Genomic DNA, 144,179 nt, shown 5'->3' with positions numbered 1-144,179 from the left:
GGGAAGAAAGTACATTATAATGGCTTGATCTAAGGGAGGATGTGACCAGGTAGTTCATATGAAAGGAATATAAATGTCCCTTAAACATATAAAAAAATTGCTCAGTATCACTCATAATAAGAGCAATACAAATTAAAACTTCACTGAGATCTCATTTCTCATCTATCAGATTGGCAAAATCCAAGAGGATAACTTTTGGTAATATTGTAATGTCTGCTGGGTGAATCGATGGGGAAATCATCACTTTTAAACCTTGCAGGGGAAATGCATATTGGTACAACTCCTTCGGGAGTGTAATAAGGCAATATCTATCAATATTACAAATGTACACACCCTCAAATTGCCTATACACATGGAGAATGATATGTGTAAAAGGTAATTTATTTCAGCATTATGCAAAATAGCTAAAGATTAGAAATAACCCAAACGTCCATCAACAGGATAGTACATTGGTAATATAATTGTACACTACTTATGATGGAAATGGGAATAAGGACATTCTCTTTATACTGATATAAAAACATCTTTAAGAGATATTGTTAGTGAAAAAGGCAAGATACAGAATTCTGTAATGTTAACTTTATGTAAAAGAGGTGATACAAAAATATGTATGTGGAGCAGCTGGTTAGCTCAGTTGGTTAGAGAACGGGGCTGATAACACCAAGGTTGCCTGTTCGATTCCCGCATGGGCGCCCTCCTTAAAAAAAAAAAAAAAGTACTAATATTTACTTGTATCTCATATAGGAAGGATACTGATATTTATGGTGGAGGAGGTTGAATAGATGAGAAGAAGTGCTGGAAGGAATTTTTTTTCACTGTATATCTTTTCAGTTTGAGTGTTTTAAAAACATGTGACTATATCACTTACAAAAAATTAAATCAATTTTTAAATTAAAACATGCTCATCAAAAAAAACCCTCAAATATCAAAACATATAAAGTTATAAAATAGAGAACTACTCTGAATAGTTTGGGTGGGTGTGATTCTAGCGAATAATGTAGATACTGGCACCCTCCACACATCCCCGTCCCCCTGCCACAAACACATACACACTCACCACAGGGGGACAGAGAGAAAAGAGGTATTTACAAACAAAACATATACATTACAGATGTATATGTATAGACATAGATAATTTCTGGAACTTCCTTTTTGCACTCAAAAACATATCGCGGAACTCCTTCTATGTTAATACATATAAATCTACCTCATTTTTAAAAATATGCCTACTTGGATTCTGCAGAATGGATATGCCATAACTTATTTAATCTTTGCCCTATTAATGAACACTTAGGTTTGGAGCTTTTGTTTTGATATCTACTTTTACAAATGATTGTCTGTGGCAGTGTTATGGTTAACCCTACAATGTTATAGCCAGGCTGCCTATCTCTAATCCTGACACCATCGTCTGCTAGTTGTGTGGCCATTCTCTGAGCCTTAGTTTCCTCCATCTGTGAAGTGGGTAAAATAAAAAGTATCTTCCTCATTGACTGGTTGTGAGGATGGATGAAGAAAATCAGCCCACCTATATTCAAAATACTTTTACATATTCCTTGGTGTGTTGGTACACGTTTATCAACTAATCTCCATAGAAAAGACCCTTTTTCTAAAAAACGATTTTTATTAAAATATAGCTAACATATAATATTATATTAGTTTTAGATGTACACCTGAAATATTTACATACCTAAAGAAATGATCACCAGTGTAAGTCCAGCAACCATCTCACACCATGCCATGCTATCACAATATTATTGACTATATTCCCTATGCAGTATGTTACATCCCCATGGCTGATTTGTTTTATACCTGGAAATTTGAGCCTCCTAATTCCCATTCACCTCCCCCCCTTTAAATGTTTCAATTATAGTTGACATTCACTATTATTTTATATTAATTTCAGGTGTACAGCATAGTGGTTAGACATTTATATGATTTAAGAAGTGATTTCCCAGATTAGGCTAGTACCCACCTGGCACTTTCTGTAGTTATTACCATATTATTGACTATAATCCCTATGCTTTGCTTCACATCCCCATGACTATTTTATAACTACCAATTTGTACTTCTTAATGCTTTCATATTTTTCATCCTGCCCCCGCCAATTTCCCTCCCATCTATCACGCCAATAAATCTAGTACCCATTTGATACCATACATAGTTTTTACAATATTATCGACTATATTCCTTATGTATACTCTATATCCCTATGACTACTTTGTAACAACCAACATGTACTTAATCCTTTCCCCTTTTTTACCCACTCCCTTAGCCAACCTCCCATCTGGCAACCATCAAAATGTTCTCTCTATCTACGAGTATGTTTCTGTTTTGTTTTTTTATTTTGTTCTTTAGATTCCACGTATAAGTGAAATCACATTGCATCTGTCTTTCTGTGTCTTACACTCCACTCAGCACACCCAGGCACATCCTTGCTGCTGCAGATGGCAAGAATCCATTCCCTTCTACAACCAAGCAATATCCCATTGTATATATGTACCACCTCTCCTTTATCCATTCATCCATCAACAGACACCTAGGCTGCCTCCACATCTTGGCCACTGTAAACAATGCTGCAATGAAGATATGGATTCACAGGTTAGGTCCCCTCAAAGTAGCGTTTTGGGTTTCTTCAGATAAATATCCTGAAGTAAGTTTACTGGGTCCTTCATTGTCTCTTATTATAGACTTGTTTTAAAGTCTATTTTGTCTGGTAGCAATAAGTATTGCTACCCCAGATTTTTTGTTTTTGTTTCTATTTTCATGAGATATCTTTTCCCCATCCCTTTACTTTCAGTCTGTGTGTGTCTTTTGACCTGAAGTGAGTCTTTTGCAGGCAGCCTGTGTAAGGGTCTTGTTTTCTTATCCATTTAGCTACCGTTTTTAATTGGAACATTTAATCCATTTACACTGAAAGTAATTGTTGATAGATATGTAGTTATTGCCATTTTAATATATATGTAAAATACATATAAAATATAATATATATTACACACACACGGTCTTAAAGAAAAGTCTCTCTAACATTCCTTGTAATACTGGTTGGGTGGTGATAAACTCCTTTAGCTTTTTCTTATCTGGAAAGCTCTATCTCTCCTTTGATTCTAAATGATAGCTTTTATGGGTAGAGTAATATTGGTTGTAGGTCCTTACTTCTCATCACTTTGAATATTTCCTGCCAATCGCTTCTGGCCTGCAAAGTTTCTGTTGAGAAATCAGCTGATAGTCTTATGGGAGCTCCCTTGTAGGTAATTACTGCTTTTCTCTTTCTGCTTCTAAGAGTCTCTCTTCATCTTTGACCTTTGACATTTTAATTATGATGTGTTTTGGTGTGGGCCTTTTTGGGTTCATCTTGTTTGTGACTCTCTGAGCTTCCTTGTCTCGTATGTCTACTTTCTTTGCCTGGTTAGGGAAGTTTTCTGTCATTATTTCTTCAAATAGTTTTTCAATTCCTTGCTCTCTCTCTTGTCTTGCTGGCACTCCTATGATGTGAATGTTGGTACTCTTGATGTTGTCCCAGAGGCCCCCTTAATCTATTCTCATATTTTTGGATTCTTTTTTCTTTTTGCTGTTCTGTTTGGGTGCTTTCTGCTACTCTACCTTCTTTTTTTATTTATTTTTATTTTTATTTTTTTTAAATTTATTGGGGTGACAATTGTTAGTAAAATTACATAGATTTCAGGTGTGCAATTCTGTATCACATCATCCATAAATCACACTGTGTGTTCACCACCCAGAGTCAGCTCCCCTTCCATCACCATACATTTGATCCCCCTCACCCTCATCCCCCCCCCCCCCCAACCCCCTTACCCTCTGGTAACCACCAAATTACGTTCCCCAGATTAATTTTCAAACCCGTGGCCATCCTGTGGTCACCGACTGCCCTCCAATCCCATCACCCTCCCCCCCACCCCCCACCCCTCCCGCCCATCTAGCAACCCTCAATTTTTCCTCTTTGTCTCCAACACTGTTTCTGATTAGTTCATTCACTTATTCTTTTCTTTAGAATCCGCAAATAAGTGAGATCATATGGTACTTATCTTTCTCTGTCTGACTTATTTCACTTAACATAATGTTCTCTAGGTCCATCCATGTTGTTGCAAATGGTAAGATTTCTTTCTTCTTTATGGCTGCATAATACTCCATTGTATAAATGTACCACAGTTTCTTAATCCAGTCATCTTACTCTACCTTCTTAATTGCTGATTCTATCCTCTGCTTCATCTAATCTACTGTTGATTCCCTCTAATGTATTCTTCATTTCAATTATTGTATTCTTCATTTCTGACTGGTTCTTTTTTATGTTTTTTATCTCCATTTTTATGTTTCCTATATCTTTGTTAAAGTTCTCCCTGAGATCATTGAGCATCCTTATAACCAGTGTTTTGAACTCTGCATCTGATAGATTGCTTATCTCTGTTTTGCTTAGTTCTTTTTCTGGAGCTTTATTCTGTTCTTTTATTTGTGACATATTTCTTTGTCTTCCCATTTTGGCTGTCTCCCTGTGTTTGTCTCTATGTATTAGGTAGGGCTGCTATGTCTCCCAGTCTTAGTAGAGTGGCCTTATGTAGTAGGTGTGTTGCAGGGCTCAGTGGCACAGACTTCTTGGTCACCTGAGCCAGGTGTGTCCTTTGTGTGGGTTGTGTAAGCCCCCCTTTTGTAGTTAAGTCTTGGTAGCTGTTTGCACATCAGTGGGAGGGACTGACCCTCATGCTAATTGGTTGTAAGGACTAGCCATGACTGCAGTGGGGGTGCTGTTGAGCAGGGGCTGGCCCTGTGGAGCAGGATTCAATTTAGCAGGGCTCTGGTAACTGGTCAGTCACCCTTTGGGTGTGTCATTCCCAGAGGTTGCAGGGTGATACTCTGGCTGGCTCCAAGACTGGCCACCCGGTATGTCAGCCCTGGGACCTCCTGGGACGAAGCCCACGGCAGGCCAATTTCAGCCGCAGCTGTGTGGCAGGCACTGTGTACCATGCTCTTCACACACATTCTCTCTAATCTTCAGCAGTTTTATGAGATGCACATTTGATCTCTGTTTTCTAGAAATAGGAACTGAAACTCAAAGAAAAAGAATGTCTTGCCCAAAGCCATATCATTAGGGGGCAGACTCAGACTTCTCACTAGAATTGTCTGGAAGATCATACAATTATACTGCATTAGGCTAACTTCGTATTTAAATTCATATAAATTAAAGATGAATGATAAGTGTATTCATCTCTTTTCCAATATCTAGTATGTGTACAACACTGTAGTGGGTTTATGTGCAATTATTCAATTCTTACAAGGACCTTCTGAAGGAGTAAAGATTATTATTCACACTTTACAGAGTATGATGGTTAATTTTATGTGTCAGCATGACTAGATTATGGTGCCCAGTTGTTATCAAATCAGATTATTGATGGACAGCACAATTAATGAAAGAACACTTTCTTACCTTATTCTTCTCATGGACACAGAGGACCTGAGGTCAGTTTTCTATTTAGAAGGAGGTTAAGCTGTCAGTGTTTAAGCTTCCCTAACAGAGTGTTAAACTTAAGCCAGATGGTGTTCTCTGGACTCAGGGCTTGTGTTGGCAACTGGCTGGAGGACCAGAGGCTCCATCCGCAATGCTGGGATGTCTGAAACCCAGGCTAGATCCATGGCTCCTCTAATGTTTCTTACTATGCAATAAAGGGCCAAACTCTGTTTTTGCCTGAACAAGAGCTGCTAATCAGATTTTTTAAAATAAATTTAATTTTGGAATAATTTTAAATTTATGGAAAAGTGGCAAAGGTATTGCAGAGAGTTCCTATATATCTACCATCCAGTTTTCATTTTGCCTAATGTTATCATCTTCTGTTACATTCGTGGCACATTGATCAAAACTAAGAAATGAACATTGGTACATTACTGCTAACTCCAGGCTTTATTCAGATTTCACCGTTTTTCCACCAATGTCCTTTTACACTCCAGGATTCAACTCATAATACATATTCAACTCATGCATTTCATTGTCATTTGTCCTTAGTCTTCTCTGGTCTATGACAATTTCTGTCTTGGCTTGAGCTTTAGATGATTTGTTTTATGTTTTACATGACCTTGACAGTTTTGAGACGTACTGGCCAGATATTTTCTAGAATGGCCCTCAATTTCTGTCTATCTGATGTATTTTCTCAAGATTATATTGTAATCATGAGTTTTGGGGGAAGAATACCACAGAGGTGTAATATTCTGTCAGGGGGTCTCTGATACCTACGTGATGTCACTGAGGTGTTAACTTTGATCACTGGGTCAATGTAATGTTTGCCAACTTTCTTCATAGTGAAGTAATGATTTTTCTCTTTCCATATGCTGCTATTTGGAAGTGAGTTACTAAATCCAGCCTACCTTCAGGGATGGGGGATTAAACTCAATTGCCTGAGGTGGGAGTAATTAGATCAGATTTTTTTTTTTTTTTTTTTTTTTTTTTGAGAACTGTGGCTCAGTCTACTATGTCTTACCATGTTTATAATCTGCTATTTCTTTATATGTGTTAGGGGGTATGTGTCTATCATTTCACAGCTGATTTAGGGATTAAATTGGGGACATAAAGGTGAACAAGAAATAAGCTGGTGAACAAGACAAGGGGGGTGAGGCAGACGAAATGAGGTTTATGCTCATGTATAAAATCACTGTGAGACATGGTCTGAATTTAAGCTTTTTCATCTAAAAAAGTTGGAATGATAATATCTCCTTGAGTAATTGTGAGAATTGAGTTGTACAATGAATGCAGAAGTACTGGACATAATGTTTGGTATGTAGTAGACACTTGGTAAATATTAGTTGCCTTCCTTCAAGAAAAAAATGACGTAGCTTAGCTGCCAAGAGCATGGATCCTGGCACTACACTGCCTGCTCTGAGAACTGGTTCTCCTTCTTTCACCTGTGTGACCTTAGGCCAGCTACTTAACCTCACAGTGCCTCAGCTTTTTCTTGGGTAAAAGGGAAATAATACTAGTATCCCTCTCATGGAGTTGTTGTGAGCGTTAGATGATTTGTTGTATGTAAAAGGCATAGAGCAGTGCCCAGCACATTTGCAAATATTCCAGATCATTCAATACACGCATATCTTGAGAATTGGGAGAAAAATGCAATAAGCATTATTTTTATATTTAACCATTTTATGAATTACTATATCCAGTTTTGTTTTTCTGTCAGATTTCCCCCTCAGCATTATTGAGGTATCACAGAGATACAATGGTGTGCGATTAACAAATTTATCCATAAAACCATCACCACCATCAAAATACTAAACATATCTATTAGGTCCCAATGTGTCCTTGTGTCTCTTTATAATCCCTCCTTTCTTAGCCTCCCATTCTCAGGAAACCATTAATCTGCTTTCTGTCACTGTAGATTAGTTTTATATTTTCTAGACTTTTTTTAATTAATGGAATCATATAATAAGTATTTTCCCTTTTTTTGGTATGGCTTTTTTTAGCATAAATATTTTGAGCTTCCTCCATGTTGTTGTAGGTATCAACAGTTCATTCCTTTTTATTCTGAGAAGGATTCCATTGAATGGCTATACTGCAATTATTTTTATCCAGTCATTTGTTGATGGACATTTGTTTCATTTCCAGATTTTTTGCTATTGCAAATAAACATGCCCCAAACAGCCCTGTGCAAGACTGTCCGTGAACATATGCTTTGATTTCTCCTCAGTAAACATAATTGATCCTCACCATTCACCTACTCTGCATTTGCAAATTTGTTTACCTTGTAAAATTTGTAACCCCAACATCAACACTTGTGGTCATTTGCTTACATGTGCAGAACTGCTAAAAATCTGAGTCTCTGGACTTGTGTGTTCCCGGCTGAGGTGGAACAAGATGATGTTCTGCCTTCTGTTTCTGCTGTCACCCAGAGATGACCTGAAAGCTGAGATGGGGGAGCGGGGGCAATGTAGTTCAAAAGGCTGAGGCTCTGGGGCCAGCTGGATGGGGTTTGAATCCCAACCGTCAGTAGGCCTCAGGCAAGTCGCTTAACACTTCTGAACCTTGTTTTCTCTTTTGTAAAATAAAGAAAAAAGAATCTACCAGGATGAGTCATTTTTAGGATTTAAGATTATAATCCATGTGATATATATATAATGCACATATATATCTCGTATATCACATGTACTTATATATCTCTCTATATTTTTATAATAATATTATATTTACATATATTTATTTCCCCTAGGAGCAATGGTTTAGTATTAGCTAATTCAGAGTTTGTGGAGACTATAGAAGTATGTGGACTAATGAGAATCTACTGTACCTAGGAGTGGGATGTCTGGGTCTTATGGAAGGTGTGTATTTAACATTTTAAGAAACTACCAAACGATTGTCCAAAGTGGTTGTATGGTTTTACATTTGCTGCAATATATGGAAGTTCCATTTGATTCACATCCTCACCAACACTTGTTGTAATCAGTCTTTTTAATTTTAACTATTTTAGTGGGAGTATAATGATAACTCATTGTGATTTTTTTTTTTGTATTAAGTTGCAGTGGATAATGATTTTGGACATCTTTTCATGCACTTACCTTTCATACACCTTTGGTAAATTGCTCAACTCTTTTGCCCATTTTAAAATACCAGTCTATCTAGAGGTTTACCAATTTTATTAATCCTTTCTAAGCACATGTCTCTGACATGTCTCTGACTTCACTGATTTTCTCTATTTTTTTTTCTTACTCTATTGATTTCTACTCTTTATTTTACATGTTTTGGGTTTAATATGACTTTTTTTCTTAGGTTGTTAAAGTTGAAACCAGAGACCATTGATTAGAGAATTTTTTTTAAATTGAGGTGTTTTGTGATATAAAATTTTCTCTAAGCACTTTAAGTAAATCCCATAAATTTTTCTATGTTGTGTTTTCATTAAGTTCAAAGTAGTACTTTCTAATTCCCTTTTTGATTTTTCTTTTAGACTGTGAATTACTTTGAAGTGTGTTCTTAAATTCCAACTATTTTGGATTTTTTTTTTCTTCAGGGTCCCATTTCTACCCATGAATTCCAAATGTTTTAGGATTTTCCAAATATCTTTCTGTTATTGATTTCCAACTTAATTCAGCGTGATCAGAGAACATTTGTTATGTGACTTAAATCCTGTTATGTTTATTGAGCTTTATGTTATGGCCCAGAACATGGTCTATTTTGGTAAATGATCTTTGTGCACATGAAAAGAAAATGTATTCTTTGCAAATCTTTACTAATTGTACAGCAATCTTTAGTCTACCTCTAATTTTGCTGTACTAATGAGAAAACCCCTTTCTGAGTACTCTACCTGATGTGCTTTGAATGACAAGGTTCTTCTAATCTGGCTGGTAGCAACACAGCTATTGCAAAGCCTGTATAAGCTTTAATCCTTCCAGGTCTTTCTTTCCCTGGCGTTGGATAGTTTTTTTTTACACAGTTTTCCTGACCAGTATTCAGCTTGAGACTTGAGGGAGACCCTCTGTGTGTGTTCAGATTTCTGTGTCTCTGTCCTCTCTCCTTTTCAGTACTGTCCCCTGTGAACCTCAGCCTCTTGACCTTGTCAAACTCCCTGATCTGTTTGCTCAACTCGAGAAGACGGCCAGGCTCCACCTGGATTCCTCTTCCCTGCGTGGGGATTGGGAAACCCCCCAGTCAGTAAGCTGGAGCAATTGTAGGGCTCACTTCCTGTGTTTCTCCTCTCTCAAGGTTTCCTGTCCTGTGCTGTCTGATGGACTACGCTGGAAAACTGTGGCCAGTTGTCATGATAAAGTGTAAGCGTGTCCTGATCACTGAATTGCTGTCTCATGGAGATTTCCTTTTGGTTTAATAACTTATTTGAATTATTTCTGATATGGTATGCACTAGACTATGTCTTGATTCTGAACTTAGACATCTTAGCCGTGTGATAAGAGAAGGCTACTGGGAATTGTAACCTCAGTAGAAATACAGGGTATGGGGGACAGTCAAAAAGCTACAGCCTCTTCCCCTAGGACTTACTGTAAATGACTCACCAGTTCCTTCCAAGGACAATGGGTTTGCAATTTCTTATAGTCCACATGCCTCTCTACCTACTGAATTGTTTGAGTTCAAGATCTTCTGATTTGTACACTTCACTTTCTAGGCCTGATTCAACTATAAGCCGTATACCTGTTCTCTACAAGAGTGAGGTTCTTTAAAGTTTGTGTGCCATATCCATTCTTCTGGATTTTACTTGAACCTGATGTACTGGTGACCTTTCTCTCCAAACCTGAGATATCATTTTCTCCCCCATTTATATTAACAACTTGTTCTTTCCATGAAGACCTGTGACTTAGAACTATACCCTCTGTCTTCCTCCACTCTTCCGGCACCCCCAATCTCAAATTTTACGATGGAAATCTGACCCGAATTGGGCTAATCTGGGACTTCTCCCCAGTAATTTCTATTCAAAGCAGTAATTTCTTCTTGCTTTAGTTGGTGAGCTGTGGGGAGCTGAGCTGGAAGGCCATGAAGACTTGCTTGAGGAGCCTATGATTTGGGAGCAGCCAGGGGACATCATGTGCAAGTGGATGAGTGAACAGAGAAGGTGGTGTACAGATGCTCAGAGATGGGGAGAGAACAGTTGTCCATGAAATCCAGCTACACTCTCGCAGTTGAGCAACTCCTTTTGCGGCAACTTCTTTGAGTGGCTTTCTATCCTTTGCAACCCCGTGATTCCCAAGACCCTGACTGGGGTTGGGACCCAACTCTGACCCTGGGAGTCCTTCATTCTTGTTATCACATCCGCTGGTCATTATAGTGGCTTTGTTCTTGCTGACTAAGTATCATATTTATTTGCTAGGACTGCCATGGACAAACTATCACAGACTGGGTGTTTTAAACAACAGAAATCTATTTCCTCACAGTTCTGGAGGCTAGCAGTCCTATATCAAGGTGTTGTGTCAGCAGGGTTGGTTTTATCTGAGGCCTCTCTCCTTGGCTTGTAGATAGAGGGCTGTCTTCTCCCTGAGTTTTTACATGGTCATCCCTCTGTGTTTATCTGTGTGCTAACCTCTTTTTCTGATAAAGACACTGGTCATATTGGATTAGGGTCCACCCCAGTGACCTCATTTAACCTTAATTACCTCTTTACATACCTTATCTCTAAATACAGTTACATTCTGAGGTACTGGAGGTTAAGACTTCAACACATGAATTGGGGGAGGGAGGATGTAAAATTTATCCCAAAATAAGTATTCTGCATAGTTTATTCTTCTTTCTGCTTATCCACTCCTGCTTTAAGCTCTCTTAGCCTGATTTCTTCTGAGTTTCAAACTCACCATTATTGGATTCTTGTTCCTCTTGTCTCTTTATTTTTAATTGTTACAAAAACTTGTCCCTGGACTGAAATTTGATGCAAATTATTGTTCCGTTTGTTGTTGCTTTTTTTCCTCCCAAGCCTAGACCTCATCTATTCTTTAAACTTCTGTTAACATGTTTATATTTTAATAGTATTGTATCCCTTTTTAAAACCTCAATATTTCAAAGACAATTGCTCATTATAACACATTCAAAATGCATAAATTAAAAAATTAAACTTTTCTCAAAATCAAATGCCTGACTTTTGAAAAACATGTTTTTCATTTCTCTGAGTGAAGAATAGGACCCATGATTATGTGTGGACACACACATGTGCATATGTGAGCACATGCATGCATTTTCACCTCTGTGAAAATGTCCTTTATGCTAGACAGGGCTATAGCATGATGAGAGAGAAGCCTAGAACATATTTTTAAAAGTAACACGTAATAAAAGAAAGGAAGCAGGATATTGAATATGTTGGTGGTATTAATTGTCCTAGTAGAAATGAGGCAAAACTCTTATTGAGAATTCTTTAAAAAAACAAGTGTGGAACCATATGATTTCAGTGATATGTGGTATATAAAACTGAAAACAACAAAAGAACAAGACAAACAAGTGAAGAAACAAAAACTCATAGACACAGACAATAGTTTAGTGATTACCAGAGGGTAAGTGGGGAGGCGGATGAAAGGGGATCCAATATATAGTGTTGCAAAGAGAAATGACTCTGAACACACTATGTGATATATAGATGATGTATTACAGAATTTCACACCTGAAATCTATGCGACTTTACTAACAATTGTCACCCCAATAAACTTTAATTAAAAAAAAAAAAGAAACAAGGGTGTTTGACATTTTCCAACTATACTCACTTCCTTTGTAGGAATGTACTATGTGACATGTTCTGAATGGACCACCCAGAACTGGCACGTTAACTAGTTCTTTCCATGAAACACTAACTAGATTCTTCCATGGAACACTAACTCGTTCCTTCCTTGGAACATTTGCTGGTTCCTTGGGTTACTAATAGGACTCAGATAAGGAAAGCATTATGTGCAAAAATGAGTTTAGACACACACTCATTAGGATGGCTAATTTCAAAAAAACAAAATAGCAGGTGTTGATGAGAATGGAGAGAAATTGGTATATTGCTGGTGGGGATGTACAATGGTACAGTCACTGTGGAAAACAGTTTGGCAGTTCCTCAAAAAGTTAAACATGGAATTACCATATGACCTAGCAAGTCCAGTCCAAGGAACATACCCAAAAGAACTGAAAGCAGGATCTTGAACAGATACTTGTACACCAATATTCTAGCAACATTATTCACAATAGCCAACACATTGAAACATCTCAAGTATCCACCAGTAATGAATGAATAGACAAAATGTGTAATGTACATACAGTGAAATATTATTCAGCCATAAAATGGAATGAAATTCTGACATATGCTTGTAACATGGATGACCTTTGAGATGTTATACTAAGGAAAATAAGCCAGCACAATATGACAAGTACATGATTGTATTTATATGACGTACCTAGAATGGGCAAATCCATGGAGACGAGACGTAGAATAGAGGTTATTAGAGGATGACCGGGTGGTGGTGGTATGAGGAGATACTGTTTAACGGTACAGAATTTCTGTTTGGGATGATGACAAAGTTCTGGAAATAGATAGTGGTGATGGTTGCACAACATTTTGAGTGTGCTTAATGCCACTGAATGGTACACAAAAATGTGATGTATATTTTACTTAATAAAACAAAAATAAAATGCTGAAAAATGAGTTTGGACAATATTGTATTAAATAAAGCCAACTGGGTTTCTTCACTGCATGGCATCTCAGAATCTTTAATGGGCTAATTAGAACTGTCAGTCTTTAAGCGATGAGAGATTAGTATTTTTCAAATCGCCTTTTTTTGCAGAGTAAATCCATTGTAAAAGTTGGTCAATAACTAGTAAACATTTCAACTTGAAATATAAGACAGTAAAATAAAATAAAACAAAGCACCAATCTTGAGCACTGTTTTAATTAATTAATCCACAGCTCTACTTCATAAGTGTCTGGCCCAGGAAGGATGTTAAATGTGGTGATGGCCTATGTGCCTCCTCACTCAAGAGCCAGGAGGTCAAGGTCAAGGAGAGGGCAGATGGAGGAATTCGGAGAAAATGATTGCTTCTCCCCCCCACTAATCTTTCCTGGCTCTGGAGAGGATATGTAGAAAGGCAGAGCTTAATTTCTTCCTAACTAATCTCTTAATTTCATTAAACTGAGTCAAATTATCCAGGACACAGAAAATAACTTAATAAAAATAGTATTTCTTTCTTTTTTTTTTTTCATTAACATATGCCATCCAGAAGCCTCTGGGCATTTCTCTTAGGAATTTCAGATCTACAGTCGTTTTGAAACAGTGTTCTTTCTCAGGATGCCCACACTTAGTGCCCTGCTATACTCCTGGAGAATAAGTGGCTTGCATTTTAACATTTTTGATTCCAATATTTAGCTCTTAAAAATGAGACAAGGGGTGGCTGGATGGTTCAGCTGGTTAGAGCGCGAGCTCTTGACAACAAGGTTGCTGGTTCAATTCCCACTGGGATGGTGGGCTGCACCACCCGCAACTAAAGACTTGGAGCTGAGCTGTGCCCTCCACAACTAGATTGAAGAACAATGACTTGGAGTTGATGGGCCCTGGAGAAACACAGTGTTCCGCAATACTCCCCAATAAAATTTAAAAAAAAGAGAGAGAGAAAAACTATTTCCCTATGAATAAAAGCAATGAATACTATGCAATGGAGTGAAAGTTACAAACATAATCCATAATCCTACAACACGGAGATAACCACCGTTAACATACTGGTGTACGCTTCCCAGTGGTTTTTTTCCTGTGTGTGTGTCTGTGTGTGGCAAGAAACAAATCTGTCTGTTTCCCCTGTATCCCTAGCACTTAGCACATGTCAAGCTCAATCCCTGGTATAGAGAAGTCATTCATTAAATAGAGATAAATATTCTTGCATAAATGATTATAAAATTATACATTAAGTTTTATATATTTCATTTGTATGAAATGTGCAGAATAGACAAATTTATAGAATCAAAAAGTAGATCAATGGTTGCTAGGCTCTGGGGGGATAATAAAAATATCGGGGAATTAGATAGTGGTGATGGTTGCATAACCTTATGAATATAGTAAAAACCACTGAACAGCGCATTTGAAATAGGTGAATTGTATGGTATATGAATATCTCATTAAAGATACTACAAAAATTTATATCACAGTAACAATGACTTGCAGTTGTACTATGTTCATACTTTCAAATTACCTTCATTTTATTATATCATTTTAATCTCACTATAACCTTATGAAGTACACAGGGCAAGTTTATTTAATTCTCCTTAACAGTTGGTGAAACTGAGATCCAGAGAGACTGACTCAGTGATTTTGCCAACATCACACAACAAGTTGGATGTGGAACCAGATTTAGAATAAAAATATTACAGTTCCCATCCAGTGAACCTTTCTAGTCCACTGTCACATTAATGAGTCATAATCATTATCTAGCTAATCAATTTTATATCTTTGGTATAATATTATTATTTAATATCTTATTTAAGTGCCTGCTGTGTGCCAGGTAGCTTTATACAATATTTACTAGTCATTATAAAAACCTCACAAAGTATATAGAGTTAGCTTCTTTTACTGCTTTTAGAAGTTAGCTTATTGGTCCAAGGTTGCCCCACAGGGGACATTTGGCATTGTCTGGAGACATTTTTGGTTTCACAACTGGGGGTGTGCTATGGGTATCTAGTAGGTAGAGACCAGAGATGCTGCTAAACATCTTATATGGCTCAGGACAGCCCCATAACCAAGAATTATCCGGTCCAAAATATCAGTAGTGCTGAGGCTGAGAAACCTTGCTTTAAATAATAATGAAATAATAGATGTGAAAACACTCTACAAAATCCACACCGCTATTTTTGTTGTTTTACAAATAGATTTCCTGGGAATGTTATACAGTATGTGGCCCTCAGCTCACGTTTGTTGAATAGATCAGGGCATGTCAAAAATATTTCAGCAAATGTTATGTTGAGTGAAATAGTCACAAAAAGACAAATATTTCACTTACATGAGTCATCTACAGTAGTCAAACTCCTAGAAAGACAAAGTAGAATGTGATTCCCGGGGAAGGAGGTGGGGTGTGGTGGCAGGGATGGGTGGGGGGACGTGGGGGTGTTGTTCAAGGGGTATGAAGTTTGAGTTATGCAAGATGAAAAGTTCTAGATCGTTATTGCACAATAATATACGTAGTTAACACTACTGCGCCAAAGATGGTTAAGATGGTAAATTTTATTTTATGTGTTTTTTTACCACTGTAAAAAAAAAGGGGGGGTGAGTAAGCCTTTAACGTCAGTGATTAGGGGTAGTATTTGAATGCTACCAGGTTTCAGATTTCAGCAGTAGGGACTAGGAAAGGATTCTGTGTCACATTTTCCTGTGGCACTGTGTGCACCCGAATAACAGCAATTCTTCCATTCCAGCTAATTTGACAGAAATGCAAGAATATGTTGAATATGGAAGGACATGGGTCAGGGTTGGGGGAAGGAAGAGGGGTGCAGAGTCAGCAATGGGACCTCGTACTGGAGACAGCGAGTAGGTGCTTGAAAATAAGCTGATGTGTTGGGTTAACTCTTATTTTTATGAGAAATAATCTCTTTAGAGAAGATAACTAAGAACTTAGAGGACATTCATAAATATAAATGCCATTAGAATTCGGAGCGTTTAACAGGAGTTTGACTATATCTGTTGGTTTTGGTCACAAAGTTTTCAAAATCATGTTTGTTTTACTTTGGATGTATTTGCCTAATCCTGATAAGACTAGCCCAAATAAGTGTTATCATGCTATGCTTCAAAGTGCAAATATTTTACCAGTCTCTTTTAAAAGCACAAATATTATCTTTAGTTTAGGTTTCTGAGGGCAGGAACTGATTATAGGAACAAATCTCATGAAGTTCTAATAATCGCATCCTTTGTTTAATTTGTCCTTCAGTTCAATAGTGAGTTAGGCCTAGAGAAGCCCTGTCGTGCGGGGTGTCAGGCGGGGTCTCTGGTCCCACTCCCCACATAAGAACGCAGGACATGGTGAGTCCAAAAAGGAACACCCACGGAGCCATAGGTAGGGGAGTCATACCACTATACTGTCACTGGCGGCTGGGTTGGAGACACAGGAAGCAGGAGCCACACAATTCTCAACCCTCACTGCGCCGCTTGCAGACTCAGCCACCATCTGCTTGCTAGCTCCCCCTTTTCTGCTAGCCTAGCCACGGCAGTTATATTAGTGCCCAATGGCTCACTGGTTACAGCTGACGGCCAACTAGCCACAGCTGATGGCCATTTGATCACAGTCGATGGCCATTTACTACCTGAGCCAGCACCTTTCTATGTGAGGCCGAGAGCCTGGAAACTGCCCTTTGGGGCTCTGCCCCCACAAGCCCTTATAAAATTTTGTTTCCTGAAGCCTTCTCTCTCTATCAGACAAAGGAAGAAAACGTTTTTTGGAAGTAGCTTATTGCATTGGATCAACAATGACCAGCTGCTACTCCCAGGTCTGGTGCTTGATAGCTGCGTGACTTTAGGCAAGTCACTTGCTTTTCTCTATAAAACGACAGCGTGGGGCAAGATGATCTCTGAGCTTCTTTCCAGTTCTAGCAGTGGACTGTTCTCTTATGTAACAATTTAACTTTTCTGGGGAAAAAAATGGTGAGAATTTATAATTTGATACTCAAATAACATGAAAGGGATTCAAATGAAACTAGTTAATTTTGATGTGAGTGCACCTAGGACATTGGGGAAATTTTGATTTTTTAAAAAAAGTTTATTGGGGTGACAATTGTTAGTGAAGTTACATAGATTTCCTGTGTACAATTCTGTAATACAACATCTCTGTATATCACTTTATATGTTCATCTCCCAGAGTCAGTTCTCTTTCTATCACCACACATTTGAGAAAATTTGGTTTTTAAACCTTATGTCTAATTCTGAAAATGAATCATGTAAGTGGTGGTACATGACCCTGGGTGCCTCTTACTGCCTTCATATTCTCTCCTGGCTGCCCTCCCTGCCAACGCATTCCAAAGGATCCCCAATAGCACCCCATACTTCAGACCTTGCTTGCTTTTCTTCCATTTAATTTAACCTGTTTCTTGTCCCATTTTTTCAGAACCTCTATTGAGTTGTCATTGGTTGCTAATGGCTTAATGAGATACTGTCATCCTTCATGAATAACTCAAACTATTTGCCAAATTATGAGACCTCTTCAATGACATTGTGAATACTGTGGCTTATTGGTGGGGATGAGACCTTGAGAGAGGCAGGTTTTTCAGTGACCCTCAAATGCCACATGGAGCACTTCTTATGTCTTCACAGACGTGTTCTTCCCTTCAAGTAGCTCCTAGTCTTGTGGAGAATAAAATGCTATAATGCCATGAAAATTCCTCCTACCTCTTATTCACAAGATTTTTAACCACCTAAACAAAGGAAGGACATGTCAAGCTATGCCGCACGGAGCAACTAGGTGGCAGCACCACATCTTGCCAAAGTATGGGCCACAGGGAAGTCAGGCAAAATGCAGAGCCCAATATCCAGTTCTCTAGTGGGCAGGTGAACTAAAATTGACCACGTGTAGACAACAACAATAGCCAGCATTTAAGAGTATGTTCTGTGTGTCAGAGTCTGCTCAAAGTGCATTCCACTTATTAACTCATTAATTCACAAAACAGGACCCACGGGTATTATCTTTATTTTACGGACAATGAAACTGAAGCAGAAAGGTTAAGCAACTTGACCAAGGTCAGGCAGCTAGGAACCAGCAAAACCAGGATTCAAACCCACACAAGTCTGTCTTTAAAGCCCATGCCCTGCTACCAAATATGATGTCATTCCAACATTCACAGGGAAATCTAGAAAATAAAGCAGTTATAAAACTGTACCAAGGCCACAAGAGTCACCTTGATGGAGCAAAAACATGGCGTAGAGAGACATCAGTAACTGCAGCAAACCTTTCCTGTCAAGGGCCGAAGAGTAACTATATTATGTTTTGGTGGCCAGATGGTTTCTGGGGCCTCTAGTCAACTCTGCCTTCGAAATGTGAAAGCTGCCATAGATAATTTGTTAACAAATGAGTGTGGTCATGTTCTAAGAAGAGGATGCTTATGGACTCAAATTTGAATTTCATATAATTTTTAGGTCACAAAATATTTTTCTGCTTCAGATTTTCTGTCAACCATTTAAAAATGTAAAACCATTCTTAGCTCACAGGCTGTACAAAATCATGTGGCAAGCCAGATGGGCTGCCCTGCCACCCCCACCCCCACCCCTTTTTCCCCACTTGCCACCATAGTTTTGCTGACCCCTGGTATAGAGGGAAGGAGACTACGGGACTTAATGCAATGATGAGTGCCTACTGTAAGCCAGGTGCTGAAAATACAGTGATCAGTAGATGGAAATAATCCTCCAGGGGCTAGTAGAAAAGCAAACAAGCAATTAGAAGCGCATGAGGTCCTATGAGGGCAGGTGGAAGAGCTCCTGACCCAGACTTGGGAGGGAAGGGAAGGGACACCAGGAGAGGGGTGCCACATGGGGACGTAAAGGGTGGGAGGAACTCGTCAAGAAAGATGAGTTCTTGGGGAGAGAATATTCCAGGTAGAAGGCCTGTGGAATCAGAAGAGTTGGGTTCAAGACCCAACTCTACCATTCACTCCTTGTTGGCTCTCAGGCAAGTCCGTGGAAACGAGGGCTTTGGTTTCCTCAGGTGCAGAATGGATATAATGTCAATGCTTACCTCACACGTTGTCAGTGCCGTAACAGACACTGCGTGTGCTACAATGCTAGTGATAGTTCATTTTCAGTGTTCTCCATTTGTGAATCGAATGAGTGGTGAATCTGCAAGATTCTGTCCAGCCCTAAAGTTTTATGAATTCTTGATTTTTACTTAAAGAGAAATGCTGCTATTGAGCAATTCTGTGTACTGTTGATGTATATGTCAGTGCGGACCTGCCTCCTGACAACTGAGACTGCCCGAAGTTGAAGAAATATATTGCTGATGTATTCAAGGATGACGTCAGTGATTGTGACGGTGGACACACATTCTATCTTCCCTCACATAGGAAGAGCACTCTGAGCTGGCAGCTGTGGCCCATGTGTCAGGGTCTTCGCTTGAGGTTGCCTTAGAGGAAGGTACCTGTGGGGACAGAGCCCCAGAAAGCAGTTTCCAGGCTCTCAGCCTCACATAGAAAGGTGCTGGCTCGGGTAGTAAATGGCCATCAATTGTGATTGGATGGCCATCAGCTGTGGCTAGTTGGCCGTCAGCTGTAACCAGTGAGCCATTGGCCACTAATATAACTGCCGTGGCTACGCTAGCAGCAAATGGGGGCTAGCAAGGAGATGGTGGCTGAGCCTGCAAGCGGCACAGTGAGGGTTGAGAATTGTGTGGCTCCTGCTTCCTGTGTCTCCGATCCAGCCGCCAGCGAGAATATAGTGGTATGACTCCCCTACCTATGGCTCCGTGGGTGTTCCTTTGTGCTTCACCATGTCCCGCGTTCTTGTGTGGGGAGTGGGACCAGAGACCCCGCAGGATACCCCGCCTGACACCCTGCCGGACGCCCAGCACGACAAATGGCGCAGCGAGCAGGGTCTCCTGCATGACAGTACCTCACTGTGCTCAGCTCTTGGTGGGGTGGCCCCAGTGTCTCGTATTCTCAGATCCACTCAGTCCCTCCAGTGTAAGAGAACTGCAAGCTTGCTGTTGATCCCTGTCTTTTACATGAGTGGCAACATTTCTCTTGCTTAAAATAAGAAGTTGGAGTAGATGTCCCAACTGTCTGGGAATGGACTGACGTCAGCAGTGGTATGAAGTCAGGCAAGTGACAGATAAGGAAGAGATGGTAGGAAAAATGAAGCTGAATCTGATGTCCAGGTTTATTGCGGGGCTCCCCATTGTTTTTATAACTCTTTGTTCCTGTATACCAACAATTTCGTCCTGCAAAAATACAGGCACATGGGGAATATCTCAAACTCTTCAGTCCTTGTAGAAGTCTGTAACATGGTTGTGACAGAAAAGAAAATCTTCTTGGATGCAAATATACCAATGACACCATTAAGAAACATAAGTTGCCAACAATTCTTGATCCAAAAGCACTACGTAATGAAACCTCTAGAGGAAGCTGACTTCCCTTCGTACATGTCATGGTCATCCACAAAGATGTTGATACATTTGAAGGGTTCTTCAGGGTTATTTACATGCCTCAAAATGCCCCCTGTGTTCATGTGGGTGAGAAAGCCACCTCTGCTTTCAAAGATGCAGTGGGAAGGTTATTGAGCTTCTTTACAAATGTCTTTCTAGCTTCCAAAAGGGAGTCTGTGGTCCATGCAGGAATTTCCAGGCTCCAGGCTGACCTGAACGACCTGAAAGACCTGAGTTTCCAAAATTCCATGGAAGTACACTTTCAACACCTGTGGGCAAGCTTCCCCCTGAAAAACCAATGAGGAAATAGTTTCAGTACCTGAAAGAATTTAAAGGGAAAAATATTACCCCAGGGGTGCTGCCTCCTGCACGTGTTAGCAGAAGGACCAAATACATGTACTTGGAGCAGACATACCATCTGATTTCCATCATGCTGTGGACTTGGGTGAGAAACACGCCTCCTCCCCATAATCTGCCTATATGGCCCTTACGAGACAGTTTGCCAGAGGGCCACTAATTTACTTGGGTGGTCGATGGATACCTATTCTCCTGATGAATGTTTTTGGGTGACATGCAATAAGATTCCAGACGTGTGGGACTCGATTTCCCTTCTACATAAAGTCTGGAAACAGTGTGTGTGTGTGTGTGTGTGTGTGTGTGTGTGCATCTTACTCTTTGAAAATGTCCTTGATGGTATTATATATATTCACCTATGTTCCCAGACTTTATGGATCTCCTCTAAACTGCTTGGTGTGTCTGCTTCAGTAGAATTCACATAAAATAAATTATAGTTCTGACATACTCTATCAATAAATATACTATTTGATTGTAAACATGCTTCTTAAATTTTTCCTGCATTGTATGTCACAAATCTTTGATATGACACATGAAACTGTTTTAAAGCAATTATAGTACGTTGTTCAGGAATTCAGTTATTTTTCACATGGATTATTCATTGTGGTCTCATTTTATGTGAATTTGAATTGTGCAGGCTTCTGAAGTGTGAGATCTGAAAAATATCAGTAAAATCTCTATAAGAACAGTTTGAAATAATGCAAATCTCTCCAAATTAATTTTCTTTTTAAAGTCAACAATTTTAAATATTCAGCACGTGTCAGCCAAGTGAACTGTAGGTTATGTTTAGGCCTGGCACAGGGCAGCCTCACTTTGGTGAATAGAAATCCTATATACTGTGCTTTCTTGAGTCTTCAGAAACTCATCCTTCATGTAAAATTTGAAAACCCTGTACTAGTTATTGATGAGCAGAAAATTTAAAAATATTTTTGTCTTAATATAAAATAGTGTCCTATTGTAAAAAATCTTAGAAATAAAGAAAAGTACAAAGTAAATTTAGTTAAGTAGAAACTGTAAGAAAGTAAAAGTAAGAAAGAAAAGATTATATATTATACAAATTGCGAAGTAACTGCTGTGAATACATTTGCATGATTTATCTTCTTCTCCATGTATTGCTTTATGTAGTTAGATCATGTTTGTTTACTTAATTTTGTATCCTGCTACTTTCACTTAACAATATATCAGAATAATGTCCCTATTATCTTGACAATACAAAATAACTGCATTCTTTTTCATGGTATGGATATGCCATCATTTGCTTACCAATTCCTCGATTGTTGAGAATTTGTTCCCAGTTTTTTACTTTGTGAAGTGCTGTTGTAATCAATGATGAATAACATCAAAAACAGGCAACAACTTTTCACATAAAGTTTTGTCACATTTTAGTGTTACTGTCTTTGGAATGAAAACTTAATAAATAGAACGATTGGAACATTTTAATGTCTTGATACATATTGCAAAATTGTGTAGGGAAGGAAAAAGAATACTTTTTCCTTTACCCTTTTAGGTTCTGCAGCTAGGACCCGGGAAATTAAATTGACAAAAGACAAATTAACGAGAGAAAACCAAACAGTGTTTATTATCACATGCAGTGCACATACACACAGGAGAAACTCAGTGACGAGTAACACAAAGGGATGGTTAAAACTTGGGGCTTTCACAACATCTTAATGTAGACGAAAAAGGGGCCACAGATTAAACCTGACAAGCATAGGATGGCGTGAGCGTAAAAATTCCTATCTAAGGTGGGCCATGGCAGGAAGTCACATCTTTAGTCTGTAGCTTCCTTGACAAAGGTTAATCTTTATCTTAAATGAGCCTGTTTATTGTCTTTTTTCATCTAGGATAACTTGCCCTTGGAATGTCAGTAATCCCTTTTTCTGAACCAGAGCAGGAAGCTACAGAGTCCCTCATTATTATTCTTGTCCCCTGATTACCGTCTCTATGTGCTGTAAAAAGTGAACTATTAACTATCCTGTTCCCACCTATGTGAAAGAAGTACCTGTCTCTCCAATTTACTTTTATCCAATCCCAGAGAATTCTCCACTTTGCTTTCTCCCACCCCCTTAATCTACCACCAATAGATTTCATGTAACCCTCCTCCTTTGATTCTACATATAAAACATGCTACAAATCGCCATTTTCTGGAGCATTTTCTCAATCCGTTGAGATTTTGCTTCCCGGCAATTGTCGTCAGTTTGGCTCCAATAAACTCTTACAAGTTTTCTCTTAGGCTGGATGTTTTTTCACTGACATTAACAAAGAACAATAAATTTGTAGAGAAGTGACAAGACAAAAGAAAAGGAGTTTAGGCTTTTAGGGGTAGCAAACTGTAGGAAGGTAAATATATGGGGGTGGGGAACTAATGGAAGGTAAGGGCTAGTTAGTAAGGATTGTCATGTAGATTCCTTTGGTGCTGTCTCCAGAAGGATCTGTAGTGTCGCAGGTGATCAGGAATCCTACTGCCCTTCATGGTAGAGAGGGGGAGGGCAGAGAGTTTTCTTATGTTTGCTTCTTCTCAATTGCTTTTGGCTCAAAAATAATCCTTATGTCAAAGTAGCATCTTTTGAATAGCATACTCTGTACTCCTTCAATTGCTTTCCACAATATGTTCTAATATTCAGTGTATGAGAGGGCTTATTTCATCACACCTCTGCCAACAGTGGATATTCTGATATACAGCAGGTTCTTGAATAATGTCATTTCATTCTAACGTTGATGAGATGCCATAGGGATTTAACTCTTGTTTATATCAATTAGCCTATGTGAAAATTAGTTTCATTATAGGTTGTTTTGCCACAGTTGCAAGAACCTATTCACGACATTGAGGACTTACTGTATTTCTTTTTTAAAGCTACTTGAATTAAAGAGAAAAAGATCGCATTGTTTTTATTTGCAATTCATTGAAGGTGAATAGTTTAAAAATGTATATTAACATTTTTGTCTTTGTGGGTTGCCAGTTTTCTCTGATGGAATTTAAATGCCCCTTTGTTAATTATGGAGAAGAGTAGATTGGGTCAGTCAGTAGCAGAAAAGATTAGGGTATTTAGAGAACAGAATGGAGCCTGCCCATAAGGAGCAGAGAAGGAGAAGGACTGAGCTAATTTGAATGGACACTTTTGGTTAATGGGTACAGTGAATTAATTAGGTAATTGACAAGGAATGGAAAAATCACCTCTTGCTGACATGATTTGGCTTAACTGGCTTTTCCAAATGAGACGACTCAATCTTTAATCTTCAGAACAGCTGCTTCTGTTCCCCTACCTCCATCTTCAAATTCTGGAAGGGTTTGTAAAGCAGGGATGTATACAATATAGATATTCGATGATTTTATTCCTGGGTTGGTAAAAAATGTGAAAATCATATTAAGCATTTTATTTAACTCTCTAGCAAAATTCCTATAGGCTGGTGTCCTTTTTTTTTCTTTTTTTAAATACTTTTGCAAATGGTACAGAATGCCTCTCCTGAAGAAATTGAGGAAGTTGAATACTAATGAGGAAATTGAATTGTAGATCTGGGCCTAACACATGCAGCACAGCGTAGGATGAGGGAAAAGATAGTCAAGGCCATTAAATGTTTTCTTTTCCAATTAGAAAAATAATTCATGAATATTTTAGAAAATATAGAAAACAAGGTAAAGTATATAAGAGACAGTAATTTCTCATAATTACAACACTCAAAAGAAACTTGTGGTCAAAAATGGGGTTCTGTAATAAAATTGACAAGTCCAGTGATGGATGGAAACTAAATTCCTAACTAGGTAGGTAAGGAGGGTAGTCACACCCCAGGCCTATAATTTCTGTAGTGAATAGTTTTAGTTAGTCCTGTCCATTTTTCTCGTACACTTATGTTAACACGCCTTTGAAAAGTTAACCCCCCTCCAGAGAGCACATAATCTCGTTAACTATCCCATAATCCAGTCTCCACCTTGCTTTCTCGCACCTTTATTTACTCTTTCTTACATTTCCTCCTTAATTTCAAATGCATAAAAGAAACTGTAAACTGTCATTCTATGAAGCATTCTTCTCAGTCTGTTGAGATCTTGCTCCCAGGCATATCTTTTGTTTGGCTTAAATGAACTTTAATAAACTTTTAAAAAATTTTTCTGCATGTTTACAACGCTGTTAAAACAGTCGGGCTTCTTTTAGTTTTTTCAGCAATAAGTAATTTTAAGAATTGTTGATCTGCTGTTCTTTTGGCTTTTCTTAGCTCTACTCTTGCAAAAAAAAATTTTAACACTTGAATTTTATACAATTGCTTCTAACTGTTTATGGGAAAGAGGAACTTGGATAAATGTGTGTGGGGAAAAGAAACATCCCTTTACCCTCAAGGTTCTTTTGGCTGGTATAATAATCAAATAAGTATGAGACAGATTAGCAAGAGAAAATAACCAAATCCATTACATATGCATGTATGGAAACCCCACATACATGAGGGAGTCAGAGACTCCACAAGCACAAGAGGTTTAGAGACAGAAAGGGAACGTGAGTATATAAGACATTCTGAGCTAGGGATGAGGTAAGGTGCCCTGGGCACTTCCAAGGGTCATTGTAGGATGGTAAGAACAGCAGATATTTAGTAAATATACCTTGTTGTTTCAAAAAGAGATTATCACTGATAATCTCTTATGGTCAAAGCCCCTAATTCAAGTTCTTCTATGTAGTTAAAGGGAGGGACAGAAGTTTCTCTTGAGCCTGAACCAAAAATTGCTCTTAGCTCAAAACAATCCACATACAATCCACAGAAGCACATCTTGGGGTGACTAGCTCTGACGCCCCACAAATGCATATTGGCACTTAGCTTGTTCCCTGGAACATGAATCATAATTCATTCCCGGAAGAGGATGGGAGCACGTAAGTGCTCCTGTTTGCCTGGCAAAGGAAGAACCTGAGCTTCAGGGATAAGTGATTTGCTCAAGGCATACAACCTACATTATGGAGACTAGAGTTGAGCCTTCTAACTCCCAGCACAGGGCATTTCCTACTAAATCCTGTTGCCATCTGGTATTTCTCTTCTCTCCTGACAGATCTAAATCTGTTAAAGGTCACTCTGGATCTAGAGCTATAGGATTTCCCACCTGGAACTAAATTTAAGGGTGAACCTTAAGCACAAAGGGTCTGTGAAGGGAATTCAAAAGTTTCTTCTCTGGGAAAAGCAACCTCTGCGTGGGTAAACTGGAGATTAGTCTCAGGAAAATACCAGAGAATTGACGGGGAAACTGACCTTAAAATGGTTCCCTGCCACATGGAACTGAGCTAAAATGGTGGCCCCAGCGGAGAGATAGGTCCCCAACCCATAAAAACCTGCTCAAAACCTTGCTGGGGGCTCAGACTTTTGGGAAGGATCCCGCTGAGCCTGCCAGAGTAAAAAAGCTGTGTCCTCCCTGATCTCTGCGTGCCGCTGGAGTTTATCGGTCTTTGCTGTTTTTCTGCAACAGAATAACTACCATGTGCCTTATCTATATGGGAGTGTCCTAGGAGCAATCCAGTTACGTTAATGGCAGTTAGCTCCTTGTGCAACTTTTTATATTTCTGGAGGTGGAAGCATTAGATTTGAAGTCCTCCAGGGTTCTGTAGGGAGGGATAAGCTGGAATTGGTGGCACTTAGACCTCAGTAACTTGAGACATCAAGATAAGGTTTCCTGAGACTCTAAAGGGCAGGCCTTTGGGGGTGGGATTAAAGGCCAACCGAACTTTGCATTTCCACATTCCAGCTTTTGTTATTCCATTTGTAAACACTACAATTAACTTGGTTAGCCTGCCTTTACCTTAAAGAGAAGGAGAGTATTCACTGCAGGACGCTTCTGGGCAACTTTATCCTCCTGGGAACCCAGGGAGAGAGGTATGTAGGAGCCAACTTTCTGGAAAACTACTGGAGGGAGATGGTCTTCCTGTAACGTGACCTCTGTTTAATCCCTCATAGCAGTTAAAGATCCAATAGGCTTGTACGCATTTGGGCTACATGTACGTTTTGTATTTCCAGAATCTAGCACCGTGCCTGGCATAAAGTAGTACACAAACAAGGTTTGTTGAATGAGTGAATGAATCATTTGATCATGGTCATGCAATTTCTACTTCTAAAATTTTTTCAAAGAATAGTGCATGTTAGTTTAGTGTTTTCATTTTGTGATGTACTTACTGGGGACTATGACTTTTCATTTGTCTCATTAAATCATTAGAATCCATATAAATCTTAGCTACAACTTTTAACTTTTTATTAAAGGGCCATGTTCATTTCTATCTTACTGGTTTGCATTATGTTCCTCCATTCCCTTCAGGCAAGGGAAAAATATTTCCAGAATTTAATAAAGTACTTGGCACTGTCTGGTGTTTAAAACATACTTTATTTGATTAGTCATCCTCCACAACATTCCTGTGAGGTATGAACTTCCTTTGATAATAGATAAGACTGAAAATGAAGTCCTGGACTATCTAAAAAGTCCTGGACTATGTAGTAGTTTTACAATTCTAGTAAAATCTATCTTCCACAATGAAAGACAGATTTACTAAGTAAATTCAGGTTTTGCCAAACACAAAGCTACTTTTCCATTTTCCTTATTTTCATTTTGGGCCGTTGATCGTCATCTCTTATAAATGTCTTTCCCCAGCCAGTGCTGGATTGGCCAAGTAGAGAGTGGGTACCAATGAATTCCTTGGAGACAATGCAATTCCAGCACCCTGGGACCTTAAAGATTGGGGGCTGTTCTTTTGCACTCTGTTTTGACTGAACAGCATATGGCAATTGAAAGAAGGGAGACTACACTCTTTTAGCACGTTATTCTCAGTGATCAGAAGCTGCAGGTCGGAGGAACACTCGCTGCAGTGGTGATAATCAGTTCCTATAACTTCACAGTCAAATCAAGGACCTTTTGAGGAACAGAGCAGGGGAAGGAAAGGGCCAAAATCTAGAAAGGGAAAATGCCAATGCCAAACTGGCCCTGGGACTGGACCCGTGGTCTGTCTGTGTTCTACCCGAGATACCCAACTTTTAAAATCCAGCCAAAACTAATAATTTGAGGACTTTCTGAGCAGGGATAAGTTCGCTTTAAAACATCTTAGGTCCTTGGGCTCTGACTTTTTTAGCCATTGGCATTTAAACCGAGGGTTGTCAGGTATGGTGTCAGGTGCAAATGCGCTGGAAAGTGCCTTCTGGGCACAGACCATAGCCAATCCCCAGGTGCTGTTCCTCTTTCAGCTCTTTGCCTCAGCTTCACTCTGCCCCAAGGAGATTTAAATGACTGGAAAGAACCAGCTTCTTTGTGCATTTCCCTACTATCCTATTTCCAGTTATTTTATGTTAAACTATGACGATGCTCCCCACTCACTCCCTACGCTCTTTTCTTCCCTATGGCTTTCTCTCAAGGTCTCAAATTAGCTTTGAGGTCTCTGGCCAGCCCTGAGCTGAGTGCTTTCTGTATATTCTGGAATCCTCCCAATTCCACCAGGAGACTGATGTTGTCTTGATTTTGGAATTGAAACATCAAGATTCACCGGTGTGGGTGACCTGGCTAGGAAGGAAGCGGCCACCAGGGGTTGGAGGTCCCCAAGTAACTGTAGGGGCTGTTTTCTTCAATTTACCCAAGAGGAAGCAGTGAGGTGTGAGATCAAATGACTTGTTCAAGGTCTCCAAGCTGTCAAGACTAGCCTTGGTCAACTGGAGACTTTGGGACACATAGTCCAGGGCTCTTTCTGCCTCACTTCTTGGCTATTATAAGCTTTGTTGCTTCAGTCTATTACCTGTGGTTATAAAAAACATTGATGAAGGTAAAACTGGGTACTGAATTTAACAATAGTAAATACATAAATAACTAGAGAAAGAAAGAAGAGGGAAAAAGAAGAGAGCCAGAGTAGGGAAACAGCTGGAATAGTGAAAAAGGACAAAATCTCCAGTGCACTTAAAACCAATTTAATCCAAGCTGTTCCTTCTCTACGAACTCACCAGGGTTTTTTGAAACTCTGAGTTTCCATTTGGCTTTCCTTGTCCCTAAGTTGGGCACAGAGGTGATGTCATGAAATGAATACGGGAAAAGTGCTTTGGGCCTCATATGACTCCAATAATAAGATGAGAACGATGGGTGGCATATCAGCATCCATTGAAATGAAGCTCTTCTGCTCTCATGTCTACAGCCAGTTGTTGAGATGAAACTCTAAGTGCAGTTATTTTAATGAAATAAAACTTAGCTTATGTCCTGGAATGTGAATTTATGAGAGTATACGTTATATAGAAATAAGCAAGTATAGGTTTAACTCTGGGACATAAATATACATCCTGCCATGTACTGAGTGACCAAGCCACAAGTTTATACTGGTTCCCAATTTCTTCAGAACTCTATCCTACCTGATCACGACCTCCAACTTCGTATTTGGGGTATTCGTTTTGATTTGATTCTCATGCTGGGATGAAGAATCACGCTGTTCTTTTTGGTCACTCACTACCATCCCCTTCTATTATTTTGCACAAATGCAAGAGCACAGTGCCCAGATCTAGAAGAACGATTAGTGATATAATGTAAAAGGACCTCGGGAAAGCCAGGTGAGTCAGGAAAACCAGAGTGTCTCACATTTCCCACATGACCACCCATTGAGTAAGCATCAGATAGCACTGGGTTGATAGAAAAAAATATTTGATACTAATTCTGATGTAAATGATGTTGGATCTGCCGGCAGTTTCTGGGTGTGGGCCGGGATCGGGTCTCCTGAGACCAAAGAATGGAAACATGGACCAGCAAGAGGCAAAGAGTTGTAAAGGAAGATAGTTTATTGAAAGCAAAGGGTCAGAGCCCCGAGCAGGAGGGGGTCCCGAATGGGGCTGCCCAGTGACTGAGGCAAAAGCTCTTACTTTTATACCTTCCCTTGCCTGCTTGGGGAAGGGGGCTGAAGCCTTCTAACTGAATTCATCTATCACGTTTGTCCTGTTTGCCCATCCTGAAGGGATAAACGAAATAACCCATTCTTATCTATCAGATCTACTCCTTTGTCCGGCCAAAAGGGATTTGAGATCATTTATTAACCTCAAGGAGCGGTCTCATATCTTTGTCCTGGAGTGAAGGAGACATTCCAGAACCTGGAGTTTCAGGATATGGCTGCTTTTTCGTTTGTTCCACCAACCATCCTGTCTACTTAACGACATGCTAACTAACCTGTCTCAATTCTTTCAAAAATGTTTATCTAGCATTGTCAAAGATACTATTTCAAATAATTGTGAATGTTTCTAGAACTCAAAAATCAAGGGACCCTCGTAGCATTTCAGGTGAGGTATAATTAAGAACTCCACAACAGCAAAGTGCTAAAAGGCAAATACTCTTCATCCCGTAACTGTAAATTCAGAGAAATATGGGCAAATTATTAGACATGATTTTATGCATAAAACGTGTGGAGGGATGGAGCTGTGCCAAGAATGAGGTGACAGTCAAAATAAAGAGTTGATGTGATTATCTGAATATATTAGGAGAAAAGGCTGTAAAAATCATTTGACTAGTTTAGACAAGCTTAATTAGGTATTGACCACTTTATTTAATCAGCCCTAGACAATTTCATTTGACACGGGCAGTGGCAACCTAAAGGGATATTAAAAATAAAATAAAAATTAGAGAAATTTTAGACATCTTTTTTTTTCTTTTTCAATTATAGTTGACACTCAATATTATATTAGTTTCAGGTATACAGCATATGGTTAGACATTTATATAACTTATGAAGTGACTCCTCCTGACTAGACTTGGTACCCACCTGACATCATGCATAGTTACTACAACATTATTTACTATATTCCCTATGCTGTACTTTACATCCCTGTGACTATTTTGTAACTGCCAATTTGAACTTCTTAATCCTTTTACCTTTTTCACCCTTTCCCTCAATCCCCCTCCTACCTGGCAACCATCAGTTTGTTCTCTGTATCTATGAGTTTGTTTCGGCTTTGTTTGTTCACTTATTTTATGTTTTAGAGTCCACATATAAATGAAATCATGGTATGTGTCTTTCTCTGTCTGACTTAGTTCACTTAGCATAATACCGTCCAGGTCCATCCATGTTGTCGCAAATGACAAGATTTCATTCTTTTTTATGGACAAGTAATATTCTATTGTATATATGTACCACATCTTTATCCGATCATCTATTGATGGAGGCTTAGGTTGCTTCCAGATCTTGACTGTTGTAAATGATGCTGCAATGAACATATGGATGCATGTGTCTTTTGAATTAGTGTTTGGATAGTCGACATTTCTGAAAAGATTGGTCTTATATGACTACGATATTGAAGAAATGATTTGTTCAAAAGAATTCTAGATAGATATATGAAAGATAGTTAAGTAAAGAGATATTTGGATTGATTGAATTCCATTTTGGGTCATATAACTAAGACTGCACGCACCTAAATTGTGATATAGATTCTTTTTCCTAACACAAGTCAAGATTGACTCACCTAGTTTTGGAGAATATCCCTGGGTATTTTTTTATCATTTCCTGTGCTCCCAATGCTTATGCAACAGAGTTGGCAGCCAGCTCATTAATGCATTAAGCTGGGGTGGGGAAAAGCAACAACAAATAATCACGTCAGTCTTATGTTCTGAAGTAGTGACTGTGAAGACAATACCCAACAAAGACTCAGCGACACCATGGAAATGTTGTGCTAAGATAGGAAGTAGAAAATGTGGCATCCACATTTGCATGTCCCCTGTGTTCTTCGTAAAATCAAAATGTGTATGTTTCTGGGCAAGAGCTAACTGAGAGTTCAGGGCATGAAAACATGTGTTTACAAACTGTCTGTAATATTATGTTGTCTTTGTAATCAAGATGTATTGGAAAAAATAGATAGTTGAATGTACCCATATCCACAAATATAATTATAGATTACATATCATTAATGCTCGGGATCACACACTAATGTGATCAGGGAAACAGGGAAATGAAAACTTGAGCACTTGATCAATAAATATTTGATTGTCTAGTATGTGCAGTCAATGGTGGAAGCTAACAAGCCCCTTCTTTAGGCACACACAGCACGCTCTCACACTCATGTGCAGCTAACTATCGAATAAAACAAAACTGATCAGTGCTTTTCTAGATGTGTAATCTCATTGGCATGGGCTCATAGAGGAAGAAGTAAAGGAGGAGTAAGAAGATTTCAAAGGAGAGGTGATAATTGTGTCATTTTCTTGACATGTGATTGTGGGGGCAGGGGCTCTTGTTTACTTCTCTCGCAGCCCCATTCATGGCTGAGCATGGTTATAAACTCTTTATATGTGATTTATATTCTCATGACTGACCTATCAAGCTGGTAAAATTACACATTCTCATTTTTTACAGTAAGGAAACTCCTTTGAAAGGTTTATATATCTGAATCTAAGGACCCTCTCTTCTTAAATTCTGGATGATCCCAAACTGACATGGCTCCTCTCTCCTACCTCTCCAGGCATCAGGCTTCTTCAGCTTCCCCTGCAACTTACTTGGGCTAGGGTGAAATAAACTTGACATTCAGTGTTAGCTAGTGATGATGGGCTGATTTTTTTGGCTTTAAAAAAAAAAAAAAAAAGTCTTTATTTGTCAGAGTGCCCCAGACACTTAGTGGAGTAAGTTAGGTGGTGAGGTAAGCTTGTTAATGTGTGTTGTAAAGGAACTTACCTAACAGCAAAGAAAATTAAATCCCGGAAAGAATTTGACTAAAGAGCCAGTCATATGCCTCACTTTATAGCACACCCAGCCTACACGGAGAGGGGTGTGTGTGTGGAAAAAGACAGGTTTAGGCATTTTATTTTTAAGCATTAAATATTTATTGACAGAATATCTCTTCAGGCAGTGGTCACATGCTTAGAACTGACGCTTTTCACTTGGCAGTGCTGTTTAAGCAAACAAGCTCAGTTAGCTGAGCACAATGATTAACAGGAAGTTGGAGAGCTGACACAGATGACAACCTTTGGCCAAGAGGCTGGGTTTGAAGTCTTAGAGCCATGACTTGCAGAATGGTCCCTTCACCTCGTAATGATTTTACTGGAGGGCTAGGTGGACACACTGGAATCACAACTTCCCTGAGGAAACTTATTTTTGTATAGTAACAGGTTTCAGATTAAGGGGAGACTGAGCAAAGCAAATCCAAAGGAATTACTTCAGAAATGTGTCAAAGAACATTGGAAATGCAACACAGCGGTAAATGAGGAGGGAAGGAAGAAAGAAAAAGGACAAGAATGGTTAATTGGAAGGGCACGAAACAGCCAATCAGAACTGCATGTACCAAAAGGATGATGATGGATTCTGGAGAAAATGTAAGTTAAATATATCTCCACTTTGGTCAGATCTCAAGAGACATTTTCTCATTTCCTGGTTTTGAATAATGGGCTCTTGGAAGCATTGTCTTTTTAGTGTGTCTCTTATCACTGCCCTGATTTTTGTATTTGTTTACAATAACAAGTTATGGGAGAAGAAACGTTTTCTGAGGGCATCTCTTTCCAATGCTTCGGTGTTAGCAGAATGCTGTCATCAGATTTTTCAGGGGAAGGTTTTTTACTCAACAGAGAATGCATTGAAAACTACCATCAGCGAATCTACCTGTTATGAATACATGGCTCAAAATCACTATATAACACAAACACTCTCTGAAGAAGAGGCTGGGTTCCCTTTGGCTTACACAATGACCATCCACAAAGACTTTAGCACTTTTGAGAGACTCTTCAGGGCAGTATACATGCCCCAGAATGTCTACTGCGTGCATGTGGATGAAAAAGCACCAACTGAATTTAAAGAGGCAGTGGAGCAATTACTGAGCTGCTTCCCAAATGCATTTCTGGCTTCCAAGATGGAGACAGTTGTCTATGGTGGGATTTCCAGGCTCCAGGCCGACCTGAACTGCATCAAAGATCTTGTGACCTCAGAGATCCCATGGAAGTATGCCATCAACACGTGTGGGCAAGATTTCCCCTTGAAAACCAACAAGGAAATAGTTCAGTACCTGAAAGGATTTAAAGGGAAAAACATTACCCCAGGGGTGCTGCCTCCAGCTCATGCAATAGATCGGACCAAATACGTCCACCAAGAAATAGTACGCGCCCAAAATTCCCACATGATTAAAACAACAAAATTGAAAACTTCTCCTCCTCACAACATGACCATTTACTTTGGCACTGCCTACGTGGCCCTCACAAGGGAGTTCACTAACTTTGTCCTCCAAGACCAGCGTGCACTTGACTTACTGTCCTGGTCCAAGGACACCTACAGTCCTGATGAACATTTCTGGGTGACACTCAATAGGATTCCTGGTAAGTCTTAATTTTCATTTTTATGAATAAACATTGCATGGTCAACATTGAATGAATTGCTTAAAAATATAATGAAAAATGAAAAATTTGAAGATTTTTACTGTTTCAAATGTTAATTAAAAATTTTTTTTTATAGCACCTCTGTTCACAGAGTGGGTGGTATAACCCATCTCCATTGTACAGGTAAGGAAACAAGGCATAGTGATTAGCAGGGCAGAACTAGAGCTTGACTGCCTGGCTTGATTTTGCTGATACACCAAACTGCCTTTCTGGGCTCAGAGACCCACGTTGAGACAGGGCAGGGGACTGAGGGAACACTGGCTATGCAAATGAGATTAGACCCAATCCTCCTGTAATTGTGATTGCACTTACAATCAGGAATAAATATTATAAATTCTATTTGTTTTATTTTATTTTATTATTAGTTTCAGGTGTACAAAACAATGATTAGACATTTACACCCCTCACAAAGTGATAACCCCCTCAAGTCTACTACCCCTTAGACACCATCCGTGACTATATTCCCTATGCTGTACTTTACATCCGATGAATATATATGTGTATATATATATATATATATCTATATATATATATAGTTATAGTTATATAGTTATAGTTGACATTCAATATCATTTTATATTAGCTTCAGGTGTACAGCACAGTGGTTAGGCATTTACATAAGCTATGAAGAGATCCCCTGATAAGTCCAGTACCTATCTGACACCCTACATAGTCTTTATAACATCATTATAAATTAAATTTGAATGGCAATTTGAACATTTTAATAATACGTTTGCCCCTGTTGAAGCTCCTATGAGTAAATTTACATCCTTCCAAAATAGCAGGGTACAACATTTTTTTTTTAATAAAAGTTTATTGGGGTGACAATTGTTAGCAAAGTTACATAGGTTTCAGGTGTACAATTTTGTAATATATCATCTATATATCGCGTTATGTGTTCACCACCCAGAGTTAGTTCTTCCATCACCATATATTTGATGCCATTTACCCTGATCAACCACCCCCTTCCCCCCATACCCTCTGGTAACCACTAAACTATTGTCTGTGTCTCTGAGTTTTTGTTTGTTTGTCTTGTTCCTTTGTTGTCTTCAGTTTTATATTCCACATATCAGTGAAATCGTATGGTTCTTGACTTTTTCTCTCTGACTTATTTCGCTTAGCATTATACTCTCAAGATCCATCCATGTTGTCACAAATGGCACTATTTCATCTTTTCTTATGGCAGAATAGTATTCCATTGTGTATATATACCACAACTTCTTTATCCATTCATCTATCGGAGGGCACCTGTTTGTTACCTGTTTTGGCCACCGTAATTAAAGCTTCAATGAACATCAGTGCACATATATCTTTACGGATAAATGTTTTCAGATTTTTGGGTAGATACCCAGGAAGGGATTGCTGGGTCATATGGTAATTCTATTCTTAATTTTTTAAGGAGCCTCCACATGGCCTTCCATAGCGGCTGCACCAGTCTGCATTCCCACCAACAGTGTATGGGAGTTCTTTTTTTCTCCACAGCCTCTCTCCAACACTTGTTACTATTGGTCTTGTTGATGATAGCTATTCTAAATGGTGTGAGGTGATATCTCATTGTGGTTTTTATTTGCATTTCTCTGATGATTAGTGATGTTGAGCATCTTTTCATATGTCTATTGGCCATCTGTATGGTATGTCCTCTTTGTAGAAATGTTTATTTAGGTCCTCTGCCCTTTTTTAATTGGATTGTTGGGTTGTTTTTTTTGTTGTTGTTATTGAGTTGTATGAGTTCCATATATATTTTGGATATTAGCCAGCAGGGTACAACTTTAAATTTTTCATTTGTAATTTCTTTCCTGAAATTGAACCAGAATTTAGAGAACCTGAAAGATTTCTAAACCAGTGCCTTCATTTTATAGACAAAGAAACTTCAGGGTGGTTACACGATGTGCTCAAATTACCCAGCTAGTAAGTGCACACGCCATTTATAAACCAGGTCTCCTAAACCTGATGTTATTTTTAACCTGATTTTCAATTAACTCCACTTCCCCTTTACCCCAACTTCCAAATAATGTGAATGATCTCAAGTTGTTTACAGTGAACCAATTGAGTTCTGCTAGTTCAATTGAAAATAAAAATTCAGGGCCGGCCCCAGTAGCTCAGGTGGTTAGAGCACCGTGCTCCTAACGCCGAGGTCACCGGTTCGATTCCCACATGGGCCAGTAAGCTGCACCCTCTACAGCTAAGTTTGTGAACAATGGCTCTCCCTGGAGCTGGGCTGCTGTGAGCAGCTGGACGTCGGCTCGAGCTGCTGTGTTGCCGTGGGCTACCAGGTGCTGCCAGGAGCGGCCGGTGGCCAGCATGAGTGGCCAGCTGCCATAGTGAGCGGCTGGCAGCCAGTGAGAGCTGCCGTGAGCGGCCGACCAACGACTGGCGACCGACTGCCTCAGCCGGGGGAGCGCAAGGCTCATAATCCCAGCATGGGCCAGGGAGCTGTGTCCTACACAACTAGACTGAGAAACAACGCTTGAACCGGAGTGTGAGGGGGAGGTGGAAGAAGGGGGGAAAAAAAGAAAAGAAAAATTCAGAGGAACAGTTCAAGGGAAAAGTAGCTTGAATTAACATGAGGATCAGCTTCATGGTTCTTGAGATTAATGGTTCAACTCTAGGAGTGTGCTACCATGTTTCCCCGAAAATAAGGCCTCGCTGGACCATCAGCTCTAATGCGTCTTTTGGAGCAAAAGTTAATATAAGACCCGATCTTATTTTACTATAAGACTGGGTCTTATATAATATAATGTAATGTAATGTAATATAATATAATATAATACCGGGTCTTATATTAATTTTTGCTCCAAAAGATGCATTAGAGATGATTGTCTGGCTAGGTCTTATTTTCAGGGAAACACAATACAATCACCTAGAGCTTTTAAAAATACGTAAGGCCAGGCTCCATTTCCCAGAGAGCCTGACTTCCTGGGTGGATTAGTCTTCTGTATTTGTTCAGTCTCCGGGTGATTCTCACAGCCAGGGCTGTGAACCATTCCTTTAGCTGTTTGTTTCAGATGTTGGTATACAAAGCTTCGTAGACTTGCAATGCTTTTAAAAATTTTCTTCAAACACTTGAAAACAACCTATCTTTCTTTCCTTCTTTCCTTCTTTCTTTCCTTCCTTCCTTCCTTCCTTCCTTCCTTCCTTCCTTCCTTCCTTCCTTCCTTCCTTCCTTCCTTCCTTTCTCTGTCTCTCTCTGTCTCTCTGTCTCTCTTTCTTTCTTACTCCCTTCCTCTCTCTTTCTTTCTTTTTCTTCCTCTTTGTTTCTTCTCTCTGTTTCTCTCTCTCTTCTTCCTGCCTCCCTCCCTCCCTCCCTCCCTCCCTCCCTCCCTCCCTCCCTCTCTCCCTCCCTCCTTCCCTCCCTCCTTTCCTTGAGCTATAATTGACATATAACATTATATTAGTTTCAGGTATACAAGCTAATAATTCGGTATCTGTATATATTACAAAATGATCACCACATTAGGTGTAGTTAACATCCATTACCCCACATGGTTACATTTTCTTTCTTGTGATCTGGTCTTTTAAGAACTATTCTCTTAGCAACTTTCAAATATACAATATAGTATTATTAACTATAGTCACTATGCTGTATCTTATATCCCCAGGAAATCTGTATCTTTTGAACATCTTCACCCATTTCTCCCATCCTATTCTCCCTGTCTAACCTCCCCATTTACCCCCACTTTGGCAACCACCCAGCTGTTCTTCGTATCTATAAGTTTGGTTTGGTTTCCCCTCCCCCATCCCCAGATTTCACATATAAGTGAGATTATATGATATTTGTCTTTCTATGGCCTACGAGTATAGGTATTTAACTTAGCATAATGCCCTCAAGGTCCATCCATGTTGTTGTAAATGTCAAGATTTCCTTTTTATGGCTTAATAATATTCGTGTGTGTGTGTGTGTGTGTGTGTGTAATCACATTTTCTTTATCCATTCATCCATCAATGGACACATGGGTGGTTTCCATGCCTTGGCTATTGTAAATAATGCTTCTGTGAACAGGGAGTGCATGTATTTTTTCGAGTTAGTGTTTTTGTTTCCTTTTTTTTTTTTTTTTTTTAGATTTTTATTGGGGAAGAGGAACAGGACTTTATTGGGGATTTTATTGGGGAGCAGTGTGTACTTCCAGGACTTTTTTTGTTTTCTCCCAAGTCAAGTTGTTGTCCTTTCAATCTCAGTTGTGGAGGGTGCCGTTCAGCTTCAAATTGTTGTCTTTTCAGTCTTAGTTGTGGAGGGCGCAGCTCAGCTCCAGGTCCGTTGCTAGTTGCAGGGGGCTAGTTGCCGTTGCTAGTTGCAGGGGGCGCAGCCCACCATCCCTTGCGGGACTCGAGGAGTTGAACTGGCAACCTTGTGGTTGACAGCCCACTGGCCCATGTGGGAATCGAACCGGCAGCCTTTGGAGTTAGGAGCATGGAGGTCTAACCGCCTGAGCCACCGGGCCGGCCCTAGTTTCCTTTTAAATCTGTGGTTTTCCCAGAGTTGGAAGGGGTAATATTATAGCGATAAAAGAAATCACGGCTCAAGAAAGGGAGTTGGGGGAGGCATGACCATACAGCTGTTCATATGGAATTGTAGTGTCCAGAATAATGGAGGTAAAAGTCCCACTTCTGTCTTATGTGTTTCTTGGACCAAGTATGATGTCTACTGTTCCAGCCTGGGCACCATACTTTAAGGGGAGTATGACAAAGCAGGTTCCAAAGTGAACAGCCAAGAAGGATAAAAGGCCAAACCTCATTTTTTAAAGAAAGGACCGACAAAACAGAAAGGATACTTAATGTGAAAGAGACTTGAAGAGGTAGTACTGCCTTCACATAATGATTTGCTTGTGAGAGAAATTGAATCAACTCTAGTTGAAGAAGAAGAATCTAGGGTCAGTGGTGGGAGATATAAGAACCTATTGATCTGGGATTAGAATATTGATCTGGGATTAGAATGGATAGCTTCTTCAATGGTGAATAAGCCCAAGGAATATGTGGAAGCAGACGTTGGAGAAATACTGTGAAGGAAACTCATTCATCAAATGTTGGATAAAATGGGCAGTGAGTCTCTTCTCTGAGAGTCCATGATTCTACATCTAATCAGAAATTTAAGGTTAACACTCTGACTTCTCAAAATGATCTATCTATTGGAACTAGGTTTTTACACCTCTGCTTTGCAGTTATAGGACAGGAAAGTAATGGAAAACAAATGTATTGCTCCACACATTTCAAAAACTTAGAAGAGCCAGCCCTTGAAATAGCCTCTGTGTTATGTGTATGAAGGATCCTTGTTAGAGGCTGGGGCTGCCTCACTGGTGCAGCTGACACTTGAGGGACCTGGGGTGGACTGAGTGTAGAACTTGGCCATGAGGAGGCGAAGGAACTGGAAACTCAGGTGGCTGCCTTGTGTAACTATTAACTCGTCCTATGTAGAAATCTGGGACATTTCTGTTTTGAGGGCCCTTCTTGTTGATGTATGAGTTGATTGTTTGTTTCGGACATTTTAAGATTGTTCTAGTTGACTACAGTGATTGGGAGCTTATTAGGATTCTCAAAGAAGTAATAGGCCAGAAAAACCAAAACAAAACCCAAAATAGAATGACCTTGTGGGTGACTAGAGCAACACAATCCAATAGAAATATAATGTGAGCCACATGTGTAAGTTTGGATTTTCTAGTAGCAACACTAAAAGAAACAAAAATAAATAGGTGAAATTAATTTAAATCACGTATTGGACTTAACCCAATATGAAATACCATTTATGCATATGGCTGGTGACTACTGTAATGGATGGGGCAGGTAGGCCAGGCATTCTCCCTGCTCTGGGTAGAATGGTCAGACAACAGCAGTGCCGCCCTAGCAGCACTGAGAAGTCAGCCATGTCCATGTCTCAGCATCTTCGTCTTTGCTTCTTTTGCTTCACTTGCTTCTTCCTTATCTGAAATTCCTAACTCTGCTTCAGAGCTTCCACTCGCTATGGGGCCCATGGTCTTGTGGTTTCTACTATCTACATTTTGTGCTGCTCTGTTGACAACAATTCCTTTCTGTCTCTTTCAGATGTACCGAGACAGTCTTACTTTGGGTCATGTAGTCACTGTGCAATGAGCATCCCTGTTCTCATTTCACACCACTCCACAGGCTGCTGCTGACCTCTCCATAGATGGCTGCCCTTCCTTTAGGCCCCAGTTTGTTCTGGTCAGCTGTGGCCAGGACGTCAGCATCAAGTGGTTTAAAGCACAAAACAAAACATGGTCACCTATACATAATAAGTCCTTGAAGCAGTGGCAGGTCTTCTGGAAGCCTCTCAGAAGAAAAGCATTTCTGCATGGTCTACTCTGGTGAAGGGTCCCATGAAGATAAAAGTGTTACAGAAAAGGAGTTCACATACGACTTTTAAGAGGTTACCCAGCGAATTTCACTAGCTTTTGTGAAATTGGGGCTTCTTGTCCTCCTTTCTTCCCCTTCACCCTACTTTTTCCCCAGTTTCCTCCCAACTCTCTCTCCCCTCATTATTTTCCCTAATCTAGTCCAACACAAGATGGCATCCTTTTAGTTTATCATCTGACTCAGCTGTGGATGATTTCTAGTTAGGAAAAAAATCCATTTATAGGCCCAAGGTACAGCTGCTACTTTCCTTCTGAGTTATTGATCATGTGCTTTTCTGCCTGTGATAGGAACTTTCAGTGGGTTTGTTTCATTCACTTGTGCTCCTCGGATTTAAAAATAAAACTGACCATGATTTCTGCTTCCCTTGCTACAGTATTTCTAATATGATTCTGTGGGAGTTTATTTCAAATTCCTGTTAAAAATCTGAATGAATGAGAAAAGAGCCTTTCCTGAGAGCAGGTTTTGTTGCAGATGGGAGGAAGAAGGAATGCCAAGGTGCCTGAAGGGTAAGGACTAGAGAAAGGAAGAACACTGGAGATCGTGGGCCTGGATACAGACTCTATCTGCTTCTCATTTTCCCCCTGGAGCCAGCCTCTGGACGGCCCTGTTGGTATTCCGTGTCACATAGTACATATCCCTATGCCCTTGATAAGAGAGGTTCGTTGCATTTCCATTTGCTGCAGAGTTCATACTGGCCTGGCTCTGTCATTATTTGAGACTGACTAATCACTTGTGTGCCTATATATGTAAAAATACAAAGCTAAGGTGCCAAGTGCTGAAATTGCCCTAAAATGCAGTTTAGTTAATTTATGTGCATTTTAGATATCCACATATGTTACCATCAAAAATGGTTTGCATAATAATGATGATGTATGTGAATATGTTTCTTTATTAATTACACCATCTGGGATTTCTGAGGACTAATCAGAGACGTGACCCTGTTTTAACATTAATATCAAGTTAATTACATTACGATATTAATAATTAATCATTTAATTAATTTAATGAAACAATTATTAATATTTACTGTGTTTCCCGAAAATAAGACCTAGCTGGACAATAAGCTCTAATGCGTCTTTTGGAGCAAAAATAAATAAATAAATAAAACCCGATCTTATTTTGATATAATATAAGACCGGGTCTTATATAATATAATATAATGTAATATAATATATAATATAATATCATATAAGACCCGGTCTTGTATTAATTTTTGCTCCAAAAGATGCATTAGAGCTGATTGTCCAAATAGGTCTTATTTTCGGGGAAACGGTAATATTTAGAATGACATTTCTTCCTGTCATGACCTATCTTAATTTTATACTAAGGAAGCTAAAAGTAGATTGAAGTGAAAAAAGAAAAAAGAGTTAAGCTCAACTGAACTAGAGTCAGCGGGCATCAATTAGAATTCATCGCAGACTTACGCAGATTGTAGAGTGTAGTGAACAAGTGATCTCAAGATGTGTTTACTCTGTAGAGTCGGAAGGTTGCTCCCATTTGCTGGTGGGATTGAAAATCAGACAGTCCTGGCTCTGCTAACATTGCTACCTATAGTCTGTGTAACTTTGGGCAAGACGCTGCATTCTCTGAGCTTGATGCTTCATCTACATCTTGAGGATAAAATATTCTGTTGAACTGTTAGAAGGATTAGAGTACATGAATTATACCTGGTATATTGTAGAAACTCTTTAAATGTTCAAAGAGAGGTGGTACCGACTAACTTATTAGATGTTGATTTTTGAGGTTTTAGTATTACTATTTTAAAACTTCTGAGTATAACCCCCCAAAAAAAGAACCTGATAAATATTTTTGGCTTTGCAGGTGCAAAGGTCATTGGTTTTTGGCAAGAAATCAGATATGTGGTCCACAGCGGTTACCCCTCAACTATAGCTTTACTTAGCAATGTCACACAGGTAGAGTCTTAAGTAGTTGGTTTCTCTTTCCTCTTATCAGGGAGCGGTATTCTGTGACTGGTTGAAAGTTTCTCACTCTGCCAGCTTCTGTCACTGTAGACTGTAGACTGGTCTGAAAATGGTCTCGCATTGTTGGGCATGCTGTCCACTTCACTTTTGTTGCTCATTCTAATCATTTCTCAAGATCTGCTTGAAATGTCACTTCCTCAAAGAAGTCTTCCCTGCTCCTCTCCTCTCCCACCGAAGCAGCCGCCCCGCCCCGCCCCCCACTCACTTTACTCCCTCTTGGATAATGGCACCTCCTCCATTGCATCTTAACTACTTGTGTGGATCTTGGTCCCCCTCTACCCTAGGTCTTTGTCCCCTCCCCATCACACACACCCCAAATGTGAGAATGAATTGAACGATTGGATGTAGGACCTAGACATTTGCCTAGACTCATCATTTTGTGGGGTTCCAATATATGTTGAATGAGGAGCAAATGAATGGAAGAGAAAAGATTACTATTCTGCATGCCTAATACAGTATTTTCTACAAATGAAGAAAATTCTCCTGCAGCTTTGCAGGAAGTTTATTTTCTTCCTTGTCAATTCTGGTTCAGCTTTTGCACAGTACACAGACCCCTATCTACTTTTCTAAAGGGTAGACATCCTTTGCTACCTACGCTAAATGCATTAGAAAACACTTTGGGGGTGTCATTGGCCTGTGGGAGTTATTAATCACCCAGTGGCTAAGGTCAATATAAATTACCATCTTTATGCATTTGGAAGATTGCCATTGTACATTTTAGTTCAGGTCTAGAAAAGTAAAATGAACAGGTAAGGGAATTTACAAGAGTCATTTTAGCCCTGACAGGCTTTGATTGAAGATATCTAGAAAATGTAGTTAAAGCAGTTTATTTGGCTGCAACTTAAATTCCCTGTATAATCGCTAGGCTCCAAACAGACCTCGGCCATTATGCCAATGTTCCCCCAGGCCTTTATTTGCCTAGAGAAAGCCTAGTTATCTTTTAGGGCCCAGCTGAGTTGTAAGATTTTCCCCCACACCCAGAATTGACCTCTGTCTTCTGTGCCCCTGACGCTCTGTTTTCACCTCACTGATAGCCCTTATCTTCTTGTTAGGGTTTGTTGTTTGGGCATCTGTGCACACTACAGAATACAGAGTCCTGGAGGGTCCCATGAGCTTTATATTTTCTCAAACCTCAACTGGCACTGCGTGGTGTCCAATTGAATGTGATTCACCTTATGTTGCTAATATAAAATAAATATGGTATTGCTGTCATGCAAATCCAGAATTTTTTTGCTGTCCAAGTCACTGACAGCTTACAATAGACTGACAGAATTACTGTAATTCTCCCCTCCATTTAAGATTCAAATGGCTGCAAGTCCTTCTTTCTAATAAAACTGTGTCGACTATTTTTAGTCTATGTCCTGTCCATAATAAAACCATCTAAACCTACAGAGAATTTTTATAAGTTTATTTAAGCAATACTGATGACAACTGCTGGTTAACAAGATCTCAAATGCACTGGAGAATGACAGTTTGCACTTTCTTTTATGCATTCGGAATTGAGGGAACAGAAAGAAGATTACATGAAAGTGGGAGAAAGCAAGGCAAGAATTGGAGTACAGGATAGTCAACAAGATTATACGCTCTCTCGAGGGTGGTCACACTTCCAAGGGGTCTGAAAATGAGGTATTTCAAAGGTGTGTTAATCTAGGTGCACAGAAAAAATTGACAGGGCTTCTTGCTTACGGTAAAGATAAACCTTTTACTAAAGAAATTACATGCCTGGGGCATGACTACCCACCATGACCTGCCCAGTTAAGAATTTATGATCAGATCACCCTGTGAGGTTATTTTCAGTGAGATGGATTACAGTGCCTCTTTTTTTGTCCACAGTCCTCATCTTCCCAGCGCTTTTGCAGTGAGGTGAAGGGTTTGTGCTAAAAGTAGATTGGAGTCCTACTTAGTGTTTTTGTGGCCTTTACTTTTTGTTTCTTTTATTTCACAAGATTTGCCTCTTGGCTGTGGTCTCCATTTGTGTGTGTGCCTTGGTCTGTGCTAGCTACATTTGACCACCTAGAAACTTAGGATGGGTCTAATTTAAATCCACATCCGTTTGTTGCTGCAAATACTAATTCTTGTGTTACTGAACTTGACAAATTTAGGCAGTGTGTGAGACAGTTTCACAATCATTTGTTTTTACTTCAGAGGATTCATAAATATGTCTGGTTTTCTCCTTATTAGGAATGAAGCAAACTTCAAATTCCCGTAATCTTTGCAATGCTAACTAACCTCCATCTAGCCTTGGTGAAAAATCATAACATTTTTTTTTTATGGAAGGTAAATCAGCCACCCTTGTAGAATTTTCCATTCAAATGCTGAGCTGTGCGCAGCTGTTTTTAGCTCTTGAGACATTACAGAGCTCAGTTCTGCTCTGTGAGTCTCCAGTGTCTTTAGCCTCATGAATCAGGCTAGAGCTAGGCGAGGGATGGGGTTTAAGGCTCTCCTTGATTTCCAAATTCTAAGCCATAAAAGGGAAAGTTAAGAAAGGAGGGGAAATGAAATCAAGGATAAGGCAGGATTGGGAATGAAGTTAATTGCAATTTGCCATTATGGGACCCTGAGAATAGAACCATGAGCTTATTCCAAAGATCTTAGGACCTAGCACATCCTTGTTCGCAGTGCAGCTAGAAAGAACTTGGTCTACTTCCAAAGTGTGTGGAGTGCTTTTAGCTTGTTCCTGAACTGTTTCCTGTAATGGCAGCCTCTTTCCTTGTTCTTTGTGCCCATTGCAGACCTTTCCAGCTGTGGCCGTGCATGCTGATGTGCTGGCAGTGGTTGCAGACTGGCTGCATACCGACTCTGGCAGCATGTATGGCACACACGGTCCAGGGCCGGTGGAGCCCCTTGGCCAGTCACCTATGGCTGAGAGAGTTTTGTCCAATTTTTTTAAAATATAGGTGTCAGACAAGTGATTGTTTTCCATATGTGTCATGGTGAGAAACTGTTGAAAAGTACTTCCTTTACATACCCTCCCAAATTTAAAACTAGATTTCAATATCTCAGAGGGGCCGAACTTCCATTTTTGTCATAAAAGGTCGGGAAGAGCTAAACCTTGTAATGGGGCATCAATCTTTAGTTGAATCATATTTTAACGAATGTCCTGTGTTAATGCTAAAGAATGGGACTGTTTCCACACCCTAGATGGCTCCAACACCGCCACTATTATTTATTTATTTATTTATTTATTTCAGTTATAGTTGACATTCAATATTATTTTTTATTAGTTTCAAGTGTACAGCATAGTGATCAGACATTTATATAATTTACGGGGGTGGCTGGTTAGCTCAATTTGTTGGAGAGTGGTGCTAATAACACCAAGGTTGCCAGTTCGATCTCCACATGGGCCACTGTGAGCTGCACCCTCCTTAACAAAAAAATAAAAATAAATTTATGCAGTGATCCCTTTGATTAGTGTAGTTCCCAGCTGTCACTATACATAGTTGTTGCAACATTATTGACTCTACTCTCTATGCTGCACTTTATATCCCAGTGACTATTTTTGTTTTGTTGACATAGGAAGGAATCTTATAGCATAGATGTTTTCTCAAGGAGAAAGCACAAAGACTCAACATTGATGCTTCATTTGATTAAGTTACTTAAACCTCACAGAAATCCTCTGAAGAAGGTAGATATTATCATCTACAATTTGCAAATGCAGAAACCTGGGCTCCGGAAGGTAGAATGACTTAATCTAAGTTTGCTTGACCTATAATTTATGATCAATCTAATCCACCATGCTGCCTTTCAGAAGTTCCTGTGGTTGAAGCAATGTATTTAATAAAAATACTGCTCCTTGAATATCTAGAAAATGTTTAAAGATCTTAATAGCTTTTCAACCTCCTATTTTAAACTGATTTCAAAATTACTATACTTACAAGATTATAAAGAACTCTCCTATATCCTTCACCCACATTCCTCATCCCATAATGTTTTACCACATTGGCCTTTTCTTCCCTTTCTTCTCCGTCTCCACTGCCGCCCTCCTCTTCCTCTTCCCTCTTCTTCTTCTCCTTCTCAAGAACTCCTTGTCCTCCTTCCTGTTCCTCTCTCTCGTCTTCTCTCTCTCTCATTTATATTTTTCCTAAACCATTTGCAAATTACACTTTACTATTTCACAGTATATTTCCTAACAACAAAGATACTTTCTTATGTAACCACAGTACAATCATCAAGTGATACATTAGTTCTCTTTAATCCACACACCCTATTCTGGTATCACTGGTTGTACCAATAAAGTCCTTCATAAAATTAGGATCTGATTAAGGATCTCAACCTATACTTATCTGTCATATCTCTTTAGTCTCCTCTGGTCTGGAACAATTTCTCAGAGTATCTGTGTCTTCCAAGTTCTCATAATTTTTGAAGAATGTAGGTCTGATAGTTCCTCATGATCAAATTCAAATTATGCCTTTTGGGCAAAGATACAAGAGAAACAATGCTGTAGAAGCCCACCATGTTGATTTGTTCTGGTAGTGGTGATGTTAACTTTTGTCACTTGGTTGAGATGGTAGCTGACAAATTTGCATTTTGTATTTATGATTAAGTAATTACTAAGTATTTTGTGGGGAGACAGTTTGACACTATTTAGATATCCTGTTCTTCATCAAATATTCACTCTCTAGTTCTACCATCCACTGATGGTTCTTGCCTGAGTCAACTATTACTGTGTAGTTACAAATTGTGATTTTTTTCCTCCTTTTATGTTTATTAATTGACATTTACCTATAAGGTAGAGCCTTCTCCCCATGTGCTTGATTGCTTATTCATTCATTCATCCATTCATTCATTTATATCCCTATGGACATGAATTCCCATTTTACTCAATGAGTTACAATCCATTACTATTTTTACTTATTTTGCTGCTCATATTATTCCAGATCTGGCCAGTGGGAGCCCCTTCAAGCTGTCTCCTGTGTCTTTTCAGTATGTCCCCATTATTCTTTGAGTACTTTCAGAAGGAGATGTTGTTAATCTTGTATTTAACCTGCCCTGGTCTTGGAATCAGCCATTTTCTTTAAGGAACGCTCGTTCTATTTAATAAAAAATAGTATTTAGAAACCAAGTCTGGGCATTCAAAGGCATTATTACTTCTATGTTCTTTCAGGGGTCAGAGCTAGGAAAAAATATATATGTATGTGTACATGTAATGCCTGTATACACAATCACACACACCACATACACACATGTGCATTCTCAAATACATACTCCAACTCACTCACATATAGTCTCAGCTCACACATTCACACATGCATACCCGTCTATATTTTGATTTTTAAAAAATATATATTAAAAACCACATTTCACACTGATATCTTCAATTCTAATCCAACAACATGGGGTTTATTCTCTCCACTTTCTTCTCCGGCAGTGAGAAACCTGGTTCCTATGAAGCTCAGTATATTCACTTATTTTCACAGTCCTATTCTGTGTAATCAGTCCTCCCCACAGGGCTTAGCTGAAGTCCTGGACCCAGGCAGGACATGCTGACCCACCTCCCACCATCTGTAGCCTTGGTCTCTGGAAAGAGCAAAGGAGTTCTGAATGAATTTTGATACCTTTATAAATCTATTTGTATTAGGCGGTGGTTAAGTATATAAATGTGTAAATTCAAAGTCCTGCTCCAGTGCTATCTGGCTTCATGACCTTGGGTAATATACTGGACGTAAGTCTCACATGGTTATCTGTAAAACGGGGATAATTATGCTTCCTTCATAGGGTTGTTGTGAGCATTAAATGGTAATCTACATGAAATGTTCAATAAGTTCCTGGTACCTGATAAGTATTATCTCAATGTTATCTTTTATTATTGTATCAGTCAGGGCCCCAGCAGGAAAACAGACAGCATACTCCAATTAGGCTAATCAAGAAAGGCTTACTAAAAGGGACTATTTTTGAAGATGTGGGCAGAGTGGAGAGAAACTACGAGCTGTTGTAATACCCAGGAACAGTAATAGTGGCACTGTTACCATTTCTAGACTTGAAAAGAAGAATGGTTAGAAAAAGTGCCGTGGACCAGGCCCCTTTGAGAATAACTGCAGTCAAAGGAGGAGGCATCTATCCTGCTGTGACTGACAAGAAAGGAACCAGGGTGTAAACGCCTTGATATCCCTCTCTGTTCTTCTCATTAACAAACCCAACCAGAGCCAGAGCCCACTGATACATTCCACATAGGTCAGCTTTCCTACATGTGGAGAGCTGAGGGGAGGGATCTAAAGGGCCAAATGGAATCTACTGAGCTCAATTATTCAAATTTTTGGTGGTATGTTTTTGAAAAACTGGTAACTGATTCTAATGGAATTCTTGTATTAGTAGATCAGACTCCTGTCAATATTTTAGTAGTCTCTGGGAAGTCTCAGACATAGTCTCCAGAGGAAAGGAAAGCTTAAAAACAAACTTAGCAAAAGGGATCCGGAAAGCTGGTATTCTGAGGATTGCAAAGGGCTGGGAGTCTAGGAAGTATGAGGGTGAGATCTGAGCATGTGAAGTCCCAAGTCAGAACAGAGGACGAAGTACTTTGGATTTGGTGAATTGCTCTCTGCAGAAAGAAATAGGGATGACTCACAGAGCCTCTGTCCCTGGAGACTATTACCAGGTGTCTGGTTAATTAGTTCAAGGGCCACTCCTGGGGAACCCAGTTGTTTCTGGGGCCAAGTATTCCCTGGGTTATGCCTCCTGCTTGTGATTGATCAGACCATGCAGAAAAGTGATCACCTGAAGAGGGGGCTGGAGTGATGGAATTGGAAGTCAGTCATAAGATAAGCCGGAAGGAAAAGATTTGTCCAGATGGTTTTCTGAAACAAACAAACAAAAAGATGTTGGAAGAAAAAGAAAAGAAATTTCATAGTGTTTCAGGCTTAGGTGCATTCTTAACACGTTGGTTGACTGAATGTGAGAGAATGAAAAGGAATGTTGGGAAAAGGAATGCATGTGTCTTACTGAAAGTGAACATAGGTCTCCTTATTTCTCTTGATTTCTCCATGAAGTTGATCTGGGTGCTGATGCCAAGACATTTCTGGGACTGCCTGAAAGGGCACAGGATGGCACACTGACTGACAGCTAGAGCTCTGGAGCAGAGCTGCTCTCATTCACGTCTTTGGTCAGCCCCTCTGTCGTGCGGTGTGTCAGGCGGGGTCTCTGGTCCCGCTCCCCACACAAGAACGCAGGATGTGGCTAGGCCAAAAAGGAACACCCACGGAGCCATAGGTAGGGAAGTCATACCACTATGGTCTCACTGGAGGCTGGGTTTACACGACGTGCGACCTGCTGTCCGCTTTGCTGCCAACCGACCGACTCTCCTCCACTCTCCTCCACTCTCCTTCAGTCTCCTCCTCTCTCCTCCACTTCCCTCCGTAGCCGCGGCAGTTATATTAGTGGCCAATGGCTCAATGGTTACAGCTGACGGCCAACCAGCCACAGCTGATGGCTTTCTACTACCTGAGCCAGCACCTTTCCACATGAGGCCAAGAGCCTGGAAACTGCTTTCTGGGGCTCTGTCCCCACACTCCACCCCTACAGGTTCTCGCCTCATAATCTACGCGACAAGCGTCTTCCGCGAGGGGCCCTGTGCCATATTAGCCTATTGACACCTACGGACGAAAAGAAACGGTAGTCTTAGGAACCAACAGTGGCAAATCCCTTCCATCTGGGAGGATACACGCCAGCTTTTTGTCCTGGGAAAGGAGGGTTGCTGCCACTGGCACCTTTCCCGGTTTGTGGTACCAAACCTTTATGGCAGTGCTTGGGGTCCCTTGCATAGTTTCAACATGTAACAGAACAGGGGACCCCATAATAGGCCATAGTGAGAGCACATAGTCTCCCCGCAAAATCATCCCGGTATCGGGACCTTCGTATACTACAGTCACTTGCGGTGGCCACTCAGCCACCACCCCTGGCGTCACTTGCAAATCATGAGTCAAACCGGCCCCCCATGGGGCTATCAGGCCCAACCATCGACAGTGGGGGCTTTTGACCTGCCAGGGCCAAGTCCATTGCTGCCGTTCCCCTGCTTTCAAGCATGTAGGTGCTGGCAGCAAAATGTTTCCATTTCTGCCGTAGCCTGGCTTTAACAGAGTCTCACTGGTGGTAACTTGTAATTGAATGGGAGCGGCCGTCCGATGTAGCAGAGCTTCTACTGGTGCGGGCCCTCCCTTCCGTGGTCTCTCATTCAGGACTCTCAGGACATCCCATAAACGCGAGGCCCAGTCACGCATCGTGGGAGGGTGTTTTGACACCCGGAGACCTTGCTTCAAAAGGCCGTTATAGCATTCAATCATGCCAGCTGCTTGTGGGTTATACAGAGCATGAAACAACCATTGCACGTCCATCCTGGCAGCCCAGCGCTGCACTTCTTGCCTGTAAAATGGGTACCCCTGTCACTTTCAACGACTTGGGGGCGCCCATAGAGGGCGCACAGCCGTGTAAGAGCGACCACTGTATGCCGCTGATCCGCAGCTGGACACGGCCAAGCAAACATCAATCCTGTAGCAGTGTCAACTGCTGTAAATGCGTATATCGCATTGCGGGCCTTAGGCAGGGGTCCAATGTAATCCACTTGCCAGCGAGTGAGGGGCACCCTCCCTCGCGTAATCTGCTGTGTCTCCCAGGGGAGCCTCCGCCTTTGGGGGTTGTCCTGGGCACAGACGGCACAGTCATAACAGGCATCTGCTATCTCCTGCCATTTCAAAGGCAGACCCCAGCGTCTGCTCACCTGCCACATGGTTCGGCTTCCGGCGTGCTGCAATTTCCTATGCAGCCAATGGGCCATATCAGTGGCAGGAGCCCGTTCTAACCATCGGACCCGTGCTAGGGCATCTGCTTCATCATTACCTGGGGACACTAAGGGGGAGTGACCTGTGACATGCATTAGGGTCACCTCTTTTCTCTGCCCTAGGTCCCAAAGGTCCTGCCACATGGCTTGACCCCACAGTGGACGGTGTCCTACAAACCAGTTTTGGTGTTTCCACGTAGGGAGCCACAGCGTTAGGCCCCGGAACACCGCCCAGCTGTCAGTACAAATAACTAGGAGCCCAGGCTCGTGGCTGATTACCATCCACACAGCCCGTAGCTCAGCCCACTGGCTACTTTGGCCAGTCCCAGTATCAAACCAAATGGTGTCTGTTTTGGGCTGCACACCAATAGCCATCCAAACAGCTGCAGCCCCTCGGCTAGAACCATCGGTAAACCAGGCATCCTCAGGTACTGGGGACTGTCCTTCTTTATAGGGCGAGGGCTCCAAGTCCTCCCCTCTAGGCAGAGCGCTTGGCTCAGCCTGGGCTACAAGCTCCACAGGCCCCAGGACCTGTTGTAGTTCTGTCCTCAAAGGGCTTGAACTAAGGGTGCTCCGTTGCTCCAAGTAGGCACCCCACTTGGCGAGGGTGGTGGTCTGTGCCACCCCCGTTTTGGGTCCCTGGGTCCACGTACGGACCCACCCCTGGACAGGATAGGTTGTTCGAACCAACACCCGTGCCGTTCCTGTGATGGCTTCTGTGGCCACTAGGGCTGCATACACAGCGGCCAGCTGTTTCTCTATTTGTGAGTAGCGGACCTCTGCTCCTTTCCATAATTGGGACCAAAATCCCACTGGCAACCGGAGACGCTCCTGCCGTTGCCAGAGGCCCCATCCGTACCCCTCTTGGGTTACGTGAACATCAAGTTCAAATGGGCGGCCGGGGTCCACTACTTGCAGAGCCTGTGCCTGCTGCACTGCCCGTTTTGTGGCAACGAAGGCTTGCTCTACAGCCTCTGTCCAATCCCATGAGGCCCCCTTTTTTTTATCATATTGTACAAGGGCCTTGCCATTTGTGCTAAATGGGGTACAAACGCCCGCCAATATCCTAGCAGACCCAAATATGTCTGCAGTTGGGAGACCTTGGTCGGCCGGGGAAAGGCTTGTATCTTATCAATGATTGCCTCAGGTATAACCTTTGTCTTACCCGACCACACAACACCCAAAAACTTGACAGATAAGCCAGGGCCTTGGACTTTTTCCTCATTCACCGCCCAGCCGCGTGACTTCAGGTGGCGGAGAAGAGAGGGAGCTGCTTGCTCTAAATCAGAAAGAGAATCTGATGTTAACAGAATATCATCAACATAATGAAACAAGGCCACAGAGGATGGGCGATCCCACTGTGCCAAATCCTGGGCCACGAGCCCGTGGCAGATAGTGGGGCTGTGCAAGTATCCTTGCGGAAGGACTTGAAAAGTCCACTGCCGCCCATCCCAAGTAAAAGCAAACTGCTCTTGACACTCGGGTGCAATGTCAATGGAGAAAAAAAGCATTGGCCAAGTCCACTACATAGTGATATGTCCCCAGGCGGACAGTCAGACGATCCATTAAATCATGTATTGAAGGCACTGCAGCGTGCAAGGGTGGTGTCACCTTATTTAACTCCCTATAGTCCACAGTCATTCGCCAGGTCCCATCTGGCTTCTTGACAGGCCATACTGGGGAGTTAAAGGGACTGTGCGTTGGCCTCACAATATGTGCCTTCTCCAGTTCCAATATTGTACGACCAATCTCCTCCTGCCCTCCTGGAAGGCGGTGCTGTCGCACTGTAACCACGCGCCGGGGCTGTGGCAACACTTGAGGAGGGTGGTGAGCATGCCCGCGTGTCACCGCTTTCACCACCCGGATCCGGAGACGGAACCCTCCTACCGATGTCTGTAAGCTGAGGCCATGTAGCACATCCACCCCTAGAATATACTCTGGAATGGGGGAGACATAAACCTTGTAGATACGAGGGGGAAGCCTTCCTATACCCAGTGGTAAGGAAACAGCTTTCACAGTCACAGTCTTTCCCCCATAGCCATCAATGCAGATTGCTGGTCCAGGGAACAGTTCTGGGTTCCCATAAACAAGACTGCAGTCTGCACCAGTGTCAACTAGGGCCAAAAGCCTCTGCACATTAGAAGGGGACCAATGTATGGACAGTTCCACGTGGGGCCTCCGGTCCCTGCTGTCCCCTCTGACCAGGTACCTTGGCCCCACCTCTAATCAAGCTGAAAGGAGTTGTCCTCAAGTGGCTGCATGAAGTCCTGGAGGGACACGGGTCGCGCTTGCCCAGACGTCTCCTTTATGCTTCTCCGGAATTGTTCCGGACGCAACTGTTTCCAAAGTTTCAGCAGGAGTGCATTGGGTTTTCCGTCTATTGTCTCCCGATCGACCCCTGCTGCCGCAAGATCACGCCACATCTGTGCGCGTGTTACTCTCTGAGTCCGCGACCTCGCCCCTTTACCTTTGGTTTGGGCTTCCAGGTCTCAACTGTGTGAACCTCCTGTCTTAATTTCCTTCGCCTCCGGCTTTCAACATCCCCTAGGGTGGCCATGGCAGTTGTAACTTCATGGATCCGTTGCCCTACATAAGGTGTAAGAATAGCAACAAAGGATCCAAAAGCACTCGCAGGTGCAGTATCCAAAACCAGATCTCTCATGCTGGCTGTAAAAAGCTCGTCATCCGGCCCCTGCATGTTAAGGTTAAAAATAGCATGTCTCATACCCATTTCATGGATGATTTGCGTATGTTCTGTATATGACTGCCATTGACTCACAGTGTCTGGCAGTTCGCCAGCCTGTCCCCATACTGTGCGTACCGCAGCAGTGAGCCACTCCATTAGAGACTGGTTGCCCTGGTCGTGGGCCAACCTATGGCAGTTCTGTAACCTTTGTCGCAGGGACGGATGCACTATCACGAAGGCTAGCTTTTCCATCTCGCCCGGGGAGCAGAGAATGTTGTCTGCTCCCTCATCCCATAAACGTAATAGCCAAGCTGAGACTGGCTCTCCAGGGCTCTGTCTGTACCACCTCCCCAGCTCCTGCAACTCAGTGGGAGTGTAAGGGGTGTAGGTTGTGAACTCAGTCACAGCTGGGTTGCCGGCAGCAACGCCCCTGGGGACCAAAGGTTGCTCACGTTTTACTCTTTGCTTCAAGATTGGCCGGGCTTGGGGGTTGGGAGCTACATTGTCTCCACTTACTTCCTCCGCCTCTGCCTCAGAGTCTCCACTGTGGGGCCCCTCTTCTAACAGGCGGACCTGAGCTTCCAGCGCCTGCAACCGGGACACCTGGTCCGGCACCTGGGCCATTTCATTAAGCGCATTTTCCGTATTGAGACTCAAGGCCGTGAGGAGACTCCAGCCCACATGGCCGGCTGTGGCCTTCTCTTCCTTCGGCAACCGCTCAGCCAAAAGCTGCAGGGCCCTCTCCACGCTGGCTGGAGAGCCGTCCATGTCCTCCCACCTCTCCTTGGTGGTCCAACTCCTGAGAACAGTGGCCACCGGACACCACACACTATGTGGGGGCCACACGTCCTCCTGCCCAGAGTCAGACTCCATTCCTACCTGGTCGGAATCCTGCTCGCTGTGCCAGGTGTCTGAGTGGGTGGAGGCCTCAGGGCAAGATGTCCACAACCCTCGGAGCCTAAGGCCGCAGCAGATCATCAAAATTAAGGCAACGCCTTCCATGGCCAAGAGGGTGGTGTGCCAGCTGGAGGCTTGAGTCTCCCAGGCAGACCGCGCCTCCCGTTCCCGGTGTCGCTCCTCACGGGCCTCCTGAAGCTGGGCTCTCACACGCACAAACCGCTCCACCATGCTTCGGTAGGTTTTGGCCTGCACCACACGCTGCTTATGAAACTGAGCTTTTATACGTGTAAACTGCTCCAGTACATTCCGGAGAGTTTCGGCCGACACCATACCCTGCTCGCTGCGCCATTTGTCATGTGGGGTGTTGTGCGGGGCATCCTGCCGACTACGCCAAGTGTCATGCGGGGTGTCAGGCAGGGTCTCTGCTCCCGCTCCCAAGAACGCAGGATATGGCTAGGCCAAAAAGGAGCACCCACGGAGCCATACCACTATGGTCTCGCTGGAGGCTGGGTTTACACGACGTGCGACCTGCTGTCCGCTTTGCTGCCAACCGACCGACTCTCCTCCACTCTCCTCCACTCTCCTTCAGTCTCCTCCTCTCTCCTCCTCTCTCCTCTCTCTCCTCAACTTCCCTCCGTAGCCGCGGTAGTTATATTAGTGGCCAATGGCTCAATGGTTACAGCTGACTGCCAACCAGCCACAGCTGATGGCCATCTACTACCTGAGCCAGCACCTTTCCACATGAGGCCGAGAGCCTGGAAACTGCTTTCTGGGGCTCTGTCCCCACACCCTCCCAACTGAGTGACCCCAGGCTGGGAGGTCCCTGGGAGACCTTCTCAGTGACCTTCTGAGTCTCTGTCTCTACACCGGGCAAGTGGGGGTGATAGCCTCTACAGCCAGCTATCAGCTTTGTCATCCATACTTCTTTGTACCCTGTTATAATTCTGTTTGTCAGTCCAGGTGCCCCCTCCACCCTTCTCTAATCTAGATTACAAGTGCCTTAGGGACTGGCACTCAGGTCTGTGTCGATGAGCACAAAGAGTTTCTGAAGTAAGTTTTAAAGTCCTGTTCTGTTTTCTCTTGGCTCCTTTTCTTCTGGATATTGTTCACTGGTAGGAAGAAGAGGTGGCTGGGTCGTGACTGAGGGTGGCTGGTGTCAGGCACCAGAGTGGAGACACCCTTAGCAGTAGTCTGCTTAAGAAAGAGGTGATGTGGGCTCTTGTACGTGGTACTGCAGAGTATCTATTAAAAGTAATACTCATAAATATTAGTTATTGAAGAAGGACCCCTGATCCCCACTCACCTTAAGACTCCCCTGGAAAGGGGAGCTGACTCTGGGTGGTGAACACACAGTGTGATTTATGGATGATGTGATACAGAATTGCACACCTGAAATCTATGTAATTTTACTAACAATTGTCACCCCAATAAATTAAAAAAATAAAAATTAAAAAAAAAAAAACTGTTCTAACTGTAAAAAAAAAAAAAAAGACTCCCCTGGAAGAGTTTTTTGTAAGAGAAGGACCATGACTCATTCATTCATTCATTCATTCATTCATTCCTCCATTTTTGGTGAAGTATTGTATAACGTAGAAAAGTGCACGTATCATTAGTGTTCAGCTTGATGCAGTTTCATAAACTGAACGGACCATGTAACCAGCATCAAGATACAGAACACGACCAGCATCCCAGTCGCTGCCCCGATGTCTAACAGCATAGTTACTCTGCCCCGTTTTTGTCCTTTATGGAAGTGGAAATATACAGCCTGTACTCCTTTTCTGTCTGTTTTTCTTTTCTTTTCCTGCTCAATCTTATGCTTGTGAGATTCACTTTTTGTTGTTGCAGGTAGTGATAGTATTTATTCATTCTCATTGCTGTGTAGAGAAGGAGGTGTGTGAGATGGGGAGCAGTGATTTTTGCCCCCAGGTAACATTTGGCGATATCTGGAGACCTTTTAGGTTGTCACAGCTTGGTGGGGGGATGGTTGGCGGGCAAGGGACGGTACTGGCATTTAGTGGTAGAGGCCAGGGGGGTCCTCCCTAACATCCTAGAGTGCCCAGGAAAGCCCCCACACAGGCACATTCAGCCCAAAATGGCATTAGTGCCAAGGCTGAGAAATCCAGCTATTAAGCTGTTGGTGGGTGTTTGGGTCTGTTGTGAATATGGCTGCAGTGAATATTGAGCTATATGTTCTTTTATAAACATGTACTTATTCTGTTGAATAAATGCCCGAGACTGGAACTTCTGGGTCATAGGTTAGGCCTGTGCTCAGCTTTAGTACATATTGTCAGTTTTCCAGAGCTGTACCAACATTTGGTATTTTCTGCCTTTGTCTCGTTTGTTTTTGTATTCTTTTCCTACACCCTCCTCTTATTCAGCTTATGGCGTACTAGATTACCCAGACATCAGTGTTTATCAGTAGATAATCCTATCCCACTGTAATGCAGGGTCTCAGCTCCCGCTCCCCACTCAAGAACGCAGGATATGCTGAGGCCAAAAAGGAACAACAATGGAGCCATAGATAGGGGAGTCATACCACTATATTCTTGATGGTGGCTGATCGAGACACAAAAACAAACATCCGCCAGTACCCCAAGGAGGAGTCTTCCTGCACCCCCATCTCGTCGGAGGCTGGGCAAGACACAGGAAGTAGGATCAACACAATCCGCAATCCACAATCTGCTAACGGCACTCCGCAGTCTGCTTCTCTGCCAACCCTCTTTCTCTTGCCAGTGTAGCCACCGCAGTCATGTTAGTGGCTAATGGCTAACCAGTAACAGCTGATGGCCACCCAGCCACAGCGGATGGCCATCTGATTATAGCGGATGGCTATCTAATAACCGAGCTAGCAACTTTCCATGTGAGGCTGAGAGCCTGGAAACTGCTCTTCTGGCTCTGTCCCCACACCCACATTTTGTGAAAGACTGGAATTATGCACAGGCATGCTTGCTGTGGACAGTAAATTAGAGACCACATTCGGGGCAGGACAACTTGGAGCTAGGGTTTCTCCCATTTAAATTAGAGCACTAGCATCTTTCTGTATATCCATGTTCTCTCCTTTCTTAGGGGTACAGATTGCTTTTCATAGTAAATTTTACTCCAGAGATCAGATTGTTCACCACTTGAGTTCATGTTTATTAAGCATTTCTGAATTGTACAGTATAGTTTATTCCAAAACATTTGTTGTTTTGTTTTGTTTTACAGTAAATTGTTTAGTCATAGGAAAATAGATCCAGTGGGGTCATTAAGGGAAAAAAAAAAAATCAAAGAATTTTGGTCTCTGATCCATTGGTTCTCAAACTTTGCTTCCAGTACCTAGTTAGAAAAGGAAATTATTAAGTTCCACCTGGAATTTACTGACAGCTTGGGGTTGGGGTTCCGCAACCTGTGTTATAATAAGCCCCCCTGGTGATGAGACATTTGCAAACTTTTCATCTGCACTATCGTTATCTTCAAGCCACAAACACCCCTAGTCTGACTGAATACTTTTGAAAACAAATGGTTTGGTGAAACAATTGAGTCGTTACTCTTCTAGGGTTAAGCAATTAACTTCCACCTGTAAATTCAGTGGTAACTTTCATCTTGAAATGCTAATTCTCTGTGACTTATTTTGGGTAATTTATTTTTCATTTTCTAAGCCCCCACATTTCAGGCTCTTCATATTTCTAGTTGCTACATTCATGCTACCAGAAGATGGCCGCATATCTGTGCATGCTTTGACATTTACCTATTTGAATTTGTATATACTGTCTTTTGGAAGTACTTGCTTAGCATCTTTTAGCATCCAGGAAGTGTTTCCATGGTACCTTTGCTACATCAAAAGAGATGCAGATCACTTCAGCTCGCATGACCTTGATATGGTCTAGAGTGACCACCTTCTGGACCTGCCCCGAGGCCATTAAAATTCTCTGCATTAGACTTGTTCTCCCCCTCTGAGATGAGAGTTTGAAATAATACTTTGGGTTCTGTGATCTAGACAACAGTTTCTTCTGTTGCTAATTAGTCGAATGGTATAGAAAGTGAAATGATTGGGTCCCAGGAGAAGGTGGATTTTCCCCAGTAAACCCCACTGGAAGACTCTCAGTTATGGGAGAATTGTTATTTTAGTTAAAGATGTGTTTGGAAATGTCTTCTTTCTTCTTTTCTTTAACGTCATGATCATTAAAAAAAAACAAAAAAAAAAACTCCATTTACAAACCATCTAGCCACCCAGAACAGTCTTATTTACTTGAGTGTCCAAAGTGAATTGGATTGTCACCATTCTCTACTTTCCAGTGAATTCCTCTTAGTGTAAGGGAAAAAAATAAGTCCCAATATTTTATAATTAAGAATGAGTCCCTGAGTCATATGACCTGCTGCAATAATAAAGCAAACCTCAAAGAAATGACCTTCCAAAGAACAGCCATCAGTGAGCCCAAGAATTGATAGCATCTCACTTCATTTACCTAACCTTTTCTGCCAATATAACTTAGCCTCTCACTGCTACGTCAACAAACTTTATCAGAACCAGTCCTTTAAGTGCCCTTTTGGCTATTATTTAACATTATAGATTTAGTATTTCTGCTTGAGCCTGTGTCTCCCCAGTTTCTTTCCCAACAAAAGGATAGTAGTTAATTAAGAATGGAAAAACAAGTCCCAGAACAATTATGAAAGTAAAATGAAGTTTGAATTAGTACATGCAATTAAACAAAAGTCAGACACATGAGAAGGTGTGTATGGAGTTGAGTGCTGTTGTGGTTCGTTTATAGTTAGGTCTCTGGGTAGGCGTATGCTGAAAGAGAAGAGAGGAAAAAGCACTACTCATACGTTAAAATCATACCTCCGGTAACTGGAAATTGGCTTAAAGAAAAAAAATCATGGATTTTTTTCACGTGCTATTCTAATATATAAACTAAAACACTGGGTAAACATGGGTTTCAACACTCCTTTTTTTCATAGTTAAAAACTGCACTTTCCAAATGTCCAGGTGATTCTGGACCCATTCAAGAAGCATTGAACACCGTGTGTGCCAAGCCCTGGTGGAGTTGCTGGGCTATAATCGGAAAAGGAAGCAAAAGTCCCCATTCTGCTAGCGTTCACCTTCTAACCTGACTGATACTTTGAGATCATGGTTCCCTGAATTGAAGGTTTTTATCTGCAGCCATGCCAGAGAAGTTCTAGATTCATAGTTGTTCCTGGGAAGATTTTCAGGCTTTCTTGTTTGTGTGCTTGATCTTTCTTATTATTTCTCCAACTAGAATGCTTTCTCCACGCTCTAAGTGTCTGAATCTAACCACTGGAAGCCCTTTCTCACCATTCAAGCTTCAGGGGAACTTTTTGTCCTCTGAGCTCCCACGATGTTAAGTTTGTTTGTAACGGGTCCATAGTCTTCCCTGTTTTGTTTGTTGTATTTTCAGCTATATGTATTTTGAATCCTAGGGACAATATAATCTCCTACAGGACAGGGGCCATACTCACACTTCCTGGATTCCGTCACTGCGCTTAGTGGATTCACTCCACACATACTGAATTATAGCTCGTTTTAGTTGGAAGGAACCATAGAGAACATCCTTTTTAGAGGTGAAGTAAGTGAGGGCCTAAGATCAGATGATCAGTGTCCTTATTTTTGCACCGTGCCCTGTGAGTAATAGTGTGGGAGTTCATGGACAACCCTTGACACCCAAGAAAAAACACATCTTGCATCGTTTCTCCCAGAAATTTGGTTAAAAGTTGTGTTGTTTTTTTTTAATGTCATTTAATCTATCTGGTCAATCAATCTGGTCAGTTTTTGTTTGTCAAAATAAAAGTTACAGTTGCTGTGTTTCCAGTTCTGGTTAAGAGCTCGTTTACCTATGGGCACCTGAAGCCACGGGGGATGTGGACTTCATTCACTCGATTATATGTATGTATTATATATATATGTATATATATGTATATATATAGATACAGGTAAATAAATACTATAAATAAGGTAGTGTACAAAGTTCTACATTACAAGGTTTAAGTGATAGAAAAATAAGTCTAGACTTTCCACTAATTCCCACTCCATTAATTCCTTAGTGACCTTGGGACTTTAAACCCTTCCCCCATCTTCATTTCTTTATTTAAGAAAAACCTCAACTGATGCAATATTTGATGTTCTGTGACTATCTACAGACGTATCTAGAGCCTGGAAATTGTTTCTAGGAAACCTTGTGAATGAAGGCGTAGCTACGTAGCTACGTAGTAGCACCTTTTCCTCATAGTTTTAAAGGCTTTATTTACATCTAATAGTATTATTATTATTCATGTGTGCATTATGCACACGTGAGCTGATGGGTACTTTCGCATCATGTTTTATTTTGTTCCTGTTCCTCCCCCAGTTGGCACGTGTTGCCTGGGAACACTGCTCCACCTAAAGTCTTTGGTGGTGCTCCTTAGGCAGCAAGATGAAGGCCAAAGTTTTTCAGCACAACATGCAAGGTCTGTTACCACCGTCTGCCACCTTCGTCACAGATTTCCCTTAGCCTGGCAAGCAGCACACTCCCTTCTCTTCCTTCTTCTCTAGGTCTTGCAGCGTCAGGCGAGGGCTTCTTATCCCTTCACACGGAAAGCCTAGAAGTGCCACGGCGTCAGGCATTCTTTTCCCTCGTTGATTAGTTCTTTATTTCATTGAGATTCTGAGTCTTCCATTATTTCAAAGAAAGGATACCCTGTTCATTTTGGAGCTGTGTTCTAGACAGCTTCACAACTGGGAAAATTCATAAATAATGTACAAAAAATAAAGACTTCTGAATGGAATGAAAAGTAAGCTTTAAGGTGGCCCTAGGGGAGGATAAACATGTCTATCCAGAATAATTGGCTAGTTTGGGACTAATTGCGTACAAAGTGAGTAACAAGTCACGGTTGTTAGGCCTGCAAGAACCAACGTTGTCCTTGCCTGCAGTCAGAGGTGGGTTGGGAAGGCCAAGCTATTCAGTCTTAGTAGCAAAAAACATGCGGTGTCTGTTCAAGATAAGCAGGCTGTATGCCTGTGAGGAAGGGAAGATATAACAGGGGACAGCCTGCCTCCAGTGCAACAAACAATTTTCCTTTTTTAAAGTTCTCCTATAGGGATTTCTTAAAAACAAAACCTGAAGGTGGAGAAAGTTGGCCCAAGAAGAGCCCCTAGGGCAGAGAGGAAAAACAGCTATATTTTCAGTACACAAGCAATGCCATTTGAATTAATGGATTGAATACAGAAGTATTATGGAAGTTCCTAATTTGGCTAGTGTTTGTATTTCTTATACAGTAACATTATTAATGCCTGTCCTATTAATTACACTAAGCCTGTGTAAATTGGAACCCCTGTGTTATTAGCCAGTTGGAAATAATCATATAAACAGCCTCTGTTGGCCTAATTATGTATCTGTACTCTGAACATTTTGTCAAACTGTAAATATTTTAATATTCATTCAAGCAAAAAGGCATTGCCAAATTCGATACTGAAACTACCCTGTTGTTTTGAAACATAATATATAATAACCTAACATTTAAAGTATTATCTGGAAAAAAAAAGAAGCTTGGTAATGAACTTTCCATGATCATTTTCTTTGCTGTACTCCCTGGAAACACTAAGAATGAGACTGATCTGCTTTATCTATGCAGTGGCTGCATTTTCTTTTTCCACTTTGCCAACACATACAAAGGTGGGTTCTACATAGAGTTTATTTCTGATGGGTCTTGAAGAATGAGGAGAATTTTGTAAGGGAGAGGAGAAAATAATATCCAACCTGTAAGAATGGACAATGGGAACAATGCAAACGAGAAGAATGAAAACCTGAAGTGCGCTCAGGAAGCTATACGCCTTTCGGGTGGAGTGGACTGCCTAGAATCACGGCAGGTAGCCCTGCTTTGCCTACCTGTGCTGAAAGCAAGGAGTCAGCACACCTGTATTGTTCTAGTCCATTAATAACAGGGTAGAGACTGTTCAAAAGGAAGGAGAGAGAACATTATTTCTTCATGGGGTGGAGTGGGGCTCATTCTCCCAGGTGAGTTAATTGCCATAGGGTGGAGTGTGAAGTTCAGATAGATAGTGGAGAGACATGGGAAGGCATTCAGTACTTGGTATATTTTAAATAAAATATATTAATCTATTAAAAAGTAGCTGGTGGAAAAGTGAAAAGTTGCAGAAGAGAATCTTCTAAGTGGAAGAGCTTAGTACTCCTTAGCCAAAACAGTATGATTTATAAATAGGGGAAAATGACATTTATTTCCTGGGTGGTTGATAAGCTTAACTGAGCAGGTATAAAGCACCTCCCTGAGTATTAGATGATGTTCTTTGGGTGGTTAAGACCTGAATGTCCCCAAGATCTCCTAATCTAAACATCATTTTGGGCCAGGGTTCAAATTCTTTGCAGTAAAGCCTTAAGGTCTCATCTAAATTCGGGGGTATAGCTAGGAACTTGTTCCTTTGACTCCAATATCCTATGACAGGCCCCACAGTGGAAGCTGGAAATGAGAGGAGAGGGGCTGTCACCTAATCTCAAAGTCACAGGACCAGGATCCCTGCCATTTCAGATCCCCTAGGACTGCAACTCCTGCAACCTCTTGTTTTAGAACAGGGTAGGGTGGGGCAGCAAAGCTTCTCAAAGGAGCCAGGATGGATGAGGTTTATTTTACTAGTCACTTCAGTCATTTCTTTTCATTAAAGCAGCATATTTGAGAGTAAAGCTATGTTATATCCCGTGGATTGTACTGGAAGAGTCGAGGGAGCAGGTTGTGGATCACTGCCATGACCGACGAGCGGGAGTGAGTGCCACAGCCTGTCGGATGACTAGCAGGAAATGCTTGTCTGCCAGAACACATTGTTTCAACTTTGGCTTTCACTGTACAAATTCCCTGAATGACAATAACAAGGAGGGGGCGTGGTGTGGCGGGAATCATGGGGCATGAAAGAAAAGAGAAGGGAGAAACTAAATCTGCAGGGGAAACGCAGTTACCAGAGTTTAAGTGAAACAGCTCGCAGATGCAAGCAGGGAGGCAGAGGGAGGGATAACGGCTGGGCTTAAGCAACCTGCTACTGGGATTTAGACAAAGGAGGTTTGAGAGAGGCAGAGAACAAGGCGGGATCAGTTGCTAATATCAGCATGGGGACAGAGCCAGCAGCTGGACTCTCGGCATGAAACAGAATAAATTCACAGCGTCTCCTTCAGGGTAGGAATGACTGGAGCATGTACCAAAATAAGAACTCGGAGAAAAAAGTAAGTTTGGGAAAGGACTCACGGATTTTCACGGTCTTTGAAATCTCGCTCCTCTTCGAGGCATGTCTTCATCCATGCGTTATCTCTTTATAGTTTCTGTCTCTTGTGTAATCATTTTTATCGTGTTCTGTGTGTTCAGTTTTGGGGGTGAGCAAAGCTTCCAGAGGCTGAATAATTCAGATGCTTTGATGCTGACTCAAGTTTGCACATCCTTTATCAAAGGCAAAACACCTTTCCTGTGGAGAAACAAACTAATGATATATGAGAAGTCTTCTTGCAAAGAATACCTGACCCAAAGCCACTATATCATGGCCCCCTTATCTAAAGAAGAAGTTGAATTTCCTTTGGCGTATATAATGGTCATCCATCACAATTTTGATACATTTGCAAGGCTCTTCAGGGCAATTTACATGCCCCAGAATGTCTACTGCGTGCATGTGGATGAAAAAGCAACAGTTGAATTTAAAGAGGCAGTGGAGCAATTACTGAGCTGCTTCCCAAATGCATTTCTGGCTTCCAAGATGGAGCCAGTTGTCTATGGTGGGATTTCCAGGCTCCAGGCCGACCTGAACTGCATCAAAGATCTTGTGGCCTCGGAGATCCCATGGAAGTACGTCATCAACACCTGTGGGCAAGACTTCCCCTTGAAAACCAACAAGGAAATAGTTCAGTACCTGAAAGGATTTAAAGGGAAAAACATTACCCCAGGGGTGCTGCCTCCAGCTCACGCAATAGGTCGGACCAAATACGTCCATCGCGAGCACCTGGGCAAAGAGCTTTCCTACGTGATCAGAACCACAACTCTGAAGCCGCCTCCTCCCCACAATCTCACCATTTACTTTGGCTCTGCCTATGTTGCTCTATCAAGAGAGTTTACCAACTTTGTTCTCCAGGACCCACGGGCTGTTGATTTGCTCCAGTGGTCCAAAGACACTTTCAGTCCTGATGAACATTTCTGGGTGACGCTCAACAGGATCCCAGGTATGTGAGATCCCTTATTTCACAGGATGACGACGTGCCATACTTGAAAGGGCCCTTTGAGAGTCTGCCCCTTTTTATGTGAAGTAGAAGATGGAAACTGAAATATGTAGTTTTCACCCTAATCCATTCTAAACGCAGAATGATGTTTTCTATGTGATACTGTGATTTCCAGCACAGCCATACAGTACCTTTCAGTGGTATTGCTTTGTAGTTCATCATGTTCTTTTCATTTATCATCTTATTAAATCTTACCCACAATAGATATAATTATCTCAATTCCCAATGGAGTTCCTTCTTTCCCCTAAATTTGTCAAACTTGCTCTTACCCCAGGGCCTTTGCATTGTTCATTCTCCTGCCTACCTTCACAGGCTCCTTCTTATCAGCCAGATGTCATCTCAGCTGACCACCCCACCCAGTTTTCCTTTCAAAGAGTTTACATTCACCTGGAATTATCATATTAACTTATTTGCATGGGTTTGTTCTTGGCCATCTCTGCATTAGCACCATGAAGTTGGGTCATTTTCTGTGTTGTTAACTGATGTACCTTCAATGCTCAGAACACATAGTAAATGCTCAATAAATATATATTAGGTGCGTGAATGAATGGATGAATGAATGAATGGCAAAGCATTTCATTCATCACAATGGCACCACAACGGTCTCCCTGACTCAGTGAGCTAAGAAATATTTGGACTCATGCATATACCATATCATAGGTGTAAAGTTTTATATATATATATATATATATATATATGTGTGTGTGTGTGTGTGTGTGTGTGTGTATATATATATGTATATATATACACACACACGTATTTTTTTACTTCAGATAAATAATGAGATTCTAGGAGATACTCCGTTCTTTTTCATCAAAACGTTTCTACGTTTACTAATGGAGCAGCTCTATTATTTTAAAACTATATAAAACACGATAGGATTTCTTCTGAAGGAAATACAGGCTTTGGACTCAATGAAAAATACAAAATGGCTCTCTGATGAACTCGACAGCATTATTATAACAAGAGAAAAGCAATCATTGTTCTGGTGGTTGGGGGACTGCCAAGTTGGAAACACTGGTAGGTGCTCTCAGGCTGCAGGGCAGGGCCTGCTGGGCGATAAACACACCAGCTTTCTCTGGAAAATATTGTGTTTGGGCTCTGAATCCCAGGGTTACTGGCCTGGGGAACAGGACTGGCTCCTGTCCTGTCCTCTCTCTTTCCTGACTTTCCTCTCCCCACGACCACCATTTTTTCACTTTTTGTCTGTTACTTCCATCATTGGCATCTCATTTGTGAGTCTTAGGTACTTAGAGGCTCATTTTCATAGTTAAATATTTATTTCTTCCCTCTTTTCACTATTCCCTTAAGATTTGTAAATGTTTGGGTCTAGCCATATGGTTCCTTAGATACTGTATTGAGACAAAGATATTTTCATAACTTATCAAAAGCCTGGATTGTTAGTTTTTTTAAAAAAGAAAAACCTGGGTTTTGGTTAGTGTTAAGTGTCTGTGGTTACTTTGAAAAAAGGACTGTCAGTCTCATCAATGTCAAATCAGTGTAAGAAAATCAAGGAAAAAACAAACCTTCAGCCGCCCTCTTTTTCTCCTTACCCCCCTTCTCCTTTCCAGACTTAGTCAAATAGACAAGGTGGGAGAATGAGAATGGTACTTAGATTGGTGCAAGAGAGAAAACCATTTTTGTTAGAGGTTTGCAGTGTGGCACACTGGCTTCTGCCCTGTCATATGACCCCATGTAAATCACGTAATCTCTTGGAACCGCAAATCTTCTAGCCACAAAATGAGGGCACAGGTAGGAAGACCCTTTTCATTCCTACACATGCTTTTCTTTGCAGAAGACATAATTCCCAGAAGCACATAAATACCCAGCACACGACTACCTGGAATTTATAGAATGGTGGAAATGCTGGTGAGTCTGGACTCCGAGTTGCCAATTAGTTCTGGCGAATGCATTCCATTTCCCTTGTAAGAAACTGGAGGTGAGCGCTCTGCCAAGAGAGCATCTCTCCTGGGAGGCACGTGAGCACGGCCTGGCCATGTCAGTGGGCTGTCAGGTCTGATTCTGGAAGGCAAACTTTTCAGGATAACGTGACATTTCCTGGGGCTTTGCCTCCTAACTTTCTTAGACTCTGGATGCCATCCTGGTTCAGGGAGACAGCAGCATCAGGATATCCTGCTTACAGGTGGGGCCTTCCTGTATTACAAGTGAGTTAAAGAAAAGAAATCATCAAACACGCTAGCCCCAATGTTGACTACCTCATCTTCAAAGGCAATGTAAAATCTAGGGAGTCCAGTGGTTCTACACTTGAGCATTCTCTGTGATTTAAGATTTGGTGTGTGAATCTGCTTCTTTATTACCAGACACACTTTAACTAGATCAGCTCTTCTATTTTCAATACCATGTTTTAAGGGGAAAGGTTCTTCAGTAAATATAGCATAAACATTTTTTTTTTTTTTTTTTGCAAATAGGCAAGGCTAGTGAGTGCCATACCTTCCTTCTTCAAACTTTCCTTCTCCCTTTCTCCTAAATATCCTAAAGTGTTTTTGTTAGAAAGACCCTGCATAGGCATATCAGGTTCCCCCAACATCCACAAGAGTAATATGACCAAGGCAATGATTAGAACCCTATGATGAGATACCAGAAAACAAAGTGAAAATAGCTTAAAATTGGTGGGACTCCATAGAAAAGTATATTTATAGAGCTAGCACTAAATCACGTGTCTTCACAAATTTTTTTTTTAATGTCTTTCTATTAAGGAAATGACTTCTCTCTTGGTTTTCTACCCTCAGGCTTTTTCCATACTGCATTCAAAAAAGAAATGGAGGGGCCAGAAGGAGTCCCTTGGGGACCCCAGTTTCATATCCTTTTTCAGGGGAGGCCAGACAGAGTGGCTGTCATTCCATCCTCTGTGGCTTTTGTACAGACAGATTGTCTACACCTCCCCCTCCGGCCATATTCTCAAAGAACACTGTCTAGGAGCACACATTTCTTTGACTCATACTACAGAGCACCAGGCTCTGCTAGCAGTGCCTCACCCCAAATTCTGGTGCCCGCTTATATTTTTTACCTTCTCAGATCTTTGTAATCATTGCTACTGTGGCTCCTTAAGAAAAGCCTATTTTCTCTAGCTTTTCTGGTTATTCCTCTAGCATTTTCTTTTGCCTACCTGCCCCAGGGAGGAGTGCCAGAGGCCATTTGGATTTTTGCTTTAAATCTTGTCAAATTATTTAGCATCTGCAGAAGCTGCTGGTGGTCTAGTTTTTTTGCAGTCTGTTCCTATGGCTAAATAGTTCTGTTGTCCCACTTCAGGTCAGGTCCATCTCTAATGAAAAGGCCAAGCTGCTACATGCTTTGGCTTCTGCTGCTTTTTTTCCCCTCTCACTGCACAAGTTTGTTCTTTTGAATTTTCGCTCACGCAGTACTCTGACCTTTCTCATGCCATGATATTTTTCTTCCATAAGAATGTTTTCATTTGCTTCTCTTCCTTTTTCCATTTTTGTATACATTTTTTTCAGAGCTCATTTGTCAAACAAATTATCTCAACCTCAGAAGTGACCACATGATCACATTTCCTCCTTTTTGAATTCTAAAAATAGCATGTTTCCTACTTTATTTTATTTTGCTTTTTTAACTTGGAGTTTTATTTATATATGTACATTCTTTGGGAGTGTGTTACGACTCTGTAAGTTGTAAGTGACAGAACTGCAACTCAAAGTTGCTTAAACAGACTAGAACTTAGTCACGGAATTAAGCTTTTCAAGGAGGGGCTCCAAATGAAGCTGGATCAAAGGTTGGAACAATATATTCAGGACTTTTTTTTGCCAGGTTGTCTCTCTGTGGGGAGACCGACAATCCCTGTTTGCCCAGGTCTGAGGGTAGGTCCTAGGAATGGGCCTCTCAGTGCTAAAACCAGGAACATCCCAGGCAAACTGGGACGACTTGGTCACTCTATCTCTCTGCCTCTGTGTTGGCCTCACTGAGGCAGGTGCTCCCCATATGGTGTCAGAGAAGGCCAGAAGTAGCTCCAGGAGTTTGGTTCTGACAGCTGGCACTCCCGGGGGGTAAGAAAGTCTTTTGCCTAATAGTTCCAGCAACAGCTCGGGGGGGTCCTCAGATTAGTTCTGCTTGGCTCACATCCCTATCCCTAAACAAATCAGGGGGATGAAGAATGTTGACTAGCCTTTCTCGGGCTGCTTTCCCACACTAGAGCTAGGGGTTAGGGGACCGCAGCGGTGGAGTGACGCTGGGCGGATGAAAGCAAAGGCTCACTGCAAGATGACTCCTTGTCCTGCAGGCAGAGTGGCTTTGACCACATGATATCAGAGGGGCAAGATTTAATGCGATGTATAGCTTTAAGCACTTGAGCTAGTTTAACTTGGAGAATACTAATTGAATTATCTTTGTGGAAAGTGGCATGATCTCAACAAGCATACCGCTTTTCCCTCATAAAAACATTTTTAATAATGTTCCTTTGTTATTTTTGGATAGTATTTAGTTTGCAAAAGGATTTCTTATACATTAGCTCCTTTAATCCTTATGAGAACCCTGTAAGAGGAGGACTATTGTTCCAATTTTGCTGATGAGAAAATTTAAGATTAAAATACATGACTTGTCCAAAGACAAATATTCCAGGTACCCAGCAAGAAGTAAGAATAAAAAGAAATAGCTAGGGGAAGAAGAGTTAAGACTTATACATTTAGATTAAATTGACCTAGTTTTACAAGTTCTTCATTTAATTATCGCAACGCAAGTGTTCAGAAGATGAAACTTAGCTAATTCTAAGACTTATTAAGTTTATGGAATGATTCTATAATTGGACCCACCCAAGAATGTTCTCTCTTGTTCCTTATGCCATCTTGACATTTAGCCCATTTCCCCCAAACTTTTGGCTTTTTCACGTGAGCAGAAGGTACAGGAAAGATGAGGGAACTAATGTTTATTGAACATTTGCCTGTGGGTCTGCATTATCTCAGTTTAATCTTCACAAATATTTTATCGTTGGTACATACTTCCACATTTTACAAATACGAAGCACAGTAGTGAGTGTGATTAACGGACACCTCAAATCCTACACACTCAAAACTCAGCTCATGTGTCCCTGAATTCAACACCATCCTGTTAGCTCAGACCTCTAGGCTGGCTTCTCTCACTTCCTATTTCTCACCATCCAATCCCTGTTGATTTGCCCTTCCCTGGAGCTTGACTTCCAGAGTCAGAGAGAGCCAGATTGCAACCCAAACTCTTCCGTCACCAGCCACGTGACCTGACCTTTGTAAAGCTCAGCTTTAGAGTAGTGGTGTGGCATAGATGTTGAAAGCATGGATCCTGGAGCCAGATTGCCTGAATTTGAATCCCTCCTCTGCCATTTACAAGCTGTGTGACCGTGGACAAGTTACCTAAATTTGGGGGCCTCAGTTTTCCATCTACAAAACGGAGAAAATAATATTTATATCACATACGTGAGGTTTAAATGAGTTGGACCCATGCTCGGCATATACTTTAAGTGTTAGTTTTTACTATTGTCGTTACTATGGTTATTATTTAATAAATATTTATGAACCACTAGACAAGGCAGTAGGTACTGGGTTATAGTAGTGAATAAGACAAATAAGGCCCCTACTGTCATGGAGCATATATTCTAGAAATGGGAGACAGATAATGAAAAGTAGACAGATAAGATAATTTAAAATTATGGTAAGTAGCTATGAAGAAAATGCAGGCAGAAAAAAAGACAACGCAGGCTGATACAGGAAGGGACCTACTTTAAATGGGGGTGGATCAAGAGACACTTCTTGGTGAAAGCAGCACACAAACTGCACTTCCTGTGTGAGAACCAGCCAGCCATCCACCTGGGAAAGAGTTCCAGGCAGAGGAACACGGGCGTGCAAAGGCCCTGAGGTGAGCCAGAGCCCCTGTGTTCAGGAGCCAGAAAAGCAGCCCTATGGCTGTGGCTGAGTGAGTGAGGGTGAGGGCTGGACCTGGCATGAGGTAGGCAAGACCCTTGTGTGAAGGCCATAGGGGTGACATGATCTGGCAGCACCTTGTTTAGAGGGTTATTGGCAGAAGCAGCGAGACAATGTGTGCAAGTGTTTGGCACAGTGCCAGGTACAGAGTAAATCGTCTATAAACTGGATCAGGCTCTGGGCCTCCCCTCCACTTCTGGGGCCGCCATCCATCTCTCTTCATCTCTCTCCTATTTCTTTCTGACTACTTTCCGGGCTCCATTCTCAGCCTGCTTAAACCCACTCTCCACAGTGACAGGATGACCTTTGTAAAAATGCACCTTGATTTCGTGATCACATCTCTCTGCTTCTTGGAAACCTTCATGGATCCCGATCACCCCCTGCGTAGCCTCTGTGCCCCTTCACCAGGCTCAGGGAGCTCCCCGTGATCTGGTTCCTTGGCCTTTCCAGCACCTTCTCTCACTATGTACCCCATCCCACACTGCACTCCAGCTCCACTGCGTGGCTTGTGGGTTCCAAACGTGCCACTTCCACCCTCCCTGCCTCGAGGCTCTGGAGTGCTCTTCCTCCCTCATCTGGCTAATATGTGCTTTTCTTTTAAGATTCCGCTTAGAGTCACATTCTTTAAAAAGTCTTTCCTGAATCTTGCTCCTGTGGACTCGCTCCACCCGCATCACACTGTCCAATTCTTAGCCTTGCAATGCTGTGCTTGTGTTCTTCGTGGCTTCTAGACTGAGCTTCAAGGGCAACACCTGCACCTGCTAATTTTTGTTTTCCTTATACCCAGCACAACCCCGGGCACATGAGCAGTGCTCAGTACAACAGAGTCTCGGCTTATGTTCATTTAACTTGCACAAACTCAACTGTACACATACATACCCACACACGCACCCTGTACGTGAGTTCAAATGGTGTCGGCCATCCCACCCTGCCCTCTGCCCCATCCAGCAAGTCTGGAGTCTGGAGTAAGCGTGAAGTGGATCCCGCCATTTCCCGTGCTGGGTCTTGGCTCCCAGAGATCGTGAATGTAAAGATACAGTGTGCGTCTCATGACATAGCTGCTTAGTGTGACAGAACTGTTTCATCTGGGGCTCATTAGAAGAAGCCACCATCTGGACTAAGATTAAAGGGAAATTGGCCGTGTTGGAAATTTGGAGACTGTGTCATTTTAACATGGCACATGTCCAAGAGTTTTCTCCAGAGGAATTTTGACTGTATGTTGTTTTCTTTTATACACTGACCTTGCAACCTGACCTCTAAATATGTGTTGAATTTCGAAAATGGCTAGTAATTGGCCAAGTCAGTGCACAAATTCAGATCACTTTACTTCTGATTCAGTGTTCTGTCCCTTATCTATAAGGCAATGCATGGAATCTCTCTTTTTTTAAAATTGCTTTTCCTTAGAGAGGCAGAGAGGTTCGACGTGCTACAAAGACATAATTATCAAAGACTGACGCCTTTGAACAACACTTTGTCGTAGAATTTTGACTTTGTCATAGGACTTTCAGCTACAACTTCCAGCATTATGAAAAGGCTATCATGTTGCCAAATGTGCTAAAGGCCATTGCTTTTATTATATAATCCCTCTTTGAGAAACTTGTTTTTAAGTAGATAATTCTCTTTTCATATTCTTGGTTACCAACTATTGAATTGAAAGTCTTGGGTAAAAGTTGATTTTAGAGCCACTCTTCTCAGTGACAATCAGAATTAAGGAAATTTAAGTTTTCAGTGAACACCGTCCCCCCTACCCCCGCCCCCACCCTTGAGTCTTTCCTCCGTTTGTTTTTTGGCTCTTACTGCTCTTTCACCCTTGGTGATCTCATTTACGTCCACAGCTCAGCCCCATTTTTGTACTGATGAATAACAACGCTCCATCATGCTCTCAAGCCCTCTCCCACATTCCTCCCTGTCTTTTGGATGTCTTCTCCTGAGGCTCCCCTTGCACTTGCTGACGTACTCCCCATGCCACCTCCCTACTCCTCACCAGCACACTTATCCAGGATCTCCGTGACTGGCACTGCCATCCTCTCAGCCCGCTTCTCCTCGTGCAGCCCTCGTATCTAATCAGCACATTCTGCACATTCTGTCTGAGACAGGTTTCCAGCACATATCACCCTCCCTGTTCCCATCACCACTGCTCTAATTCCAGCCATCGTGCTTCTCAAGTGGATTGTTGGTCAAGTGGTCTTTCTGGCCCAGCTCTCTCTGTTCAAACCGTTCTAACTCTCTTGACATATTTTTCATTTTAAGGCATAGCTCTAAGAATAACTTCTCAATCCCAAAAGCTTCAGTGAGTTTCAACAGTTTAGTGAATTATTTAGTATAAACATCTCCACATAGCATGTTGGATATCAACATATCCCTGTCGGATATCACCTCACTATCAATCCCCACTGCTGCTTTCCCTGAAAGCAACATTCCAGAAGAAAAAGCATGCCTGTGTTCCTGCTTTTGGTACTTTTCTGCATGTCATTCTCTTTACTTCGGCCAATCCCCTCCATCTCTCTGATTTAAATGATAACTTCAATAGACCTGCATTCAATGGTGGTCATTTATGGAGCTATTCCTGACCCTTTGTTTTTCCTGAACTGTACACCCTTGTAAACCTTTGTTGTAACTTCTTTATGTCATTCTATAATCTTCTCTGCATTATAATTATGATGGTAAATATCACATTAGCCTGACTAGACTATAATCTCTTCTGGGTCTTTTATATTTTTAGCAGCATAGCGAGCATCCAGTGGGATAAGAATAAATCTTTACTGAATTGAGTCAGATGGAAATGCATTTAAACGTGCTCCTCAGCACTGGGCAGTAGTCAGCTGCAAATCACCACCTCCTCCTCTACCACCACCGCCATCACCACACACACACACACAAACACACACACATACACAGCCCAGATTCCCCTGCCAAGTCCTGAGGGGTCAGCTTCAGTCAGTATCTTCTAACCATGTTAGGTTTTCCCAGGATATTTCCCAAAGGCCTTTCTTTTTCAGGTCAACAGCAATGGGATTATTCTCTTTCCCCCAGTTTTTTCAAAATATCTGGCTCATCTTGGGGTTCTCAATTTTGGGGGCAGCACCAGCTCAAGCCGGACTGTGCTTCAGGCTGAGGCCCACCATCCGTGAGCTTACCAAACTGGTGTCTGACTGCACCAAAGAAGGAAAAGAACAGCCCAACAGCAGAGAGGTCCCTGCTTAAAAAAACAATCTGGGTTTTTATAAAGCTGCTTCTTTCATGGAATTTATCTATCATTTGCTGGTGAAGCAGATGACCCTGCTAAGATTTTTGGTGATTTTTTTTCCCCCCTGAGACTCAGAGTGGGCAACTTGTAAACTTTGAAAGCTAAATCCAAAGCAGCAGGTAATAATACTGATTAATTTCCTAACTAACAATTTCTTAAGGGGATTTCTCAATGCCAGAGACACTTACAGGCCTCTCTTTCTCTCATCTTCTGACCCACACGGTATGTGGCATTCTTTTTTGAGATGCTTTTGAACAAAACCGAGAGTGGCAGAAGGTTGTCCCCGAATAGATTTACCCTGTCTCTACTTTAGTGCCATATTTTCAGAGAATGAGTGGATGATACCCATTCTCCATTATCTTCCTCTTTAGCCAGATTTAAAACATCAGAACTTAACCTTGAAGACATACGAGGATAAAACTGTCATCCTCACTAAGCAAGCTGGAGATACTCAGGTCGTCCTCACCAGTCCTCTCTCCTACTTATCTCCTCTTTAACCACTCCTTCCTTAGCTCCAATCCCTGAACAAGTCCTCTTTCATTGAAATTCTGTAATGTTCTCCTCAGTTAAGCCAGGACTCCTTCTTTGAGCTTCTTGTGGTTCCACAGAGTGAAGACCTCCTGCCTAGAACTGCAAATGCCCTCCTGCAGCCCATGGAAAAACTGCCCACCCCGGACCCCAAGGTCCTGGCTAGGTGCTGGGTGGTGTCCTGGAGAGGCTGCAAACCTCCCCACCTGGTTCCTGCTCTCTCAGGACTGCGGTCTGTCAGCTAACTGCCTGACACTTCACCTCCACCCCTTCTGATTTATCTCTGCTCAATTACCCTGCCACGTTTTGGACTTTCCCATGCACTTACTCCATCTAAACATCACTGCTCAGGGCAGTTTTCCCATAATAACAGCCTCCTCTTCATCCTGTGGGGAAGCTGTAGTAATGACAGCACTTAGTGTTGAAAGGAGCCTAAGGGGGCGTCTAGTTCCGATCCTAACTTTCTATAAATTCGGAAACTGAGAGTCAGAGAGATCAAACAGCTGGTTGATTACGCTGTTCCCGTAAAATCAGTTAACATTTTCTGGCTTCCTTTATTATAGATGTTAAAATAAGTGCTTTCATTCATGAGCCCCCATATTTTTCTATTAATCCCCCCTCTGCAGAAAGATCTCTCCAGTAACATGTGGTGTGGAGGGAGGGGATTTTAGATACACTTAACATTGTAATAATACAGTTATTCTCCTTTTAGGTTCTCCCATTATTACATAGGTTGTTGCTAAGGCATTCTTATATATACTGGCGAACACTGTGTAGTTAGAATGGTTTACGTGCACTCTTTTAGGCTCACGAAGAGCTACATCACAAATGTTGGCTATTTTGTCCCCATGCCTCAGTGGTTTGGGGAAGGGTCATGTAGAGTTTTCATGCACTACAGTTCGCAGACTTTTGGTGATCAGCAGGTCACCACAGGTTTAAACATGTCTTTTCCTTCCACACTGATCATTTATTGAATCCCCTCTAGACAGTGTATCTTTCAGCAATGAGTGGGTAGGACCGATGGTGTCTAAGGTGACCAATTCTTCCTGGTTTGCCCAGGACCCTCCAGTATTAACACTGAAACTCCCATATCCTGGGGAACCCTTCACTCCTGGGCAAACCGGGACAGTGGGTCACCCTAAGTTCCACTGCCACACGTTCCTGCTCAGCTTCCCAAAGTCCAGCGCATCTCAGGATCAGAATTAGTGCCCTAGACATTTATGTTCCACAGAACAGCACAGATCAATGAACTGGAAAAAATTATAATCAAAACCTCTCAATTATGTAGGTTATAACTCATTGAAGACACGTTGAAGGATAGTGATCAAAACTACACTATCGGCCCTGAGGGCCCTACCCAAAGCTTCAAGTTGTTGTCGTTTCAGTCTTAGTTGTGGAGGGCACAGCTCAGGTCCAGGACCAGTTGCCATTACTAGTTGCAGGGGGCACAGCCCACCATCCCTTGCGGGAGTCGAACCAGCAACCTTGTGGTTGAGAGGACACGCTCCAAGCAACTGAGCCATCCGGGAGCCCAGCTGCAGCTCAGCTCAACATGCTGTGTTCAATCTTGGTTGCGGGGGGGGGGGGGGGGGGGGGGGGGGGGAGGGGGCGCTGCCCACCATCCCTTGCGGGACTCAAGGAATTGAACAGGCAACCTTGTGGTTGAGAGCCCACTGGCCCATGTGGGAATCAAACGGGCAGCTTTCGGAGTTAGGAGCACGGAGCTCCAACCGCCTGAGCCACTGGGCCGGCCCCTTAAGATGGTTTTGTTTTCATTTATTTGAAAATGTTCAGAAGATAAAGAGTATCTTCAAGATACTCATCTCTGCCAACAGCTGAATTATAAAATACTGTCTCTTAGTAGAAATACGGTGCAATCCCCTTGTAAATTCAACTCAACATTCAAAAATATGGGGGTGGAGGAGTTATTGGGTATGAGAAGGGTACCAGAAGAATATCCAGATTTGGACAGACCTTGGACACACAAATGAATTTGCAATCATTTTTCTCAGAGGAGACATTTGGAAACAGAAAAGTTGTATAGAAAGACTAAGAGTCACTTCTTCTTTTCCTGGAAATCTAACAGAATACAGCCAAAGGTAAAATTTTTGTGGTGTTTTGGTTTGTCTGTTTTTGTTTGGGCAATTAGAGTTAAATCTGGGCAATCAACCACAAGAGGGAAAGAAACATGCTACCCCAAGGAGGCTGCTAGGGAAGCAGGAAAAAGCAGTGTGACCCTGGAAGAATGGGGTGACATGGGTGGCAGCACGTGGAATAGGAGGGTGAGAAGACACAGAAGACTTCTTCACCCGGTTTACTTTCCACCACTTGGGAGACTAGAAACTATTCCTTTTTAAACATTGGGAAACTAAGACACAGTGGTCCCAAGAAACTTTCTCAGGATCACATACTGTGTTTCCCCAAAAATAAGACCTAGCCGGACCATCAGCTCTAATGCGTCTTTTGGAGCAAAACTTAATATAAGACCCGGTATATTATATTATATTATATTATATTATATTATATTATATTATATTATATTATATTATATTATATTATATTATATTGACCCGGTCTTATATTAAAATAAGACGGGGTATTATATTAATTTTTGCTCCAAAAGACGCATTAGAGCTGATGGTCCAGCTAGGTCTTATTTTCAGGGAAACATGGTAGTAACAGCAGAGCCAGATCTTAAAACCTACTCCAAAGCCTTGGACGTCACCACCATACTGTGAATTGTCTCCACCATTAGCTTTCCGTAGGGTGCCCCAGCAGGCTGGCTCTCCGAAGAGGAGGTAACCAAGTTGGATGTAATTAGAAACAGGCTCAAGAGGCTGCAGTTGTGAATGAAGGGCAGCTTCCCGCTCTGGGGAGGGAGAGGCAGCAGAGGCGGACGCTGCCAATGAGAAGGACGGCCTGACGGCCTCTTGTCTGGGCTTGGGGATCTTTTCAGCACAGAATGACCCCTCAAGCACAGGTGTTCCTTTTTTAAAAATTTATTTTAATTTTATTAAATTTATTGGGGTGACATTGGTTAATAAAATTATATAGGTTTCAAGTGTACAGTTCTATACTACATCAGCTGTATCGTGCATTGTGTGTTCCCCACCCGAAGTCAACTCTCTTTCTGTCACCATATATTTGACCCCTTTATGCTTTTCCACCTCTCCCTCTACCCACCTTCTCTCTGATAACCACCATCCTGTTGTCTGTGTCTAGTATGAGTTTTTGCTTGCTCGTTTGTCTTGTTTGTTCATTTGTTGCCTTCAGTTTTATATCCCACATATTAGTGAAATCATATAGTTCTTGACTTTTTCCATCTGACTTATTTCACTTAGCATGATAATCTGAAGATCCATTTATATTATCGCAAATGGCAATATTTCATCTTTTCTTATGGCTGAGTAGTATTCCATTGTATATATGTACCACATCTTTTTATCTCGTCATCCATATCGAAGGACACTGGTTGTTTCCATGTCTTGGCCACTCTGAATAATGAAGCATAGCTGTTCCTCTCTAAACCTACTTAGGAAGGGGGACGGAGTGTTTGGGTCCTAGATAAGCTGAGATTGGCAACACAGAGAGATGCCTTAAGATTTGTTGAGTACTTTCTATGTGCAAGGCATTGTTCTAAGCTCCTTTTTATGTACTAATCAATTTAAATCTTAAGAACTCTATGAAGTCGATGTTCTTAATAGCTCCATTTTATAGAAGAAAAGACACCCAGGCATGTTGTTCAGGGTTCTGCTCTATAACCCAGATGGTTATAGAAGGATGATCAACATTACTGTTTTCCCTCATTTCACATTTCTTCATTGGGAAAGATACAGAAATTACAGGTGATTGCAAAGACTCTGATATTGCAAAAATTTAGGCCTGGAGGAACATGATTATAATCTAGAACAGAGATCAGCAAACTATACACAGTCCATGGGCTAACGCTAGTCTTTTTTGGTACTGCTCATAAGTTAAGAATGATTTTACATTTTTAAATGGCTGGAAAAAAATCAAAAGCAGACTATTTCATGACATGAAAATGATATGACATTGAGACATTGATGCCCATAAACAGTTTTAACAGGGCATATTGTTATGTCTACTTTCATGCGACAATAGCAGACTTGAGTGGTTGCCTCAGAAACCAAATGGCACAGAAGTCTAAAATATTTACTACCTGGCTCTTTACAGAGGTGCTATTCACTCCTGATGTGAATCATGTGGTACACATATTTGCCTAACATTTTTTAGGAAAAATTTTTGTCATAATTGTGAATTTTCTAGATAACTGAAAGCCTACCCTTTTGTACACGAAATGGTTAATTTAAAAAACTATTTTGAATAAACGTTTCAGGAATGCCTTTTTAAATAGAATATGCAGAATATATGGAGAAGATACTTATTCATACGTTCATGTTTCTATTTCACTAAACGTTAGGACTCTGCTTGTTTTCCAAGAAGGTCTGATTGGCCCAATGTTTGCCTTGCTCGTCAGTCTTCAAGCACTTTTCATAGATGTTAACTTATTTGATAATTACAGATGCTAGAGGTATTGATGGACAGAGTAATAAAATCTCATTAGGCTGTATCATGACGGTTATCCTTTCATTGAGTGATCATGCACTGATCTGCTTTTGGAGTTTTTCTTGAGCTTATTTCATTCTCAGTCCATCACCTATTGCTAGACAATATGGCGCCTGAATCTCCTAGTTCTACCTCCCTCTTCTGATCTGTGACTTCTTACCTGCTTAGGTCTGAGATGGTTTAAGATTGTGTGTGTCTAAACTAAGAGTTAATAGGCTAAGCCTCAAAAGGAGTGTAAGCCTTTGATGCTTACACCAAAGGTGCAGTCTTCAGGATGCAAGTATGTGCGTGTGCTCCTGTCTTAAATTTTTTTTAATTACTTGATAACATTTAAGGAGTTTGGGATTTTTTTTTTTAAATAAAATTCAGATTTCTCACTTCACTTAAAATATCTGAAAAGCTGGCAGCACTGGCCCTATGGTACAGCATGGCGTTGAAAAGGAGCTGCTTGCTTTAGGGGGACACAGGTTCTTCACCGGGGTCCCCACTCTCCCTCCATGCCCATGACACCTTGGCCAAGTGTTAGCTGCCACTTGTGAACTCACCAGCCCTGTTTTTCATTCCTTTTCACCAGCTTCACTTACTTTTTTCACTTACCTGCCTGTACACATTTGAGTGTGTGAATCCAGCCTACAACATGTGATCATTGTGCTGGTTGCTGGGAGATCTTTTCTTATTTACTTTCTGTGTCTCGCTTGTGGCCATAGTGTTTGAGGTTGCTAGACTGAAGCTACCAAAGCCTTAAATGGGGAGCAGAATGGTGTCAAGTTGATGGGCCTGAGAGACCCATCAAAAGCATTGCCTTGATTCAGTAGCTAATAATTATGCAAAAAGAAGCAACCTAAGGTAGAGAAGAACTATAAGGACTTGGGAACAAGTCAGGCCAGGTTCCAACCGTGCCTCTGAGAGAACCAGCATTCATTTTTGTGTGTGATGGCCCAGCTCGTGTGGATGTAAGGTTAATGAAAACTGATTGTCAGGGAAAAAAGATCCCACTGAGGTCTTGGAAAGCCCCCAGAGAGCAGAGCCTTTTATTTTAATGTTGAGCTGAGCTGATTATGTGTTGCTAGCTCCTTTCCTTGTGCTGTCTCCTTGTTTGGACAATAAACGTAATCCTGGGGCAGAGAGGCAGGGAGTGATACAAAATGTCCACTTGAGGACAGTTTTCAATATGTTAAGCAACTGAAGTGAACAGAGCAGAAATAATGTCCTGGTTGGAAGATAATAGCTAAGCCTGCCCAATTATTTACTGGAAGACAGTGCCTGTTCAGTTACCACAGATACCAGGCAAACAAACCTCCTGCTGGGCCAACTGCTAAAAAGGCATCATATTCTAATCGCAGGCTGTTCATCTAAACCGTTGTAAATAAGGCAGAACAAACTATAGAAGTATTGGGGTTTTTTTGATACTGCTGTTTTGAACTGTAAGTCATGATACACTCTATCCCTCCCATCTGCAATCTGCTTTGACTAAATCTCATGATTAAAGATTTGCTGATTTTGCTTTGCAGTGGCATTCCATCGGAGCTCCCTCTTGTAGGATCAAGGCTCAAGGGAAACGTACCCCCCCACCCCCACAGACTGAACCTGCACTGAAAGTCCTTTGCCTCACATCAGCCTTTCCCCCTCCTGCTCTCCACAAGTCCTGCCGAGGAAGTATTTTGCAGAAAAGGGTGTGGCTCTAGTAATACTGAAGGGAAGGCATCAAAATGGACCATTCAGTTCTTCTCTTTATATAACCACATTCCTACTATTTCCGCCCCTGGGAAATAACCCAGGGGGGAATAACCCAGTTCAACCCATTTGAAAGCCTTAAAAAGTACATGTTTTTCTTTTCCATTACTAAGAACACAAATCAAAATATCTGTTCATTAACAGGGTCAGAGATGTTGGATGTTTTTCAAAAGAGAAATGACAACGATACAAATTGCTAATGCTTATTTAATGTTCTTAACCATACGAAATAGCAACTATTGTTATTTTCCATCAGACAAAGAACCTGGTGCTTAGGGAGGCTAAGTAACTTTACCCTGGACGCACAGCTGGTTAGTGAGCAGCTGGGATTGAAGTCAATTAGACTGGCTCCAGAATCTGGACTATGGAACTGTAGAATTAAGGCTCTGACTTCCATCCATACTTTGAAAATAAGTATTTTTATTGGCCTTAATTTCCCCATCTGTAAGATAAAGCGTTGTATTAGGTGATCTTTAAGATCCCTGCGAATTCTTTGGGTCTATCTCCAAATCAATATGTCACATCCATGCTACTGTTGCCATTCATTCATCCAGGGAACTATAAGAAGTTAAGGGGTGGTTTGCCATAGGATGGGGCAAGGAGATTGCTGCATTATACAGCAGATGTTTTCCTAACAGGGGCAGCTGCTCCAATTGCCACACCATGTCCAGACAGGTAGGACAGCTCGGTGACTGTAGGAATGAGATGGGAGCAGGCCATTTTTAACACACCCACTGTGGCTGCCACTGTTTATCTTTTAGTTGGACTGGTTACTTTCCCCCAGAAGCATCCTTACCACCTGCATCAGTATGCATTGTGCTCCACATTTGCTGAGCGCTGGAGGGCACCTGGCACACGTGAGCTATGAGAACCCTTCTGTAATGTGACCAGACCTGCTGGGCTTCTCTTCCTGGCTCCCCAGAATTTCACTGACTGATACTTCCAGGAATTTTACTGCAGCCCAGAAGCTTTAGTTCTTTCTTCAGATTAAGGAAGTGAGAGGAAATTGGGAGGAAAGTAGAATCCTTTGGGTTCTATGAAATGACCTCAAATCTAAAGATTTCATGTTTATATAGAGACCCAGTGGCTAGTCACTTCACATATTGTAGATAATACTGTGTCACCAGCTCAAGTTATCTGAAGCTCTGTGTGAAATGGGAACCAACTTTTGCTCTCTGGGAACAATGACTATCACCTTTCTCTCTGGCGCACCAACTAAGGTGTGTTTATTTCATTTATGTCATCCACACCAACCCTTTAATGTCACAAGTCACTCCTAGGTTCTTTCCGCCCTCATCCCAGGCCCCTGAGAATGCAATTTGGTTTCCCTCTTCCCATAGCTTGCACGCACACGTATATGCTATGTACCACCATCAGACACTGTCTGATTTAATCCAGGGAACACTTACCTCAACACCAGACTTTCTGCTGCTGATAATCTTGTACTTAAGACATGTTGCAAGTGCGTTTATCCTTATCTGTGTATGTGCTCAGAGGTAGAGATAACATGAAATGAGCAGAGGTGGCCGAGAAACAGGAAGAGTGTATACTGGAGGAGCATTAGTCTCAAGGGCTGCGGTTTCCAAAGACTGCTTGCAAGTTGCGGGGCTGACGTGAGAAAGCACAACCACTTATTCTAAAAGGCCTGGGGAAAGCGTGAGGAGAGAAGGGAGATCAGATCGGAATTGATTAGATGGAAGGGGGTTAGGGTTAAGGAAGAGAAACTCAACCGCCGGGGAAAAGGACCCGTCATCCCTTCCCAGAACGTAATTTGCTAAGATCCACCACTTGCATTTCATATGCAAATAAGCCGAGCTTCCCGAAGGCTGGGCTGGGCTGGGCTGGGCTGGGCTACGCGCCGCACGCTGCGCCCTGCTAGCTGCCAGGATCCAGCGCTGGGGCCTGAGACCGGTGCGTGTTAGAGAAGCATGTCCTCTCCCGCCGCCGCCAAAGAGGATGGACACAGCGCTGAAGCGGAAAATAAATGAGGATTAAAGGACTCGGGAAAAGGAAGCCCGCTCGAGAAGCTGTGGAAATTCAAGACTGGCCGAAGAAGTCCATTCAACCTCTCCACACTTGTGGCTTCAGGAACTGATCATTTCTGAGTCCCTGGAGAGAAGTTCCTTCCCCCAAAGAAGTGAAAAGAATGAACTTTTGGAAGTATTACCTTTTTGCTTTCACTGTGCTCAGTGTGGTTATTTTTGTGATGCATTACAATACGCAATTAAGCCTGCCAAAAAAGAAGCTGAATAGCTCCAGTGAAAGGTATCCTGGAATACACGCCTGTAAAGACGCATTAGAAGATAAGTCAGCTTTTTTGTGGTACAAGACATTGACATCACCTTTGGGAAGCGTCCCATGTGAGGAGTACCTGATCCAGAATCACTACATCACAAGCCCCCTGTCAGAAGAAGAAGTGGTGTTCCCTTTGGCATATGTCATGGTCATCCATAAGGACTTTGATACTTTTGAACGGCTCTTCAGAGCTATCTACATGCCCCAAAATGTCTACTGTGTTCATGTGGATGAGAAAGCCACAGCTGAGTTTAAGAAATCAGTGTGGCAGTTACTGAGTTGCTTCCAAAATGCTTTTATTGCTTCGAAGATAGAGGCTGTGGTCTACGCAGGGATTTCCAGGCTCCAGGCCGACCTGAACTGCCTGAAAGACCTGGTGGCCTCCGTGGTTCCGTGGAAGTACGCTGTCAACACCTGTGGACAAGATTTCCCCCTGAAAACAAACAAGGAAATAGTTCAGTATCTGAAAGGATTTAAAGGAAAAAACATTACCCCAGGCGTGTTGCCTCCAGCTCACGCAATAGGTCGGACCAAATACGTCCATCGCGAGCACTTGGGCAAAGATGGCTCTTTTGTGCAAAATACTAATATTTTGAAAACCTCACCTCCACATCAGCTGACCATCTACTTTGGCACTGCCTATGTGGCCCTTACCAGAGAGTTTGTCAACTTTATCTTCTATGACAAAAGGGCCATTGATTTACTACAGTGGTCAAAAGATACCTATAGTCCTGATGAACATTTCTGGGTGACCCTTAACAGGATTCCAGGTAGGTACCAATTTCTGTTACCATTTTTTGTTATTCATAGATTGAGTTTGCTTCCATTCAACTCTTCTAGAGAACTGACTCGTTTGAAAAAAAATTTAAATGCTTAGAAAACTATTAGTCTGGTTGCTTTTTAGTGCCAGTTTAGTGCCAGCTCTGGTTGTCTTATAACTAACTATATGCAATGCAGTGATCTGAGAAATATGCTGACCTATAGGAGCTCTGGCAAAACAACCTTTGATCATACATCACATAGTTACCAACATTTAGTCTTTGCAATGATAGTCCTCTGTAAGCACGGCTATAATGTAACGAGACTGATATTTTTCATAAGCATTCTAAAACTTAAGAGTTGAAATAGGTAGTATTTCATTCAGAGGATGTGTTACACAGTATTACATTAATGCTCAAAATCGTTGCTCAGAGTTCATGGGGCTGTTTTTAGAATCTGAATCCTCTTTGGACAGTTTACAAATTATCACTCTGGCTGAACTGTCTCCAGTCTAAGACCTGGAAAAATACTCAGGTCTCAAGTGACGTGGTTCAATAAACCTAGTATGATATTTTATTGCCTAGAAGAAAGGGTAACAATGAGTTGAAACATACACAGAGATTCTAGCTGGAGTTGATCCAAAGTAAATAACCAAATATTAAGTTACAGAGTTTTATTAGAAATTCCAGTTATCAGCCTCTTGGGTTTATATGCTGTGAAGTCTTTTCTATTGTTTATGATAATTTGGAAAGGGGTCCAATGTATGCCAGTAAACTGACGGCAAACAAAACAAAACAGAACAAAACCCAGCATTAAACTCCCTCTTTGATTCAGGACTGGGTTTGTTTTCAAAATTGTTTCCCATATGCTGTCTGGGATTACCTGTGTGACTTGCACACCTGTTCCTAGTGATGTCCCAATACAGTAGTTTCCATTATTATGCCAGCTTGGTTGTGGGTGTCAGCCTGGTATGAGGGTGGCCCCGTGCCTGCCATGCTTGAAGTAACTCCCTGTTCTTATATGTAGTATTGTTATAGTATTGTTATTGCTGATGCATTTGAATGCTGTTTGAAGCTACCTTCATGTCTGAAAACACACTTGCAGAAGTTATTAGGTGCCCAATAACCCGGCATTTCTAAGAGCTAAACTGGAGTGGTGGTCACAGAAATCTATGTAGGGAAAGAAGCAGAAAGAGGACCAGCAAGGTAACTGGGGACAGAGACGTATGCTGTCCCCTGAGCAGTTTATTTTCAGAGATGCTAAATTGTTAGATCCCATATTTGTAGGAGGGTGAATGAACCAACGTTTATCAAAGTGTACTGTGTGTTCATCCTTATTATTTATAAATAGCTATTTTAAACACGTCAATATTCTATATGTGGCATCTAATACTATTTTTGTTGATACAGTTTGTGCTAGATGTGTTCTACATCATTTCTTTAACTATAAGAAATAATCGTTGTTATCCTCAAGTACAGATGAAGAAAAAGAGACTTAGGGAAATTGAAGTAAGATGCTCATGTTCACTCAGCTTGCTTAAGGCAGCGCTGGGATCTGATCCTGGATTTGTGTGGCCTGAAGTGTTAACTGTGTCTCTTGCATCAGGCAAAGAAGGAGTAATCATTTCTTCTTTCCTATATATCTAAAGCAAATTCCCTGCAGAATCCCAGACAGGAGAAAGGGAAAGGGTGGGGGAAAATGAGGAGGGCAGTGGAAGTAAGCTCCACGTCACCACTTAAATCTGGAAACAAGGTTAGCGGGGATGTGTGTGTGAGTGTGTGAGTGTGTGTGTGTGTGTGTTGAAAGACAGTGAGCATGCCAAGGCTTAGTAGGCCACTGTGTAGCTTGCGTCAGAGAAGAAGATGTTATTGGGACTGACCACCACACCCACTCAGCCTTCTGTGCCAGCTTCCTCAGTCCCACCTGGAACACACTTTGGTCTGGCTCCTGAAGTGTGTTAAGGATGTTGTCTTCACACAATATAGAAAACAGGTCTTCAGAAAATAATAGAACATTTTGACATTCGTATTTTCAGCAATCCACAAATAACTTATTTAGCCCTTTTTGGTAGCAAGCACTAACTAGTTTGTGTACTGAGAGTACGTACCTCTGTAAGAGGACAGACATGACTCATGGAACGTAAGTTTCAGGGTTTGAATGCTTGAGTATTACATTTAGTGACTGTTTAGTATATTGGGCTAATTTCAGTATAATTTTACTGTATTGGGCTAATTTTCCCATACTCCAACCCCTCAAAAAGCTGGGGTTTTTTTCCCTCTGAATATCTGTCCCTATTTTTAAAACATCTTTTAAGTTAGGTTTTTTAAAGAAACAGGAAATATATCACAAGGTTGAAAATTTTTAAGTTTTGCACTCCATCAATGACTAATATTATTGCTTTCTTATATCCATCCAGAGATATTTTATTAGTTTATAGACAATAAAACTAATTAAACACGTGTGGAAAGTAGTATGTATATATATATATATAAATATGTTTACCACAAAAATACACAGAGAAAGAAACATGGTCCTTATTTTAAACACTCTATTATAGTCTAGAGAAACAAAATACCACAAGATATGTTTTTGCTTGTTTTTTTTAAAAATAGTTCATCTGCAGACATTTAGGGAGCTAATTTTAAAAGCTCAACTTTTTTCTTATTTGAAGGATTTTTCAGTCTAGGCCACAGGAAGTTTGTGGGACAAAGGTACCAGGGACTTTTGCTTCCTAGAGTCCAACAGCAGTGAACTCTCAGATAGGCTGATAGAACAAATACTGGTCCCTTGCTTAAAGCTTTCCAGTGGCTTCTCATCATCTTGAGGGTCAGGTTGAAGCACTTAACGCGGCATGGTCTCCGTGACCTGACTCCCCCCTCCCCATTTCCCCACCCTGTCTCTCTGCCCTCATTTCTTTTTACTTGATGCCTCATACTTTATGTTCCAACAAGCCCTTGGCTTTACACACATTTGCAATTTTCACCTGATTTTTATTTTTATTTTTGGTAGCTTTTTAAGATGTCCTCTCTGGGGATACCCTCTTACCATCTCTATCTGACTAACTCCCATCCATCCTTTATAACCCACCCTGGATATCACCTTCTCTGGAAGCCATCTCTGACAACCCACCTCCCAGAGGGTTGGTCCTCCAACTCTGGGTTCTCCTCTACCCTATGCCACTGCTGCCAGTACTGAATTATAATTACCTGCTAAGTGAATATCTTCTCTGCCCTACCTTCTCAGTTTTTGGGTTTCTTAAGGGTAAGAAATGTGGCATCCATCTTTGTCTTCCCCATCACTGTCCCACACTACCACCTACCACTGTGCCTAATTTGAGGATATATAGAGTTATGGGTGGTTGTGGGTTGGGTCTGGGGAGTGGCTGCATAGCTATGAGAAGATTGGAAGGATGGATAAAAGTGTCTTGTACCTGGGTTGGTGGGGTGGGACTAATCTTGACTAGTTTTTGATAGTAAGGATTAGAGAACAGTGGGTAACGTACTGCTTGGAAGTATAGTTTTACAATAGCTAGATGAACAAATGATGTCAGTAAAGAGAAGGATGTCAGAAAGACCTTGTAGAATTAGTAAGCTCTAGAGTTCCAGTTGGAATGTTAATAGAGCAGTCCTTCCTTAGAAACTCTGGTTCCAGGTAGCCAACCTGCGCCCATCGTGCAGTTGCATCTAATGCCAAGAAAAAACACTGGCATTCTATGTGGACACCTCCAGTTAGTTTCCACCTTATTGCACCTGGTTTGTGTTTTTCCCATAACTTGGCACCACTCCACCCCTGCTGTTAGTACCATTCCTGGCCTGCTCCCAGTTTATGTAGTGAGCTTCTTCTGTCTTAATTTGATCTGGACTGCTCCTCAGCTACTGGCTTAACAAAAACATGAGTATAAGGAAATGAAAGGTTAAAATAAGACAACAATAGAGCGAAACCTGAAAGTTCTCCAGGTGTAGCTCTCAGCAAATGCAAACACTGAGCTATTTAGAAGATAGGTGTTCTCCACAGAAAGGCTCCTAGGGCCTTAAATCTGGGTGCGGCTGGATCAGTTCCAGTCTTTTCCAAAGTACAGTCATGCGTCACTTAACGACAGGGATATGTTCTGAGAAATGTGTCATTAGGTGATTGAGTGCATTTACACAGACTTAATTTAGTATATAGCCCACTACACGCCTAGGCTGTGTGGTACTTGCTCCTAGGTTACATGCTGCTGTACTGAATACTGTTGGCAGCTGTAACACTGTGGTAAGTATTTGTGTATTTGAACATATCTAAACAGAAAATGGGCAGTAAGAATACGGAATAAAAGATAAACAATGGCACACCTGTGCAGGGCACTTACCATGAAGGGAGCCTGCAGGACTGGAAGTTGCTCTGGGTGAGTCAGTGAGTGAGTGGGGAGTGAATGTGAATAAAACATTGTACAATTAGGCTACATTAAATTTATTAAATATGTTTTTCTTTTTTCAGTAATCGATTAACCTTAGCTTACTGTAACCTTTTTACTTTATAAACTTTAAAGTTATTTTTTAACTTTTTACTCTTGTGTAATAAGACTTAAAGCACAAATACATTGTGCAGCTGTACAAAATATTTTCTTTCTATCCCTAATTTATGAGCTTTTTCTTTTTTTTCTTAGTTTTTAAATTTATATATAAACTAAGACACACACACACACACACACATGAGCCCAGGCCTACACAGGGTCAGGACCATCAATAGCACTGTCGCCACCTCCACACCTTGTCCCACTGGAAGGTCTTCCGGGACAATGACACGCATGAAGCTGTCATCTCCTATGATGACAATAACTTCTGGAACACCTCCTGAAGGACGTGCCTGAAGCTCTTTTTGGGGAAGTGTCAGTCTTTTCAGAAATACGTCCATGGTGGGTTTCCTTGGTTTGTTTCTTTGTGTCATAGACTTGCTTATCAGCAGATAATATACCATGACCATTCCTTTCTATGAATGAAAACCTTTCGGTGTTGAGGTCCGTGTTTTCAAACTTTTTAAGGAATTTGCTGAGGTCTGTAAAGCTTCTGTTAAACCCTTCACTGAGAATTTTCTTGGGGGTTCTCCTTTTTCTTCTTTAGTTTCCTGTTCCGTTGCCTCTTCTTCAGCTATGTGTTCCTGTTCCAGTTCTTCAGCTGGACTAATGAAATGACAATTCATTAGTCATTTCGTCAGAACCACCCCTAGGAGTGTCTCCATATTGTCCTCATCCACACCAGGTTAAAGCTGTTTGCCATCTCAGCCACAGCCTTGTGGACTTTTGCAACCTTTGCACAGGGACATTAGCATGGCTATCATGTCGCTAGGTGTCGTTGGCCAAAACATTGTTAGGCAGCACATGACTACATGCAGTGTGTACTCTGTACATCAGCCCAGATTCAGAATTCAGTTTGTAGAAGCTTGAGGACGCATTCAGTCATACCGATTGCACCAACAACCGAGAACGAGCAACACTGATGTATCGTAGAATTAGGTGTAGCGAGTGTGCTTAGAATATTCTGGCCTACAATAAAACTATTTTTTTGTGGCCATATGACAGTCGACCCTGGTACTTATTTTATCAACATGGAGATAAATTCTGGTTGAAGGAAAAATTATACAAAACAGACATTTCCATGGGTTCAACAGAGTTTTAAAATGACGTCATTGTTGTATAGCCAGATAATATTAAGTATACATAATAAACTTGGACATAATTTTCAAAATATTGTTTTCATGATTTGGGCCTGTTTGGCTTGTTTCTCCTCTTTGGTGAAGGGCTGTAGGCTTTTCTCAGGCCAATAATTTGGGGACGATTTATAAGGTACAACTTCTCCTGGCTCTTGGGTACCTAGACTGATGAGTCTACATCATAAAATGCTGAGCTGTTGACAGGGAAACCTTAGACAGCTTACAGGGTATTGACATAATTAAACTATGCTGAAGCTATACGCATTTGAAGGATCATTTATGACACCTATAGCCATTGGCTGTGCTGTAATATTTGGATCATCTTCTTCATTGGGGAAATCTGTACCCAAACATTTTTTGCCCCCCCAACCTCTGTGAAGGAAATAATCTGGAAACCCTATTCTTAACTAACTTTTAATTCCAAATCTTTAGAGCAACATTATGCAAGATAAGAAAAATTGGATTAACATACATATGAATATTTACGCAAGTATAGTATAAATACATTACAATTGATAAGCATCCACTACACTGAAGTAACGTGAATTTAATTCTAGTGGAAAGGATTAATGTAGCTACCACTTCCGAACAGGCAAGACCGTTTCTCCAGTTGACATTCAACCTTCCATTTTTCTCTACCAATTGCATAAGACAAATCTTTTCTAGAAGAAGCAGTTTGTTTTTTTTTAAACAAAAACGTAGATTACATTTCAATGACTCTTTAAAACAATAAAATAAGACATTAAGTGTATATCACAGCCTTACTAGATCTATAACCAATGTCTAAATACTCTCGTTAACGTGAATATCTCTACTCTGTTTCTCCGAACCATGACAACAGCATCTTCATCCATCCCACTTGCGTCCACGTGATACTAGGAAAAGGGACCAGACAAGCAGAGTTTAGGTCCTGACTCCCATTATTCTCTAACTGTGTGACAGTGGCCTTAGTCTACACTGAGGCTCAGTTTACCCATCTGTGATGATGCTAATAATAAATAGTACGCACTGTGTTTCCCCGAAAATAAGACCTAGCCGGACAATCAGCTCTAACGCGTCTTTTGGAGCAAAAATTAATATAAGACCTGGTATTATATTATATTATATTATATTATATTATATTATATTATTATACCCGGTCTTATATACAGTAAAATAAGACCCGGTTTTATATTATATTGTTAGATAAGACCCGGTCTTATAGTAAAGTAAGACCAGGTTTTATATGAATTTTTGCTCCAAAAGACGCATTAGACCTGATTGTCCGACTAGGTCATATTTTCGGGGAAACACAGAGAAGTTAGGAGTATTAAATAAGATAATGTGTATATTTCTGTGGTACTCAGAGGCATTCCTCAGAATCTGCTGTGGGGCCTGTTAAAACACAGATCGCTGGGCCCTACACCCCGGAGTTTCTGATTTGGCAGCTGTGGAGCAGGCTCCAGAAGTTGTGTTTCTAAGAAGTTCCCAGGTGGTAATGATGTTTCTGTTTAGAAAGCACACTTTGAGAACTGCTGGCCTAGACCATCTCTTACAGAGACTGGCGTGCTTATAGATCTGCAGCATATTTTGGCTCTGTTCATTTCCATCAGAGACTCTCCTTGATTGAGAAAAAAAAAGGCAGCCCCAGTCAAAAGGAAAGTGAGCTTGTATAAGGAAACGCTTGATGGTGTTGATTGCATGAAGTAGGTATATGAAAGTAGTGTATGAATAACTGACGTTGCAGAAGTACTTGTATTGAGGAAACATCCTGGGCTGTGCAGTGAGACAAACCTGATGATGGATTGCAGCATTGCCCTCGTCAGCTTTGTGATTTGGGTACCCCCAAACCTCAAACTCTTCATCTGTACCGTCACACTAACAATGTGTGACGTACTTAGTAAGGGTGTTTTGAAACTTAAATGAAAGAAAAATGGGTGTAAATTGAGAGGTTAAGTGTTTATCCATTTATCAACATGAATATATCTTAAGAAAACCTAAATATGACCCAGTATTCCTGAACTAATGAGATCCTCAAGTTGAGAAATGAAATTATTTTAAATTTCATTTCACTACAAAAGGATGCCTACATTGTGTCTTCCCAACCATGTAAACTAGATGTAGATATACCCACAGGGGACTAAGAGTAAATACAGAAAAATTTAAGCAGTTCAATGTGTCGTGATGGGTACTTATTCTTTGTAGTTCTGATTTATTTCCCTTTGTTATTGGAGTAATTTTTGAAACTACTAAAAAGCCTCACTTAGTCCTCACAATAATGCTGTGAAGTATATATTGTCCATTAGAAGAGTGTTTCCTTAAAATCACAAAGGACAACAATAGTGTCTTCAGGACTCTATTTTTGAGATCACATATGAAAGCAGCAGGACTTGGGATTAATGGGTTGTTTTATCTCCTTAAACCCTACCGTGTAATAGAAAGGACTTAAGATGTCTGTTCCATACATAATATAATTTTGCAGAAAAAGAAGTCAACGCAGCCAAGACTGGAAAGTAGGGGAGAGCTTGTCACAATCATCCCACCCAGGTGTTCGCTGGCCCAGCCACATCCTTCCCATTTCAGGTGCAACTGCCTCAATGTCAAAACAAGTGTCCCTCCTAGCTACTGACACGGGGACCATTTTTAAACTCCATTACTGTGAAATTTACAAATATACAACAGCACTGAGAATAGTACAAAAATCTCGTGTGCCCATCAGCCAGTTTCCATAACCATCAACATACTAAACAAACTCAAAGCAAGACAACTTGAAGTTTATAACAAATCTTTGCGTGGATTCTAATTTTCAGAAATATGTAGCTTCCTCTTTTCAAAGGAAATGCAAAAGTTCACTATTCCAGACTAAGGTTTTCTACATATCCTGTAATGACAATTTCCTGAAAGTGAAGATCTCTTCACCCAGCTTACACATTTTGGATATATTACATCAACCAGCGTGAGTTTTCTTCTTCCTTTTTTCCTTGTCATGGAGAAAGAACATCTATAAGCACAAGTTCTTTAAGCTTATAAAAAGCAGAAGTCAGAACTCTGCTTGTTACGACTTCCATTTTCTTGGCCTTTCCTCTTTCTCAGGGAGGGTGGGAAGAGTACCTTACTAAAAGTAGTAAATTGATTAGTGGGATAAACTGTTCCATGTGCAGTGTTTAGTGGTATCTTTTTTTCATTGCTTCTCGCTACTGAATATTCTTCTTCCTCTATTTAAAAAAAAAAAAGGACAAATTGGCAGTCTTACTATTTTATGAGTCCCCTCTGAGTTTGACTTTGTAATTGACAGGAAGATATTTTGCCTTCAGCCAAATCTTAATGTATTTTCCATTACCACATGTTCTCACAGAGCCTTCTTTGTTGGGTTCAATCATTTTGTTAATTTTTCACATGTGTAATTTAATCTGAGATTCCCCGGGTATCAAGCTCTGTAGCTTTGAATGCATTTTCTCTGGTCCTGCAGGGTGGTGTGGAGGGAAGAATACGCACTTTGGCAGCCTGGCCTTGTCATTTAACAGGTCGTCTGACACTGGACAAATTACTTAAGCAAACTTGAGCCTCAGTTAATTTTGGTTTTAGGTCATAAGAGAAAGTGTGGAAGGTATTTAAGAATTTATTAACAAGTAAGAATTGTTTAGGCACTTTTGATTCAACTTCACCCCCTAAAGTGTGTATGTCTGGAGAATAGTGTGTCTCACAGCAGTGACTATGACTTGCTAATATTTGTTTTCAAAGATGTTTGTAGAAAGGCCAGAAGAATCTATGGGTGGCTCTAGGATGTGAGTTTCAGATAATCCCAAAAGGCAGTCAAGGATTGGAACAGTAGTTTGTGGATTTTGATTTTTTAAACACTTCATACTGTACAGCTAAGAACAGTAGAATATTAAGCAAACAGGCAGTAAGTATTATGAGCCATGTATGAATGTTCATTTTCCTTTTTGTAAGTGCTTCAAACTCCAGCCACTGGATCGTGTAAAAGGGGCCACTGACCTAGATATGCACACTACAAAATTATTTTCTCTGTTCTCGCCCCTGCTATTAACTAGCTCTTTGACCTTGGGCACATCACGTAACCTTTCTGGATCTCGGTTGCGTCTATAAAATGAGGACATTGGGCTAGGTGATCTCAAAAAAAGTTTCCTGCATGATTTTGCTTTAACTCTAGAGCATACAGTGGGAGGAGCAAAAATTTTAGAGGCAGACAGATCTTGAGCAATTAATTTCTCCTACGTGGATTTCAGTGTCGTCATCTGTAAAGTGGAGACACCAACAACTTCATGGGATTGTTTTGAGAGTTCTGACAATAAAGGTATATATCTCTCAGTCCAGCCACTGTTAATTCTATTACCATGTCCATCCCTCCCCTCTCTCCCTCTCTGTGGTATATGAATGTCATGATAGTCCTATTAATATTACACTGTGACCAGTAGGATTAATGGAACAATGGCCTCTGGGCAATTAATTCCTCTTTGTCACTGTTACTGTGTCAAGTCTGGATGCCCACCACCACTGCTGCCATGACTCAGAGCTCAGGCCAGTCACCCTAGGCCGTATCCACTCCTGTCTGGTTGTTTTTATGTAACACATTTGCCCTCATTTCTGGAGAGTATTTCATAGATTTGCCCATAAGTGCTGAGCTGGACAGAGGCTAGTGTAGTACATGAGCGGGGGTGGGTGGGGGTGGGGTTGGAGGGAAGAGGGCCCACTGGAGCCAGATCACTTGGCTTCAAGTTCAGCTTTGCAGATTCCTAGTATATATGATTTGAAGCAAATTATGTAATCTCTCTGACTTTCAGTTTCTGTATTTGTAAAATGGGGATGATAATAGTACCTACTATTGTAAACCGTTTACAGGTATCATATCTATCAAATGCCTAGAATGGTGCATGGTGCCGATAACTGTTAGTTGTTTTTATTCCACCCAGTTGCCCTCATTGAGGGACGGCAGGGGCTGGAGAAATGCAATCTCCCAAGATGCAGAGGCTTCTGAAATTACTACAAAGGATCTGGAAGGTTTTCTAGAACTCAGACAAAATCAGCTTGAAATCCTCCGCACCCCCAACTTCCAAAAGTACTAAGGCTCATTCTGCTTGGGGAAATGAGAGAAGCAGAGTAACTGAAAATATGACACTGATTAGTGAGATAGATTATCCCATGTGCACCAACTCATGTACACAAATAGTGGGAAACACAAGTGGCCAACAATAATCTTATGTCAGTATTGATTATCTTGACTCTTGAAGATACCAGCAATTTCCAAATAACCTGACTCTCCTCTCTCTGCCCCAGTTAAAAAAAAAAATGCATTGTTTCCACCAGAATGAGGAGGCACGTGAAGCAGGTTGAAACAGGCTGCCTCAGCGGGGGGCGTCTTGCCTGTCATCCTCTCAGCTTCCATCCGTTGTGTCCCCAAAGGGACATGCGCAGTAAGGAGTGTGCCTTATTTACCTTCAGAGCCCTCCAGTGGTCCACGTGGAATGGAGAACTGTTGTAGAATGAAGAGTGTGGGTTGCCCCCCGCCCCCGAAAGGGTAGGGTGGGGGCTTCTTCTAGCTTGTGATCTTGGGCAAGTCCCTTCAACTCCTCAAACTTCGTTTCCTCAGCCAAGGACTGATACTCTTTTGGCGGTGTATCAGGGGAAGAGAAAGCACATGTTGTGAGCAATGAGTGAAGTAATAACTCTATGCTAGAAGTCCATAGCTAGTAACGTAGAACTCTAGTACTGAAACTCTGAAGCCTGTAGGACCACTCCTGACACACGGACGGTGCCCACTGAATGTGATGATGGTTTGTTGTTGTTGTTGTTTTTAAGTAGAAGATACTGGAAGGAATAGAAACTTGGAATGGTTACTTCAAGAGTAACAAAATGATTTTGTGAAGTGGAACGGGCAATTTCACAGTGGACTTGGAAGGCGTATTGTCATCATTTAAGTTTAGAGAAACCGAGCGTACAAAGGTGAAGTGAGTGATTGGGTTGCGTGATTTAGCAACTGAACTGGGTCACAAAGATGGGACTTCTAAGTCATGATACAGTAGTCTTTATATATTTAGTGCTTCTCCTAATTTCTCTCTGAAATATCCTAGATATTGGAGCAAAAGGGTAGTAACAGCGTTTTGGTTTGTAAGCAGTCTAATATTGAAAAATGGGTTTTAATGACAGGATTCTATAAAAAGTGTTCAGAATTCATTTTTAAAAAGATAGTGAATGTTATTATTTCTCACATGAAAAAAATCCCCACCGAAAATCCCCTCACGCTGCTCTGTGTAGTCAGCCCCTACCCCCAGTCCAAACCCTTGGCAAATCCTGACCTGTTCTCCATCCCTATGGTTTTAACCTTTCTAGAATGTCATAAAATGGAGACGTAGAATATGTAGCCTTTGGGGTCTGGAAAAGCAGCTTCCTAGTCTGCCTTTCTTTTAATGAGTTCATTTGTGTCTTCCAAGGTGTATAAGGTGGTTTCATATAGATCCTCTGGCAGCTTTCTTATCTGTTGAGTATTGGTTCCATTTGGCTCACTTTTCTTTTCTCATGTTAGTTATTTATTATTCTCCATAAATAATAAATCAGTTGGACTTATTGTTTTTTTAAAAAGTAGGGTCATTTGTAGTAATATACATTTGGGGTAATAAACTAAAAGTCAATGTAGCATATAATCATATCATTAGTCAGCTTGATTTGGTATGCTTATGGTACCTTGGATTTGACAGTATCTATCATTCAGAATAAAGGTGGGAACTTCATAAACTTACTTGGAAGAATAAGAATAACCAAAACTATGTTCTACTTTTATTCCCGAAACACATGTGATAGACTCACAAAATTTCCCACCATGAGTCCTTTTGATCAATGGGATCGTATGAGAGCATCATAATGAGTTTGCCACCACGCCCCAGTATGATTTCTGATCAGAAGTCACGCAGAAAAGGATCTGTCTATTGTATTAGTTTCAGGTGTACAACATGGTGACTAGACATTTATATAACTTAAAAGTCATCAACCTGAAAAGTCTAGTAACCATCTGACACCATACACAGTTATCACAGTATTGCTGACTATATTCCCTATGCTGTACTTTACATCCTGTGACTGTTTTGTAACTGCCAATGTGTAGTTCTTAATCCCTTTATCTTTGTCACCCCCCCCACCAACCCTTCTCCCACCTGGCAACCATCAGTTTGTTCCCTATATCTATGAGTTTGTTTCTGTTTTGTTTGTTCGTTTATTTTGTTTTTTAAATCCCACATATAAATGAAATGATGTGGTATTTGTCTTTCTCTGTCTGACTTATTTCACTTAGTATAATATCCTGTAGGTCCATCCATGTTGTCACAAATGACAAGATTTCATTCTTTATGGCCACGTAATATTCTTTTGTATATACCACGGGTGCCAAAAAACTGTATACACATGACTGGTATTCATCTTTTGTTATTGGTGTATATTATTACAATTTTTTTTCCTTTCTTAAGTGTGTATGCATTTTTCTTGGCACCCTCTGTACGTACCACATCTTCTTTTTCCAATTGTCTGTTGGTGGACACTTAGGTTGCTTCCAGTCTTGGCTATTGTAAATAAGGGTGAACATAAGGGTGCATATATCTTTTCAAATTGATGTTTTCGTTTTCTTTGAAAAAATAACCAGAAGTGGAATTGCTGGGCCATATGGTAGTTCTATTTTTTATTACTTTAGGGACCTCCATACTGTTTTCCACAGTGGCTGCACCAATTTGCAATCCCGCCAACAGTGTATGAGGGTTCCCTTTTCTCCACATTCTCACCAACAGTTTCTTTTTTTTGTTGTTTTGATTTATTGATAATAGCCATTCTGACAGGCGTGAGGTGGTACCTCATTGTGGTTTTAATTTGCATTTCCCTGAGGATCTGTGATATTGAGCATCTTTTTATATGTCTATTGGCCATCTGTATGTCCTCTTTAGAGAAATGTCTATTCCAGCCCTCTGCCCATTTTTAAATCAGATTGTGGTTTTTTTGGTGTTAAGTTGTATGAGTTTCTTACGTATTTTGGATATTAACCCCTTATATATTTTGAATATTAACCTCATATATTTTGGATGTTATTGGGTGTATCACTGGTGAAGATCTTCTCCCATTTAGTAGGTTGTCTGTTTATTTTGTTTGGCTTTTGTTATGTAACTTCTAATTGTAGCCCAGTTCTTTTCATCTGAATGTTGAGGTTAAATAGATATTTCAGGAATTTTAGGCCTATCCTGTGGCTTCCTATATTTCTAAAAAGTATTGCAAACTTCCTGGGGTCAGGGATGGCAGGGTTGGGTGCAAGGAGGGGGTGTGGGGAGTGTGTGGGGGCCGGGGGGTGTCCACACGTTGGGGGCACATCACTAGGCTCTTTCTCCCATGTTTCGTCTCTTTTCAAAGCTATTTGTTTATTTATTTATTTATAGCAGTAGCAGATGAATTTTTATTAAAATAGATTTTCCTGAAGATTTTGTCAGAAGACAGGTCAGGTCTAACCCCAGACTTGCCAAGTTAGACCCTTCCTCGCAGCCCCTTGAGCGGCCGCAGCCTGCGCTCCGAGTTTATCACTGCGAGTGGCCCTCCCTCCCCCGCCAAGGCCGTGGGGGACGGCAAGGACAGGTACTCTTAGACGTTTTTTTCCCTTCTGTTCTTTTGTAGTTTACCTGTATGTCAAAGTTTATTTAGATGTTTCTCATATTTGCAGAAGAGGAGTGTAAACAGAAGAACAGCTTTTGCTGCTCCGTATAAAAGATTAGGCTTGCTATAAATAGACACTTATTTTCCCGAATTAGCAACCTATATATACCCCAGTACTTGCAGCAACAAGTGGAATTTACCACTGACCTTTAATTCCTTTGGACCTGTCTTGGGTTGTAAAAGGGTTAAATTTAGACAAGAGTCCTAAGCAAACACGATTTTTATTTGGCTGCTTTTACATGGATTTGGAAGGAATGTTTTACAAGCTGCGAATGGATTTTTGATTTGTACCCAACTGGATGTAGCCTGGTGCCTTGTTTTGCAGATGAAGAAGGCACTGTATGCGGGGCAAGATGAAAATGTGCCTAATGGAGTCAGTAAGGACCTTTCCCCAGACACCAGACAAAGCAGTACATACAGGGCCTGCTATGTTCTTTGGATTCCAGGAAGGAAGGAGCTGCCAGGGTCTCCCTTCCCGTGTAACAGTGTGAGAGGGCAAATCAATACCGTAAATACTTTTATTTGAAACAGTCAAATCTAGGGAATTCCACTTGAAATGTAAATACCTAACTCAAACTGTGAACAAACGCCTTTAAACAAATAGATTACAAAGAAAATTTACTACTTGATGTTCAAGCGCTGCAAATAACGGAATCTCCTGAGTTTCTGTAATCTAACAAAATTTAACTCTTAAGGAAACAGTTGTTTTAACTGATAAACCTATCAAAGTGGTAACCATGTACATGAGAGATGTACATGGTTACATTTAAGGAAACTTAACCCATATATATCAATGGTAAAGACCACTTGTGAAAGGTTATTTGCAATCTATATTCGACACAGGTTAGTCCACTAGTTAATAGCTATATTGTAGTCTAAAGGTAATGCAGAAGTATTTATTTGTACAAAAAGATGCTTTGTGAAATGTTTTCTTAATGATTGTTACTTGTAGGTATAAGATCTTATAGTGTTTGGCCTTTTTTTTAACTTTCATTTTTGTTCTTTATACTTTTATGCATTATTTGAATCCATTCTAATAACAGTCTTCAATTTCTCACAAATTGTAGAATAATGTTTTTTAAGAGGAAAAAGTAAAGATTCACAAGGTAAATGTGCTTTAAGATGCTTAACACTAGCTAATTTGGAGGAGTTGGAAAATAAACAATTGGTCTCCTCTTTGAACTTTTGTACTTTTAAAACTTCCAAAGCTTAACAATAACATTGCTTTATCTGGCACAATAGAAAATCTCTCCTTCCTGAGGCACGATCCATGGTGTTTTAAAAGCTAAAAAGTATTATTCCTATGAAAGGGATGTTCAATAGAATATTCTACCCAGGGTTCTCAACCCCGGCCACTCATTACCAACATGCAGGGCATCTTAAATAATAACCACTGCCTGGGCCTCACCGCTGACCCATTGATTAGAATACCTGGAAGATGGGCACAGTCATCGGTACTTTTTTAAAGTTCCACATATGATTCTGCAGTGTAGCTAGAGTGGGAAACACTAAAATAGATGAAGGCTCATGTTAGAGATAAAAACTGAAGAATGGAACTGATTATCTTGTTTACTTGCCGTCATTCATTTGCTAACACTTGCACTGGAAAAAAATCAGTTCAGGTTTTGCTGGGAGGAAAAGAACTTACAGAATTCAGTGACTTGAAAGTTTTTCCTGATTCTGAGTTCTGACCAGGGCCAACTCCATGAAGGCTGGATGAACTTGATGGCATCACTGGCTGGACCCAGGCCTCTCCGCATGTGGGCCCTCATTCCCCAGTGGGCTTGCCAAGGCTGCTTCACTTGGCAGCCTCAGGGGAGGGTAAACCCTAGTCGATGAATAGTTTTTAAGTCTCTGCTGGGTCACATTTGCTAATGTCCCATTGGCCAAAGCAAGTCACATGGCCAAAGCCCCATTCAAGGTGTGGAGAAATATTCTGTATCCCTTGATGAAAAAGCTGCAGTCGTATTGAATGAAGGCATGCATATAGCGGTGGGATGCATTCATGAGCATTTTTTGCAGTGTATCACAACAAATCAAAATATATTCTTTAATGAAAACATTTGATAAAGCAAAATATTTACTGGGATCTTTAAAAAAACATTTTTCTAGTTAAGTTTAGGAATGCACATGTAACTTTCATTTTAAAAGAAATTTAATGTAGTTAAGTAATTTTTAAAATAGCTACCTACCCCCAATGGTCATAAAAGTAACATTTAAAAAATGAGAAAAAAGATCAAATACATGGTGATGGAAGGAGAACTGACTCTGGGTGGTGAACACACAATGGGATTTATAGATGATGTAATACAGAATTGTACACTTGAAATCTATGTAATTTTACTAACAATTGTCACCCCAATAAATTAAAAAAAAATAAGAGAAAGAGAAAAAACAATAAAGGACTATCCAAATTGGGGGAAAAAATGAGAAAACACATAAAATGACAGATTAAAATAAAAATCATCAATAAACTCAATACTCAGAGATAATATGTTAGTATATTTCTTTCAGTCTTTGTTTTCATATAAAAGCATATATTTTTACATGCTTTTACTGTTTTTATAATTGACTATCCTCATGTAACGGTATGTCATGGTTTTTCCATGTCATGAAGAATTCTTCCCTGTAATTTCTAATAGCTCTGTAGCACACCATCATTTGAATGACTATAATTTATTTAGCAAAGCCTCAAGTTATGGGCATTTACAAGGTCTTACCAGTAATAATAATCAATTGTTTTATGAATAAAATTGCTAATGAATAACGACATACTTTTACAGCAACCTACTATGTACCCAGTGCCATTCAGGGCATTTTAAGTATATTGTGCACTCCACAACAACTCCATGGGGTACTGTTTTTACCCTCATTTACAGACAGGGAAACTGAGGACCAGAGTTTAGTATCAGAGTCTCTCTTAACTGCTGCATTACACTGCCTCTCATATAATAATTTACAAATAACTTCCTTAGGACAAATTCCAATACCCTGAATTGCTGAGTCAAAGGATACACGCACGCGCCCGCGTGAACACACACGCACACACACACACTCACACACATATGTATATATTTTTTAAACTTTTATTTATTTTAAGTGTGTTTTTCTAGGACCCTTAAACTCCAAGTCAAGTAGTTGTTTCAATCTAGTTGTGGAGGTCACAGTGGCCCATGTGGGGATCGAACCAGCAACCTTGTTTAAAGCACCGTGCTCTAACCAACAGAGCTAACCGCACCCCCCTCCCCCGCATATGTACATATTTAAGGGTTTTGATACAGAGTGTCATAATGCTTTTCCAAAATTGCACCTGTTTACACTCTCACTGGCAGGCCTGGGACATGCATTTCCCTATACCCTCTCCCCCATTTTCTAAACCTTTGCCAGCTTGATAAGCATGAAAAGAGGAAAGGGTCAGGGACTCTATGGGAAATCTCTGTATCTTCTGCTCAATTTTGCTGTGAACCTATAACAACTCTAAACAAAAAAATAATAAAGTCTAGGGCCGGCCGGGTGGCTCAGGCGGTTGGAGCTCCATTCTCCTGGCTCCGAAGGCTACCGGTTCGATTCCCACATGGGCCAGTGGGCTCTCAACCACAAGGTTGCCGGTTGGACTCCCGCGGGGGATGGTGGGCTGCACCCCCTGCAGCTGGAGAGGGCGACCGGACCTGGAGCTGAGCTGCGCCCTCCACAACTAAGACTGAAAGGACAACAACTTGAAGCTGAACTAAGATTGAAAGGACAACAACTTGACTTGGGAAAAAGTCCTGGAAGTACACACTGTTCCCCAATAAAGTCCTGTTCCCCTTCCCCAATAAAAAAAAAATTAAAAAAAAAAAAAAACCCAAAGAGATCCAAGTTTAAAAAATAATAATAATAATAATAATAAAGTCTATTTTAAAACTTTTTTTTAAAGAGGAGAGGCTATCTTAGGATTTAAACTTTGGTAACTTTAGTTCTTAACAAGATTGAGCTTGTTTCCTTTTTCTAAATTGAATTATAGACATATAATGTTATATTAGTTTCAGATGTACAACATAATGATTTGTATATTCTGCAAAACAATCACGACAATAAGTCTAGTTAACGTCCATCACCACATTACAAATTTCTCTTTCTTGTGATGGGAACTTTTAAGATTTACTCTTTTAGCAACTTTCAAATATTATTATTATTTAATACAGTATTATTAACTATAGTCACCATGCTGTACATTATATCTCCAGAATTTATTTTGAACTTACTTTCTTATAGCAGACATTTGCATAAGCCAAGATATGGGGAACTAGATAGGTGAAAATAGAAGACCAACTCAGGAATTCCCAAAAGGTTGACAGAACACCTGGATGTGTATAGACAGTGAGGAAAGTTGAGACCTGGAAACCAAGTGTTGCAAAGTACACGTCAACCAGGTTAGGCAGACAGTAGGAGTGAGTGAAGCCTGGTGGGAAACAGGGTGGCACAAGAGAGCCCCTGGCTGCCTAGAGCCCCAGTGAATTGTTGTCGAGGGACCCTGGCAATCCAGACTTTCATGGGAAATCCATTTTCTTCAGTGACTCCCTTCCATGGGGTCAAACCAAATAGGCCTACCAATCAGATGTGGTTTATGAGCTGTTTATAGTCTGGGGACAAGATTGCAAAACATCCTTATGTGTGTGGTCAGCATTTTGTTATCTTCCTGTCCGGAATGTGATCTATAGCAGCTTTTGAAGGAGGAAATAAATGTTAAGCTGGGTCCTGGGGGAGCAGAAACAGCAATGTAAAATGAGAAATGGGGTGAGGAGTCAGAATTCTAGTAAGAGGTGGAATGGGCACCAGCAGGAGAGGTCTGGGATGATACAAATCTGAATGTGCTTTCACATGTCAGAGGGTGAGTGGTTGGTGGGCATCCAAAGTGGCTTGAGGAAACAGACACAGGGTGGCGATGCAAAGTAATCCCACATAGAAGAGGAACAGGGTTTTAACTCTGATTATAGAAAGAGCCATCTGGTGGTGTTGCCAATGTAGTGGGCAGGCTGGAAACTTCACACTCTCAGGAAAACAGGGGAACTTAAGGAAACTTACAAAGGGACACTAATGGCCATTTTCTGGCTGCTTGAGATGTGTAATGCCAAGTAGAGGACACCCGAAACAGTATTAGTGGGAGGGGCAGGAGAAATAATAACACAGAGAGTGCATATAAATATAACCCAGTTGTTCATTTTAATATTTCTTTCTTTTCTACATTGAATTAGCATAATTTTGCACTAATGACAAGCAAATCAGATGAAAGAAACTTACTTTGCTTTGACACATTAAAAACAAAAAATGCAACATGTACTCACACAGATCAAACTCTTTCAAAGAATGTACAGAGAGAAGATGCTGAAAGACAAATTATGTCTTTCAGAGAGAGAGCTGGAGTTGAGAAACTTGCATTGTACCACTAGAAGCAACACTTTTTAGAAGGAAAATAGTTCTTAAAGGTTGGCTGTTTTTATTTTTTTCGTTCTCTCACAGCATAATTTTGGTGCAGCCCACTGGCTGGGTCAAATCCAGGGTGCCCCTCTCACATCCTAAAACCATCTCTGCCACACATAGGTGTTAAGGTCCGGAATTGTCCCCCTCAGACAGACAGAGAACCCGCACAATAATGCAAGTCACACAGCGAGGTTTATTTCCAGCCAGCTGGGGTCCGAGTCTCTGCCCGACGCAGCGGGTTTTAACAAGGACCCCAAACACTTAAAGCCAAGGGTTTATATAGCATTTTCAAGGCTTTCCATAGCTTCAGAGAGTACTAGATAAACTTACAGGACTTACATAGCTTCAAAGAGGATAAGATTTACTACAGGACAAGGAGACCAGAAGTATAAGATAAGCTACAGGACTTGCATAGCTTCAAAGAGTATAAGATTTACTACAGGACAAGGAGACCAGGAGTATAAGATAAGCTACAGAACTTGCATAGCTATAAGGAGTATAAGATAAGCTACAGAACTTCTAGTCTCCATGCTGCAACTGCCCACATCCTGGAATTTTATAATTATGTTGTTTCAGGCTAGGGGCTGTTAACCCTGACCTAAAGATAGCAGTTCTCTTGCTAACAGTCTCTTACAATAGGCACTACAGTGAGGCTTCTGAGCACCACTCTTAGCCAATCACATGCCACACATCACTTAAGATCCACCTCTAATTCTACCCATATACCTTTCAATGAAGGCTTTTCTAAAGCCTTGTTAAAACAAAGGGATTGTTGAAATAAAGACTGCTGGGTCTTATGCCCAGAGTTTCTGATTCAGCCTGCAATGGCGCTCAGGAATTGGATTTCTATGCTCATCGCTTTAGATTGAAGTTTAAAAAAGTAGATTTTAAAAAAATAGCTATATAATTGTTTTAAAATAAAAAAGTCAGGGAAAGCTTGAAGAAGTGCCAGTAGATTGGAAATGAGTTGGGGGCTCCTGTACTGCACAAAAGTTCAACAGAAGGGACTAATTAGCAGATTTGGGTTAATCACGAAGGTGAAGAATTTTAAAGAATGTCATAGTTTAGTGGAGGAAAGAAGGGAAATTTGTCAGAGCACAAGTCTGGAAGTAGTGAAATTGAAGACCTTCACTGACTCAGAAAAATTTGCCATAATTTAAGGGGTATTTGACCAAGAGCTAAAAATGATAAGCATCCAGAGAAATGCAAGCAGAGGGCCAATGAATCAAGGTGAGGATTGTAATGGAATCTGAACTACTCTAGGATAAGAACTGCCCTCTTTTCTAAATGCTTCCACTAACCTTTCCTGTTCTTCACTGGAAGACTGTCCAGAAAAGATTCTTGAGTAGAGGTATCCAGGCTGCTAGTAAAAATATCGATAAATATAAACCCTTCTGCATACACTAGGCTGAAAGCTCCAAGGAAATCTCATTCACGACTTTCACCCCAGCATCTCCTCTAGAACACGGGGAAAACCATTTGAATAAGTGAGTAAATTATTTGGAAACAAAATCAGCCAGTTACTTAGCATGTCTGCACTCCTGAGCAATTCACTTAAATTTCCTAGGCTCTAGTTTACACAGCTTGACAGTGAGGGGAACATATTAAGATATTAAAACACATGAAAATGTCTTAACTCCCCTTGAGTCTAAAACCCATTCTTTCTTTCCTCACTCCATCTTTTCATTTTACACCCAAGGAAAAGTGAATTTGTTGGCAGTTATCAGAGGGGCATGAAGAGATGTCATTTTAAGGATGTTATGCCATTGACCATCTCAGGGACTGCAGAACTCCAAAAAAAACATCCACACAAAACAAAACACAGTCTCTTTTGGCATGTTTCATTTGTTAACAATCCTAAGTGATTAATGCACCACTGGTAGGTGAAAACGATAAGGTATCTTTTTATTTCTAAAAGTGACCCCAGTTAACAATGAGACAAAGAGGCTGCAAGTTATTTTAACACTGCATTTCCTGGTTATAAGGTAATTTTCCATTTTTTTAATTGTCAAAGCTAGTCAGCAATGAACAATGTGAATTGTTCTTAGAATATTCACAAGCACAATTGCTAAATCAGTGAAGCAAGTATGACTCAGAGGTATGTAAATAAACTTTAAAAAATATAAAAGCAACACAATGACATTAAAAAAAGCTTTATCAACTTAAAACATTTTTCATTCCATATACAAATATCTGTACATGGTTTTATTAATAATGTAAGATTTCATGTTCGCAACAAGGGGTGATTTTTGTCCCCCAGGGGACATTTAACAAAATCTGGAAACATTTTTGATTGTCACAACTGGGGTGGAGGGAATGGAGGGTGGAAGGGCTACTGACATCTAGTGGGTAAAGACCAGAGATCCTGATAAACGTCCTGCACTACACAGAGCAACCCCCACAGCAAAGAATTATCCAGCCAGATGTCACAGTGTCAAGGTTGAGAAACGTGCTTTAGATTATAGTAAAAAAAAACAGTGTCTTCTACAGCTCCATGTCCCCAGGATTTTAATAAAGGGATTGTTTTCAGCCATTTACTGAGCAGTTATGTATGCCAAGCTCTGTGCGAAGCACAATGCATACATTATCTTATTTCACACTAACAAAATCCTGTGAGGTTTTGAAGGCTAGTACATGATGTCTCAGAGATTATGTAACTGTTCAAGGTCACACAGCCAGTAATAGCCGAGGCAGAGATTTGAAATGCTGACTATCTGACTTCAAAGCCTGTGCCTTTAGTGATTCCGTATAAATAATGTCACAATGAACATCATATACAGATTTTCACATGTTAAAAATTATTTTCTTAGCTTATTTTGAAACTATTGGTTGAAAGGGCCAAAGGGAATTGGCAATTATGGTGGCTTTTCCTACATGTTTCCAAATTGATTTTCCAGAGTTGTACCAATTGACAGCATCACCACGAAGAATTGTGAGAAAATCCCTTTCAATACACAGACATCAGCATTGACTTTTGACATTTAAAAACAAAATTCCTTATTTATTTAATAAGTTTAAAAGTATAAATCTGAGCTTAAATAATAAGCAATTGCCAGAATTTGTTACTTGATATAGGTCTCCCCAAATGAGGGCCACACTGTGGAAGAAAAATAAGAAGAAAATTAAGTTAGTATAAATAAAGCTTGTATTTCAAAGAATCACATTCATTTATTCAACAAATGCAGTTATTTGACTAATAAAGGCTGAGCCCCAAGAAAAACATTCCTGGTTACTCTGTAAACTTTATCTCAAGCCTTTTGTTTAAATAAGCCTATGAAGAGCAAATGAGAGAATTGGATTTTATAGTTAAAAATGTTTTCTTTGATAATATTGGTGTTTTCTTCTTGCCCCATCCTAGAATGAATGAAAAACAGACCCTTCCTTGGATACCTGTGAACTGAGGGAAGATTTATACCCGTATACCCTGTAACTATCCTTCTCCCATCCTGACAATCAATAACAACCATAACAACAACAACAATAGTACAATCATCTAGTCCAGTATTTTTATAATAGTAGTCGTATCCCATTAGTGGATCCAGAAATCATTTCAGTAGGTTTTGACTAGAATTTTTAACATGAGAATAGACCAGAAAGTAACGTAAAATAAGCAAGTGCGTTACATGTAATAAGCCTAAGAGTTATTTTGTGAAACTTCTGTTTGCATTTGCGTGTGTGTGTGTGTCTGATGGTGTAGAACTGTTTTTCTGTCCAGTGGATTGCAGTCTAAAAGGTTGAAAAACCACTGACCTAATCCGCCTACTTCATTAGAAAGGTGAGTCTGAGAGATGTTAAATTATGCACTAGGATACACAGCTGGGTAATGACAAAGCTGGGATGAGAACTAAGTGCCCCAATTCTTCGGCCAGTGTCTATTCCATCAGAGGGTTTGCTGGAAGTCGATCTCTGGGAGAAAAACCGGAAACAGAGTTGGGCTTAGTAGATGCTTTTATGGAGTAGCAGCAACTGAATGTTGGCACAAAAGATGGGATCAGTAGCTGTGGGGTCTCCATGTACATGAACCCAAGCCAAATTCACTTACTTACTGAACAGTGGGCACACTATACATTTAGGCTATTCGATCTTTTGCTTGTCGTTATCTCTTCAAAATAATAACCAAGTGATGCCTACACAGTATTCTAATTGAGCGGTCACCAGAAGTCTTGAGTGGTTTATCTCCTCCCTAAGCTGGTTGTACCAGGCAGGACAGATGTGGAGGAAAAGGTGACTGATGGCCACCTAGGGTATTGCCGTAGGGCATCCTGATACAGGTTGGCCCTTGCTAAAAGGGTAGAAGAAACACCTTTTGATACTGAGAAGTAGAACATTATTACACCTTAAATTAGTGTGGCCTATTGGGAAGCCAAGGCAGCAACCAGGCCTGTCTGATCCACACAGGAGCTAAGTGGCCCTCCCCACCAGCACTAAAGGCTAAGTTGATGGATACCACATTCATTCATTCTTGTGGGCTGTGATGCTAAGCGCCCCCTGAGGACTGGCCCTCTGCTCAAGATTTTCCAAAAACAGGTGAGCTGATTGTCTTCAAGGAGGTGATTTGAGAGGTCTACTAAAATGCAAATATATTCCCACAGTTGGGACAAGTTTGTTACATTAACCAAAGGATGTAAAGGCATTTACAGATTTCTTCATAAGAGCAGAATTTGAGGGAGAATAGGAGAGTGAGTCTAAGTCGGAAACTTGATGAAGGCTGAGGGAAGGACGTAAAGGAGAAGAGAAAAAGAAGCTGTGTCTTCTTCACAGTGTTGACAATAGCCCAGAGCATCTCAGACTTGATCGTGCTTAGGAATCCTCTGGGGAGGGTGTGAAGATGCTGACTTTGGTGCCGGAGGGGCCTGAGATTCTGCACGTCTAACAAGCTCCCAGGTGATTGCTCCCAGTCCAAGAACCACACTTGAAAAGCAAGGCTTTTTGTCCATTTCTGCCAGATATTTCTGTGCCTCAGAATTCTTTTCAAAAAGAGACAAAGTAGAAATGAACTTTGTCAGTGTTTGTCCTTCTCCCTGCTTCTGCTTTTTAAAATGTCATTTTTTTTAATGCAGATACATGACTACTAGTTGAACAGATATATTTGAGATTTGTCATCACACAGAAATTATAGGAGCTGATGTTTGAAATTTTATTAGCAGGAAGTTCATAGGTGTCGTGTCTATTTTAAAGACAGCAGTAATTATAAATGTCATGATCTTATCTCTAGAATAATGGGATGAGATTCTGAGTAAGAATCAGTTTGTGATGATCAATGTTAATGAGAATGAAAGAGGAAGAAAAATGTCTTGTCCTTTTAAACATATAATCATTTAAAGGTGGATAAGAAACTTGTCACCATGGCAATATTTTATTCACCCTTTTCTGCTGTAGTTATTTAATCAAAAAAATTAATCTAATCTTGCTGACATGAGTAAATATACCAGATCATCTCTTTGCTTCCCAGATTGCCCTCTTCCTACCCTCCAACTTAACCAGGCAACTTTCATTCTAAATTCTTTTAAAATGTGTGCTGAGAACAAAATAAAGAAGCTTCTTTTTGGACAGACAAGCACTAAAATAAAATTTAAAGCAATTAAATGCAAATTAAAGCAATAGGAAGAAATATTGCTTAATAAATAGTGTTTTTCTTGAATATCCAACATTTGTAAGCGAAGTTTTCGAGTTTGGCAGCAAGAAAAGAAGAATCTTGCCTTATACAGAGTCCTTGGGGGTAAAGACTCATGCTATTTACAGGAAAGCTGTGCAAAATTTAATTTTAGTTGGGAAACCTTGGTGCAATTCTTGATTTAGATCATTTTATCATTATCGTGTGACATCAGGGCAAAAAAACAGAGCTTTATTCTTTGAAAAATGCACAAGTTTTTATTAATGTTTTTAAAGAGGAAAAAATTTTATGTGCTTAATCCAATTAAACGTCTTTAAAAGTATTAGTCTTGTCCAATTTTTTTTCTTATTAAAAAATATCCATCTTCTTGGGTAATCTTTTCTCATCAGTGTGTATTTAGTGTTCTACTTGCCACCATAACAATTTACCACAAATTTAGCAGCTTAATGAACATAAATGTATTGTCTTACACTTCTGTAGGCCAGAAGTTTGACATGGGTCTCACCAGGCTAAAATCAACGCATTGGCGGGGCTAAGGTTCTTTCTGTAGGGTCTGGGTGGGATCTGTTTCCTTGCCTTTTCCAGCTCCTAGAGGCCACTTGCATTCCTTAACCCCTTCCTCCATCTTTAAACAGAAAAGATGAGTTGAGTCCTTCTCACTTCACACCACTCCGATGAACACTTCTGCCTCCCTCTTTCACTGTCAAAGACCCTTGTGATTACATTGGGCCCACCTGGATAAGTCAGGACACTCTCCCTATTTCGCTATTTTACTGTCAGTTGATTAGCAACTTTAACTCCCCTTTTCCATGTAAAACATAGCTTATTCTCTGGTTCTAGGGATTAGGATACAAACTTCTTTGAATATGTTGGGAAGGAGAGGGGCCATTATTCCGCCTACCACTGTATTTGGCAATGTCTGAAGCTTTTTTGATTATCACAAATGGAGCATATGTACCACTGGCATATAGTGGGTGGGGGCCAGGGGTGGTGCTAAACAGGACAGAATCTGCAACAAATAATAATGTCAAGTTAGAGAAACCTTGGCTTAGCAAGATGACAACCTAAAATTCCCCTCCTCCCCTAATTCTTTACATTTCAAAGGTGAATTAGATAATATACAAATTAGATAATGGATCAGCAGCAGCATTTGGTCCAAGAACAACCGAAAGAAATAGAGAAGATGAGTGGATTAGTGTACACCAATCTTTCTAGGAAAAATTCAAAGCACAAAACCTGCTGCTGGGGCCGGTCCGGTGGCTCAGGCGGTTAGAGCTCCATGCCCCTAACTCCGAAGGCTGCCGGTTCGATTCCCATATGGACCAGTGGGCTCTCAACCACAAGGTTGCCAGTTCGAGTCCCGCAAGGGATGGTGAGCTGTGCCCTCTGCAACTAGCAATGGCAACTGGACCTGGAGCTGAGCTGCGCCCTCCACAACTAAGACTGAAAGGACAACAACTTAACTTGGGGAAAAAAAAAAGTCTTAGAAGTACACACTGTTCCCCAATAAAGTCCTGTTCCCCTTCCCCAATAAAATCTTTTAAAAAAAAACAAAACCTACTGCTTGGAGTAGACAATTCATCATTCGGTGATCAGGAAGCATGTCTGGTTTCTCTCTCTGTCCCGAGTTCCTAGCACAGTGCTTGTGAATACCAAATGCTCAAAAAGTATTTTAACAAAAAGTGCAGTGTGTTAAAGGATTTGTTTATAGGATTTGTTTGTGAGTTCCATATGTAGTGAATAAGATGTTTTCCTTCTGTATACCTAACATTGCAACTTCATATAAGAGCGATCCTGGGATCACTCTCAACATATTAGCACTAAGAACCCAGAGTAGCCTGTTTCCTGAGCTTTCACTTTAAGATAGATGTCATCTGGAAAGAGCTAAAAGAAATTTAATGTTAAGACTGAAAGTAAATTTAATTAAAGGCTGTTGAGAGACCAGAAGTCCCCAGCTTTCTCTTCTGCATTATGGTTTTACACTATGGTATGTCTTAAACTATACTTTCCAGGCTTAGTCACACACTATGAAAAAATCAACCAATTCTTTTTAGTGGCAAGGTGAGGCTCATAACCACCAACTATTCCAACCATAGCCTTTGTGGTCTTGCACCGATGATGAAAAATCTGATGTGAAAGATAATATACTGGAAGAAAATAAGCATAATTTGGAGGGTTAATTTCTACCCTTTTCTCTTGGTTCTCATTTCTGCTTTTGTTCTTTGTCAACATTGTAGGTGTACCTGGCGCCATGCCAAATGCATCATGGACTGGTAACCTCAGAGCTATAAAGTGGATTGACATGGAAGATAAACACGGAGGCTGCCATGGTGAGGCATTCATTTTGTTGGTGTTGGCATGAAGGGAGTTGTGGAATACAGGGTTTTCATGGAGAGAACTGCTGGTATATTTAGATTAATCTGTGAGTTATTGAATAGAGTAGTTAGAGGCTTTAAGGTACAGTCCTTGAGAAGTAAATTTAAGCATCTCGTAGGCATTCTCCAGCTCATAATAACCTAGGAAGATGTAGAGGTAGGTTCAAATTATAAAGGTACTTTCTTCTTGCTAGTTTCTGCTTTCTTATTGTGTCTTCTTTCTGTTCCTTTTGGGAGTGGAGGGGAAAGTGGTCAGGGTGATGTCATGTTCTCTCCACAGAGCAAGCTGGACCCCCATCCTTCATGTCAGCCTCTGCTCCCTCCACAGACTGGCTTCCGGTTTGGAGGTGTTGGCTGCACTTCTGGCATGATGGCAGGTGACGCTAACAAGAGAGATTTCTTTTCCAGTGGACAGAAACTAGAAACCCTGAGGAGCTTCATTTCTATAGAACCTGATGAAGAAGGTTTTTTTTTTTTAATTTGTTTGTTTTATCAGTCCTGGTATACATTTTATTCAAACTATTGCCTGGTTCGTAGAGGGCAGGTGTGTTTGTTTGCTAAGGCTAACATAGCAAAGTCCCACAGACCGGGTGGCTTACATAAAGGAAATTTATTTCCTCACTGTGCTGGAGGCTGGAAATCCAAAGTCAAGGTATCAGCTGGTTTGATTTCTTCTGAGACCGGTCTCCTGGGCCTGTAGAGGGCTGTCTTCTCCCTGTGACTTCACATGTCTTCCCTCTCTGTGCATCTGTGTCCTAATCTCTTCTTAGAAGGACACAGTCATATTGGATTAGAGCCCACCCTATGACCCCATTTTAACTTAATTACCTCTGTAAAGGCCCTCTATCAAATATAGTAACAGTCTGAGGTACTGGGGGTTAGGACTTCAACATGTGATTTTGGGGGGGGACACAATTCAGCCTATAATAGCACACACTTAATATTTATTCAGTGAGTGAGTGACTAAGTGAGTGAAGGAGTGAGTGAATATGGGAGTTTGACCTTTTTCCCTGTGATAACAAGGCTTTAGCGTCTTCACTCCACTCTTCTACTCAATCTACGGCTTCACTCATTGGTCTATCTGGTCTACACTTAGTGTTCCAGATGAAAACCTCCAAGTTGCTGCTTCTCTACAGCTCTCCATGACGCTCACTCTCCTTCTCGTGTCTTCCTCTTGACAGTCCCCTCCCACTGTGGACGGCAACATCCTCACTTCACTGTACAGAAATTTCAATCTATTCTGAAGCTTGTTCCTATTTTACCTTAGTCAGCCCACATTTTCTCCAAGGGACAGCTCATGCTACCTGCCTGCATTCTTACCATGGCCTGCCCTCCTCCTGGAAGGACAGTGAAGAAGAGGTTGCTTTCCTCTTTGACCTCCTGGGTCTTCTTTAGAAAACAGACCATCCCCGTCAGTCAGGGTCCCAGTATTTGGGATATGTCATATTCTCCACATCATTCCGTAACCCCTGTCACCTGCCCCTCTCCTTTGATCTGTTTCTCCAGCTCCTCTTCAGCAGCAACGTCCACAAAAGGGACCCATGCGACATCATTCCTTTGCAGCACTAGCCGTCCTCCTTTACCGCAGAAGGTCCCATTCCACCGTGCAGCGGCCTCCCCCACCCCCATCCCAAGTAGAGCCTTACCTTAGCTTCCTTGTGATCGCCTCCATCCACGCCCTATCCCAGTAGAGAAGGTATAGGCTAGTCAGGTTTGCCTTTTTGTAGGAACCTTTACTGATCACATGACAGGTATGGCCCATGACAGTAGCCCCTCGCCAGGAACCTACATTGGGTACAAAACTTGGGGAGCCCAAGCCCCTCTCAGACAAATGTGGTATTTTCCTTCTCTTGGTACCTGTTATGCCAACGAACATCAGAAAGCCTTACCAGGTTCAGAGCATAAAAAATGTTTGTCCCCCCCCCAAACCACTATAGAGGGAAAAGAAAAACACAGAATCCAAAGGAGCAGAACATTGCACTCCAAACCTGCAAGTCGGTCATACAATCTGCACCTTTCCCCGTGAGTGGACCTGCTTTCTAAGCCCTCTTAGCACTTAGAGTCACTGAGTGCCATTCCAGCTCTATGGTCTTGCACTTAGAGCTCCCATCTCTGATTACAATCTCTTTGTCACACTACTAATTTTCTTTATCATTTCATATACTATATTTATTTACTGTCTCCCGAGAACAGGAGAGAAGCACCGAGAGGGCTAGGATTTTTGACCAAATTGTTCGCTGCCATGTCCCCACACCTAAAATATGTTGTTGTTTTTTAATGTGTTTGCTTTTTTAAAACTGGGGCTTCCAGAGGTTTAACTTTTGCAGCTTCTGCCTGTTACTAGTTTCCTTCCAAGGCCTCCTTCTCCAGCCTATCAGCCATTTCATGCTAACATTTTAGGTTCCCTTGCCATCTGACCCTACAAGGCTGATTCCTATGTTTAATCATTACCACCGTCTGCTTTCTGCCATTTGTGTTTCCCTAAGCAGAACATTGCTGGAGAGTCATTACAGAACTGTCCTAAACCCACCTGCCGTAGGGACCTGCCACCTAACTTCAGCTGGATGCTCCCGGCCACCTACTTATTATTCACCTCATTATTTTCCTGGTGCCCTTCCCAGCATACACCTTTTCAGCTTTCCTGCTCATGTTTAAGCTCTCAATCTTATGCTAAAACAGCCTTTCTACTCTCAAAAGATGATTAATTTCAACTCTAGCCAGAAGTTTCAAGACATTTGATCAAAATCCCCTTTCCAATTCCTTTTTCATGTCATCCCATTGCTCCACCTTAGAATATTTTGGACACATTCTCTCATTGTTCCTTCCTGTTTCAAGAGAAAAGTTACCCATCCTCACAACCAAGGTCACCACGTGTCGTCTCAGTTATGTGTGGGTCTCCCCCATGGTCCCCTTGCTCCTTGCATTTATATTCTCAGTGTCTTCCCCCCTGCTGGTTCTTTTCCTTCTCTCTGCAGTCATGTAAATTACCTCTGACCTGGAGACCACGTTGTCCGCTCACCATCTGCTTGATCCAGACCGGAATATTCTCTCTCCTGTTCATTTCCATTTTCCTAAGCGTGGGCATGCCGCCTATGCATTCAGTTCTTTTCATCACCCAGTTATTCTTAAACTTCTCACCCAGTTATTCTTTAACTTCCCATAAGTCTGGCTTTCCCCCACAGTGATTTCACTTTCTGTTGTACTTCCTCTCAGTCATGTTAAATTAATCATCAAATTCTGTCAGTCATTTCGTATTGTCTCTAATATTCTTCCCTTCCCACTCATGGCATCCATTAACTGAACAAGATCTTTGGTTTACATTAAGTCTTTACTGTAGTCTCTTTATTGATTTCTAATGTACCCTGCAAAGTTCTGCAAAATTAATTTGGCTAAAATCAATTTTATCATTTGATTCTTCTACTAAAAAATCTTCAAAGACTCTGTATAATTATGGGATAAATTTTAAGCCAGTCATCCGTGGTAATTCTACTGTATGCCAAGCAACTTCTGAGAAAGAGTTACAACTTCTTACCATTCTTGTTTCTAATTTCTTCCCCCCAAAACCCCTATTCTAGCAGAAAATTCCCATCTCTACAGTTTTTCCAGCGGCATTTTACCGGATGCTTGCTAACTTGACCCATTCACTACCTCTCTACTCATCTTTCTCCATCCTTTTATTCAACAATTATTCATTTAACACTTAATATTTACCAGGCATGGTTCCAGGTGCAAGGGACACAGACGTGAACAATATGGTCTCAAAATCCAGCTCTTCTAGAGTTTATATTCTAATCTGGGGAGAAAGACAATAAACAGTTGTCTGGAAAGAAAAGCAGAATATTCTTTTCCTTCATGATATATACACAGAGTGTGCCAAAAAAATGTATACACATTTTAAGAAAGGAAGAAACGGTATTAATATTACGCTGATGGTAACCATTGTGAGCACCTTTTGTAATGGCAGAAGTCAAGTGTGACTTGTATTCATCTTTTGTTATCGGTACATATTGAGTATTACAATTTTAATAGTTTTTTCCTTTCTTAATATATATATATATATATATATATATATATATTTATTTTTATTTTTGGCACCCTCTGTCTATATATAGTCAGTTGGTAATAAATGCCAAAAGGAAAATGAATCAGGAAAGGAGGTCAAAGACGGCCTCGTTGAGAAGATGGCCTTGAAGCAGAGACATGGGGTGGTCCAAGAGGGCGCCTTGAGAGTGACTGGTGGAAGGCGGAGGTACAGGGGAGGAAGAGCAAACATGGAATCTCAGGTAGAGCATGCCAGGTGTGCTTAGGACCAGCACGGAGAACAGTGGCCGAAATGAATGAGCAAGGGTTCTTAAGGGTTATAAGTGAATGAGCAAGTGGCAGGAAGTAAGTTCAGGTTACAAGAGGCCAAACTCTGAGGAGTCCTGAATGCTATTGCTAGGATTCTGGCTTTTACTCCACATGAGATGAGAGGCCATGAGAGGGTTTTGAGCAAAGGAGACATGTTCTGCTTACCTTTAAAACAATTACTCTGGCTGTTGTGCTGCGAATATGCTAACAGGCAAAAGTGAAGGCAGTAGAAACCAGTTATTGTTTCAACAACTCAGACAGGAAGATAGAGATGGCTTGGACCAGGATAGTAGTCGTGGAGGTGGTGGATGTAGTCAAATTCTATGAATAGTTTGAAGGGTGAGCAGACAGAATTGCTGGCAGATTGGATGTGCTCTATGAGAGACAGGGCAGTAGTGCCCAGGACACTGAAGAATCGAATTGCCATGGATTCTGATGGGGAAGCCTTGGAGAAGATTAAGGAATTGAGTGCTGACGTGTTATATTGGTTGGGTTTATTACTCATCTCAGCAGATATATAAACTAGGCACTTGGATACCTAGGCCAGAGCTCAGGGGAGACGACGGACCAGTGTAACCCATAAAGACCTCTCCCACCTGTCCACTTCTAGAACTTCTCATCCATAACTCTCATTTGATGTTACATGAATTGTGTCGTGGTGCCTAGTGTGTTCTTGCTTTGTATTATTTAACTCTCATTTCCTTCAAATACATACTTGTATGCTTTGTCTTCTTGTAAACAGTTTCACCCTTGTGGGGTAGGCCTACACCATTGTATTTCGTTAGAATCCCGTAGCACTTGGCAGAGTTTGGCTACTCAGTAGTCAGGCAATAACTACCACTGTGCAAGTTCACTACCCCTGACTTTTGAAAACAAACATGTTTTGACTATTTCTTGTTCTCGCCTTTGCAGGCCACTACGTACATGGCATTTGTATCTATGGAAACGGAGATTTAAAGTGGTTGATTAATTCGCCAAGCCTTTTTGCTAACAAATTTGAGCTTGCTACGTACCCCCTTACTGTGGAATGCCTAGAACTAAGACTCCGAGAAAGGACCCTAAATCAGAGTGAAACTGCAATACAGCCCAGTTGGTATTTTTGATCTACTGCAACTCATGACTGAAGGAACATAGCAGTTGGGAAGAAGAGCCTTTCTTCATGACAGAACTTTACCTGGATAACGGCTTCAGGCCTGAGGTGACGGCTTCAGGACCTGGCTACACTATTGTATGTTAAAAAATCCACTGGACACTGTGAAGTACATTACCAGGAGGCTGCACAGAGCAATCCTAGCACTTTGGCCATTCTGGACATTTCCTGATGCTCACCTCTGTCAGTGTGTTCTTCTGATCAATGGTTTAAGTTTAACTGTCGCCAGATCTTTGCGCTAGATACTCATTATATATAAATGTTCAAATGAAAAGGAGAATTATAGATAATGTGATTTACGAAAAGAAGAACTGGGTTTCTTCGAAGAGGGAATCTCGTATAACAGATCTATAGCCATATATTCATGGACACCACTCTTCTTGGCTCAACCGCACAGACATGCAAGCCGCTTTCTGGGTAACTCATCAGTCTAGTCTCCTTTAAAACTTGAGCTGCTAGAACTGAGAACTAGATCTTGTTCCTGAGTTTCAACACTAACCTTTTCAATTTACTCGTCTGAAGTCTATATAGAATACACAGGGTGTGCTTGAAGACAGCAGTCACTGCCTGCTGCTTCAGTAAAAAGGACCCCGGGGAAACAGAATGTTTCTCGATTATGTCTGATGTGCTCTGATCCCTCTTCCATCATTTTTCATCGAGAACACTGAAAAGTTCTCTCAGAAGGAAGGGATTCCTAGAAGAGGTGGTATTGCATGGATCTAGTCTCAAGTCTCTAACACCTCAGAATGGATCACTTTCCTCTTCTGTCACCACCCTCCACCCCAACCAAAGTTATCTTGCTTGCAAAATGGAGACCAAATTCTATCGTGTGAGGCTTTTCACAACTCCATAATGCTCTCGAGTGGCTTGATTAATGCCTGGTGCTGATAAGAATGCCTAGATTTTTAAGAGCTTTCAATTGTGGCTGAGCATCTCTGTCCTCACCCTTTGTCCATTCACTCATCCAATTCATTCAGTATGCGTCAATAAATATTTCTCGAGTATCTGTTAAACATGAGACACGTGCTGAGAAAAGCAGGAAAAGTAAGACGGATTTTTGTACTCTAAAAATCTTGGTAATGATGTTAACATTGGAAAGGCTGCTCTAGAGAACCTTAGAGATTGGTTATACTTTAATACATTTACATGCAGGATTGTAGATTGTGATATCGGACCAGGGATCTCAGTAATCACAAGCTGAGGTTAAAATCAGAGATTATCCTAGAGAGAGAAGGGAAGGAGGAGACAGAAGCTAAAGCCTGTTGTGTTCTAGGCATTCTGCTAGCTCACTACATTTAAACTTCACGATACTCATGAGCCTCATTATTATTCCCATTTTGCAAATGAAGTAAGTGGGGCTAGAGAGGCTGTTACTAAGCATTAGGAAAGAAGTTCTCCGTCTGACAATTGGCATTCTCCTGCTGGTCTCCGTTCATTTCCTGAGGTGGAATATTAGAGAAGGTGAAATAAAGTCATTTTTAGCCTACCCGAGAAATTGGGTTTTAAGAATGGTCTGTGTCAATACTGAGCAAAAGTCCTGTCACCTCAGCAAAATGTGAAGTCTACTTTTGTATTCCTCTGATCCACTGAGTCCCTTAATATTTATTTATTCAAATGAAAAACAGTTACTATAACGAATGATGCGTTTAATGAACACATTCTTTTCTTTTTTTCTGTAATTGTGCCTGGTGAATGTTAATCATATTTAAAGGGAATGACTTTGAAATAAAGCTGGGTGTTTTTTTTTTCTGCTACTGAAAAAGATGGAACTGTATCGGGTGGTAAAGGGCTCGGGGGGAGGGGACCCACCAAGAGCTCATGGCAGAGTCTAAAAATGGCCATTTTTCAACTTATTTGAATGACGCCACCTGTGAAGAAGAAATGTTTTACACTGGATCTTTCGCATGTAGAATGGGAAACCTTTTGGAATAGAAGATGTTTACATGTCCATTGCTGGTCATCCCTCCTATGTCTTTAATACTTTAATATTGGAAGAGTAGTGTTTGGGCTAGTGGGTTTTAGCTAGCCCATGGAGCTGTCCCGAAACTACTGAATCTATCTTTGTTTTCCATGATGTTCCATGTTGTTTTCTTGGAAATAAATTAATATATTGTTTTCCACCTTTGGGGCTGTTGTGTATTTTTATTTGATGGTTGGTTAATATGCACTAAAGATTACGTTTAACAAGATGATTCTCCTAGCATTAAAAAAAAAAAATACGAGTAAGCACATTAATAGATACACACATACCTGTTTTTAAAAGTTCCATCCACTGAAAAATAACTCAACGTTCCCTTTTTTGGGATGTTGGGGAAAGTTTTGAGAATGATAGGGAAGAGAGTATAATGGAAGATCAGTTTTATTTAAATTGGGTACAACTATTTTATAAGTTGAGTTAGGAATAAATTATGTTTCTGTATTTGCCTGCTTTACTCACTTTTTTAAAAAATCAAGATACAACTTAGGAAAAGTTAGTAACTCATGTTGCTATGATCATAATACTTGATTATCAAGTGCCAAAGTTTCGGAGAAGCCTTTCAGTGCTGAGTTTTGCTAAACAAATATTGCCCTTACTAGACAAATGGAAAGTGGTAGAAATACTAAGGAAAAAAACTCATTTAAAGGATATATTCTGCATCATTTAAAAAAAGTATTTTAAAACTAAAGTGAAAAACATTTTTTTTTTTGATTAAAGTTTATTGGGGTGACAATTGTTAGTCAAGTTACATAGATTTCAGGTGTGCAATTCTGTATTACATCATCTGTGAATCACATTGTGTGTTCACCACCCAGAGTCAGTTCTCCTTCCATCGAAAAACATTTCAAACCACAAATAATAAAAAAATATGTGATGAAAATAGAAAGAATATAGAGAATATAGACTAAAAAGTGAATTAATACAGAGGACTATGGAATAAAAAGTGAACTCTCCAGAGGTAACCACTTATTTGGTGTGTATTTCTAAGTGCGTTTTCAATGCAGTGATATATGTGTGTGTGTGTGTGTGTGTGTGTGTAGTTACACTTATATCCTACAGCAGGGCTGTCTGATAGAATTTCTGCAATGATGAAAATGTTTTATACCTGTGCTGTACAAAAATGATAACCACCTACTGAGCTTGAAATATGATTAGTATGACTGAGGAAGTGTTACTTATTCATAATTTTATTTAGCTTTAACTAATTTAAATAGCCACATATGACTGGTGACTACCATACAGCACAGTTCTACAGGTATGCATCAGTTATGTATATGTGCTTGGGTACACAGGAGAAATACAAACACACTGACTTTTAAAAAAATTAGTTGATCATACAGGTATATAATAGAAATTATATATTTTTGCAACTTGCTTTTCTGGGCCATTTAAAAACAAACTCTTAATTTTAGAATACCTTTAGTTTTACAGAAAAATTTCAGGTACTACCAAGTGTAGTACCATACACTCCACACTCAGTTTCCACTATAATCAACATGTTACACTAGTATGGTACATTTGTTATAATTAGTGATCCAATATTGATACATTATCATTATTATTTAATATTCATCCTTCATTTAGATTTCCTTAATTTTTACCTACTTTCCCCACTCCTCCCCCAGGATCCCATCCAGTATACCACATTACATTTAGTCATCATATCTCCGCAGGCTTCTCTGGGCTGTGACTGTTGCTCAGACTTTCCTTGTTTTTCTCGTTTCCTTGTTTTTGATAGCCTTGACAATTTTGAAGGGTACTTGTTGGGTATTTTGGTTTTGTCTGATGTTTTTCTCAAGATCAGATTGGATTTTGTGGTTTGGAGGCGGAAGACCACAGAGAGAAAGTACCCTTTTCATCACACAGCAAAGGTACTCATACATACGTACTACCAACATGACTTACCACAGTTGACGCTGCCCTGGATCACCTGTCTTAGGTCGTGTTTGTCAGGATGTTCCACTGTGAAGTGGCTCTTTGTTCACCTTTCCATACAGTACTTTTTAGAAGGAAGTCACTGTTCACACTCATACGTAAGGAGTGAGGAATTCTGTTTCCCTCCTTTAGAGCATCTACATCAGGTACCTGCAATTCTTTTTTACAGGAGATTTGTTTCTTTTCCCCAATGTATTTATTTATTCAATCAATTATTTGTATCAATATGGACTCATGGATATTTATTTTATACTCTGGGTTATAATCCATTTTTTTCCCCTCAAAGTGTTCCAGCTTTGGCCTTGGGTATCTCTTTCAGTTGGCTCCTGAGTCTCTTTGGCGTACTCCCATCGTTGTGGGGGTTTTTGAACACTTCCTTATTTTCTGGCATTACAAAATGCTCCACTTGAGCATCTCTTGCTGTCTCTTATTCAGTTTCTAGGACAAATGACAGTAGCCATGGCCTGAGAAGTACATGGTGATCAGAGGCTCAGACCCTCAGATGAGGGTCTGGGTCACCTTACCAAGTAAGCCATCTGGGCTAGCAGAGGTGCTAGTGATGGATAAGGGAACTCTGAAATGGGGAAGAGAAGAAGGAGACACTGGATATCAGTTATGACTGCAAGACCACCTGCAATGGTAGAAGCTGTAGGTCATTCCACTAATCTTCCTTTCATAAGCTGTCTCCAAGGAAACTCAATCCCAGATCTTGGAGGAGCTGTTTCCTAAATTTAAAGGAAAAAATGGAAGCTGCTCAAGTGGGGGCTGCACTGCACAAATGGGATCTCTCCAGGACTCAAGCCATCAGCTTTCTGTAAGAATTTACCCTCGGACTCGACCAAGGTCACATCCCATCTTGGGTCAGCCTGCACCCAATGCCTGAATGATTTGGGTCTATAAAGGCAATGTCCTCACTTTAAGTTGGGACCATCGCAGCTTATGAGCTCTTTGCAGGGTGGGCTGAGGCCTTTTCATGATTGCATGGCAGCACAACTCTACTCAATCCTGATTCCTTCTCTTCCCACAGAATTATTGAATCTGAAGTGCTTCCTTGCACATTAATCTTCATTTTAGAGCCTGATTTCTGGAGAACCTTACCTGTAACATGTTTCCCACCCAAAGATGATACAAAAATTCACCTATATTTTCTTCTTTAACTTTCATAGTTTCTTCCCGCCTATGTTTAACTTTTTAGCATTCACACCATCTATCACTTATTTTGTCATACGATTTCAGGTAGGGAGCTAAATTTTTAATTCTGTGACAGAAAGCCAATTATCCCAATACCATGTTTTCTTTATTGATTTGAAATGCCAACACGATCATGTTCTAAATTTACATATATTTATGCATCTTTTTCCAGATTCTATTCTGTACTATTGATCTTTTGCTCTATTCATGTGCCAAAACCATATTTTAAAAATTACTATAGATCTCTGATATGTGGCAAGACAAAGAATCTCTTACTGTTCTTTTTCAACATTTTCTTGACTATTTTTGCTCATTTAATTTTAGACAAATGTTAGAAACAGCTTATTAAATTCTTTGAAAAATCCCATTGGGATTTTTATGGAATTTGTGCAGAATTCATATTGATTAATTTTAGGGTAATTAAGGCTTGACAATGTCGAACTGTCAATATGTCTATTCAGGTCCTCTTTTATATCCTTCACTAATGCAGTTTTTCTTATGTAAGTCTTGCACATGTTATGTTTATTGTCATGTATGTTATAGACTTCTTTGTGCTTATTGGGAATGGGATTTTTAAAGACTATTTTTATTTTACTATTGATAGTGCAAAGGGAACAATTGGTTTTGATCCTGTATGTGGTTTTTATGAAACTTTTTCATGATTTTTAATAGTTTCTCAATGTGTTACATCTCACGTTTTCTGGTACTTATCTATAAATAAGTTTTGTCTTTTCCTTCTCAATATTTAGTCATTTTATTTCTTTTCCCTGTTTTCTTACATTGGCGTAAATTTGCAATACAATTTTAAATGGTAGCAATGATAGCAGCTATCCTTGAGTTGTTCCCAACATTATAGGGCATGTTAAACTCTTCTGCGTGGTGTGGGAAGTTTGATGTAGGTTTCTGGTAAATACCTCTTATTGAGTTCAGAATCAGAATACCAGAAAATAAATATACATCAAAATATATCATGATTCTATTTTTTAAAAATCCATTGTTATCTCTTGTTTGTTTTTAATGGAATTATGGGTGATTTGGGTTTTTAAAGTTTTTCTTTGCACATGTTACTTCAGAAAGTGAGAGGAAAAGGTCACAACTCCTAATCTTTCTAAACACTAGGAATGTAGCTCAGCAGTCTCTATCAAGTGGGAAACTGGAGCAGGGATCCATTGGAACAGACTTGGCAAACAGTTGGGAGTTTGGAAAGATGAATGCCTGAGGGGAATGTTCCCCTTGTAACTACCCCCTCTTCTGCTCAGGATGGCTTAGGGATTAAGTGGTCAGGTCAACGGAAAAGACACTAGAGGTCAACGTCCCAAGGCCAAGTGCTGACCTTAGAAAGAAGACTAACAGCGATGGCTCTGAGAGGAGGAGGGTCAGAGGCGAAGCTGACTGTGTTCGCTTTTCCACAGGGAACACCGACAAGCTTTGAAAGTGTTGGGCGTCCATGGTGGAAGATTAACCTTGACCATTCTATTGTAAGCCCAGGAAGCCTGACCTACCTCTTGGGAAAGATCCTGGGGGCTGTATTAGATGGGTGCATTAGAATAATCTGATAGTAAAAGATTCTTAAGAAAAGAAGACAAAATTCATAAACTGATGGCCAGCATCAAGTGTCAAACTATAGAAGTGACTCTCAGGCATAATGTGATCAGGAATTGAGGATATTAGGAGAAATAGTTGAAAAAGTTAGTGCAAGATTAGAGTGAATTATTTATGAACTTCAGGCCATTTATTTCAGTTAAAGTGAATTATTAGTGAAATTCAGACCATCAGTGGTACTCAGCAAAAATGTAAGTTTCTAGAGGGCTTTCTGAAAGAGTTTTATTTTGAAATAACTTTAGACTTAGAAAAGTTACAAAACCATTATGGAGAGTTCTTACAGCTCTTTCACCCAGCTTCTCCTAATGTTAACATCTTACATAACCAAAGTTCAATGATCAAAACCTGTTTTGTTAGAACAATGGAGAGTAGTATGAGAAGACGCTGGAATGAAAGATAAGAGTCTGTGGAGCTCCACAAAGAAGTCAAGGGAGGAAAATACGACTGGCAATTTCCAACCTGTGTCAGTAGAAGCTGAAGAGTGACAGCCGGCTGTTGGTGAACCAAGTATACAAAGAACCTCAGGGACTGGGTCCAGATGACAAAGATCTATGAAAGATGATGAAGCTTCCCACTCACAAAAGACGCCACAAGACAATAAAAGAGTAGGATTTACGAAGAAGATACCAATTCCTTCATTACTCCCTAAACTGCCACCGGTCAACCTGCTTCACTGAGACACCGGGAGGGCCTGGTGCCAGCAATTACAGCCGTGCCCCAAAGGCTTGAAATTGGAAACACACAGAAGACTCTGTGAATATGCTTACCCTAATCAAAAGGACATTCCTGTCGCAACAAACGAGGCCAAGATCTTGATAAAATCACAAAGAAAATTAAAGATGGAAAAGGAGGAAATGACTCTGGAAAGTTCCGATATTCTTGAAGTGACTGCTCCTTGAGGGAGTGGACAATGTCATTGTGACAACTCCTGCCCCAGATGCTGTATTTGCTTCCTGGACCAGAATTGCAGCCTGGGCTGGGAACATGGAGGCAGCGGAATCACCACAAGAGGCCTCTGGTGTCAGGTGGTGTGTGGTCCACGGTGAGGTCTCCCTGCAGACAGAGGGCTGGGTCCAGCTAGTCTTATGCTGGGCCAACCTGGGTTTCTGGAATACAAGGAAGAGTGTGCACACTCTTCTTGCTACCTGCCTGCAACTTTCTACCCCTGAACCTGGAGGACAATATGTTGTGCCCCAGATGTGTTCATAGGAATAAGGTGGTCATGAAAAGCCTCCAATGAAAAAGGGTACAGTTATGATTATAATTAATGGTAGAAAGGTGACTGAAATCGACTCCATGGTGTCACTGACTGCTGAACTCCAGGCTGCTCCACACCCTGCATGCTTCCTGCTTAGAGAGGGCACACAGACTGATGGGGTGCAGATGTTACCCTCAGACCGCCAACATGCCTGCTGTTTCGTCTGTTGGGATACAGAATCTTATGTTTTAAAATGGAAAAACATTTCACAAATTATCATTCTTTGTAATTAATAAGAGGAAAAAGTCAATACCATTAAATGATTACCCTTCTGAAATAGAATTGACCTCAGTAGCTCTTTTAAATTAAAGTGGGAACCTGAGCCAAGCATTGAGAAGAACAGGTTAAGTGAAGAAACAGTAGTATGCTCCCATATTGGATTCCACATCTCAGAATTTTCACTCCTTCGGGGGGTTGCTGCCTTCCAATTTTAAGTTCAATGAGTTCAGGCTCTTGAGTGTTGTAAGCCAAAGGGAACACTGTTATTCTCTCCACTCCCCAAAATACGTTCTTAATATACGACACAACATTTTTTGAAGTTTTCTTAAGCTGAGATTTCTATGATGTGTCTCTGGGATAAAAACACACAGGGCACTTCACCAGTGTTATTTCCACTTGTAACTATTTTGTGTATATTTACTGATTAAAAATGTTCAAGGTTACTTTGGAATCATAGATACATAATATGTTTAAAATGCATATATAAAATAATCCATCTGTTGTGTTTAGGAAACCATGTGTTGTATGCAAATTAATGTTCTTAATAGGATTAAGCCAAAAGGCATGATTATTAGTGGTTGGAATTTTTCTGTGTAATAAATAATACTGTCATGCAGGGACTCAGGCGGGTCTCTTCTGGGGTCTCTAGTCCTGCTCCCCACACAAGAACGCAGGATATGGTGAGGCCAAAAAGGAACACCCACGGAGCCATAGGTAGGGGAGTCATACCACTGTATTCTCACTGGCGGCTGGGTTGGAGACACAGGGACCAGGAGCCACACTATCCGCAACCTGTCGTCCACTTCTCTGCAATCCTCAATCTGCACTCCACCATGCTAACTGCAATCCGCGCTTGCCAGCCCCCATCTTCTCGCTAGCCCCCACTTGCTGCTAGCATAGCCACAGCGTTATATTAGAGGCCAATGGCTCACTGGTTACAGCTGACGGCCAACTAGCCACAGCTGATGGCAATCCAATCACAGTTGATGGCCATTTACTACCTTAGCTAGCACCTTTCCACGTGAGGCTGAGAGCCTGGAAACTGTACTCCTGGCCCTGTCCCCACAAATACATACATTTTATTCTTTTAAAAAAACTGCAACATTTTTGTTTGGTTTTTATTTCTGTGCTGGCTGTGTGTTGAGAGTTGGGGCCAGCTGCCTTTCACTTTTGTCCATGACAAACCAGATGGGTAGGACAAGTCCTAATAACATGTAGTGCCATCACATCAGACCAAATGACAGCAAGGGACTGGTCTCAAATGATACTTTCTGATGAAAACTGTACTACAGAAAGGAAAATTCTGTACATTCTCTATTTCGGTCTGCGGAAATGAGATAAAAGAAAGGGATAAGAGAGGAGAGCAGATTCATAGTTGTATCACTAAGAAAATCGTGGAGGAAAAGCAGGTGTATGGCAGTCAAAATGTGTCTTGCATTTTACAGATCACCGGTTGGAAAACTCTAATTTAGATGCATATTCTCACGATTTTACTAAATAAATTTAATGGGTCATGAAGAGCTAGGAGGAAAAGCACTGATTACTGCCATGTCTAAATATTTAAACTCCGGTGCTTAACACCTTTGGTGATCCTCTTCCACATACCTCTGAGCAGGTGAGGCATGGTAATTACACGATTAGCAGTCACATGGTGGCTTTCACAGGTGACTTAGTAGGAAGTACTTGAATGAGATTTTCCAATGGCACCATTGCATCAGAGATTAGCCAGTGGAAGAAGGATGGTTTAAAGAGTGACCACAGTAATAGCTTGAAATTCTTTTGGGATAACAGTTACAAAAAGCAACAGAGTGACTTAAATACACTATGGACTGGTAGAGAAATATTTGAAAATGTAAAACGTTTACTACCCTGATGTTAGTCATTACCATACATGGAAATTTTCCTATCTGGATATGTGATCAAGAAACTTTTCTGAGGAATGGTGGGAATCTGGGCAGATATCATTTGAGAAACTTCCACCAATATGAAACGGGGTAAAGAAATGTGTTTTCATAGGATATTTGAGCAGAAAGTTTCCATTCATTCATTTATATATTTAACAAACAAACAAACAGGTTCAGGTCTTGGGTATGTAGCTATGCTTTAAGACTGGTCTATCTTTCATAGGCTAGCTGAAGGGATAGAAAAATTACAAAAATATACCAACAAACAAGATAAGTTCAGATAGTGATTAAGTGCTGTGAAGAAAATAAAACAGGGAGAGGTGATAGAGGTCAACAGGTGTGGCGGCAGAGAGGCGCCTTCAGATTAGGCTGCCGGGCAAAACTCTCTGCAGAGGCGACATTTTAAAACTACAGTTTGCTATCTGCAACTCATCACAAAGGCTGTAGCTGGATGTTAGGACTCACCTTTACCAATGTACTCCTGGGCTTTGTCCATAGTTCAGCTTCTTGGAGAAAAAGCTGGTGCCAGAGCTTGGGAACGGAAAATATAAGATGAGTCATACATGCATATATGGAGGAGAAGAAAAAGGTCTTACAGTAAAAGGCCAACTGATCGGTGCAGAAGGAATGATGGAGTTAGGAAATCATTAATGGTTGCTAAAACTAGTGGGTGAAAATTTGAAGAGGAACAGAATATTTACGTAGTTTCAAAATATTTCCCCACAGATTACTTGCTAATTATAAACATACAATTGTAACTTTACAGTATGGAAAAAGCCTAGAGACATCTTGTAATCAAGTGATCAAAGTTACGTCACCAACACTTGAACCCACTGACTCATGTCCTCCTGATGCGAAGCACGCAACATCACTTTCCTGGCGTCCCTACCCACATTGCATAAGCGGAATTGGTAGTCATGAGAAAACACCAAACAAACCAAACTTGGTCAACATTGTACAAAATAACTGTCCTGTAGCCTTCAAAGCTATCAAAATTAAGTAGACTGGAGAATTGGTTTAGATTAAAGAAGATTAATAAGAAATGGAAATCAATGCATACGTGATGCTGGACTAGACCCTAAATTGGAAGCATACAGAAATACTGGAACAAAAGGAAAAAACAGACCACAGACTATGGATTAGATAATACTATTGAGTCAATGGAAAGTTTCATGATTATATAAGAAAATGTTTTTGTACTTAGGAAGTTCCAAAGTGTTTAGAGTGTAAGGTACCATGATGTCTCCAACATACTCTCAAATGTTTCAAAAATTGTATGCACACACCACACACAAACACCACACACATACCACACACACACTGCACACAGATATATACACAACACCCACACACCACACGCACACCACACATACCGCACGCACACACACCACACAGATATACACACATCACACACACACCACACTCATACCACACACACACCACACACACACATACACACATCACACAAACATCGCACACACACCACACACACTGTGCACACACACACCACACTCACATCACATATACACACACCACACACATACCACACACACACACACCACACACCACACACATACCACACACCACACACACTGCACACACACGCACCACACAGACATACACACACCACAGACACACACACACCATACAGACACACACCACACACACACAGCACACACATCACATGTAGACAGACACCATACACACACACATACCACACACACCACACACACATACACACAAACAAACACACTGAGTGAGGTAAAGCAAATGGGATGCATGCAAACAATTAATGGATCTGGGTTAATGGATCTGGGTATAAAGCAGTTCCTTGTACTATTTATTATTTTATTTTTTCTGTAAATATGAAATTATATCAATGTGAAAAGTTACTAAAAAAATATCAACCAACTAACCAAACAAACAGGCACCACCCAAAGCTCAGTCAGTTAAGCTTCTTCATCTGTGTGTGGCTGAACCCATCATTCCTGAAGGAACTCTGAGCTTCATGGCACAGCCATACAAGGTGGAGCCAAGCTCGTGTAACATGGACCCTGGATAAGGCAGGAGCGGAAGCCACGTTCCAAGCAAAATCCTCTCTGCTCTTGGAGTGCAGACAAAACCTAATTTATCCTTCGTAATCAGTATTTATCAATCTAGCCAATCTTTCTTTTTGCTGATTTTCCCAGCCGCATTAAACATCCAAAACAGCTGAGTATTTTTCTCGGTGGAATTGTTTTTGTATTTCTCAATAGAAAAAAAAACATCACACAAAGTTCTTAACAGCAATCAATGGAAACTGATTCTGACTGATTTATTAAAAGGTACTATAGAGCTGACTTTTACTTTTGGTAATTCAGACTGACCCCTGTCCTGAAGACAACTAAGAAAGCTGGATGAAATATAAAAATACCCTCCCTAACAGCATCAAAGAGCTGGCAAGATAGTGAGGAATTACTCAGACAAGATATCAGAGACATGGAAATCGAGAGATTTCCAGCCTGGGGAAAACAGCTGAGAGGCTAATCAGTGCCTTTGGCAGTCTGACTGGGCTAGGGGAGAGCTCTGAAAACTTTTCCTTAAAAGTCCAGATAAGCATTTTAGGGTTGCAGGCTATAGATTCTGGTTTTCTGGTGTAACTTTACAACTCTGCCACTGTGGTGAAAAGCAGTTAGAGTAGAGATATTTGCACACCCGTGTTAACAGCAGCACTATTCATAATACTCAAAGAGGTAGAAACAACCCAAATGTCCATTGGCAGATAACTGGATACACAAAATGTGGTATATATATATAATGGAATATTATTCAGCCTTAAAAAGGAAGGAAATTCATGTACGACATAGGTGAATCTTGAGGACATCATGCCAAATGAAATAAGCCAGTCACAAAAGGACAAATATTATATGATTCCACTTATTTGAGGTACCTAAAGTAGGCTAATTCTTAGAGATAGTAGAATGGTGGCTACTTGGGACTGGGGATGGGGAAAAGGTAAGTTGTTCTTTCAATGGGTATAGTTTCAGACTTGTAAGATGAAAAAATTCTGGAGATCTGTTTCACAACAATGTAAATATACTTAACACTATGGGACTGTACACTTAAAACTGGTTAAGATGGTAAGTTTTATGATTTGTGTTTCTAATCACAATACAAAATATATGCAACCATAACAAAAAAGAGTATCAATGAGGTTGTTAATGGAGTTAGTGATCAGCATCTTCTGGTCAAACAAAGCTTTGAGAATCAATAAAATATTCAAAAAGGTTTTTAAAGGAGCAGTTATAGAAAATACATATTGCTTATAAGTGTAGCTGTATTTCAGTAACACTTCATGTACAAAAAACAGTCAGCCTGTGAGTCATAGTTTGCCGAACCCTGGGCTGGGGGATGAAAGTCAGAGTCCACAGCAGGTGGTTACGGAGGCCTTGAACTCACCCAAGCTTACCCATGACCTTGTTTGTGCATGTCCAGTTTCTGGCTCCTTGATACAGTGTCTGCCTCCTGGAAATAACTCAGTGAATGTGTTGTCATCGCCCTCATCGATGTCACGGAAGGATCAGAAGGCACACAAAGGGGATAAAAATGGCTGCAAATGAAAAGGATAGGAAGAGAGCAGATCTTATAATAATATGATCAAAATAATATTCCTATGTGATCCTCGGGGTCATCAAAAAGCATATATAATTTTTAACATAGCTTATTAAAGAAGACAGAGAGCATGTTGATTTTTAACAAAAGAGAGAGTTGGAAATGTGCTTTAATTATCTAGGAAATTCAGTAATGAGTAATAAATGAGGATATGTGAAATTACTTGTGAATGCAATCATTGGAAAATGTATGAATATTCAAAAGTATTAATATATATGCATAATATATCATAATGTTAAAACTTAGTCCTCAGTCCTCCAAAATCCACAGCTGGTTATGGGGAGATTTTGCTATTCAAAGTTTCCAGGGACCCTGCAAAGCTAAATGAATGAGGAGAATGAGTCAACCTATTCAAATTTTGATTAGAAGAATCTGCTGAGTGTCCAAACATGCCAGGTATTATGCTGAGCACTTTAGATAAAAACCCTTGAGACCCAGCCTTGCCTACTGGCATACTCTAACTCAAAAGAACAGAAACCTGGAAGGATCCTCTCACTTAAAAGTTTGGAAGAGGTAACATAGAAAGAAAATTGCTAAAATATATCCAGATGGGCATACTCAGGGAGAAGTTAGCCAAAAAGGAGAGGAGGATACAGAAGGGTATGTAACTGAACACAATTATAACAAATTAGCTGATTCAGCAATAGAAACAGGAAATGAAAATTAACCTTCTACTCTATTTCCCCCAGTTAGAGCCAGATAAAATAGAAAGGGAAGATGTGTGATGCTGTGTGGCCTTGGTATCTCAGCCTGTACGAGGGCATGTTGACCAAAAGAGATCAGAATATGCACAGAGTAAGAAGTTAGAAATATCACAAAACAATGCTCAACCAAGGAATAACCTGGAATCAAAACACAGAAGAGAAACAGGCAAATTAGAGCTAGGAAAGTGAGTTTGGCAACTCATAGAGTGGCCGAATTTAGAGACTTCTAGAGAAGTGAAATGTTTTAGGAGTTTTTATTATTATTTTTTTAACCCTCTAAGAAAGATTCCATCCCTCCACCCCCAGCCTAAGGTGTCAACAACAAAAAATTTTGGGGGCCGGCCCGGTGGCTCAGGCGGTTAGAGCTCCATGCTCCTAACTCCAAAGGCTGCCGGTTCGATTCCCACATGGGCCAGTGGGCTCTCAACCACAAGGTTGCCAGTTCAACTCCTCGAGTCCTGTAAAGGATGGTGGGCTCCGCCCCCTACAACTAAGATTGAACACGGCACCTTAAGCTGAGCTGCCTGAGCTGCCTCCTGGGTGGCTCAGTTGGTTGGAGTGCATCCTCTCAACGACAAGGTTGCCAGTTTGATTCCTCGACTCCCGCAAGGGATGGTGGGCTGTGCCCCCTGCAACTAGAAAACGGCAACTGGACCTGGAGCTGAGCTGCGCCCTCCACAACTAAGACTGAAAGGACAACTTGAAGCTGAATGGCACCCTCTACAACTAAGATTGAAAGGACAACAACTTGGAAAAAAGGCCTGGAAGTATACACTGTTCCCCAATAAAGTCCTGTTCCCTTTCCCCAATTTAAAAAATAAAATATCTTAAAAAAAAAAAAAAAGAAAAAGAACCATTTAAAAAAAAAAGTTTTGGAGATGCTATCTTTGTATCATTACTGCTCAAACTACAATCATGGTCACAATATACTGTACAACCAAACAGTGGTCAAAGGGAGGATGTTGATGGTGAAGGGCGAGCTCTTTCCCTCCCACAAGCCTGTGATGCAGCCCTAAATGGGAAGATAGTGCTGATGTTGCTAAGTGCATCATCCACAGCATTTGGAACAGATCCTTGCCCTCCTTGTGTGATGGAGAGCCACTGCGTCACAATGCCTTTGTCTAGAGAAGAAGCTGCTTTCCCTTAGGCCTATGGAATGACCATCAATCAAGATATTTGATATGTTTGAAAGGCTCTTACAAGCTATTTACATGCTTCAAAACGTCCACAGTATTCACATAGATAAGAAGACAACAAATGAGTTTAAAATTGTCATGGGGAAATTTTTTAAAATTTGTTTTTCAGTGACAGTTGACATGCGATATTATTAGTTTCAGGTGTACAACATAGTGGTTAGACATTGATATACCTTACGATGTGTTCACCCCAATAAGTCTACTAGCCATCTGACACCAATCATGGGACAATTATTGAACTGTATCCCAAATACTTTTAAATCCTCAAAGTGTGAGTATATTACTCACGGGGGACCATCCAGACTCCAGGCTGGCCTGGCCTGCATGAGCGATCGTGTAGCTTTAGATGTTCAATGGAGAGACATCATTAAAATGTATGACCATGATTTCCCCCTAAAAACAAATTAGGAGATAGTGCAGTATTTTAAAACCTTGAATGGGAAAAACATTACTTCTCATTTAGTGTCCACTTTGAAATTTACTGAAAGGATCAAATATGCCATAGAGAGCAGAGAACCAAAACATACACTTTTGTCCAAAAAAGATGTAAAAAGAAGAGCCCACTGCCAAATCAACTCAAAATCCATTTTGTTTCAGCTTATGTTGCCCTTACAAGGGAATCTGTCCATTTTGCTCTTTTTAAATAAAATAGTTATTGAGTTACTCCAGTAGTCCCCAGATACCTACAGTCCCCATAAACTTTTCTGAATTACACTTAAGATTCCAGGTGAGTGTGGTTTCCATTCTTTTATTATTAATTTTTATTTTTTAATCAAGGCAATATATCATTATGGTTTTAAAATCAATATTAAAAGGCTTATTATAATGAAGAATTGAGGGCCATGCCTCTTCCCACATGCAGTCCCAGTTACCAAAGGCAACTGTTAACCATATTTTTAGCTGTTTTTCCTGTTGTTTACCTCTTTGTAAATAATGTTTATACAACCATTTCTTTCTTTCTTTCTTTCTTTCTTTCTTTCTTTCTTTCTTTCTTTCTTTCTTTCTTTCTTTCTTTCTTTCTTTTTTTAATTTTGGCAGACATTTCTCTTTTTATTTATTTATTTTTTCAAAACTTTTATTTATTTGTGTTTTTCCAGGACCCATCAGCACTAAGTGAAGTAGTCTTTTCAATCTAGTTGTGGAGGGCACAGCTCACAGTGGCCCATGTGGGGATCGAACTGGCAACTTTGTTGTTAAGAACACTGAACTCTAACCATCTGAGGTAACCAGCCGCCCCTATACTACCATTTCTTGACATATCAAATTTTAATATTAAGTATCAATGTCCTGTTATAATTGTTGAGAATTAGCTTTTCATTCTTTACCCACAAACTTTTCTTCACTCATCCTTTTAATACCATGATTTTAAGTCAATAGTCAACATTTATATTATAAATATGAAGCTATAATTTACAGCTGACAAGCACTCTACTACAATTACATTTACTTTCTCTTAAACATTTTATTTTTCCTGAGGTTAACAATTGCCTCCGTTTTCTTTATATATATATATATATATATATATATATATATACACACACACATATATATACACATATATATACATATATATAATATTTTCAAAATGTTTAATCTGTCAAGTAAATATGATTATCTTTCAAGTGCTGAACTCTTTACCAGCTCCTTTTCCCTCCCAATTAAGATATTTCTCCTCTTAAACCTGTTGTCAAGCTCTTAGCCTAGGAATACTCTTCCCCACTCCAATGTTAGCCTATATTCCATAGAATCTATGTTTTTATCTTTTAAAGATACATCCCGAAATATTTAACAATTAAATAATATGACAGCACACATTTGTTTCAAAATAATCTGAAAGTAGGGAAGAGAATAATGATTGGTTTTCTTTTTATATAAAGATTAATTATTTTATGTGTATTTTATGTGTTTGAAATTTTCTGAAGTAAAAAGATTTTAAACTTTAATGCCAGATATTTTACTGGTTTTTCAGTTACTGTAAATGAGATTGTATCTTCAGTTATGTTGTGTATTTTACTTATGAAGTCTATTAATTGTTGTATATTATTTTTTGAACACAGCCATGTTACTAAATTTTTTCATTTAACAGTTTTTAGTTGATTCTCTTGGATTTTCCATTTGTTCAATCATAATCTGCAAGTAAATGATAAATTTACCAAATTGCCAATTATGGTAATTTCTTTATCTTATCTAAGTTGTTAACAACTACCTCCAGAATAATATAAAAATAATAGTATTGATAAGAGAATTACCACGTTGCAAACTTTTATAAGAAATATTCTAGGTGTGTGTTTGGTGATTTCATAATTGTTAGTGAAAGAGGTAGCTTTCTTTCACTACTTTTTCCATAGCAATGTCTATTTAGATTTTTCATTCCTTCTGGAGTATATATGGCATCCTGTAGTAGAGAACTCCATTTTTTCAAGGTTTTGTCTCTCAATTGCAGCTGGAACTGGGTTTTCAGAAAGCCATGACAAATTTCAATTAGACTAGACACTTCTACTTGATGAGGTATGTGGCGAGACCAGTTAATTCTATGGACAATGAGCCAATTGCCAAACATCCTTTGCTATGAAATGAGTTTCTTGATTTGAACGATCAAAATGAGTTCCTCTATCTTTGTATGACATGATAGATAAGTTATGCTGAGTCCATGGATTATGCTGCTAGCACAAGCATTATGGGCAGAGAAGGCAAATCCATATTTCACATTCAAAATGTGTGTCTGTTCCGTGAGAGCAAATCTCTGCTCCTTCAATGATGAAAGAGATCCAATGTAATCAATCTAGCATGGGAGGGCTGACTGGTCCCCTAGAGAGTAGGACCATTTCAGAGCTCAGTGCTGTTCTCTGCTGTTAGCAGATTAGGCATTCAGCAGTAACACTGGCCAGGTCAGCCGCGGCAATGAGAAGTCCTTATTGTTGAGCCCAGGCACAGCTTTCATCCTGCCACCACAGCCACTTGTTCGTGGGCCATCGAGGAAGCACTAGGGTGACTGGGGAAGTGCCTGGTTGATATACACAAAGGTGTCGTTTGCTTCACCTGAGAGTTAAGAGTCTCCTAGGGGCAGCTGGTTGGCTCAGCTGGTTAGAGCATGGTTCTCGTGGCACCAAGGTTGCTGGTTCTATTCCCACATGGGCCAGTGAGCTGCGCCCTCCACAACTAGATTGAAAACAATAACTTGGCTTGCAGCTGATGGGTCCTGGAAAAACATACTGTTGCCCAGTATTCCCCAATAAAAAATAAATTAAAAAAAAATTAAAAAAACCAGTGGACCAAATAGTTAAAAAAAAAAAAAAAAAAAGAGCCTCCTGTGCAGTATATGCTGTTTTGTGAGCATTTACATGAGACACAAATATCTTCACAGTCTATACCCATTCTGAGAGACACATCCACACACCTTTGCCAGATTTCCTTGTCACCAGTCTTCCAATCCTATCTCTTCCAAGTCCCTAACATCTAGCCCAACTACACAACTGTTCACATAATGAATGCAGATCCACACTTCTGGCTCTCTCTCCCTCCAGACAGAGTGAACTCAAAGTGTACTCAAAGTTCTGTCTTTCAGAGGGTTTTCCTTCACCGTTCTCCTTCAGGGTCACCCGAGATTTGTGCTATAAAGCTGCAGCTGTCCACTTTAAGCGGCATGAGTATATTATGTATGTGAAGAACTCCTCCCTGAGACAGCAGGCAAATTTGTATTTCTATCACTAGCTCCAACTCTCTCCTCAGCTCCATGTCCAGGTATTTTTCTGGTGCAATTATTTTTAATGTTTTAATATAAAAACTTCCAAACATACTTTAAAAATAGAATATGATGAATCCCCATAATCCTATCGATCAACTTTAACAATCATCCCTAAAATGCTATACTTGATTCAATTATTGCTGTCAACATTTCTTTTAACTTCAATGTTTCAAAGCAAATCCTGAACCGTTATGTCTTTCGCCCCTAGAAACATCAGTAAGCATCTCAAAAAAATACACAATTTTCTCACCATTTGTGACCACATGTAACAAAATGAGTAATAGTCCTTTAATATAATTAAATACCCAATGCAAATTCAAATTTCATAATTGTCTAAAAAATTGAAACAGTTGGTTAGATTGTTAAAAAATAAGGATCTGGACAGATTAAATTTGCTTATAATATCACTTAAATCTCTTTAAAATTTTTTTTTCTTCTGGAATAGCTCTTCTGTCATGTAGAAAAATCCCACATTCTAGATTTTTCTGATTGCTTTTTGTTTTGTTTTTAAGTTACTTCTCTATGCCACACATTTCCTGTAGACTGGAAATTAGATCCAAAAAGCGTGATTAAGTTTCAGCTGGGTAGGAGGACAAGAGGACAGACACTCTTGCATGGAATCAGGATACACATAATGTCTGGTTGTCTCCCTTTTAGGGAGACTAAAATGCATAAGTGACTTCAGACAGATTCACTTCTTTTAACTGTCCCTGAACACATCCCATGTGGAGAATCCGCCCACACACTCCCAAGCTGCCCTTCCTTCTTTATTCATCTTTGTTCAAGACAGAATTTTCTGAGACATCCTGTATTTTTCCCTTCCCATTGATTCCCCCATTCAAGTTAGTTTTTAAACAAGGAACATTTCTTATATCAGATCCCTCCTATTCATTCACATCACACTGCCTTATCCAGAGAAGCCTCCATAATAGAGTTATGTGAGTAGGTTTTAAATACACAAAACTATCTAAGGACACAGGTTCATTTCTCTGACTCTCTCAGGCAGAATAATCACTCCGCCTCCTCTAGCCCCATATCACTTTTATTATCCCTTTATGTTTAGATTTCGTCACATTAAAAATGTAATGGCTATTTCTCTTCATATCCAGGTGGAATCCTTTTCAAAGAGATTAAGTTTTATTCAATGCCTAAATTCCTTACACTTAGTTAAATGAAACATTAAAATAAAGTTCCCTTACAGGTAATACTAAACACTTGAATAAACTATTACTAAGTAGTAGTGTCTTTTCTAGCTCTTCTTTATTCAAGTATATTTAAATGTTTAACATATGACATTTAGCTTTGTACTAATAATCTTAGTCTGATGTGAGACATGAGAAAAATTTACCATCCAATATTTCACGGATTAGAGCAATGACGCTCAGGAGGCTTTGGGGCCAATATTTGTAGTAAGTGTTACTGTTGTGTCAGTCCCAGATTATCGGTAATGTTGCTATTGGCTAGCAAAGCTAAGGTGCTCGCCCAACCATATTACTCACAGGGGCCAATGTTGTGGCTGGACTGGCCTTTGTTGCTCTTATAATAGCAGGAGGCACTTTAGCAAAAACTATCAGTTAACTTTGAGGAACAGACTTATTACTCACAGGTCCTGGAGGGTACGTGGCATGCCCAAAGGCCACACAGAGAGGTCACAGGTAGAGAAAGAACACGGACCTGGGGCTCTGCCTTTATTAGGATCCAAAAGTGGAGCGTCTATGGTCTAATGGGTTCACTCTTTATTGGCTAATTTAAAGTGTAAGGGCAGAATTAGGGTGCAAGAAGGGAGAAGTGGGGTCACTCGAGATGTCAGTTATCTGGTTTACACAGGGCGTTCTAAAAGAGGGGACTTCATGGGTGGAGGTGACCTGATTCCTCATCTGGTTATTTTGCTAGTAGCTGTGTCACTCAGCTGGCAATATGCTTGTTTAAGACAAATGTCTTCTGAAATGGATGCCTCCGCAATCAGAAGCTTAATGTCATGCACTTATACTACAATCCAAAAGCTTAATGTCACGCTCTTAAACTATGATTAACTACAAGGTCTATATGACTCCACAGAATTCATGATCATATTCAGAAAGAAACTAGAATTACTCAAGATCGAGTTTTGGATATATACAGAAGAGTCATTTGTGAAGTCCAAGATTGTTGCTAGGTTAAAGGGACTTGAGATAATGATTTGCATCCATGTAACAACATCAGCAAAAACATCAATAATTAACATTTATTGAATTCTTAGTCTGTGCCAGGCACTGCACTCACTGCTTTTTATGGACCGTGTCATTTAATCATCAGAACAATCCCATGCAATAGGGCCAATTATGATTTTCCCTTTACAGGTGCTGACATTGTCACACAGATAACGAGCTTTGGAATGAAGAACTGAACCAAATGATTTGACATTGTGGATGGCAAAGAAAATTTCTTCTACCCTTCCAGGTTCTTCCAGCTAGTCTAATAATTAAATCGTCATGAGACAGATTAACAAGAGAAAAATAACCAAATTTAATTACATACATATATACATATGGGAAACCCACATGCATGAGAGTCAGAGACCCTACATACATGTGAGGTTCAGAGATCGAAAGGGAAAATGAGGTATATGTGACATTCTGAGCTAAACATGAGGTAAGGTGCCTTGGGGCTTCAGAGGGGAGGAAAGTCATGCACAGGACAATAAGAAGAACAGACATTCAGTAGTTAGAGGTTTGCCCTGCCCTATAGATAGTTCACAAAAAGAGTCATTTCTGGTAATAGCTCTTATTATCAGCAAAGCCCCTAATTTAAATTCTTTCAGGCAGAGGTAAAAGTTTCTCTTGAGCCCACAGGGCCTTGGTTGTGTGGGGGAGAAGGAAGCTTTCCTTTACCCTCAAGGTTCTTCCAGCTGGTCTAATAATCAAATACGCATGAGACAGAGTAACAAGAGAAAATAACCAAATTTCATTACATACATATGTATGGGAACCTCACAGACATGAGAGTCAGAGACCCCACATGCAGGAGAGGTTCAGAGACAGAAAGGGAAGTTGAGGTATAAGAGACATTCTGAGCTAAGGATGAGGTAAGGCACCTGGGGCTTCAGAGGGTAATTGCAGGGAGAGCACGTGTTCAGTAATCAGTAGTTTGCCCTGCCATACAGATAGGTTATCTCTCATAATCTATTATTATGGGCAAGTCCCCTAATTCAAATTCTTCTAGGTAGTTAGTGGTAGGGAGCAGAAGTTTATCTTGAGCCCGCAGGGTCTTGGTTGCCTTTAGCTCAAAAAATCTGTATGCCACAGAGGCACATCTTAGGGTGACTCATTCTGAACCTCTAAAATTGCCTTCAGCTCAAAATAATTCACATGCCAAAGTGGCACATCTTAGGGAGGCTCGTTCTGAACCCCTTCAACATGCAGCAATTACTTCTGGCCCAGTTCATGATGGCATAGGGAAATTTTCCATTTCTAAGACAATTCGATATTTCTTTTCTACTGTAAGGATGTTATCATGTTAAAGGAAACTTTTACGACTGTCCCCCAAATCTGCCCATTCTCCAGGTGCCTTGGAAGAACAATAATTCAACCCATCCACTCTTCATTTCCTTGCAGTTTGTCTAACTCACCCTGCACGTTTTTTTGGCTCCCTCTAATTTCCTCTTTGCCGTCCGTATCCCCGTACCTTCATTTTCCTTGCCACGCTGATACCTCATTTCAAAGTCTTTTGCCAACATTCTAAGGTTTTTCACCCTTTGCCTTTTGGTTGCATCCATCTAGAAACCCCCAATCCTGGAATAAATTCACACAGCCATCACTGTATTTCTACACTGAGGCTGCTGAGTATTATTGTAGAAATTGCAGAACCAGGCAGAACGCAATCACTGTACATTTAGACTATTTCTGTAAACTCAGCTGGGACCTCAATAACACCCAGGCCCTTACTAGGATGTTTTAATAGTCAGCACCATTCCACTACTTGCAATGACTATTTCAGACTTTCTCCACTCTTCTCACACCCCCAGGGTCCCCGGACAACCTCATTTTCTGCAGATAGTCTTGCCTCCCGATTGACAGATCTAATAAAGGCAATCAGATGGAAATTCCTTCAGCTTCCTGTCTGAGTTTATACACATTTTTTTTTTCCTGCAACAGTAGAGAAGAATCCTTTCCATCCAAGGTCATGTTCCCTATCTGTGCTCTGGATCTCATCATTCATTCAGACACGTGAGGTCTAATTTAGATTGAGTGAGGGTAGGGTAAGTCCAAAAAGGCCTCATTAAGGCAATGACAAAAAGAAATCTGGAGGACAGATGGGAGGTTGGACCAGAAGAAGCAAGTGCGAGGTGGGGGTTGGTTTAAAAAAAAATTGTAGGCTGACAGAAAAGAATCTGGACGTGTACGTCTTGAGATAGGCAAAAGTTATACGTGTTCAAGGAAACTTCTATCTCAGGAAACTTGGACTAACAATGGTCCTTTCTCTTCTAAATCTTCAGCCTATTGCACTTTAATGGCTTCTTTCATTTTGCATTTAAATGTAATATACTCAAGTTCTTCCAACTTAAAAAAAAAAAAGAAAAGAAAAATAAATAAGAGCTTGCCTTAGCCTGTGTGTTCTTCCAAACATGGTGGTCCCTCTCTCCCATCCAGCAAATTTCTTGGAAGAGCTGTCCATTATCACCAGCTCCGATTCCTCTCACACCACTCTGTCCTCAACCTACCTCCCCTGGATTCTGCAATTCCTCCTCCCTTCACTCTTTCTTTAAATCTGACCTCCTAAGGACGTCAATGATAAATCCAGTGCTTCCAAAGCAGTGAGGATAGAACAGTGGTGCATGTGCAAAGAAGCAGACAGTGCACGTATATTTCAACAAATCTCAGAAAGAGCAGCAAAATATATTTATTCAAGGTGAGGGACACTCTCAGAACCAAAAGTTCTCCCTTTTTTTCTACACCAATGAAATCAGGATTCCTGGACTGGCAGTAAGACTGTCTGTGGACTTGGTTTGGTTCTGAAAAAGCAAAGGAGATGAGGCAAACTGAGAAAACTCACAAATAAGCTGAATTTATAACTACATATCCAACCCCCCAGCAAACATGTCAGTGGAATGTGGAATCTCAGAAGCATTTTCTTTAAAAAGGATGCCCACTGTCACTCTTATTTTAAAGGAAATTGTAGCCAGCTGAGTAAGGCAAGAAAAAAGGTATAAAAATTGGAAAGTCAACTAATTGGTTATTATTTTCAGACAATGTTTGTCTAGATAGAAAATAAGCTAAGACTCTACAGGAAAGCTACTAGAATCAATAAACGAGGGTAGCAGGTTACTGGATATAAGATCATTATATGTCAGGGAATGGTGTTCATATATACCAGCAAAGTATATTTACAGCAATGATAAAAAAACGCAAGTCGCTAAGAATAAATCTAACCAGTGATGTCTAGAATCTTAACAGATAAATTTACAAATTTTACCTAAGACTTTAAAATGGAGTGTTACATCATTTCAGTGGATCAAAAGACTCAATATTTTAAGGATGGCAATTCTCTCAAATTAACATATGAATTCCATGCAGTTCCAACAAAAAGTACAACAGGATACCTAACAGAACTGTACAAGTTGGTCCTAGCACTAATTTGCAAGTATAAGGACCCAAAACTGGATGTCTCTGTAGTTCTATTTTAGTTGCCTTTGTTTATTAACTGTTTTCTTAGGTATTAATTCTTCTGTTTATTGAATTTGGGGTTTCTTTCATGTTTTCATCTTCTTCAATTGTTGTTGATATTTGTTGGTACGTCTGCTTCATTATTTTTAAGATTCCTTGTTGTCCTGTCTTTGGACACCGATATATTCATCATAGTCTGTGATTTTGGGAAAAGGGCAGGCTATACTTTCAGCTAGAGGATGTTGTGCCCTTTCAAATATATCTTTGCTCTCATTCCTCTTGTCACTAGCCATTTGGATATTGCACAACTTTTTCCCCGGTTATTTACACCAAGGGCCAGCAAACGTTCTATAAACGGTCCAGTAGTAAATATTTTATGCTTTGTAGGCCACATATTGTCTCTGTCACATATTCTTTGCTTTTCTTTTTTAATGCTTTAAATGTAAAAATGTATATGTAAACCGTAAAAAACAAATATGCAAAATGTAAACACCATAGTTACCTTGCAGGCAAAAACAAATAGGTCACAGGCTGGTTTGGCCTGTACACCATGGTTCCTGACCCTTGCTCTGATTCTACACTCATTGCTACAACCTAGGACAAGTCGCTCTCCTTCTTGTTGCTCAATGTAAGTGGAGGATGAAAAAGAGACTGACTTATCAGGTTTTCTATAACTTACTTTCCCAACCAAACACTCTGACGTTTGCCCCAGGGTTCCAACTTCTTTCTTCTGAGCCTTCCTTCTGCTTCTGAGCTTGATGTGATCCCAGAACCCTTTCTACTCTAACCAGAACCCATCCCTTCCATAAGCTTTGGACTTTGATTTACTCTTAATCCTGTCCTATATGCTCTCTGTCCTCCAGAGGACCTTCCGATATTACTCTTTTTTGTTTTCCAGTGTTATGAATTATGTCTAAAAAAATATACATATCTTTCCTGAGAGACAGAGATCCTTTTTCTTTTCTTTTCTTTTTTTTAAGATTTTATTGGGGAAGGGGAACAGGACTTTATTGGGGAACAGTGTGTACTTCCAGGCCTTTTTTCCAAGTCAAGTTGTTGTCCTTTCAATCTTAGTTGTGCAGGGTGCTGTTCAGCTTCAAGTTGTTGTCTTTTCAGTCTTAGTTGTGGAGGACGCAGCTCAGCTCTGTGGCTAATTGCAGGGGGCTCTGCCCACCATCCCTTGTAGGAGTAGAACTGGCAACCTTGTGGTTGAGAGGATGCGCTCCAACCTACTAAGCCATCCAGGAGCTCAGTGGCAGCTCAGCTCAAGGTGCTGTGTTCAATCTTAGTTGCAGGGGGCACTGCCCACCATCCCTTGTGGGACTCGAGGAGTTGAACTGGCAACCTTGTGGTTGAGAGCCCAATGGCCCATGTGGGAATCGAACCGGCAGCCTTCGGAGTTAGGAGAATGGAGCTCCAACCGCCTGAGCCGGCCCCCAGAGATCCTTTTTGTCATAGGTAGAAATTATGGCAGGAGGGAGAATATCTCTACCTCTACTTTGTAGGAAAATTTTTTCACTATTATGAGCCTCAAAACAATGTAATCAACAACTATTTAGACTTAATTATGAGTTTAACTTATTTCTGTTTGCTATTTTTTCCCTTGTATTCCATTTCTCTT

The 144,179-nt window shown here is 40.7% G+C and overlaps 1 protein-coding gene and 2 pseudogenes across 7 annotated transcripts; all 3 read left to right on the top strand.

Moving 5' to 3' along the window:
- Window positions 1–20,404: 20,404 nt before the first annotated feature.
- Window positions 20,405–22,770, top strand: LOC117027121 (N-acetyllactosaminide beta-1,6-N-acetylglucosaminyl-transferase-like; annotated as a pseudogene).
- A 3,846-nt stretch (window positions 22,771–26,616) lies between these two features.
- Window positions 26,617–119,653, top strand: GCNT2 (glucosaminyl (N-acetyl) transferase 2 (I blood group)). Of its 7 annotated transcripts, XM_033114046.1 has the most exons (5): window positions 26,617–26,740; window positions 32,951–34,150; window positions 64,331–65,089; window positions 111,896–111,988; window positions 117,296–119,653. In XM_033114046.1, exons 2-5 carry the CDS (start codon window positions 33,229–33,231, stop codon window positions 117,484–117,486), a joined length of 1,965 nt encoding a protein of 654 aa, XP_032969937.1. In that variant the 5' UTR covers window positions 26,617–26,740; window positions 32,951–33,228; the 3' UTR covers window positions 117,487–119,653. The 7 variants fall into 7 exon arrangements, with proteins under 7 accessions (XP_032969937.1, XP_032969938.1, XP_032969942.1 ...); XM_033114052.1 differs by lacking the exons at window positions 26,617–26,740; window positions 32,951–34,150 and adding an exon at window positions 63,916–64,108; XM_033114048.1 differs by lacking the exons at window positions 26,617–26,740; window positions 64,331–65,089 and having other exon boundaries at window positions 32,732–34,150.
- Window positions 119,654–124,790: 5,137 nt separating this feature from the next.
- Window positions 124,791–125,479, top strand: LOC117027120 (developmental pluripotency-associated protein 4-like; annotated as a pseudogene).
- The last annotated feature ends 18,700 nt before the right edge of the window (window positions 125,480–144,179 follow it).

Source organism: Rhinolophus ferrumequinum, chromosome 9, assembly GCF_004115265.2.
Source record: "Rhinolophus ferrumequinum isolate MPI-CBG mRhiFer1 chromosome 9, mRhiFer1_v1.p, whole genome shotgun sequence".
In the NCBI taxonomy this organism is placed as follows: domain Eukaryota; kingdom Metazoa; phylum Chordata; class Mammalia; order Chiroptera; family Rhinolophidae; genus Rhinolophus; species Rhinolophus ferrumequinum.
Note: the sequence above shows the minus strand (reverse complement) of the source record. Positions and strands in the feature narration are given on the sequence as shown.

Bases quoted from the DNA above. Each gene is read 5' to 3' on its own strand.
- GCNT2 (XM_033114046.1), top strand. From the start codon at position 33,229: ATGGGCTCTTGGAAGCATTGTCTTTTTAGTGTGTCTCTTATCACTGCC. The intron at 34,151-64,330 runs GTAAGTCTTAAT...CCTTTATCAAAG, and splicing joins GACACTCAATAGGATTCCTG to GCAAAACACCTTTCCTGTGG. The intron at 111,989-117,295 runs GTGAGGCATTCA...TCGCCTTTGCAG, and splicing joins TAAACACGGAGGCTGCCATG to GCCACTACGTACATGGCATT.